Source organism: Aphis gossypii, chromosome X (assembly GCF_020184175.1).
Source record: "Aphis gossypii isolate Hap1 chromosome X, ASM2018417v2, whole genome shotgun sequence".
Classification (NCBI taxonomy): Eukaryota; Metazoa; Arthropoda; class Insecta; order Hemiptera; family Aphididae; genus Aphis; species Aphis gossypii.
Window position 1 is genome coordinate 19188978 of NC_065533.1, and position 123905 is coordinate 19312882.

The window sequence follows — 123905 nt, forward strand, 5'->3', positions numbered from 1 at the left end:
ACTTATGAGTTATGAGTAATATTTTGTATTGACTTTTCAAGATTTTTTACTCACAAACTAAAATTTCATCATACACAAAAAAGCAGGTAAGTGGGTACCGCTCTGCTGTACATTAAGTGACGTTTGGATCACTATTATATATATTATAGGAGTGTTAAATTTGAATCCAATGATAGGTATCATTGTAAACGAAAAATGATTCTGAACAAAAATGATTTGTCAGCCTAGGATATAATTTTTCAGTGGTTTGGTGAAAAAGGTGGTTTATGTTTTAATAGCCTGAATACACCAAGTATTAAGTTTTTTTATAATCATTGTAAGCTAAACTTATGGAAAATCTTGTATTAAATTTTCAACTCTTAGCTACTTATTCAAAAATTTTTAGGAATTATATCTACAAAAATATTTGCAAATATTTATGATTTTGACGAATTTTTGTCAATATTTGAACTTCAAATGCTAATAAAAAAAATTGTGCCTATATATTCTTATAATTTTTAAACCACTATAAGACTAACTTGTGAGGAACTTTGTATTAAATTTTCAAGTATTTTGACTCAGCCAAAAAATTTTATTGCGATACATAGAAAAAAAACTAAACAAAAACAAATATTTCAAATGTCTACAAATATCATTACAATAAGTGAAATATTTTAAAAATTAAATTATGCAAAAAAAATGCCATTCTAAAGATCTGATGAAATTTCCAAGTATCTATGACTTATAATTTTTGAATAATAACAAATATTTAAAATTGTTTAAGGGTAAATCGTTATCGTTACGCTATATCGTAAAAATTTAAAATTCAAACGCACTTAAAATTTTTCCTATAATGATGCTTCGAGTTTTCTCTATAGCTATACTCGAAGGAAAACATATTGAAAATGTAGTGTTAAATTTTTTAACCTTAGATATAAACACAAAAAATTTTATGATTTTTCAACTACCTACAAAATTATACTTGCAAATTTTCACGATTTTGACATATTTCGTAAAAATTTAAACTATAAACGCTTATAAAAAAAAATTGTGACTAACGATTTTTTTTTCAACTACAATAAAAATAACTCATCAAGAACCTTATATTAAATTTTCAAGTTTTTTGTGGCCATTCAAAATGTTTTTACCGACACTTCAAAAAAAAATTCTCAGAAATATCGAAAATTTCAGTGGTCTATAAATAGCTCAAAAAAGTTAAAATATTTAGTGAATTTATAACTGTACATAGATAACACTAATATAAACATTTGGTGAAAATTTCAAGTATTTAAAGTGATTATTTTTTGAGTTATAACTATATAAAAAAATCGATTTGGTCAAAAACTGGTTTTGAGTAAAAATTCCCATTTTTCCGTCACTTTTTTTTTTGTTTTTTTTTTTTAATTTTTTTAAAAACTGTTAGAAAATGTTTACTTTTAACCTGTATAATGCACCAAGGATATTCACTTTGCCATCGGAAACCACCCCCGAAGTTTGAAATTGAAGCATTATTTCGACTAGTTATGCTATACACAGACACAAAAAAAAATAGACTAAATTTTCAGCAAAAACATAGTGCCGATTAACCAATGAGTAATTATCAATTAAAATGTTGACTTATATATAATATTATTATGAAGTATCACGAATAAAAAGTAATTATTTTCATCTGTCCAACGGAAACATATAACAAACTGCCGCTAATCAGATCAAAAAGCTCGCGAACAGTAAAAATGTCAATATAGGTAATAATAATAATTTGTGATATAATAACGCTCTGAATGTTGATTCGTGAGAGATCGCTGTTGGCTAGTATAATATTATTTTCTAATAATTATATTACCATCGTTTCAATAATAACAACGGTTGACTGCTCTGTCTATTGTTTCGTTGCGTGTAGGTAACATCATCGTGTTATTATTAACTCTTATACAAATTTAACAAATTCTATTCAACGACGGAAAACTGCGTCGTAAGACAGACAGCGTTTCGTGGGTCCTGGTGGGACGCCAAGGAGTTTCGCCGAGACGCCGGAGATGTCAAGACCATCGTTCAGCCGCCAGAAGAACGGCGCGAGCGTCGGAGGAGAGTTCGAAGCGATCGGGTCTTGATACGACGGTCGAGGACGTTGGCCGCGACGCCGCGGTCGGCCTCGAGCTGATCGGTAACTATTATACGATCTGGTACAACGCGCCAGGTTTAGCGTTTTTACACAGATGACGCGAAATACAGTTATAGTTAAAAAAAAAAATACATAAAAAAATAATCAAATTAGCAATTTCGTCAATGAATATTACACATGGCTGGAACTATTTTGAACTTGAATTATTTTTGTCAGGAGTTTGTTCTACAGAAAGACTTTTGTGTTTTGATGCATGTTGACACACATAATCCTTCCTATATGCATATCGCTGTTTATTAGGATAAGTCTTATACACAATCCAATTTGTTTTGGTTACTGTAGAAAAATATTGAACCCAATAATGTTACATGGTTCACTAAATGTATTATTTTCTTCTAGAGTAAATTTTGTACGAATTAAATAATTATTTGCACTGGCACTAATTACTTTAGAAAAAATATCAAAATTAAAATCAATAGTTTTAGACATCTTGATACAACTGAAAAACTCACAATGAACAGAACTACAGAATAAGAAAACTTCAAATTTCAATTATCTTGTGAATAATGAACTAATGAGCTATGATAACTGATAACGTATCTAATTGACACGCGCAGCATGCGCAATGAGTGATGTGCATACCCGTCTGGCCGAATTCAGTTGCGGCTCGTAAATACACGCACCGGACCGTCTCCTCCGACTGTACGACCGACGATCCAACAACTCGCGAATCTGCGTCCGACCCGTGGCCACGTCCCTCGCGTCATCGACGTCTACGTGGAAGTGGTCTGACTGAGCAGACACTCCCCGATAGCTTCTGACATCTTCTATAATATTGTTGTTCTTCGTATTATCTGTTATGACATGACTGCAATGTCATAAACATTACTTAAATGTTTCGTGTAATCATCTCGAATAATTTATACGATTGCGAATCAACTCGATCGGAATATAGTCCGAGTGTCCGACACCACGATACTACCACACTACCGAATAATCTTGAATTCCATTGGAAAAAAATCTTCTGTAACTTATGCCATTTGTCCATATAATTCGTTAATTCTTGTGTCCATATAAATACGCTTAAATATAAGGAAGAAGACGGAGAGATTACAGCAGTTGGGAATGGACAGAGTGCACATGTCTGTCATGTTCAATTAATAAAAACAATTGATTATTATTTATTCGTGTTTGTTATTTTAACTATCTTCAAATACGAGGCTACGGTCAATCGACTTGCAACAAAAATCATTTATAGCTTTGTTTAACGTTTATAATAGCTACGAGTATATTAATCAAGACAATTATTTATTAGTAATATAATAATATCTCATAAATATCTTCATTACATATTTTTAAATATCAATCTGATATTTAAATAGTATCTTTGTTAGACTTTTATATTTATAAATAAATAAAAATTATCATATTAAATACTAATTTAGTAGTTATATGCATAATATTATTTTATAGGTTAGGATAATCAATGTTGTATTATATTGTAATATAGCATATAAGTAAATAAAATAAACCAATTACTAAGTACTGCAACATAATTTGAACACTAATTATCTCCTATAAATATATTGTTGATAGGTATAACTAAACAAAAAATTATATAAATAATAGCCTCAATAAAAAATGAGCACTTTAATTTTTAGTTGTAGTTATTTCGAATTGTAGTTCTGTCAACTATTTTTAATGGTAAATATTTTTGAATAATATTTGAGTTAATCTGACTAATCTTATATCGCTATTCTTGTAGCAATTATAATATGGGCTGAACCGAATAGGTTCCCGACATTCCAGGAAACACCCATCCAAATTGGTTCCCGAAAAAAACTTTCGAAATAGGCGAAATACAATCTAATAATATTATTTAATATTATTTTAACATATTTCCTATCTTTATAAATACGGATGTATAAAATAAAATAAATTGTACAGAATAAAAGAACAGATTGCCCTTTGTCGTACGTCGGTAGATATAGGCCGATGTGGCGACGTCATATCCTCAGTTCAACAAACTTATCGCCTATAAAGGTCGCCAAACTGGGTAACTAAATATGGTGACAAAAACGATAATCAAATTATATCTTGAACAATATTATCGATATGGACGTATATCTAGTCGTTACTTATTAGACAGTGCGGAATTCAGTAGTCCATCTTAATAGAGTTTACTTATTATAGTGTTGGCATTTGCGTTTAAAACTTAATAGGTATAAACTTAAAAATTTGGAATTTATGTACAGTGAAAAAAAAAACTTATTGTATAAGAAGGTTATAAATGTGGGAAATTTGGCGACGACGGAAAGGTTCGCCCAATCTTTTGTCGTCGAGTCCACCGCGCTCGGTGCATGTGGACAACCAGACATCGGTGTACGATACAAACTTGTTTGTCGGCTGCTTGACGGCCTCCGTGATAAAAGAGCATCTACGACAATCGTTTGCCCATTACGGTAGAGTTTTTAGGATGCAGATCCTCCGTGGACTCTGCCGGGTGGCAAACCAACTGCCCACGCCTTTGTGGTATTCGAAAGTGCGGAGACCGTCGATAAAACGTTAACCAGTCAGCCGATTGTGTTGTACAACAACGGCGACTGTGTGGACGTGCGTCGTTCATATCTTCCCCCATGAACTTTTTTTCTTATGCATTTATACATTTTGTGTCTATGACAATCAATAAAACAAAATACAGTTCATCCACTCATCCCCCCCCCCTTTGGAAAAAGCTGAGCACGCCCCTGGTAATAATATATCATAATATTATAATATAATATTATTATATTATTATTATTATATTATATTATTCTATGTTATGTTTGATTGTTTTGTTACTTATTATTTTTATAACTAGTATTATTATTTATATCTATGGTGATTGCATAAAATACTTGAACAATGTCTAATACCCATTGATATTAATAATAAAAGTAATACTTTGTTTTCCTAAAAATTAATTTTTTCTTTTTAAATTATAATCAATTATAAAATATGAATTTTTAATATCATTTTATTATACACAATGATTCATAAAATTATGACTAATAATTTTTGATTTTTTTTTAATTACAATAAAAACAACTCATAAGGAACCTTGTATTAAATTTTCAAGTTTTTTTGGCCATCCAACATTTTTTTATCGGCACTTCAAAAAAAAATTTTCAGAAAAATCAAAAATTTCAGTGGTCTATAAATAGCTCAAAAAAAGTTAAAATATTTTAAAGTTTAAGTTTGAAACTGCAGAAGCATTATTTCGACTAGCTATACTGTACACAGACACAAAAAAAAAACTTCATTGTAGAATCAATACATTCATCACTCCTTTCAGAATCTAAAAAAAATAAACTAAATATTAAATATCTAAAGAAGAATAAAAATATTTTGAAAATTTTATCATGTCTAGAAAATGCTAGTGAATTTACTCAGTTTAAATGTTAAGTATCTATGATTAATTATTTTAGGAATAGGTACTATAAAACAACAAAATAGGTTTTGCATAATATGCTTTTTCCATACTTTTTCATTTTTCCCATTAATCCACCAAGGCATCAATTAGATTTAATTTTTTACCGGAAACCACCCTCACAGTTTATGATCGAAGCGTTATACAATAACAAAATATAAAAAAAAAACTAAAAAAACACAAATCACTGTAAAAGCAATAAAACTAATACATACAACGTTGCGCTAAGAATTTACAAAAATAGAAAAATAAACCGGAAGGCGAAAAGTTTGATTTATTACCTGTCGACGATGCTCGCATCATAATTCAAACTCATAACTAAAAACAGTGAGAGATAGAAATCAATATACCCTGCCAGGCTATATTATGTAATATACTATAGCAATGAATTACAATGTGAATACTAGGTTATCCAATCCTATTTGTAAAATCAAACAAAATTACTTTTTCTTTTTTTTCCCCGTTTTGACTTTTGATAAATCGTCCGTCGCGCTGCCGTCTGTTGATAAATCGTCCGCGGAAACGAACCACAAAAAGTCAATATTGTACTCGACCGTGTTAGATATTATGTCTATTGTATACCTGTAATCGACGACAATGCGTGTACGAGCTTTTTCGGCGTATAATAATAAATAATAATTATTATTGTTGAACGAAAGACAAATTATTGTAAGTCCGTTGCTCAACGATGGATAACCATTCCAAATATATGAATCATAAGTTGTAAAGCATACCCTATAGCAACTGTATAGTGTACACAACGCGACGTGACAATTTGACAAAATTTAATTTTAAAACCTAAAACGATATTTTTTTTTTTTTTGTAATAAATAATTTAAATGTTTAGTTACTTATACATTATTTTAATAAGCTTTTTTATATAGGATATTGAAACCCATTTTCTATAGTAAAATGACGGCTGATTTAAGTTGGGACGTTTATTCGTGGTTGATTTCCAATAAGTCAGCTAAAGTTTTTTTTTTTTAAGGTGCCCACACACTGCAGCGGTAGCGATAGCGGTGGCGGTGGCGGTAGCGTTAAAATGAGTCCGGACACAATTTTACCGCCACTGCCGAGACAATAGAATTTTACCGCCACCGCTGCAGTGTGTGAGGACCTTTAATCCAAAATCTTATCAAAGTGTTATGATTGTAAAAGTAACTTTATAGATATAGGAACTATAAACTCATATAGATGTATATTAATAATAAATATATAGGTACAAATATCGGGTTCAGATAAATAAAATAGAAAATATTCAAGTATTCCAAATCCAAAATAAAATCTTCAAATTTAAAATGAATAAAAGTGTTTATTACATCATTTTTTGAATGTTTTGAATTTTTTTTAGCTATTTATAAACAAATGAAATTTTTGAATTTTTAGTTTTCTTTCAATGTTAATAAAAAAATGTTTGCTCGGTCAAAAGCATTGAAATTTAATACATACGAGGTCCTCCATACATTTTTTAAATAAATATTTAAAAAAAATAGTTGAACGTAAATCCAAAAAAAAAAAAAATAGTACAAGGTACTTAATCAGCTTTGCAACTTCTCTAAAAAAATTCTACCAAAAGTTAAATTAATTTTTAATGAGTATTTATTATTCAATTTGTAAAACATTATTTATCCTATATTCACCAGTAAAATAACTATTTCTTCAATTTTTTTTATTTTATTATAATTTAAAATCGAATAACTTTAAATAGATAGTATTTAAAATTTTCAATTTTTTTTCTATATAAATGTCGATAAAAAATTATTCGCTTGGTCAAAATAAATCTTAAAAATATAAAACAATAGATACCCACATGGCCACATCATTTGTTCTCATATTTGTATAAAAATATTAAAAATATAAATGTGTAATTTTTCTTATAATGATGTTAATTTTTTTACAAGATTACGAAAATTTACAAACCATGAAAAAGTACCTAACCCCAGGCTCTATAAAAAATTATATATACTATGTATAATACTATAGCAACTATTATAACTTGTAAGTAACTTGATGTAAGTAGTACCCTTGGTCGATAACATACTACATATATCAATTAGAAAGTCTATAGTTGAAAGTCTTCTGAAGTTATACAAGTTATGTATTGTAACGATTGTGTCAATGATTAAAATATTAGTACCAATGATTTGGTGGTCTTATGTATGTCTAGTGTATTTCTTTGAATGAAAAATTGATGAAAGCTGCTGAGTTTGCGTGCCTAGTTAACAGCTATCACCATTGTAAATCAAACCTGTATATGGGCTGGATACAGTCTCCTTGATTTGTATAGTGTTTTTTTTTATGTATAAAAAGTGTGTAGTCGAAAGCTTTGTTTGAGTGTCTACGGTTTATAATGACTAGTTCACTAGTGAAAATCGATACCTTGCTGGGATATCCACCTGCGGCGTATTAATTTGGATAGTACAGCGCCAGTATATTATAATACATTAATTCAGTTTATAAGAGGAATACATTCGCTTTTAAATAAGTCACCTACTATATTCATTATTAGTTTTATTATTTATTAAAAAAAAATAATAATAATGAACATGGATATTATGTTCGTGTGGGGGCCCATGAGTTCACAATTTAAAATATAAAATTATTAAATGATTAAATACAATTAAACAATTTCAATATGCATACCTACTTTACTTTACAATTCAAATATTAATATTAATAAATACATATTTTGTTCTGTACCTATTAAAAAAATATAATTTTATATAAAACGTTGTATAGGTAATTAAATAATACAATATAACATTATAAAACTAAAACCGTCAATAATAAATTAATTATGTGATAATTTTATAAACTTGTTAGGTTCTTATAAGTATATTAATCTTTATTTTGATTTTAACAGTAGCCAAGCTACTAAGGTTTATTTATTTTTTTAAAGAATCTTGAATAAGTTTTATAAAATTTCTTATAGTAATATGTTGTACATTTTTAGACCGAAGTATAACTTATAAGAGATATAATATGTAGATTGTGTTAATCTATTGTTTGTGCATAGTTGGTACTTTGATAATAGATATTTGTTTAGTATAATAAAATATATACCTATGTTTAGATTTAGAAGTAAGATTATTTTTAACTATATGTTAAGTTACGAACTAAAGTATATAACATTATATAATATTATTTATAAATGTATAGGTAATCAATGATGTTTGATATTATATTTAATCATTTAAGTCGTTTTTTTTTTTATAGGGGGAGGGTAACAACTGTCCCGTTTTTTATTTTCTTAAAATAGTCACCGTACTCATTACACTAGTTGCTGGATAAAGTATTGTCTCCCAGATAAAATGTATGAAAAACAATTAAACTTATCTTTGTCTATAAAATATACTATTTACTTATCAGTTATCATACTTAAATTATGTAACGAATTCATGAATAAGAAGAAGTTCAATGCCAACGAGGATATTATCACGTTGAATACTCTAGCTCACTTCCGATGACCTAATCATATTTTTGTTCATACCCTGTTTCGTATTAGAGTAAATTGATGATATTGAAATCTAGATACCGGTATTGGACGATTTACCGTAATACCGATACCTATACCTGCCGGAAAACCACAGTACTGGAATAGGTACCGTAAAACAAAAACACCGTAATATAACATTATGCTGTAGAAGTAAACAATTATTTTTATATTAACATTTATATATATATATATATGATATGTCAAATGTAATAGTTTTATTGTTCTTTTAGGTAGATCGTACATACTACATTTAAATAATATTTAATAGTTTCATTATATTTAAATCATTTACTATCACAATATTTATTTTTCTATCATTAGGTACATACAAATAAATATAACAAAATTATAAATGATTACTCAGTCTCCAATTAATAAGGTTTACCCTTCAAACGTATTTGAATAAAAACCGATTAACCGGTATACTGATAGAAGAAGAATTTATTGTTATCCATATTTTAATTACAATTAAGTAGGTATTTAAAGTAATTAATCTAACTCGTAGTAAAAACTTAATTTCAAACACTCGTAAAAAATGTATGAGAAACCTTATAATATATTTTTATATATATTTTATAAAAAAAAGTTTTCTCCACAGTAGTTTTAAATATTTTTTTTTAAAAAACGAAACTTCTCATATTTATAAATAAATCAAAAAAGTAAAAATATTTTGAAAATTGTATGTATATAAAATATCGATATAAACAAATTGTAAAAATTTCAATTATCTACAGTTATTCGTTTTTGAATTATATCAAAAAAATAAAATTTAAATATCAAACACTGGTTTAAGCAAAAAATTTTAACATTTTCTTCATTTATATTTTTTATTTTTATTCTTGGATATTTTATAAATTAATGAGAATCTTTTCAAGTACCAACCAGGTCTAATTTTCTACCAGAAACCTCAAAGTTCAAAATCAGACCATTTCACTGCTCCTAAAAGGGATGAAAGACTCAAATATTATTTTTAAAGAATCTGAAATTAGAAAAAAAAACATAAATTTTAACATAAACCCGATTTTTGACCAAATAAATAAAGTTTTCTTTTGTTATAATTCAAAAAATAATTTATCGTAAAAACTTGAATTTACCATATATTCATATTGTCATCTACTAAACAACGTGACATTAGTTTCTAAATAGGTATATTGAAATGATATAAAAAATCATAACATTTTGCCTTTGGATAAAAAAAAACTTGAACATTTAATACATGGTTACAAATAGTAATAAAATTCATATTGAAACTCAAATGGATTTTTGTCATTTTTTTGATACTAGATATTTTAACAAAGAATAACCATTTTAATTCATTTTTTGCAATACAAAAATCTTACTTATGAGAATTTAAAATTTTAACATGGTATTAACATAATATACTGTTATATTTTACACGAGAAGTTTTCAAAATATTTATAGCCGATAGGATATTATCAATCATAATATTTTTTCGTAAAAATAATGACAAAGCTGGTACACTCGTATTTTTATTTTATTTTATAGGAGATGTTTTTTATTTAATAAATAAAACGATAAATTAACTATCACTATGGAACTCCACTTAAAAAAATTCTAATAGTGAACTAGTAGGAACTAATAGATAAATAACTTATAATTATATACATAATAGTATAATTCATTTACGGATTTTCGTCTATTGTATATTTAATTATTTCCTTACCATTATATTCACAATTTAATTAATATATAATATTATCTTAACTACCTACTTTTATCAGTATTTATAAACATTTGACAAAAAGTTTTTTCGATATTAGAGGTTGTTATAAACATTGTTGCTCACGAGCAACGCTATGCATTGTACGGTTAAGGATTTAAAAGTTTCACCATGATACTACCTAATATCAGCTATTAATTGAACAAAAAAAATCTCTAAATCATATCAAAATTAATTAAACTTAACATTTAGATAAGTTTAAATTGTTGTTTTATTTATTATTATTTTTTATCTGGAAGACAGATTTTTTTTTAATAACTAACCAATTTTATTAATAAAGATCTTGTCTTTTTTGGTTGTAAACATGTAGATAGTTCAAAAATAAAATAGGTATTAAAAAAACAACACTATATAGTTAATATTTGATCTATCGTAGTTTTTTTTTTTTTAATTTTGAATATTGGAAAATGTTATAAGAAAATAAAACCTTGGTCTTAATAACCACTGATTATACATAATAAATATACATATAAATTCAAGTATCTTCGGTTTTTTCTGTTCCTATAGAGAAAATGAAACTACTGAACGATTTTTTTTTTCAAATTTAAAGAGCATAATAAACTAATCAAGTACATTTACAGGTAACTTAGTAGTTTTATAGGCCTAATAATTTTGAAATATATTAAATAAGAATAAATCAGTAGCGCCATCTGTCCAATAAGAAAATTTATACAAAACAATTAAATTAAAAGAAGCATTTTTTTTCAAAGTAAATTTTTTACCCAAACGAATTATATGAATTGTAGGTGAATTATACAACACAAATTTTAACTCATTTTACCAATGCTTTATCTATCAATAATTCAATAATATTAGTCTGTATAATGTATATATACATAATATTATAATATATTTAAAAAATGCAAAACACACACATAAAAGGTAACAAATAATTTCATAAATATTTTTTTTTGTAAATTAGGTACTTGCTGAATATTTTTTTCATTCTATGATTTCTTAGTAAAGTACTTAGTAGGTAACTTCGAATTTTAACCAGAATTCGCATACATCATCGGAGTGATCGGATTTCGGAAAACTCGACTCGTTATTCCTCGTTGAAGAATGAAATTTTTGTAGTAATAATCTTACTACAATAAGGTTTAATATTATATTGTCTTTTTTATTATTATTCAAATACGATAATTATCAATTTCGAATTTAACATGATAATATACACTTATAACTACAGTATAGGTATAGACCCAAAAAAGTGTCGATAGGCGATTACAATTTACCATGAAAAAATGCAATGAATACTAATGAAGTTTACTTTGCACTTTTTCGATTTATTTTTATTTTAGTATAGTTGCAGTAAAGAAATTTTGCTATATGACAAAAAAAAAAAAACGTTTTTATGCATGTCCATTTTTTTGATATAATTTTTATAATACATTATTAATTATTAATACTAAATATATAAATTAAGAAGTAGTTAGATATTATGACGCTATTATGCAAATTCACCATAAACATTCTTATAGAAACATAAAAAAATTCACATTTGTTAAAGTATTTCTTTGGATTGACTTTTTTAGTTCTACTGAAATTTCTCGTACATTTTATGAACTATTTTCTATTGTTTCTGACAATTAATAAATACCTAAAATATCAGAATTTTCTGCTGATATTTTAATAAATTGTACTCAAAACAACAAAAAATATTCACCGTACGTTTGTATTGAGTCTCATCCGGGCGACTTAAGGCTTACCGATGATCTAGAATCACTATCATAAAAAAGTCCAAATTAGATTTCTTAAAAACTGTGAACTTTAAATTTCAAATTTAATTTTAAGGCAATCATTATGATATAATTGTAAAAATTTAATTAATAAGTTACGAGTTATGACTTATGACTAATATTTTAATAAAATTGATTTTATTTTTATTTTAATAAAATTGTCTCTTATGGGTTTCTTAAAAACCTAACCTACGGGTTATTTAATTTTTTTTTTTTTTTTTTTTTTTTTTTTAATATTTCAAATACAGTTAACACCTACTTGTATATGAATTATGCAAAAACATAAAGATACAATAAATTCAAACAATGAAGTAATAATTATTATAACTATAATGGCTGAGTACATGAGCTATAATAATTTTTTAACAATATGAATAATATAATAAATCACTATAGAATTATGATTAAAACTATTTTTTGATTAATTTAATACTATAATTTATTATATAGGTTGTTTTCGTGATAAACTGTGGCGAATAAATCAAAAAAAAGTTTTTTCAATTATATATATACCTATCCCTTTAAATCAATACACCAGGAAATTGCAGGAGATTGTTTCGTTTCCCTAAGTTTATTTTGTCAAAATAATCTATTAGACAGTGTCACGGTTTCCATCATTATTAAAAGTAGAACGTAGAACCTTTATAATTTAGTGGCCCTGTAATACATTAACCTATAACACTATAAGTATATTTTATGATATGTTTATACTAGTATTAAATGACAAATAAAACTATTTTAGTCATTTTGTTGTAAATTAAAAATTTTACTCAAGATTACTTGAAACTTATAATATATTACTTTATTTTATATACGGAATGACATTTTCAAATGCTATGTATTCAGAACAAAAATAAAACAACCTACTACATTACTAATAGTAAAATAAATTACTTTAAATATTTAATTTCGTTAAAATTTTAACTTAAAATGTTTATAAAAAGAAAACTGATTATATATTTTTTAGATATTTTGGTTGCATGATTTTTACCTATTCGTGAAGAATTTTGTATTAAAATTTTAAATCTTAGCTATCAAAATTAAACATTTCATATACTTTTAACTATACTAAATACTTTACAAATTTGCAAGTTTAAAGAATTTTGTTAAAATTTAAACTTCTTTTTTTGAAAATTTCTGAGAATATTTTTATTTGACCCTCAAACTACTAATAAGATTCAATTTGCTACCAGAAATCACTTCCATTATTAAAAATTAAAGCATTTCTACTGCCACAAAAGATAATGACAGACAGAAAAAAATACACACATTTAAATTAAACATACTCAACAAAAATACAAATACATAACTAATATTTTTTAATATAAAAAAAAATGTAAACATAGTTCTGATTAACTTAATTATTTCTTTTATGGAGTTAAAAAAGAGATAATAATAATTATTTTTAAAATTACTATTTTTGCTTATTTTAATGCTTTCAAGTTTCAAGTGCTCATTTGAGTAATTATAATTATATAAAAAAAAAGTATTTAAATAGCTATTTTAATTACTATAAGCCCCTAACTCTGCTAATAACTAAATATTATGAATTATGATATAAAAGTTTCTGTTTTCTATTATTAGTTTCAATGTTTATTAAAATTAAATTACAAACCTTTTAGACAAAAATTATGAACTATAGTTTTATTTGTCTTTTAAAGCAACAATATGTTGATAAATTTATCGTCAAACGAGGTAGAACAGACACATTGATACATGTATAGACGTTAAGACAGTAATACGAATATAAACTAACTTTTGATATTCGTGTCTACACGTTTAGAAGAATCATGCAAGTACAAGCTATCTATGAATACATAATTAGATATTATATTAAAAGCCAAAAAAAAAAAAAAATGAAAAACTAAAATGAACGATAATAAAACTTTATAAATTAAAGTCATACTATTAAGGAAATAAATAAAGTATCCATCAAACGAAAAAAACCTAGTAAAACGTAGTAATTTACTACGAACCCGTTATTTTAATTTTAATTTTAAAGTTTTCCCTAGTTAAATATTTAAACTAAATGGTAGTAAAAAAGAGAAAATATATTTTTTTAATATTACAATATATTATAGAACAAATAAAAATAATTGGTTTATTTGTTGCTATTTAAACAAATAAGAAGAACTGTAAAAACTGTAATAAGAACTATAGTCTAATGGATATCGGATACTACAGTTAAATCACAGGTTAACAATTTATTGATTTAATAATTGTTATTATTTAAAAATGTCTATAGAGTAAGTTCATCGAGGCTGGTTTTCATTTGCCAACTTCTGAGTAAAAATGAGCTGTTATTATTTCGCGTGTAAGTAAACAGTCAGACTAAAATGATGTTTATCAGTTTAAAAGTTCTTCAAAGCTTGTGTACTCGAACGCCCAACGAGTATATAACTTATTCAAGCCACACCCGAATTTTCGTTGTTATATATTATCAAATCATCATACTGTTATTATTATTTATTACTCACATTTATTAATTTATTAGTTATTACAGGTCGGCCTAGCAGTCCGCTGTATGTCGAGGACAATGCCTATATTATCAATATGTCGACAATGGCGTAATAAATGAAAATAATAGAAATGTAACTAACTATATATAGGTGACGAACAATGCGTGACGAGAACGTGAGTATGGCAACTTAACGCATCATTTTTTAATAAATGAATTAAAAAAATTCGAAAAAAAAACAATTTATGGTTTCGCGAAAATTCCATTGAAAATTGTAGGTGAATGATGTAGTTGGTGTTTCATATGCGGTTCATCATCAATTATATTTTTCAGCCATGTTATTTGTAATATTTGACCAATGCATATAATATTACCAGTCCATTCAATCCGCACTAAACTTAAGGATTTCGTCTAAGTTTTCTACTAGAATAAATTTATATCTTATGCTATGCTAATGCCTAGTTAAATACCTACTTAGTAGTAAACGAATAAAACTTCTGAAAAAAAGTATTTGAATTTTTCGTAAAGTTTTCCTGCTAAAAAATGACTTCTTACTTTTTTTTAAAAAAATTAACCCATCAAAATTATATTTTTAAAATTTTAGTATTAATAGTTGTAAAATTTTAACTAAACCGCTCTCCTCTCTAAATCATTTTATTTATTTTATTTATTACATACCCTGGCCCTAATACGCAGATTTCCCCTTTAACATTAAAGTAACAGTAGAACAAAAAAATTAGTATAATAGCAGACAATTAAATAAATTATAAACAATATAAGCAATACAATAATAGAAATACAAATATTAAAACAGTATATTAAGTCATCACAGTTACATCAGTTATATTACAGTTTGTTAACAATATTTTAAACAGTACATTAAAACATAATATTATCATTAAATGTATCGAATGTACCTCGTAGTAGATAGGATCACTATTAATAGATGTATTAAATTATAGTTAAAATCATCGTATACGAAAAACGATTCTGAGCGGAGACGATCAAACTTTTTGTAATTATGGTTAAGTTGAACTAAAAATAATAATTTTAAAATGTAAGGCGTTTTAAAGTTAACTTCATAACAACATGAAATGTTTTCTAATATTTTATTGGACAAATTGAATAAACAACAATTGGCAAAAAATTTTTTGAAATATTGCAAAATAATTAATACTCGTATTTAGCACGTTTTTATATCTCTTTTATATTTCTTTTTAGATTATTGTTTAAAACACTAATGATCTCTTACCACGCAGTACGCACATATTTACATGACTTATAAAGAATTTGCCTACATCGAACTCCTTAAAAATGGTTGTTATCGAATCCCCTTGAAACTAAAATTAAATAACTTACCAGTACAATTCTTAATTTATTTAGGACGATAATGTAAATACTAATCTAGTCTCATTCTAATATTTTGAGATAAATCATAACTCGTATAAAGCAAAAAAGTTTACTAATAGGTAATGTATTTTTATCAGTTATATGTTGTATACTTGTATGTTTGTCGTTGTAGCATATAATAAATCTGATAATAAATCGGTTAAAAAATCACCTCTGACGGCTGACAACACATGATTACGCGTTTCAATATTGTGATTTTATTATAGATAATACTTGAACATAAAACTGCATACATGATCAATTAGTTTATGTACACGCACAAACCTGTATGAAAGAAATTTAAAATTTATGCACATTTTTATTCGTTTTCTCAATATTTATTTGTTGCTTGTTTTTAATGTGCATTTCTCTTCTTAGCGCTGTAGCATTCATTCGAACTCCTTCTCTGTGGGTTTTCTTTACAGATGGCCGTTGAGATGTTTTAACCTCCACTTTATCTTGGTTTATCGAGTTTAATGTAACGATGTCTTTGGAGCTATAACCATCATGGATAATAGTATTAGGTAAAATAGAAAACAATTTTTATTATTTATATTTATTTAATAGTTGACTGTTAAGATTTTAGATATTGTAAATTTCATATGAATGTAAAATATATAGGTATATTTTATTAGATTCATATACGTAAAACAATTTTTTCCAACTGTATCTCTATTTTATGTTTAATTTTAATTGATTATAACTATATAGGTGAGGATACGTATAATTTATTAAATAAAAATGATAAATCGTAATTTTGTCGTACCTCATAACCGTATTATCCTTTGTCCGTTCCACGTCATTTACTATATTTTTCTCTCTGTTATTTATATCTAAAGGTTGCATTAGGTTCAGATCTGAATCAAAATTCTCGGCTACCAACTCCATTTCTTCACGTTGATCTTCCGTATCATGTGATTTTATAGATATTATATCTTTGTTTTTAATATGCATTTCTCTTCTTAAAGCCGTAGTATTCATTCGAACTCCTTCTCTGTGGTTTTTCTGTACTTCTGGTCGTTGAGAAGGTTTTAACTCTGCTTTATTGTAATTTGTTAAATCGAACATAAGATCGTCGATAGAACTATATGAGTTGACAATAATAATAATATCAGGTAAAATAGAAAACATTTATTATTTTAGTTTATAATATTATAATATACGGGCTGAGCGCCTGAGCCCTTGTATACATTACGCATGTAATTATAACAATTATATATATTATGGTTTATCTTGTTTATAAAATAAATTAATAAATATGAAGTTATTAAGAATAAAGATATAAAATAAATACAAAAATTAAGAAATTATTATTATTACTATTTTTTTTTTTAATAGATTATTTTGTAGTTGTCTGTTAAGAACCAATTTTAGATTATGTAAAAACCCTAACCAATTATAATATCTCTATTTTAATTGAATAGGTACGTTTTTAGTAATTTAATATAAATTTAGAGACGGATAAATCTTACTATAAATATAATAATGATAAATCGCAATCGCTTACGAACCTCATTACTATATTCTTTGTCAGTTCTGGATCATTTAGTATGTTTTTCTCTTTGTTATTTGAACATAAAGGTTTGGTGATGTTCAAAATGTGTTCCATATCTTTACGTTGGTCCTCCAAATCAAGTGATTTTGTAGATTTTATATCTTTTTTAGACCGAATTTCGTTTGTTACTGTTAGATTAGCTGTTGGAACGGTAGTGACTACCGAAATAATCACATCTTCTTTTTTAGCCACATCACTATCGATGTTGCTTTTATTAGACAATAATTGTTCCGGTTCTTTTTGCTTTGTTTGTGCAGATGTACTTGGTTTGTTACTCGGCATATCAATTTTTTCTGGTGCTGCTAATGCAATATTGTCCTTTTCTTCCATCGACTGAATTTTCTTTTGGTCTATTGGATGCTGAGTCACGTGTAGCACTTTGTTCCCCCCTGATAATTTTGCCAATCGACAATTTGACATTATAAACTTATTATCAGGTCCTTTAAGAGATCGCATACGAGATAACTATTAAAAATATACACTGATATAAATAACGTAAACAATACCAGATGCACATTTTTATAAGGAATCCCGTTTTAATTACGTACTATTTTTTTTCTTTTTAAAACAAAAAGGTTGTTATTTGGTATGTTATCATTCCAAAAATTAAATATTTAAAAAACATATTTTTTTTTTAACTATTGTTTTATTTTGACTGGAAATTATATTTTTTATTTTTTTCAAAAACTTAAATAGCATTTTTTTTATAATGAGTATTGTTCGGTAAAAGAATCATCCAATATACATTTATTAATACATATATATATTATATTAGAAGATTCTTTTATTAATATTATTGTTCATATTTATCATTAAAATTTTAACTTAACATAAATGTTACATTATGAATTATTTAATTTTAAAAAAATAAGTATATTCATGACAAGTCTGTCTTCATTGATTTATTATCAAAATAAAAATAAAATTTTGATATGAATTGCACGAACCTGTGCTTCATTGATTGAAATTTCTTTTGAAGAAATCATCCATAATACTAGATTTTCACGAACAACTTCACATGCACTCCAATACATGTGATAATTTTGTAAATCATTATCAAACAAGTTTGATAATGCAAACGAATCTACTTCGATAAATTCTCCTAGTTTATTAATTTTTTTTAAATTTGATGTCAAATTGTCCAACGTGGCATTTTCATAGCGATCCAACTTAAAATGTAATATTGTCAATGATACCAAATGTATTTTACCATAGTATTTTCATACTTTACACATATACGTCAATATCAATTTACCATCTTTAGCGTTAAAGGCTTCGGAAGTATTTGAGTAACTGATATTATAAAACACTAAGTGTATTTCCATTGGAGAACTATTAATATTAATCGCCATAAATAAAATAAAAAGAATATAATTGTATTTTGGGTTACCATTTTCCCATTGTACGATGTTCACTACCATTGTCTTGTTTAGTACCCCAATGAAAATGAAAACTTGAAAACTCGTACGGATACTGTAATATAGAACCATTCAACGAAGGTCTTGGTCCGGAATATTCGGCATCAACATTAACTTTGAATTTAAAGTAAAATCAATAGATATATTATTTGTTATTCTATACAATTAGAGATATTTATGAATTATGAGTTAATTATTTACTATTATACGATTCTATGTTAACTATGTTAATACTAAAATCAACATAAAATTTAATTAAAATTGATTTATTAATAATATCAGTAAAAAATGTTACCAATACATACATGTCGTTCCTATATTTCTAATAGACATTTTTAAGGGTATCGTTTCTGATTCCAACCAAATTAGTGGTGGAAGAATAATTGGCGTTACATTATCCAAATCTATGTCCAGCGGCGAAGAATCGTGTACCCAAGAATCTACAAACTTTGAACCCTTGGGTTCAGTCGTCGTTGAAGTCGATAACGCAGTACATTCAACTTTATCTATATGCAAACAGTTTAAAAATTTACTCTGAAAGTAGCATATTACAGTAGGTAGTGTAATACGCACTAGTATTCTTTTTGCAGGCGACCATTTTAGTTGTTATGTTTAGTACTTATAGAGTTAAATTAACTTATACAATTATTAAAGTTATAATAAATTATCAATATTGTACTTAAGTACCTGTTAACTTATTGTTTAAACTGAATAGAAATGCATAAACAAAAATGTTGTCACGGTGATTTATACTTATTTATTTTCACTTGCTAATTAGCAATTAGGGATCTATTATAATATAATATAATAATTACGAGTATGTTTCATTATTTTTTAATCATATAGAAGGTAACCAAGTATTTTTTGTTACAATATATTTTGTTTTAATTTACAACGAGACATTCGTGTGTATTAGCTACCGACGAGAATTTAAAATAGTAACTTAGTAGGTACCTACTACTATAATATAGGTACTTTAACTTTGATTTTACTTCATTATGCTCAATGTTGCTAAGTATTATACTTACATGAAGTTACACCGTAGTCAATGTTTTCAATTTTTTTGCTTAGAAATTTATTTATTTTTTTTTTTTTTTAATATATAATTAATATTTTTAATTCACATGTAGACTAGTTACCACCATTCACCTCCAATTTTTGTGTTCTTCTTTAGACCACCTTCCACTCTTGCTGCTTCAAAGTTCCAATTACTATAAGGAACATCTTCACCTAGCTTCACGCATAACTGTTACGGTCTAGGAATAATCAATTATAATACATTTTTTTATATTCAATCATTATTAATTAAAATGTTTAATGCATTTAGATTTTAAGTGTTGAAACTTAAACTAAAAATCAATACTAAAATAGGATTAATATTGAAATGTGGGTTGGTATACCGAGTATACTATTATCACATAGTGATCTCTAAAATAAACATACATTGTTATATATATCATTCTATCCTTGGAAAATTTAACATACAGTCATGCAATTTATTACTTTAATCAAATGACAGTTTGTAGGTTACTTATTTTATATTCTACTTTAGATCAGTATTTTTTCTATCTTTATATAATGTATGTTTAATGATTATATTCTCTCCAAATTTAAACATTATTTATTTGAATTTGAATTTTTGTGTATAAATGTATAATTACTATAATCATTAATCTGACTACCTATATATTATATTTTATATTAATAAATGTGTCGCAAGCGAAATGATAGAATAATATAATGGTTAGTGATATTCCAATAACCCAACCACTAGGACATTCATAATTTTAAACTAGGTAGTTTAAGATGATAAAAGCCTATTAAAATAAAAACTAAGTACACTCCTAAAAGTTGGCAACCAAAATGGTTTTTTATTTACACTTGTATGGAGCCATGGAGGTACAACTGACAACTGACGTGTTGACTTTGTTAAGTTTTGGCACAATCAACATTTTTTTGGCCACACTATTTTCGTTATCTGTTCAAAAAATAAGTAAATCAGCAGTTTAGAAAATTTAAGCTTATACTCAATTATTCACTTGATATATACGAAACTATTTCATAGTAACTATTTAGGTATCTAGCCAACATGTAGGTAGGTAGCTTTAATAAGTTTCTAACCTATATTATAGTAATAATAAAGCCTACCTAGTAAAAAATATTTTCATTTATTTGCTTAAATCATATAAATATGGTTTAGGTATCTAACTAAAAAATAACTATTGAGAGACTTATAGGATAAAATTCAGTCTTCTGGCTAACTAGAATTAATACTATACTTACCTATCTAATACCTACCTATGATATACCATTTGGTTATCACATAATAATATTAAGCATATAATGATAAATGTCAACGACTGTACCACGTTGGACATGTTGAATACATCAGTTGTCGTCCGATCACTGATGTTCTTACTATAAGTGTTTTTAATGTTATAGCAAAATATTTTTGGAAAAATACCTTGAATATTGTAACTCAAAGTACCAATATTAGATCCAATTTACTACCAGAAATCCCCACCAAAGTTGAAAATCAACTAATTTTAGAGCCTTAAAAGATGATGACTTAAAAAAAAATACACATCGCTTTGCTCAGAGTTTAAAATTAGCAAGTATGTTAAAGGAAGCGGCTGTCGTGGAAATAAGATTATATTCAATGTGTAGATAGATGTATTAGGTGTGAGTACCTACTCTGTACGACTGTACTCAGATGATTATCAATTTCAAAGTTCTGTATGCTCGTTTACAACTCGTTTAGCCGGACACGGTGCGCACAGCAACGTGTGTCGTAACACACTGATCGTTTTAGGCCCGTAGTTTATGTAGATTAAATATTAATAACCCACCAATTACCCAGGTGATCACGTTATGTCTTACTAAAAAAATACATAAGCTTAATTTTTGAAGCTCATATATTATTGGTTGGACTGGGGTACTCTATATTGCCTTTAATTAGCATATATCTACCAATTGAATGACACTTAATTTATAATTCATGCTCATCTAGCTTGAGATAAATGAATATGAAATCGACACTTAAACTTTTTAATGATTATCTAGTTTGGATATCGTACTCGTATCGCTAGTATCTACTTCAACTAAGTCACCTATGTATAAAGATTTTCGACTAAGTACCTATTTAATTGTGCTGTTCACGTGGTATGTCTTATATCTAATTATATAAGTAATCACAGTGTACTCTCGATTATTCGTAGTCTCCCGAAGAATCATCTACGTACATACATATATATATATAGGTTATAAGTATGTATACAAATATTAAAAAAATAATTATAAAATATAAAATATTTTCGTAATATTATATGAATGTTTAGATAAAAATAAAATATACCTAATCTAATTTAGTTTTACTTAAATACTATTTAAAATTATATGATTTAATTTTTTTAATAATACATAATATAATGTAGGTAATTACCTATAACATTTTCGTTTGAATTTTAATTTTGCGAATTATCCGCGGATAATCGAGAATACACTGTAGTTTCTAATTTTTAGTTATACTTAAGTTTATCTTGTTGCAGATAAAAGTTCATACACCATGGTTATGCATGTATAATTAATACCGTACTTGTGTTTATCATAATGTTATTGGTCTCAAGTCCATTTATATTAATAAATAAATAAATAACTTATACTTAACAATTAACTATTGTGTTTCGTGCTTTCTGACCACAGTTATTATCTTATTTCAATTTTGTTTGTAACTCAATAAAATTAACAACTAATATTTAAAAATAAATTTTATTAAAAATTGTGTATTTTTATATTATATTTTTAAAGTAGGTAGGTACCTACTCCATTTTTCTTTTAGTTTCATATGATTACTAATTGTTAAATAAAAAAGTGAAGTATATAAATTGAAAATAATATAAATAATAAATTTAATTAAAATATAATTTGTTTTTAACGATAAAAACAATTTATTTAAAGATTGCATTTGATTGAATGAATGATGAAGATTGGTTGCAACTTCCAGCACATAATTTTTTGTTAGATATGATGTAATGTTGTGAAGTTAGATCAAACATTGGACGATTGGATTTCCTTACAGTGATATCTATAATGCATATCATGGGTAATAGTCAATAATTAATTTCTCCAAACAATTATTTTTATCTATGTCAAATTTATAAAGTTACACAATTGTCATTTTTGATCATTTTAGTAATCAGTGTAATACAATTTTTTAAAACTTAGTTATCATGTATTATACTGACGCATTAGTTCCCTTTTACTTAATTTAACATGACAGTTTCATACTTTGTTATATTTAAAAAAAGGGTGACTTAAATAGTCAATTAAATCTATACGATACCATGGTCATTTAAGTGTCCTATTTTATTATTAAAAAGAGAACTACTAACATTTTTAACAAAATAAATATATTTAAAAAAAAAAAAACAGGGGAAGTTTCTCTACTATGTAGTGATATCAAATGTATGTTAAATTTAAATTCAATAATAAATAATAAAAATAATTCTAAACAAAAACCGTCGGTCATTTTATTATTGCTAGAATATTTAGTATAAATGCAGTTTCGAGTTCGGAGAACGTAGCCGGCAGGCGTAGGGAGCAATTACACGTCATTATTTAATACTACTAATTCAAAAGGCCATAACTTTGAAACTAAGTCCAAACAACAAATTCTAACTGCACGATCGTTCTTAACTCGTTGATTTACATAAGTTTCGATAAAAAAATTCAAATTGGCGAGGGGACACTAAACTGCATTAATTATTCCAGATCTGTGATTTATAGCTTAAAATTAATCAAAATATTTTGAAAAATTAGTTGTATAATATAACAAGTAATAATTTATATAATAATAAAATGTTTCAAATCTCCATCATAATTTATTGATAGTTAATATTTTTAAAATTAAAAATCTAAAATCATTAAAAAATTATTTTTTTCATATTTTACATATTATTTCTTTTTTTTTTTTTTGTCAAAATTAAACTTCAAAGAAAATAGTGTTTTGATATTTTTAATATTTAAATTTCTATGCGAACATAAAGCAACTAGTGTAAGTACCTAGTAAATAAATAATTAATAACCAAAAACTGTACCTAATTGATAATTGCAATATGCATAGTGATGCGCACAGGTGCAGTTAATGCTGCATTTTTTACTAAACAATTAATTTGGAATATAGTGCCCACTAAATGGAGGAAGTTTATTTGAAAGGTATACATAGAATAAATACATTTTAAATATTGAATTAAAACATAAGTATTCAATGTTATTCAAATGAAAAATGTTAATACTATTTTATCAGTATGAGAAGTCAACAAATATATGATTTTTATATTGACAGAGAAATCTGGCATACACACTAAATTATAGATACCTATAGATAAAACCTATAATCGTTCAAACAGGCGCGGCTCCGAGGGGGGCCCAGGGGCCATGTCCCCCCCCCCCTAGACTCTGGTATACACTATAATTTATGTATATCTGCATTGTTTTACCGATAGCGTTTTTAGCGATATTTTATTCAAGATGGCTCCCCCCTCCGTAAATGTGTTCTGGATCCGGGCCTGCGTTAAAACCATAATAAGGGAAATAAGGACTGCTTATTGTCCTGCAAGCCTATGGCAATATCTTAAGGACTGAATAATTTTCCAAACCATTTCTATATAATAAATTATACAGACCATCAAAAGACATATTAAGGACATACATTTATTAATGTTTGAGGCCCGATGTCTAATTGCTCATTTGAAAAATCTTTTTCTGTACTGATGAGAATTAAATCCTATTTAAGGTCAATAATAACTGTCAATTATTGTCCAAATAGGTTATCATATATCTCTATGAATCTATAATTAAGATGATATTTTTAATACGATTGCAAAACAAAATGCACAATTGAATACATTATTTATTTAATGTGTTTGATATGGTTATTAATATACTAAAATACATATATTTGTACAAGAAATATAACATAATTATAAACATTTCTTTAATAGGTAACTACTCAGATCATAGATTTTAGGCAAGGGCCACGCAGTACTAACAACAGAGCATTACGAGTTTAAATACTTCTGTACCTAGTTACCTGTGTTTTATATACTTAACCAAGTATGTAAATAAACATGTAGAATAAATGAAATTGGTCATTGTGCAACCACTGTATTCAGTAAGTACCTACTCACTTCAGTCTACAATCATATAGCATGATTAGTGATTAATAGCTAATTATTAAATATGTAATAAAACTTAAAATATAATGCAGACATACCTAGGTAATATACCTACACAATGCACTTGTTAAGCGAAGTCTATCATTAATTTATGAAGTAGGTACTTTAATTAGTAACACTATAAAACAAAATACCTACATAATATTTAAATATTAGTAATATTACCTACGTCCTACAAGGCTATAAAATAAATGTTATAATACAAATACGACAGCTTAGATAATGCATGATAATGGAGTTATGATACGGTAATCAGCGAATTAATTTAATAAAAAAAATCTGTTGCATTAAATTGCCACACCACTATTTTAATTGCATACGATAATATTATTTTAAATAAATATTCAGCTTACATTTATTTTTTACCTTTATATTTTTACCTACATGCCTGTTGCATAAAAAAGTAAGGTGCATTGAAACTATTAAATTCTAAGGAACATTGTATAGGCAACTTTTTATACATTCAGGCATATCATTATGTTGAAATAATTTATTACTTATTTGTGTGAATATATTATTATAACATTTTTTATCTACAATATTGATATGGTAAACAAACATACTGGGAACTATTTTACTCACATGTCAATATTCTACAATCTATTCTATCACCACCCAGCACTCGTCACCAATAAATGTTTGAATTTTCACTCATACAGACGAATGAGGGACAATAATTCTATTCCAAGTAGTACGTCATAATATTCATCATTTCCTCCAATTATTTTGAAAAAAATTTCAAAATGTCCACAGTACTTAAGTATTGAGTATCTAGAGCCTAGTTTTAGTATTCATGTAGGTAGTAGATATTATATTGCCTACCGCTTATTCCATGAATATAGAAATAATAATACAGAATTAAATAAAATTAGAGACAACCATTTATGACCTAGATTTTGCTTAGCAGTTGGAGAGCTGCATTGATCAATTTTAAACACTTTTAGAAACGGATTTTCTGATACCACACATTTGATAATTGGATTTTTTGAGCTTACCAAGCTTCAAATACCACCACATGCCACTAGTGAATATAAAGTACACTGTTTTTGGTAGATAACATTTTACGGAAACCGATAGGTAGTATAATATTACATTACGAAACTATAATACCTATATACCTAATGTATTATATAAAGTATCTAATGTCTATACGAGTACCAAATATTTGACTATATTTCAACATATCTAATTAACTATTTTTTTTAAATATTATATACAACTATTGTACTATTTAAACATTTTAAACTAAAACATGGGTTTAAAAATGTTGGAAATATTTTTATTTTTATTTTTTTGTTTTTAATAGAACGTGAAAGTTTAAAACCATATATTTTTCACTAGCCACCTTTCTAAAGAATCTGAAGTACAGAAACTGAACAAAATTAAAAATACAAAATAATAATTTTCCTTTCCTTTGTTTACGTAATTTTAAACAATAATAATATTTTAATTCACGCACATAAGAATTAATGTAATATCAATATTGTCTATTAATTTATAATTATTAAATATAGTTAATAATTATTAATTATTAACTAAAGAAATCATAAATATAATTATATAAACACATTAAACATTTGTTATTTCTCATCAATACGTTATTTTGTACTTTTTTTAGATATAGGTACACAATGTTTACACTTATTTATTAAAAAGTACGGTCTGGTAATGACCATTTTAATGATATGAGTATAAGACAATATATATCAAGTACCTTCATGTATTAATAATTCTATATTGATATTATATAAAATCTATATGACATAATCGCATTATTTGTTCTGATGTTCAATAATAATATGATTATATAACCTATAATGTAATTTGCTATATAATTGTTTAGTACTTTGTAACCCTAAATATACTAATTATTTTGAATGATAACTCGTAAATAAACCAACCTCCAAAAATAAGTATAAGAAAATAATAAATATTTTATTATGACGTGTTAAATAATAATAACAATAGTACCTAGATAATAATACTTTTTAAAATTTTAATAAAGCAAAGACATAAAAATCAAAACCACTCTAAATCTATTTAATATTATTTTTATTGATTATTTAGTACTATATCATTTATATTTGTAGTTATTTTTTAATAACACTATTTATAAAATGGAACGACCGAGGTACATTGTTAATAAAAAAAAATTTTGATTAAATATTTTAGCTTAACATTGTTTATGATTCAGCATAACTTGTACTCGGTACAAAAAAAAATTGAAAATAAGTATTTTAATAAATTCTAAAATCAAGTTTTAAATAACTGTACTATCAAAGAAGAAAAGTAGGATGAGTATGTTAAGTAAATCACCCTGTTATAAGCCATATCGCCTGATTATTATTATATATTATTTATTATAGCTACACGTCTGCAGCTAAATGCGCGCAATGTGCTGTGTGTACACTGTGTAGTGTGTACAGTATTATATTGTAAAACTATAATAGTATAGTAAGCTAATAAATAATAATAGACAATAATATCAGTGACAGTGTTAACTTCTAAGGACGTGGGTGTTGATAATAAAAAATCATAATACATAAATATTTGATATTATACAGTCATATAGAACGGTTCGTCGGTTCATATCGTATTTGAAACCTATACGTGTAATGTACAATACACTTACATTGTACAAGTATTACGCGATGTATTCTGTAGTGCTGATGTATATACGCGTGTGCTCAATCAGCGTTATTATTCTATAAATTATACACTATATAGTATATACAATATACATACATAGACAACGAGAAACATTGAACTCATCTGTTACACAGTTCAACTAAATGCAATTTATCACATATTAAGTGTATTAAATACATTTAATTATTCATAACGGCCCCATCATCAGTAATACATGTCGACCTCTAGTACGGTTCATATCCCTCATATCAAATCTGAGCATATCATGTTTCATATATTATTATTATTATATATTTTGTTTATGAACGAATCGAATAGCGATAGTCTATTATATAATCAATAGTAATACTATATACGCTTTCCGGTTTTCAAGTTTTTTTTAATTTAAATATTCCTGTATGCGTATACAATAAAAGAAAAAAATAGTTTTGTGGATGTCCTGGACCAAGAATCCATGGGTACTACAAGTACCCTATAAGTAGGGTACTGAATAATACACCTAATGGCTAATTAATTACATTTGAATGAAATATTAAAATACTTATGTTAATATTATCCTTCATCCCTAAACGTTATAATTTATACAACTTAATAATTAGTTGATAACATTTAAAGTTAACTATTGACAATATACGACGTAAGTCGGTAATTTAAACTGACATTTTATTTGGATTGAAATAATTGATATTATGAAGATTATAATCATGATATTTCTCATGTAGTCATATCTTAATCTAAAATATTGATCTTATAGATACCAACTACAAATTATAACCGGGGTCAGAGATTGTAATAATTTTATAACCTTCACTAAAGTACTAGACTGTAAAAATGTAAAATAGTACACATTTTTGTTAAATGTTAAATGCGTACTTAAATAATTAATAGTAAGTATTATAATATTGACATTGGTAATTACTAATTACTAATTAATATTAACCAACAATCACCCATATATTATGATTTTATGGTAAACAGACAAAAATTACTTGCATTACATTTTGATATTATTCCATAATTCATTGAACATTATAAATTAGTTCTAATAAAAAATTCAAATTGTTAAAAATGTCCAGTCCTCTGAACCAGGCATCATAATATTATAATGAATGTTTAAAAATCATTGACATCTAAAAGTAATATTATGAACTTTAAAATAGTATATTATAAAATTGTGTAATTATTATTATACTTATGAATTTTACAAAAAAAAAGAAGCCTAGGCATCATCATTGCATAAATTACCAACTACGTATATAATACATATAGTCAGAACTCCGAAAACAAGTATTGTTTTCTGTTTGCCATTAATTTATTTGCGTAACAACTCTTTTTACTATATACTGTTATAATAGATATTAAGTAGACTTCTTAAGAAAAACTGATTCGCAAACCGTTATGGTAAATTCATGATTTAGTATTTTTGTGTAGGTACAGTATGAATACATATGCGTGACTGTATACACACCAAGCGATCTAAAAGTAGCGCAATTATACACCACGTTAATATATTAATAATATTTTTATATTATATTATACTGTATCAATATATTTTATTCTAGATAAACTTTGAACTCTGGTAATCAATTAAAAATACAGAATATTTACAACGGTCTAATGTATCTTTATAATAATAAGTAATATCTAATTAGTAATAAAATTTTATATAATATATAGATAATATCAAATATCAAATGTTCGAATCAGCTAGTATACCCATATGATTTTATAGTAAACAAACAAAAACAGACAAACAACTTTCTCATTTTTATACCATAATAGCTTAAATAGCGTAAACCAGTAACATCCTCAGCAACGCATTATAAAGTTGTGAGAATGTATAGGTGATTGGATTTTATTACTTTGTAATAATGTAATGACTAATGATTCATTGTTTAATAAATAATTATTAATCATCCAAAATAACTTAAAATTGCTTATAAAAAGATATGCATACGTTAGAATACCCAACAACTTTAAACATTTAATCACTCGTAAAACATATATGTGACTTAATTCAATATTATTACATTTTTTAATTCTAGTAAAAAAGACTTGTGATGTGGAATCTATTATTAGTTTTTAAACCTTTTTTTTATTAGTTTCCCAATCATTAAGAAATATGCTAGACAATTTTTATTTTTGACCTCCTAAAGTAGATACTTGTTAAATTTACTTCCCTATCAGAAAGATATAATAATTGATCAATTTTTTTCTATTTGATTTTATTTAATTTTTTAATTAGGGGAAGAAAAAATATAAGGAATATTGTATTAAAGTTTCAAATCTTAAATTTAAATATAAGTTTTTTAAATTTCTAACTGTAAAATAATTTACAAATCTTCGTGATTTTAACGAAATTCCTAAAGATTCTATATTTAAATGCTTATAAAAAAATATTACAATTTGTTAACTTATAAATGAAAAACTTATAAAAACTTTGTACTCAATTTTCAATTTTAAAAAAAAAAAATTTATTGATAATAACTAAAAAAAAATAAAAACTATTTAAAATTTCTCAGTTATAAAAATTTTATCACGTACAAATGATAATTTATAAACATTAGTGAAATTTAAAATATTTAAAGTATTTTTTTTTTATAATAAACAGCGCGTTTGAGGAGATATAGTTATAATTTTACTGGTGAATACCTATCTAATGTAAAAAAATCAACTGCCAAGACTCATAAAAAAACAATATGAATTTCGTACAATATTTTTTTATTATTATTATTATTATTGTAGATAGAAAAACTTTTCAAAATTCTTGATTAAATTTTCAATTCAATTATACATACATAAAAAGAAATACGAGTATTTTAATAAATTCCTAATTATAGAATAATTTTTAAATTTTTGCAATTTTGATAAATTTCCTCAAAATTCTATAACTGGACTTTAATTTCAAATATTGTTACCACTTAAGAGGAACTTTGTATTAAATTTCCAAAAAAAAAAACAATTGTTTATACCTATAAATAGTTCAAAAAAAGTCTAAAAATATTTTTATAACCTATAGTAATTAGTAAGTGCTATTTTAAACATCCCGTTAAAATTCCAAGTATCTATGATTATTCGTTTCCGAGTTACACTAAAAGGCAATATCGATTTCATCCAAAACTAGTTTTATGTACATTTTTTTTTTGTCTGTTTTTCTCAATTATTTTGAAAAATATTGAAAATTTTAATTTTAACCACTCTAAAGTAAAAACTACATCAATTTTTTTTTTATTAGAAACAACCTTAAAATTGAAGATCAACGCATTTTTTTAACTATGCTTATCGTGTAATTACAAAACAAAAAAACACACATAACCATCATTTTATCATTATTGTTAAGCCAATATGTAGGTATACATTTAATACTCCACTCGGAATCTAAAATTAAAAATTTAACCTCATATACCAAACTGTATTTATGCCCATTACTCATATTTTTATGTGCATGTGCTGTTGACTTTCGGTAACATGAACGTATGGCGATGGTCATTGACATAAAAAGTTACTCAAAATAAAAAAAAATACTACTGTATAGTTTGCCAAATTCTAGCTATTTTTTTTTATATTACATTTTCACATGTCTGATATTATATTTATTACCTACTGTCGTTTATCCTACTCATAAATATTAGTGTTTTTAGAGATAAATTTCGTAAAATTATGTCCACACAGGTGGTACGGTGCCTCTTCGTCACAGTACAGTATAATATGATATATACTACAGGGTAATCTATTTAATATAACACATTCATTACTTCAAAAAATTTTAACTCTTTTGAATATATTTTATTGCATCATTAAGTCGTTAACAACGATATTTTCTAAATAATACCTATACATATTTATATAATATACCTATGTTGTCGTCCAAAAAATTTAAAAATTTAAAAAACATAACGAGATAAAAAAAAATATATATTTTTTCCCAAATTGTTGTATTACAGTAATGATTTTAAATGATTTAAAATATATATTTTCAAAAACACTAGTGTTTTCTGAAATAGGTACTAATGAGTGTCTTACACTCTTATGTTAAATCAATCACTCCGTATAATAATAATAATGTATACCTATGACTGGTATTTTGCTCTTATTTTTGTTGTTGTTGTTGTAGTTGTTAGTAGTGGCGCGTCGCGAGTAAATGGCAAACGTAAGAAACTTAAAGTTAAAAACATACATCGTGACGCGCACGATATAAGCGTCGTTCATAATAATAAAAATAATAAAATTACGTAGGTCCGTCCCTCTTTTGTATACGTTGCCGCCGACAAGGCCTGTTTACCGCCACCAAAGGCGGATAGCTGCACCGGATACCACTACCGTGGTAAAAATACGAGCAACAAACAAATGCATACCGTGCGCGGGACATATTACAGTGACAGTGTGTCGAGTAAGGAGTAACTTGTACAAAATATGATTATTATGTGATACGATTACTACGATTACTGCGCCGTCGAAGCCCGCGAAATATAATATTATTATTGTGTATTATGCATAATAATTTACCAATTACTACAGACGTCTGATGTGGCTTTGGCCTCCAGAAATCGTTTGAAATCGATCGTAAACCGCAGTATCAAAATTTTATCGATTCGCGTACCTATATCATAATTGATAATATTATGTGTATTTTTCATTGTCGTGGACTCGTGGATGGCAGTAATAAATTATTATGAAAATAATAATATAGATTCGTGATTATATTACCACCACCGATTCATATGTAAGTTAAATTCTTTTTCGCTTACAACGCCGTCGATTAACGTACCTACATCAGCACGTATAACACACGCCGTTATCGGTGAGTACCTACCTTATTACATATTATATTTTATTTCAATGCAATATTAGTCGACTTAATTTTCAAAATTGTACACGATTTGTGCAGAGTACCGCAATGTACAGTTTAATAGGTTTCTAATTTTAAACATTTCCGTATATATTTTCTTAAATAATAATTTTTTTAACATCAGCTATTATCTATATGATAATAATATGGTTACTGCCTACTGGTTACTTTTTTTGTTTCAACTCATAATAGTGTGTTACCTATTGTATGATTTACAACTAATTATTATTTCAGGCCGTTCTGTACTTATATATATATATATGCTATAATTATGCGAGTACATTAAAATTACGTTTTTTAACGTATTTTAACTTACTTACTACCTACTGCAAAGTAATTTATACAAAAACTGTTTGTGTTCGAACTTCGAATAATTGACAATTTACTAGACTACAGTTCATGACACACTATATATGGTACCTAACTATCTGCTATTACCTTCAGTTATATACCTACCTACATGGCTACATAGCTGTATAAGTACGTGATGTGTATACAGAGAGAGGGTGAGTAAGAGAGAAACCAGAAAGTAGTTTAGAGTAGTTAGAGAGAGATAGAGATAGAGAGACCTTTGTCATGTATCTACATGTTTCCGTCACGGAAAATATTAAACTAATAATGGCTTATATCGTAGTGAAACATCATTAACGAATTGAAAGGGAAGAATTCGATCCACGTTCTATTATTTGTCTGTATTCGTCAATATTTCGATTTTCAGAGAATACAAAACAACTTAAATCAGTTATACCCATCCATTTTTAGGTTATTTTAAAATATGTTTGAAAAGTATACAAATTAACATTCGCCTCGTCTATTGTCAATCAACATAATATATTTAAATGCATTCACAAAATAATTAACAGTTAGCAGTGTTCTAAGTTCTTATTTATTAATTACACATTGATTTTTTCATTATTACATAATTGAATAGCCTATTTATAAAACTGATTACGCTGATGTCGAACAATTAATATTGTTAATACGATTTTAAGTATTTTTGTAATAACAAATAATAATGCTGTAATTTTCTTTTGGAATAAATTTTATTTATTTAAAAAAAACATTTTGACTTATTGTTTCCGATCTCATCGTTATTCATTGTATTAATATTATACCTACGATGGCACTTTAGAAACTACCTACACTTTACACTGTAGAGACGTAGAGTCTACAGTTATAATAATTAATTGTATGATTAATGATTATGAGTTTAAGTCGTTAAATGCAATTTGAAATAATTAATATTATCAGATAAATTTTCATGAAACCAAGTTTATTCGCTAAACGCCTAGCTATTAGTATACATTTTATCTATTATTTTATATTTTAATTATCAGCGTTTAAAATTTTGTTATTAAATGTTACAATATACAGTTGTGGTTTTTAAATTTTAAGCTCACGCTATACATTGTCAAGTGAAAACAATCGAATTTGCCAGTTGTAGTCAAGTGGCTTCATATGTTTTCGTTAGATGGCGCTACTAACGATAACTTTTTTGTCCTCGCTCGCCGATTTCGATCATAATATTCCTATCCACTTATCTCTTATCTTCCTACCATAAATATTATTATTATAACAAAATATATAATACATATATTCATAGTATACAATACACACGCTATATATGTATTTATTATAATAAATACATCAATAATTGACGTTGTTATCATTATTGTTGATAAATAATTAATTTTATTCGCTACCTGTAACTTGCTGGTAGTTGTTTCGATTAAGTTTAATTCTTTTTTTTTTTTTAATCAGTTATTTTACAGCCGATGTACCTACGTTATTAATTTTAATTAATTTACATGTTTTTTTTTCTTCTTGGAAAATAATTCACAGTCACTGCACTGTTCAGAGGCCAGAGTGTTCATACAACAGTCACATTTTGCTGACCAAAAACATTCATCCAAAATGAGGCTGATTAGCTATAGACTAGCCAAAAACCTGGAGAAAATGGTCGATTTCTACTCGCAATTCAATCCATCATCATTATCCATTAAACAGTTTATTGACTTCGGTGAGTTGTTTACAATAGTAAGCTAATACAATTATTTGCTCAGCTTGCATCCACAATAGTTCACAATTATATTACACACATTTGGCATGTCCATTGACAATGTAAAGTTAGTGATACTAATAGTTGTCACTAATAATCTTCATTGTGGATACACTTTTGGTCTATTTTTATTGCAAAAATTTAAATTTCCTTATGTAAATATTTATTATACATAGGCCCATATAACATAAATGCAAATTTAAAAAAAATGATTACTTATTGATAAATTAATGTGAAATAAGTTGGGTATTACTTTCAATATAAACTTTCAAGGATTGTTTTATTATTATAGTTTTGTACAAGGTATTCTACTGATAAATGTATTGCAATTATAATCATTTGAAGGTCAATTGTAATGCATTTCATTACTGACCTAGAAAGTAAATACTATTTTATTTATAGCATCATTATTACATATGTACTAAACTTATAAGATCTAATGTACAAAGAGTTAAAATAGTTTCACTAAATTATGCTTTTTTACATTTTATTATTAGTTTTTTTTTTATCGATTTAATATTATAAATTTTGGATTAAAAATAATATATAATTATTTTCACAAAATATTAGTTAATAGAAAATAATTGCATTATTATTACCTATAGTTTTTAAGCTTAAAGTATAATAGTTTTTTAGGCAATTTTCCAGTATAAATATACCTAAGTTTAATTACAATTATGGTTGAGATTAAATACAAAATTATGTTTTCAAGCAATTTTGTTATTTTTAATTTTTTAATTATTATGGCTAAAACTGTTGGACATTTATGCATGTGAAATATGACAAAAATATGTGTGTAAATTGTATAAAAATGAAAAAAAATAGTCAGGCGATAAAAAACCAAAAAATAATGAATAATGTAATATGCAGTAAAAAATTTAAAGAAGTAGGTATTGATAATAATTAAAAGAAAACAACTTAGATAGCGTTTTTAAAATATTGGTAGATTGTAAATTTTAATGATAATAGTAAGTCACCAGTTAGTTGCACATTAGATCAGTACTTTACATATTGCTATAAAATAATATTAAAGGTTATAAATTCCTGACAATAAGAGTATGTTCTAAAAGTTCAATATATTTCACCCTTAGTAGATACATAGCAAATAATTTTATTTTATACTTCAAATGTATTTTTCTATAATCAGTAAAAACATTTTAATTGAATGGTATGTTTTAAATTTTTTTCTTGAAAATTCATAAATTTCAATAAACAAAATGTACAGTTTAGTTTTTTGTGAAGTAATCAGTAGTCCAAACTATCCAGTTTTAAATACTTTAGCCCTTCTCTTTTATACTACCTATCATAAATATTTATTACAAATTGTATGCATATATATATATAAGATATTTGTTCTAATAAAAAAAGATTAAAACTTAAAATTTTAGTTTTAAATTTTCAAAATAGAAATTTTTTAATTTAATAAGATTGATAGTTATGTTATGGTTGCCAGATTTTAAAATTCCCAAACCAAGACGTAGTGAACTTTTTTTTTATGTAACGCTTTTAGTTTATTTGTATATATAGCGACAGATTAACCGAAAAGCTAAAACCATGTCTATTAGATTTAGTCATTTAGGTATATAACATAATATAATATAATCATATAATTGTACAGTACAATATTATTCTTTGTTTTATTATTAAACAATACATTAATTAATGTTATTTGCTCTCAGTTTCTATTAACCAGGACATGTTGTTTAAACTGAGGTGATTAACAAGCCTAGTTATGTTAGCAAAGTAAAATTTTCTTGCTTTAAAGGCACACTTTTATCACAAATAGATTTGTTGGTAAAAATGTATTTATCTATAAATATTGTATCTTGTAGTCATTCATAAAACAGTCAATGGCCTTATCATTTACATGAAACTGTTGAACAAATTTTGTTTTGTATGGATTTATTTTTATTTTATATTTTGTAACATTCTATGGATGGAAGAATTCTTTACTTCAGTACCCATTCACCGATTATATAAAAATAATTTTTAAGCTTCAAATACACTTTCAAAAATATTAATGGTCAAAATGTATTGCACTCTTTGATCTAATCTAAGAGTTAGAAAATCAACAAAATAACTCAATTTAAAATTTATCACTTCTAAATTATACATATTTTTCATTATCAACCAATTTTAATTTTTTGCAAGTGTTTTTAAATACATGATTAAAAAAATGGTTATCTTGAAAATTTATAAAACTAAATTACATAAAAAGATTTTTACATTTTTGAATATTTGAAAAAAAAATTGATACTTATTATGCTATTATTGCTATGGAATTAAAATTTCTGACTAATTACTAAATATATAGTATATGTATAATATATATATATATATATTGATTTATTAGGGTGATACTCAGAGTGAGTACATATTCAGATTTACACTTAGTTCTAACCATATAAATTGTACTTATTCAATATAGGAGCTACACTGTTACCTAAACCTTTTAAAAACAATATTATATAAAAGTTGAACTAAAATTGTTGAGTAATTCTACTTTTTTTTAATAAATAGTTAAACATTTCTTATTTTAAAGTTAAGTATAATTTCTATTAAACTAAAATTAGAAATATTAATAATAATATAATCTAAATTAAAATGTTAATAATTTTAAATAAATATTTATAACTAATTACATTTTAATTAAATATTATTTTACTATATTTATCAAATAAGTGTCAAAAGACAACAAAAACCATTAACCACATAAAAAGTAACTATTTTTATTCAAATAATTAGAATTATTATTATAATATATATACTTAATATATTTTGACTATAAAAATATTATTTTTTTTTTTTAAATAGGTCAATAATTGTTGATTTTTACTGATTTACAAAAAAAAAAATGATGCTGTAATTTAACCTTTTTTTTATTGTTATTATTATTAATCAATAATCATTACTTATCAATGTAGGCTTAAAGGCAAATGAACAAAAATCATATCAATTTTTAAAGAAAGAACTTCCGGTCCGTTTGGCAAATATTATGAAAGAAATTCACTTGCTACCAGATAATCTGTTGAAAATGCCATCTGTAAATTTAGTGAATAACTGGTACACACAATCTTTCAATGAAATGATAGAATTTGAAGTTGATGATGGATGTACAGAACAAACTTTGGATAAGTAAGTATAAATTTAACCCTGAAAAAATATTATTATAACTTAATAAAAGTACACAACATTTTCAGTAGTATTATAAAACAATGAACGTTAAATTTAACAAAATATACTAGTTAATCAAATACGTAATGCTCGTATACTTTTATATCCTTAATACATATTTTACTCTTTTTTAATAACATAATTTTATTTTAAACATATAAACATACTTTATGTGTCAATGTACAATTTGGTTTTAATTTTAGCATTGCATTTTGACAAATACATTTATAAAATGTATTTTTATAGAAACATCTTCTTTAATCAATTTATTGATGTATAATTTTTAATAAATATGAGACTACACTTTAAAGAAAAAAAAGTATTTTATTATATATCTATTAAAAATGTAATTTAAAATTATTCATATAGGTACTTAATACTTAAATGTTAATATTTATTATGTAACTAATAGTTTTTTTTTTTTTTATTATTAATATTTTAGATTTTGTAAAATATTAGTAAAAATTCGTAATCGTCATTCAGATGTTGTCCAAACAATGGCACAAGGGGTCTTAGAGCTGAAAGATTCACATGAAATCGATTTGCATACTGAAAACAGTATTCAGTATTTTCTTGACCGTTTTTATATGTCTCGAATTGGTATTCGTATGCTTATTAACCAGCATAGTAAGTTTAAAAATATATTGAAAATCTTTTTTTTTTTAAATCTTTACTTTATTTGTTTTTGTTTTTAAGCATTGTTATTTGGTGATCATATAAACAGCAATAACCATCATCAACATATTGGATGTATTGATCCATGTTGCGATGTGATAAGTGTTGTGAAAGATGCATACGAGAATGCTAGATTTTTATGTGACCAATATTATTTGACCTCACCCGAATTAGAAATCTGTAAAAGTATTGGTAAGTATATAACTGCATAAAATTAATGGTCCCAGGTATTTATTGTATTTAATTTTACAGATGCTGATGATGAGCCAATAAAAATTGTTTATGTGCCATCACATTTGTATCATATTCTCTTTGAATTATTCAAAAATTCAATGAGAGCTATTGTTGAGCATCATAAGACTGATATTTTGCCACCATTGCAAGTAACAATCGTAAAAGGAAAAGAAGATGTCTGTGTTAAAGTGAGTTTAAAATTGTGTATATATATTCTATATAATTGTTAATTTAGGTATTTTATTTTGAAACATCAATGGTTTTTATTATCTATTGTAACTTGTAATATTATACTGATGTTATCTAAAATAATATTTAACATTATAAATAATATTATTTTTGTATAAGATGACTAGAAATTATTCAGTTTGTCATTGGAACTTTTCTGAAAATTTTTATTTTTTAATAATATTTGAATATTATTAGTAGATAGTTTATCATTTTCATACTTTTATTATTTTGTTATACTTAATAGTTTATTCTGATTTTCATAAGTATAAAAAATCTAATGTTTGTATTTATTATACTATAAAAGTTATGAGAGCTTCAGAATGAAATAAGCATAATATACTTAAAATATGTTCAATTACATACTAAGAATATTTTATGTTTAACAGGTGTCTGACCAAGGTGGTGGTATTCCTAGGAGTTTGAGTGAACGTATGTTTCACTACATGTATTCAACCGCACCACAACCTTCAAAATCAGATGCACATACAGTGCCATTAGCAGGAAAGTATTTTTAAACAGATGTTACTTACCCAAATACAAAAAAAAGTATTCAGGTTTTTAATGCAATTGTGTTTACAATTTTAGGGTATGGTTATGGACTTCCTATATCTAGACTGTATGCAAGATATTTGCACGGAGATTTAGTTGTATTATCTTGTGATGGATTTGGAACTGAAGCCATTATTTATTTGAAAGTAAAAATATATTATTTATTTATATTATTTAGTTTAAGTATTACATTTTGTTAAATCATAGTTATAGTTATGAATTAAAATATATTAATTAAATAATATTGTAAACTACTATCTATTAAAATTAAAAATATTTATAAATTTATACACTAATATATTAAATTCAAAATTTTAAGTGAACTAATTAATTTTTTTAAATAAATTATTAACCTAAAAGAATATTTCAGCATTCATTTTTTAAGCAATTACTTTTAAGTATTACTTTATAATATTGAAAATATTAATATTTTTTATCATCTAAGACTATACCTAATATATATATATACTTAAGAGAAATGTTTTGCATCACCTGGTTATGTAGTAAACAAATGTTCATTTTAAGAATATTATTTGGATGTGTAATAAAAAGATAATTTGTTTTTTAATTAAAATATTATTTTTTATTTTTAGGCTTTATCAAATGAAGCAAATGAGTTGTTGCCAATTTATAATAAGATGTCAACCAGGTTCTATAAAACAACTGATCATACTATAGACTGGAGAAGTACATGCAATCACACACCGATCAGTCAGCAGCAATTTACACAAACACAATAAGTACAAACTGACCATTTGGAGCTGCTTAGTCGCCATTTATATTACAAATAATACAATAATGGAATTTTTTTTTTAATTTATTTTAGTTATTAATTTTTTAGACATTAGAAATTTTTCATAATTGGTAAAAAAAGGAATGTTTTTTGGACATAATTCCTTTATTCTCATTATATTTTTGTATTAGCTCATTTAGTATGTATATTATTGAGAGACTCAATTTTCAAGGATATGGAAAATTTGAATTAATTATATAAATAGAACTTTTTAGTAATATTATTTTTATTAATTTTGCAATTTATGAATGCATTCTGATTGTCTGTTAAAAATATTAAGGTGGCATACACAATAATTTTATGATTGTAATAAAAACATTGTTAAAAAATTAAGCTCATGGTCATTAGAAAGTAATAACAAAAACACACTGAGAGTTATTTGACTTCCATAGATATAATATATTAAAACATGTGTTCTAGTTTTCTGTTTTAAATCATACATATTTATGTAATTTGTTATTTACAACAATCAAATTAATCCGTTCTTTTATACTTTTACACTAACCTTATTTTAATTTTTAAAAAGTTTTTTATTTTTATCTTTATCATATTATGTTGGCTATTTTGATTTCTATAAATGTCATAGAATTTTCTCATTGTATACCTCAGTTTATTTCTTTATAAACAACCTTAACTTTTTTTTGTAATTTATTGTATGATATGCATTCAATCAATTTATAGCTAAAATTGAAGTAGTTAAATAATTTTAAATTACAGAAAATAAAAACAGAAATTTCCACAACAACCTAGTAATGGTTGGAATTTTGTAATTATCTATTCTTATGATATCATGTTCATGCTGTACATTATGTATGCAATGAAAAATTGTTATTCAATAAAATATACTAGGTATTTGATTTTTATAAATAAATACCCTGATCATGAATTTAATTTTAATTGTTATTTTTATTTTTTTTTTTTTTTTTGTCAAAGTATACAATCAAATTATTAATGTTGTTTAAGAAAATTGCCAAAGTTATCCTTATTCTAACTAGTTACTATGATTATCTTCATTTATTATTAAAATTAGTCTCACTAAATCATATTTACACTTGGTATTTATTTGTATTGTACTTTTCATGGATGAGACTAATAATGCAATTAGGTATGCAGTATAATATGTTATTATAATAATAATATTGAATTATGTTAAAATATAACTATTTTATAACAGTTATAACTGTTTAGAAAAATATTTTAAATTATTTTATTTGACTGCATTTAGTTGATCATAATTTGGTTTATATATCACATATACTTTTAAATGATTTGGTTCTATTTGTGTGAAAAATAATATTTTTAAATGTATAATGAAATTTAGTGTTTGATACTGTTTTGTAAGAAAACCATAAAAGAAAAGATAAATGATAAAAATATTGTATAACGAACCTAAGCAAGTGATATGAATAAATTATAGTAAAAATCCCACCGTTTTATTGTAAAAAAAACTTGGTGTTTCTATATCATAATATAAAAATATCAACAAACTTAACTGCATTTTTTTTTATACAATTATATCAATGTTGCAGACCTCTACAATTTATCTAAAACACACCAATTATTTACAATATTACATTTTTAATACATTGTTGATCCTAATATTAGGTTGTACTTAGTAGATATTAATAAAAACTATAACTTTTAATTGGAGCGTTTGCTTTATGAAAAATGAATATATTTAGTGAAAGTTTAAATAATAAATAATAAAATAACCAATAAAATGTTATTAAAAGGGAAATATACTTACCATAACAGTTTTATTTATGTTTTACACAGTTATTCATTATTTTATTATAAATATTATAAATATAATACATAATATAATGGAAAATATTTATTTAATCAAAATTTTATTCAGCCTTAATTAGCTAACTTGAATGTATGTTTAAAAAACATTATTTATTCTACAATGACATCAGAATTTTAATATTTTTTTTTTTTGTATTTTGTGTGCTAGTTATGTTGCTAAGAAATTTGTAGAAGATGCAACCATTATTAAAAGAAATATTTTTTAAAAAAAACTGTTTAAACCAATCTGATAAAAATGATTTTTTTTCTACAACTATTTATATAGCCTATGAAATTGTGATGTTTAATATTACTAAAAATTCTACTTAGGGTATTTTAAGTACTTATTTTATTAGTACATATATTATATACGTTCATTGCATATTGATATTTATAACTAAAATAGAAGAATTAACTTAAAATTTTTATCTATTTGTATTTTCAATAGTTTGTGATTAAATATTGATTTACTAAAACAAATAATTAAAATGAAATTACTATAGAATTTTTAAATATTAATATTAGTGTACACTTGTCTGTGTTTTTTTTTTTTTTTAACAATTATTATTATTATATTGTGTAAAATGTGTCAAAGAGGCTCTGGAGAACTTATTTACCACATTCTGGTCAGAGAATGATTTAACTTTATAATAGCTGTACACACTACAAATTTACCACCTCTATTATAGGTAAACATTATTAAATTTATGGTAGCTACATCCACTTAAATTTTCAATCTGTTTTTATCACTTTTAAGCTATTTAGCCTACTTTGGAAAAATATCAATGTATGTTTACTAAACTTTAATAAGGTCCTAAAATGATAATTTCTATAAAACATCATTATTAAAACATAATTAAAACTCAGCTCACTACTACATTATGTACTTATGATTTTTATATTTAATTATAATATCATTGTGTATAGGTTTATAGAATACTTTAATTATTTATAAAAATAATTATAAGAAAATATTTATAATGTTCATGTCTACATTCAAATGAGTCGTCTTAATCATTTTTCTATCATCGTTCTGCTAAAAAATATTAGTTTTAAAATGAATAAGTCATTATTCCTTTGAAAACGTACAAAAATAATTTCCTCTGACTGAATAATTAAATCGAAATCTATTGCAAACAATCAACTTAATTAGTAAAAACTTTGATTAGGATTAATTTTCCAGCGTTGACTTGATGAGAATGACTCGGTACATGAGTGGTAGATGACAAGTGTACGGTAGACCGCCTACAACAAAAATATCAGAATAGGAGTATCTATATTATATTACACTCGTATTATTTGTATTAAACAAATATTATAATAAATATATCGTAATTAATCATTTACATTTTAGAAACTAACATTTTCCTTTTTGATTAGTGAATGATTTTATGATAACTTCATATGATAATGAAACAAAAAAATTTAACTCAATTGTCAGAATTGTCTTACTTCCAGGGTTGTAAATAGGAATTTGCCATCTCAGGGCAAAAAAAACGGCTCATTAGTCATTATACCGAATACAAATTTCATATAATTTAAATTTAAAAAATTAGCCGCTTTTATGTTATCAGCTACTCGGAGCAATAATACCTTGTAGCGCCTCCCTAAATACGACCCTCCTTACATCAAATAAGACAATTCACGATAACAAAATCATAGGGATTGTAAAATTTAATTTAAACACCAATTCGTTCCTAAATAGTAAACATTATACATTCTGGATCTTCGTTTCGCATAGACTATATTTTTCATCAAAAACTGTTTTTTATACAATGCACATAACACTCGTGGATTATTTTTATGAATTCATAATAACAAAATCAAAATAGATATGTACATTATTATAAAATTATTTTTCGTAAGTATAAAATAAGGAATTTTTTTATAAGAACGATGTGATTTAATCGTATTATATATTCTCTTATTGTTACATTCTTTTTTAGTAAAAAAAGAATATTTCACTTTTTAAATTTTGCCATTCTAGGCAGCAGCTTACTCTGGCTTCGTGACTAGCTTATCTCAAATTTTCCTTTATGTAGATATATTTTCTTACATAAATTACTAAAAGTATATTATTGGCAGTGATAATTAATTTAATTGGCTTAAATATTTGTATCATTGTTGCTGAATTGTAGATTTAAATAAGATACATAGCACAAAAAAAGATCTTCTTGTGCTACTTATCGTTTAGCACAAAGTACATTTAAATTTTTTTATGTTCAATTATTGTAGACAATATGGGACAATAATTACAGTTCAATGTCTATCTCTACTCACTTTTTTTCACATTGGCGACAGAGACTGGTGACAACTTTTTTTTCTGCATTATATATTGGTCACAAAACTTTGGCTACTTACTAACTATAGTATGGTAATGCTCTATAATAACAATTATAGATCTCGGTGAACAGCGATCAAACACTGTACAATGAAGGATGTGTTGATAAAATTCATAATCTTTGATAGTTGATCTCAATTTACAATTTTAATGAAGTGGTAAAAGTTTTTACTAGTTGATCAGGTTTATAACTTATGTTTCTTAGGTTCTTACCAAAATAAAAACTGCTTCTATACTAGCATTGTCAATTCTGGCATAAAATAAACTTGAAAATAGGTAAACTTTATACTACAAGGTAGCCAATGTATTATTAGTTTGTTGTTGTGTGCAGTGTATGTACTTTGACGAGTGATAAAGACAAGTAGAGATAATAGCTACTCGGTAACTTACCTTACCAATTGTTGGTAAATTTTTGATTTTATATTATTTTTTCTTTGGTTAATAACTATTTTTTTTTAAAAAAACCTATTACAAAAATCAATAGAACTTAAAATTTCAAGGAACTCTTTTTTTCTAGAAATATCTTGTTAAAAAATTAATTTAGTTTATAATTACTATTAAGTGTTTATTGGAAATTGTAATAAATAATAGGTATTTAAATTCAGTCACATTAAATAAATTCTAATTTATATAATATATATGTACCTATTACGGTTCATGCTATGAATTATGTATGAGAGGGATATAATTGTACATGTTTAAGTTATTAAAAATAAAAAATCTATGTTATTGATTTGATACAGTCAAACATAAGTATATAAGGTTTAACAAAACAGTATGTAGAAAACAATTTGTGGTAAAAATAATATCTATTAAAGAGAAAAATTCTAAAGTTACTAATTAGTTTTTTTTTAAGCAAAACTCAAGAACAAATAACCATAAATACTTGAAATGTACAATACATGTTTATCATTTTCTATTTACGAGAATATAATATAATATTATATTGTTATGAATTTTACTATATGCAATGACATTTACGGTTTTTTTTGTTTTATAAATATTATTATTTATTCATATCATATACCTATCTATTTTTAATACATATATACATATATTACCTGTTATTATAAGTAATAAAATAAACAATATATTTTAGGAAAATATTTTATCAACCTACTGTAATAATAAAAGTAAAATAAATTACTAATATCACAGCATTTCTAATTAGTGACATAGGCTAACAGATTGTCTGCTTATAATCGTTTCTTATTTACAATTATGTATCATTGAATTCTAATTTAACACGGCCACTATTATCCTCTCAACACCTTATGTATAGCAGAGCGGTACTCGCTTGCCTATCTTTATTTTTAAATTTTAAGATGTTAGGTATAGTAATTATAATTTTCAATTTAAAGTTATTATTTGTACACAGGATATATAATATATTTTAATGTTTAATATTGTATTTATAATTATCTAAAATTCAAGAATTAAATTACTTTTAAAAAAATTTACTATTTAATCAGATTATTAAGCATATGATTAACCCTTATACTTATAATTATATTACAAGACATAAAAATAATATTAATTTAATAAAATATAATTGTAATTCCACCTTCCAAAAAATGAATCTATCAATAGTCAGAATTAAGTATTCCACTAAATATTAATAGTATAAGCTTATGAGTTTTCATTTTTAAAAAATATTTCAACAATTTATTATTCTAATATAAATAATTATAATTAATTGAATGTATAATTACTTTCCCCAAATTATACATACATTCTGTGTAATTTATTATTTTCATTAATTTTTCTGTTTACTTATATAGTTATAAATTTTATTGTCAATTTATTGTTTAATATAACTTCAATAAATAATAATATGTAATAAATAAAATATATGACAAAACATTTTTTTTTTTTACAAGGTATAGCTTACAGGGAATATGCAACTAGTATATTGTATAAGTTTAAAATGTTGTACTTAAAATTGTTATTTAATTGGTTAAAATAATATAAATAAATATGACCTATAAATCTATTAATTTATTTAATAAAATCATTAATAGGTATTATGTATTGAGTAATTTTAATAATGACTAATAATTAAACTAATTAGTGGTATTTTCAATTAGATAACATAATTTTAATAAAATGTTAAATGGATTTATACTAAATGTGTTTTCGAATTTTTTTTTGCGAGGGAGGAGAGGGAAGGGTTAGGTATTGGTTAGATAGAGTAGAAAAATAATAATATGTGAAAATTTTAAGCATAATAAATCAATAATTATAATATAATAATAGCATAACTGATGCAAAATTGAAGTGTCAATAAATATTAAAAAATATGTATGTCATGATTAAAGACCAGATTTTGTTTAAAACGCATCTGGCTATTTTCAACATCATATTATACATGCAGTCAATAAGTGTTCATAAATCATTATTTGATTGATTAAATATCAACATTCAATAAAGTGCATATTTTTACATATTCTAACGTTAGTGCATGTCCTGCATAGTTTTGCATATTTTAACAAAAAACCGTACAAATATATACCAAACCATCCAAAAAAGTGTTGAGCAAAAAAAAACAAATTATAGGTATGTTTATATAATATTAATATAAAATATTTTACGACTTAAAGAATATTTGGATGCTAAAAATAGGTTAGGTTATTGTTTTTCCAATTAACATACTACATTAAATTGTTCATACTATTTTCCTATTTATATCAGTATATCACTAATGTATCTACCTATTATTTAATTTTATTAAAATATTTTTTACTTTATTTTATTTATTTATAATTTTATTTTGCATGTTTTACATATTTTGACTTTATTTTAGTGCATGTCAGCATGCAATTTTAAAATTTAAAATGCATAAAAATCCAGTCTTTAATCATGATAAATTAAAGATTTTAGTCATCAAACACAAATTTAGGAAAACTATTACTAATTTTTACAATTTTAATTCTAGCCATAAATTAGAACGTAATTAATTTTTTAAAAAAAAGGAAATTAATTTTAATAATTAAAATTTGTCAATCTCATTTATCACAATTTGAATCAAACCAATAAATTATTATAAATTATTATTTACACATATTTTCATGAGAAAAAAAACACCAAACTCTGTAAACACTGATCACAACACCAACAATTGTAGATACCCGACACAGCATTTACTTAACTTCCATGTAAAATGCTGTTAATCCAAATCATTTTAAAAAAGTAGTTGTATAATTAATTTAAATTAGCAAAAATATCATTAAGATATCATATATGATTTATATGCAATGAATTAAGATCATTTTTAAAAATAACAACAGTTGAATCGCGAATTACACTTTATTATAAGACTAATATAACGCACATGATTAATTACAAGTTAGTAAATAATAAAATTAATTATTTTGTCTTAAATAGTTACAACACTTCAAAAAAGATTACTGAACAATCCAAGTTAACTTGATTGCTTGATAGTTTACACTGTATTTTAAAAGATATAAGAGAAACAGTTTAATTAAAATGTAAGAACGGTATACATATTAACACTTATCAATAATAAAATAATGCATTATTTTAAATGTAAAAATATTGAATCACTTTAGTACACATTAATAGACTTAAAATAGTGTTCTACGAACTATACATTCCAGCACAATTTGTTTAAATTATATTACGCACTCCACATGTTTTATACGTAATTAAACTGTGTGTGTGTTTATGTGTAAACTTGAATTAATAAACAAATACATTAAACTGAAATTAATTAATTAAATTTTAAGCACATAATAAAAACTTTTACACAGTTTTAATAAACCACAATAACTTGTTGTTATGGACTTCTGCGTTCAAATTAAAAAAACATAAATATTGTAACATCAAAAATTAATTTGGAGTCAATAATAAAAAATAATTAATCTAAAATATATTCTAGTATTATTATAACTTAAAATAATTAATATTATCTAATTATTAAGACATTGATATAAAAAAAAATATGTATACATCCAGTATATATTATTAAGTGAATGCTACATGCATTGTCTTTGCTTAACAAGCTCACAATAGCAAATTAGTAATCCATTTAATTCTGGTATGTTTAATATTAAATTTGAATTGAGGTATTATAAAATTTAAAATTAAGAATATTATTTAACGCATTTCATAGGTTTTTTTATATTTTAATTTTGAAGTGAGTCACGAGTATTTTAAAATGTTTAATTGTTTTTAAAGATCCATAAAGATAATATTCTTACTATTAAATTTGTTAATAGGTCAATTCATTTTATTATTAAACATAAGAGTTAAATTAATCATTTAAAATGTTCAATTTGTTATGTTATGCATTTGTAAGACGGAGATAAGACATGCGTTTATAAAGTCCTCATATAGGTTAATGAACCTACTTGAAAATTGAATTAAAAAACAAATATCTCATTATGCAACACCCCCACTAACTACTACCACAACTAAATGATCATCTTTTAAAGTTTCACTGCTTAAGTTTTTTGCACTTTGTTTCAATAATTTGGCAGAATACTCACAAGGAGGAAATGCATATAATACACCAGCTGGTTCAGGATCTTTAGTTATCAATGATATAACTCCAGCAGCCTCTTTTTGTTTTAAATAGGATACTAAATTACGCAATGGTCTAATTTGAACCGATGCATCATCGTTGGAAATGGAGCTAGTAGAACAAGGCATAGCCAAAAATATAGCATGCATATCAGCAGTTATTATACGTTTAGACACATCTTCCAACTTTGGCTCATCTAAACGCAATCGTTGAGTTATACGTAATGTTGATTTGCCATCTTCATCTCTCATCATTAAGTCTATAACATTTGTATCGCCAGAAATTAAATGACATTTAGCTGGGAACTGTGAGCTTTTTAATACAAGACTGCCTTGCCATATATCAGCACATTTACGAGCCAAATCCCCAAGTGTACGAACAGTTGACAAAGGACATGCAGATTGTATTGCTCCTTCTTCAGATTCTAAATCACTGTCAATCGATTGGTGAAGTGGTGATCGAGGAGAACCAATATCAGAAACAGAATGCTGCTTGAATGATCGACCATTTTCATAATTTGCAAATTCCTTACTTTCTTCGCCATATTCTGCACGATTTTTACGAAAACCTCTGGAACTATAAGAAGGATACTCACCATCAGGCCAACCATAAGGATATTCATCTTGTCTTGATAGTTCTCTTAAATCTCCTGCAGATGCTGCAACATCATCATGAGATGACTTAGACTTTGATGAATAAGTTAATGTAGGACTGACACAGACCCCTCCATCAGCAAAATCTGTTCTTAGTTTATGTTCGGAACCTCCTAAAGCCACTCCTCTCATTTCTTTGACAGCTGCAGTTGCAGCATCAATGCTTTCAAACTGTATATAGGCACAAATGTCACCTTTGACATATTCAATTTTTTTAATAACACCAAATCTATCAAATTCTTGTTCTAGCTGAGCAAGTGATGTCCAAGGACCCAAACCACCAACCCATATTCGTTGTGTTGGTGTAGATTTTCCATAGCCAATTTTACATTGAAATTTGCCCAAATATTGACCAGATAATTCAACTTTTGCTCTATGAGCCATATCTAAATTTTGATAACGAACAAATGCATATGCATTACCTGTTCCCGGTAATGGCCTTTTAACATCAATATCTTCAACAACTCCATATCTACCAAATATACGCCGAAGTTCTTCATCCGAAATAGAAACTTCTAAATTACCAGCAAACAATGTACGTGTGGCTAACGGGTCGTCTTCTGGTGGAATGTGGTGCAAGTAGTTTGGAAATTTATCTTTTTTGTCATGTAACAAATGAGGATGAGGATGTGGTCTAAATGGTGGTAAAAAATGTCTTGGTGGTCCATACAACGGATGAATTGGCCCTAAATGAGGATGAATAGGAGCCACATGGTGTATTAACGGTCCTCTAGGTATCATAAGTTCATGAGGATGTAATGGTGGCAAACCAATTTCTCGAAAGTCTCGTGGTGGCAGCATAGGGGGAAGAGCACCATATGGTAGCCTTTCATAAAACCTATCAGCTGGATGTATCCTATGAATTTCTGGAGGCATGGGGGATCTATGATAGTATCGTTCAAACTCTGGAGAAAAATTTCGGGACCGAGAGCGTCTAGCTCTTGATTCATAGTGATCTCTAGAACTACGACTTTCATAGACAGGTGCAACTAAAGCTATTTTATCAAACAAACTTATCCTAGGCTTACTGTGTTTGGCGTCTCTAGCATCTTCTGAGCTTCTAAAACACACATATGCCACTCTCTCATCTAGTTCATGCGATATTTTAACAGAAAATTCACCAAATTTGCGATATTCTCGATACAATATTTCTTTGACTTGTTCATCACTTGCTTTGGGATGTAAAGCACTCACTGACAACACTTTATAAGTGGGATGCGATCGCTCCAAATCTCTAGAACGGCCAAATTCATCTCGTTCCGAGTACCTAGATACTCTGGGACTGGGTGGTGATCGAGCTCTACGGCGAACACGTTCGGGCGATCCTCGTTCGTCAGAACTACCATCGTACCTGTTAATACTGCTATGACGTTTCTTACGTGACATTGGAGGAGAATCACCATAACTTCTGCGTTTCATATTGTCAATTTTCACGGTGATCGTATTGCCTTTAAAATCTCTATGCGATCCAATCATTCACACTGTTGCACAATAAAACCATTAAATTACCTGAAATTATAAACGATTTGATTAAAAGTAGGTTTACGTTATTAAAATAATGATAAAACTAAACGATTGTATAATTTTTTTATTTGATTTCATCAAAATCAAACGGCAGCTAGGTATGTAATAGTATGGCGTACTTACGCGTGAGATTCGGAAAGAAACGCAAACGAACGTCGCGCGGCACAGAGGACCATCAATGCATGAAACGACTGAAAAACGATCGGATTCTGTTAGTAACAGCGGAAAGTTCACAATTTAAGCACAAAAATGATTAAAAACTTAGGAGCACACAATAGAGTACACGGGCACTACTCGTATACGTAATGGTTGTTAGAAAAAAAAAAAAAAAGTTATTAAATGGCGGAACTGCGGAACATGTAGTGCCGTTTGGACGCGGTGTACGTTACGCTCACTAACTCACTTACGCCGAGAACGATCGTGTATTCGTGTGTCGTGACCGCGGCCGATGCTCGTGATGAGTGTATAAAACTTACAAAATGAAGGTAGTTGCGCCGCTGCAACTCGCGGCTGTATTTCGTATTATATTCTATACAGTAAACGCGTAACGCGTAATACATTCGTTCCTTATATCACCGACGTAGAGTCGAAATAATAATAATAATAATAATAATGATATTGTGTGGATACCACAAACAACAGCTGCTGGTCACCGAGAACCTACGACGTGGTAACCGACACACATAATATTATTATCAGTTGTGAAAAGAATCTTTATCTTTGTCGAGCTATCGACGCTGTGGCGACATCCGCCCGACACTATCCAGGTACCGTTGTGGTAGTTTGGACTTTTTGTCGTCTTTTTTCCCGTACTTATTACCAATTCTCTCTTCTCTCTGCGTTTTTCGTTCGTAACACATTTACTTCACTTTGTAAAAACTCCCACGTACGGTTCGTTTTATTTCTCATTCTATTGTATACAATAAACAAATTGTTGGTTTTATTAATTTTTGGGTTATATTATATTGCGACGGAGCATAACTCACTCATAAGTTTATGGGGTAATAGGTTCGTTTTGTAGTACCACAGATTATATGAAAATTAATAGCTAAAATACGAATATAATTTTTTTAAATTTAAAATAAATATTTTAATTAATAAACAATATTATTTATAAAAAGCATTTAACCATGAATCTTATGATTATACTTTCAAATATTTTGGATGTAAAATTAATTTTTAATTAACAATATAAAAATGGAAATTGTATGTTTACATAATATATATAAACTAAAAAATAAGATATTTTTTTTTTTAAATTTCATATAAAAATTTTATTTAATAAATAATATTATTTATTGAAATCAATTAACCAGGAATCTTACGATTAGAGTTTCAAAGATTTTGGATGTAATATTAGTTTTTAATTAGCAATATGAAATTGAAAATTGTATATTTTCATGAAAATTAACAGTTAAAATACGATTTTAATTTTTTTAAATTTTAAATAAATATTTTATTTAATAATTAGTATTATTTTTAGAAAGCATTTAACTTTGAATATTGTGATTATAGTTTCAAAGATATTGGATGTAAAATTAGTTTTTAATTAACAATATAAAAATGGAAATTGTATGTTTACATAAATACATAATATATACGAGTAAAAACTAAAAAATAAGATATTTGTTTTTTAAATTTCATATCAAAATTTTATTTAATAAATAATATTATTTATTGAAATCATTTAACCAGGAAACTTATGATTAGAGTTTCAAAGATTTTGGATGTAATATTAGTTTTTAATTAGCAATATGAAATTGAAAATTGTATATTTACATGAAAATTAATAGTTAAAATACGATTATATTTTTTTTTAATTTAAAATAAACATTTTAATTAATAAATAATATTATTTATAGAAAGCATTTAATAATGAATCTTGTGATTATAGTTTCAAAGATTTTGGATGTAAAATTAGTTTTTAATTAACAATATAAAAATGGAAATTGTATGTTTACATAAATACATAATATATACGAGTATAAACTAAAAAAATAAGATATTTTTTTTTTAAATTTCATATCAACATTTTATTTAATAAATAATATTATTTATTGAAATCATTTAACCAGGAAACTTATGATTAGAGTTTCAAAGATTTTGGATGTAATATTAGTTTTTAATTAGCAATATGAAATTGAAAATTGTATATTTACATGAAAATTAATAGTTAAAATACGATTATATTTTTTTTTAATTTAAAATAAACATTTTAATTAATAAATAATATTATTTATAGAAAGCATTTAACAATGAACTTTGTGATTATAGTTTCAAAGATTTTGGATGTAAAATTAGTTTTTAATTAACAATATAAAAATGGAAATTGTATGTTTACATAAATACATAATATATACGAGTATAAACTAAAAAATAAGATATTTTTTTTTTAAATTTCATATCAAAATTTTAATTAATAAATAATATTATTTATAGAAAGCATTTAACAATGAACTTTGTGATTATAGTTTCAAAGATTTTGGATGTAAAATTAGTTTTTAATTAACAATATAAAAATGGAAATTGTATGTTTACATAAATACATAATATATACGAGTATAAACTAAAAAATAAGATATTTTTTTTTTAAATTTCATATCAAAATTTTAATTAATAAATAATATTATTTATAGAAAGCATTTAACAATGAACTTTGTGATTATAGTTTCAAAGATTTTGGATGTAAAATTAGTTTTTAATTAACAATATAAAAATGGAAATTGTATGTTTACATAAATACATAATATATACGAGTATAAACTAAAAAATAAGATATTTTTTTTTTAAATTTCATATCAAAATTTTAATTAATAAATAATATTATTTATAGAAAGCATTTAACAATGAACTTTGTGATTATAGTTTCAAAGATTTTGGATGTAAAATTAGTTTTTAATTAGTAATATGAAATTGAAAATTGTGTATTTACATGAAATATAATAGTTAAAATACGATTATAATTTTTTTTAATTTAAAATAAACATTTTAATTAATAACTAATATTATTTATAGAAAGCATTTAACAATGAACTTTGTGATTATAGTTTCAAAGATTTTGGATGTAAAATTAGTTTTTAATTAACATTATAAAAATGGAAATTGTATGTTTACATAAATACATAATATATACGAGTATAAACTAAAAAATAAGATATTTTTTTTTTAAATTTCATATCAAAATTTTAATTAATAAATAATATTATTTATAGAAAGCATTTAACAATGAACTTTGTGATTATAGTTTCAAAGATTTTGGATGTAAAATTAGTTTTTAATTAGTAATATGAAATTGAAAATTGTGTATTTACATGAAAGTTAATAGTTAAAATACGATTATAATTTTTTTTAATTTAAAATAAACATTTTAATTAATAACTAATATTATTTATAGAAAGCATTTAACAATGAACTTTGTGATTATAGTTTCAAAGATTTTGGATGTAAAATTAGTTTTTAATTAACAATATAAAAATGGAAATTGTATGTTTACATAAATACATAATATATACGAGTATAAACTAAAAAATAAGATATTTTTTTTTTAAATTTCATATCAAAATTTTAATTAATAAATAATATTATTTATAGAAAGCATTTAACATGAACTTTGTGATTATAGTTTCAAAGATTTTGGATGTAAAATTAGTTTTTAATTGGTAATATGAAATTGAAAATTGTATATTTACATGAAAGTTAATAGTTAAAATACGATTATAATTTTTTTTAATTTAAAATAAACATTTTAATTAATAAATAATATTATTTATAGAAAGCATTTAACAATGAACTTTGTGATTATAGTTTCAAAGATTTTGGATGTAAAATTAGTTTTTAATTAACAATATAAAAATGGAAATTGTATGTTTACATAATACATAATATACGAGTATAAACTAAAAAATAAGATATTTTTTTTTTTAAATTCATATCAAAATTTTAATTAATAATAATATTATTTATAGAAAGCATTTAACAATGAACTTTGTGATTATAGTTTCAAAGATTTTGGATGTAAAATTAGTTTTTAATTAACAATATAAAAATGGAAATTGTATGTTTACATAAATACATAATATATACGAGTATAAACTAAAAAATAAGATATTTTTTTTTTAAATTTCATATCAAAATTTTAATTAATAAATAATATTATTTATAGAAAGCATTTAACAATGAACTTTGTGATTATAGTTTCAAAGATTTTGGATGTAAAATTAGTTTTTAATTAGTAATATGAAATTGAAAATTGTGTATTTACATGAAATATAATAGTTAAAATACGATTATAATTTTTTTTAATTTAAAATAAACATTTTAATTAATAACTAATATTATTTATAGAAAGCATTTACAATGAACTTTGTGATTATAGTTTCAAAGATTTTGGATGTAAAATTAGTTTTTAATTAACATTATAAAAATGGAAATTGTATGTTTACATAAATACATAATATATACGAGTATAAACTAAAAAATAAGATATTTTTTTTTTAAATTTCATATCAAAATTTTAATTAATAAATAATATTATTTATAGAAAGCATTTAACAATGAACTTTGTGATTATAGTTTCAAAGATTTTGGATGTAAAATTAGTTTTTAATTAGTAATATGAATTGAAAATTGTGTATTTACATGAAAGTTAATAGTTAAAATACGATTATAATTTTTTTTAATTTAAAATAAACATTTTAATAATAACTAATATTATTTATAAAAGCATTTAACAATGAACTTTGTGATTATAGTTTCAAAGATTTTGGATGTAAAATTAGTTTTTAATTAACAATATAAAAGGAAATTGTATGTTTACATAAATACATAATATATACGATTAACTAAAAAATAAGATATATTTTTTTTAATTAAATTTCATATCAAAATTTTAATTAATAAATAATATTATTTATAGAAAGCATTTAACAATGAACTTTGTGATTATAGTTTCAAAGATTTTGGATGTAATTAGTTTTTAATTAGTAATATGAAATTGAAAATTGTGTATTTACATGAAAGTTAATAGTTAAAATACGATTATAATTTTTTTTAATTTAAAATAAACATTTTAATTAATAACTAATATTATTTATAGAAAGCATTTAACAATAAACTTTGTGATTATAGTTTCAAAGATTTTGGATGTAAAATTAGTTTTTAATTAACAATATAAAAATGGAAATTGTATGTTTACATAAATACATAATATATACGAGTATAAACTAAAAAATAAGATATTTTTTTTTTAAATTTCATATCAAAATTTTAATTAATAAATAATATTATTTATAGAAAGCATTTAACAATGAACTTTGTGATTATAGTTTCAAAGATTTTGGATGTAAAATTAGTTTTTAATTGGTAATATGAAATTGAAAATTGTATATTTACATGAAAGTTAATAGTTAAAATACGATTATAATTTTTTTTAATTTAAAATAAACATTTTAATTAATAAATAATATTATTTATACTCTAAATTTAAACATGATTCTTGTGGTTTTAGTTTCAGATGTTCAAAATGAAAACTGAGTTATTTATTAGCTATATAAAAATTCAATTTGTTGGATTCTACACCTTATTATATTAGGAAATATCATTTTGATTTTTTCAAAATTTTACTGGTACATTTTATGTATTAATTATATTATTAGTTTGTTAGAGCTTGGTAATTTTATGAATTATGTAGCATTAAAACAAAATATTATTTTGCTTATCGCCTTAATCTCTTTTCCATTCTGTCTATGTTGGGTTTCCTTTTTTTATGGCTTGTGGTTTTGTTGAGTGTCACACATTGTTTCACTTCTTCAATTTCTGTTTTGCTGAATTTTGTTGTTGTCCTTGAATTTCTTGGCTGTTTTTCTTCTCTATTTAAAACAAAATATGATTAATATTTATTCACTTTAGTTCTTACAATTAATTTAATAGCTGATTATTTATATTCTTTGGTAGTGTTAGGAAATCAAAACCAGTTTAGTTCCTTATTATTATTCATTTTCGTCATCCTTTATTTTTTCAAATCAAAACCTGCGTGAAAAAATTACATTTGATAGTTTATACTCCTTTAAAGCTGTTGTGACTGCAGTAGTGGCTGGATCTCTTTGTATGTGTTGCTGGTATTTATCAGGATGCGCCAAGTATAATGTGCTACCTATTATCAACAACGACAATTGAATAATAACATTTGTCAAATCTAACAAAACAATAAAAGTACATCAAATAATCTTATTTTATATAATAAGTAGGTATTGGAATATATAGGTTGTCATTAAAAAATCAAAAGTTAAAATAGTTTACTAAATAAATATAAGAGTGAAAATATGGAACAGTTCTACAGTTTTAGTATAGTATGGATCTTAATTTAAAAAAAAAAAAAATTTGAAAAAAGTCAAGTCTTTTTGAAATAGGTAATTGTGTTGTTTGATAAAAGAATTACTCAGTATATTATATTATTATCTATATTTTTTCTATTTTCTTATTCTTAGTTACAGTTTAAAATTAAAATACATAAATTAAAATTTAAAAAAATATAAATTATATTTTATTATACATAAATATACTAAATTATTTATTTATAAACAAAAATTTAATAGAATATTTTGCATTTTTGGACTTTTTGCTCGACAATAAAAACTAAAATTGGATTTTTAGTCTAACTTTTTTTTAACCTAGACTAACCAATTAACTTTAGTAATAATTCCTATACTTAAATACCAAATTGTAAATCATATACCTATTAGATGTAAATTGAATATGGAAATTCATTTAAGTTTTTGTGTTTTTTCTTAAAGTTGAAAAATTTAATACAAAGTTTTGCATTAGTTTTCCTTCAAAATAGCTATAGAAAAAACTCGAGTCATTATAGGAAAAATGTTTTGAGGGTTTGAATTTTAAATTTTTACAAAATTGTGTAACGATAATGATTTTAAATTTTTGTTATTTTTCAAAAAGTATTAGTCACAGATACTTGAAAATTTCACTAGTTATTTAGATTAGTATTTTTCTTACATGATTTAATTTTCAAAATATTTTGCATATTTTTATGGCTATTTATAGGCATTTGAAACATTATTTATTTTTATTTTTTATCGACGCTGATAGGTAATTTATTTTTTGGTTATGTTTATATCAAAATACTGAGACATTTAGACATTTAAGGCAAAGTTCCTTAAGATTTATTACTTATTCTTATCATAGGATAAAAATTATAGGAATACATAGGCACATTTTTTTTTATCAGCATTCGAAGTTCAAATATTAACAAAACCATGAATACAGAGTGTTACACTGTTATTAACAACAATTAAAATGTTAAAATATAAAATGTTAAATGGATATAGGTAACTATTGAAAAGTTACTTATTCATTATAACTGATAGGTTGGTCGATGAAACTGCTCCAAATAGCAGTGTTATATCACTTAAATCTAAGCAACAAGTAATAAAGCGAGACTTGGTTACACAAAAAAAAATTGTGATTAAATTTTAATGATTTAAAAAATGTGATTAAATTTTAATGATTTAACTCCTTGAAAATCATCTTTATTCATTATATTGTCTTGTCGAACCAAGATAAGCAGATAAAGAAATTCAGTTCTTTGTTCTTTGCTTAACGTTTTTAACTTCAAAATATCATATTTTAAATGCTGATAGATTATTGCAAACAAATACAAAATCAATGAGTAAATTTAATATATTCACGCAACATAGTATTGAATTCCAAATCTTTAAAGTTTAATTTTTTGCCACCTAATTATTTAACATGTCCAGAATATACAGATGTACCTATTAAATATGTTTTGAATGACTATTGACTATAACTTATCTTTTTATTTATTCTTTTGAAATTTCACATTCCTACCCAAAACAGTAGATAAAATAATGAATTATCTGTGTATTTGATTAATAAAATAAAATTCTATAATTTACCATGACAATTAATATACAAAAATAATTATTTATATAAAATGTTAAGTAGGTGTTATAAAGATTAATAAACAAATAAGTCATAATTTATGTAGGTATTGAAATGCATATAATATTATACAGACGACTCTCGTTAACTCAAACCTTTACAACTCGAAATTCTCGATATTTTGAATAAATAAAATTCCCCTTCAAATAACAATAATAATGTTAAAATAATCTTGTTAACTCGAAAATTAATTAAACAAGATTTTGATATCTCGAATTTTCTTATCCAAATTTAGAACTAAATACATGTAGAGTACCTACTATACGCATAAGAGTATAAGACTATATCGTCTCCAATATATTGGACAATAATAAAGAAGTCGAAGACCCGTAAATAGAACCTTGTAGTATCATCACAAGTAAAAAAGTGACACTTGTTTTAGAATAATTACGTAACAAAATCAATGGAAATTGAAGCCTGAAGGTATGGAAGATTTATTTAAACCCTCGATTATTTAAAAAATAAAATAGAGAACAATATTATTTTAAACAAAAATAAACAATAACCTTTGAGCCAATTCTTTAAAAATAATATGTAGGTACTCGTATGTATATTTTATTATTTTTTAATAACTCGAAATTTTTAATAAGTCGAAGTTTTTTTCCCCGCGAACTTCCGAGTTGCCGATAGTACACTGTATTAAAAAAACATGTCCTACTTTGATATTTATTATTATTTTATTTTATTATTTTTATAGAGAACAAACAATACTTATGTATTGTTGTGTTTACAAATTACAACCATTACTAATTCTAACAAAATTTTTCAACTTTACAACAGTCAACAGCTCACGCACTTACACAATACAGTGAATACACGGTTTGTAATCTTAAATCTACTAATCATGATATGATTACAGATTATAATCTGTGATAGTACCTACCATAAATTTTTTTGGTTTGATTAATAATAAAAATATTTAACACGTCTGATATCTTTTGATGATAATAATTTTTGTTACTGTTTCGCGATATCCTCCTGCGATTCAATTTTCCATTTCTGTTTTTATTAAATATTTAAATTTAATAAATAATTTAACATGTCGATGAATACAACATCAAATTCGGACAGTTCTAATAAAGATTATGTTTTAAAACTTTTAATAAATCTACCCAATTCTAAAATATATTTTAATATCATTTCAACCCGTTTGAAAATTATGATGATTATGGTTTTAAAATCGGATTTAGGTAAACAATGATCTTATATTTTATCTGCTCAATTTATGGATATGACATTTATTTAATCTTGTTAATTTTTCTTTTTTAGGATGAATAAATAAAAATACATTCATGATTTTACTTGATAAAATATGAAAACAATCAATCAATAGATGTTAGAAATTATTGCACTAGAAGTTCAACTGTTATTTGAATCGCAATAATATATGATGTAATTGGAATATACCAAGTTAATTATCCTGGTACATTGTTTCTCAAGTATAAACGTTCTATAAATGAAAAATTTTATCATTTTTTCTAAATTTTGTTTCTTTATAGATGACCATTTTCAAATGCACAAATCTACTCTTTGTCTTATATACAAAATAGTATATTCGATAACAGTTTAGTGTGTGTGTAGCTCAAAAATAATGAATATGAAGGTTGTTTTCTGTTTTAAGGTGAAGGTTATCTTTATAAGAATAATTTAATGACACTGTAGTAAACCGACGGAGTCGTTTCACTATTTTTTTCTATTTTAATTAATTTACATGACCTTCGCATGTAAATACTTTATTACCAAACTCTTAGCCATACGTAATTAATTTTGCTGGCGATTTCTAAGAATTAAGGCGTATGGGAAAAACAATCACAAACAACCTTTCGATTTAAAAAGTTGATTTAACAAGCAAGCCGTACGCATAAATTACAAATGCGCACGCCTTGGCGTTATAGCACAACAACAAGTCCAACCCAGGGTTAATTAACTTTTGGGTGTAAAACCACTTTTCGCAGCTACAATAACAACAATCACTGACTCGCCTTTTTGTCCATCTACTAGTCTCTATCATGTACAACCAGGGGGTACAGAGAACCATATAAATACGGGTCTCTGTCCGTCTTAGAATTAGAATTAGTTTACATCTACATAGAACTAGTCTATGACCAAATTTTAGATTAACTATTTTCTCGGGCAGTTACTTAACGTGCTGTCCTCAAATTTATATACAATTTTTATAACAAGTTTTTAACTTTAACTTTAATAAACATTTCTATTAACTTTTTATCTTGAATAGTTTATAGGAATATAAAAATAATAGTAATTTAAAAATCAAAATACTCTGAATCATAATTTAATATTTTAATATTTATATTACTTAAATTGAGTTAATGTTTATAAAACGTGTTATATTTTGTTTGTGTCCCAGAACACAATACTTCAATTTAGTATTTACTAACATTTAAATTTAAAATGTATTTTGAACATCATATCACTCAATAGATAAACACAATGAGATACTGTGCTTGGAGTACCAGTAATTGAAACAAGACTTTCGGTTGAATTAGGTAATACGTAGTTCGATCTTACTAATATGACAGCTCCACTTGATTTTTTAATTTATTTTATTTTATTTCCTCCTTTGCCAATTATCTTACCACAATAATGTGATCTAACAATCAGGTTAAGTGTCAAATGTGATTTTGTGCCATTTAATTTCTTGAAATACTATAATAAATTTAAAAAGTAATTTTAAAATTTAGTTATTTTTAAAAAAATTCTTACTTCTTCAACTTTTTGACCAATAACTTCAGTAGCTTTAGAAATTTTAATTGGTTCCCCAGTAATAAGAATACATTCTGGAATCGAACCATCAGTGATTATATCACTAACACCAGACTAAACAAATATTTTAAATTATAATTAATAATATTAATAAGAGGTTAAACAATTATAACTATACCAGGTGTTTTATATGTTTTAAAGTTTCGCCTTCTTTACCAATAACATTTTCAAATTCCTTAAGTTAAATAAAAAATACAGATATTATTATCATAAAAATGTATAAAAATAATATACGTACATTTTTAGTTTAGAATTAAGAATTAATTAATTATTTTAGACTAACTATATTTTTAAATTAGGTACCTATATTATAGTATATACTCTATAATATGAACATAAATATTACCTAAATATCCATTTTCTAAAATGTCTATTACTTTTTATTTATATCTTACAGATAGTATATTTTTTTTTTACCATACAGTACCTATAGTGCATACTGTATACAAATAATATTGTCTTTGTCTTATACATAAAATATGTAGATTATGCAAATTTTGTTGGTTTAAATATAAAAGTAGATTTACCAATTATCAGACTTAAGACAGTAACTTCAGTTATGCTTTCTTGTTGGTCATATACAATGACATACTTGAAAAATGAGATGCACGTGATCAGCAAAATTTTTTTAGTAACATAAATGTTATCTACCTATATTATTATTAGTCTTGTAAAATACTTTCAAAATAATTGTATTTAATACATACCATATAGATACATTTATTTAGAAACTATTTAAAATAAATTTAAGAACAAGTATTCAAGAACAAAAACAAATACTTAACAGGCATGTTTTTTCAACAATTGTTTAATTTTATTTTTTTAATTAAACAAGTAAGAAAATTAATTTTATAATAATAAATATCTAATTAAAAAATTGTAATATCGCATTTAAGTGTTATTACTTATTACAATTTAGAATGTTGTACTGCCTACTAAATAAAATAAAATAATTTTGCTTTAGCATAGAAATACATCATTAGGTATTGTCGGTATTGATTCAATAAAAAGTTTTAAACAAATTTAAAATTAAAAAAATATTCAAAAAAATGTTTAATCATAGTTAAGTGGCCCAGTGCCAGATTTTAAAATTTGAAAATTAAATTTTGTATTTTAGTTACCACCTTAATTATAATACTTTTCCACTAATTTACTACCTGATACCTATTTAAGGGGGGTTGATAAGGTGTATTATATCGAAAAAAATGACTTCACGGGAATAATTCTCAGACCTTGTAGAATTGTCGGATTTTGGTAATTATATTTTTAATTGAAAGAAGAAGACTTCCTACAGGCCGCATCGAACTCAGATTTTTATTTTATTCAAAATAATAGTAAAATATAATTTATACAAAATTGTTTAAAATTGTATTATTTTTGAAGACAGATTATAAAGTTTGAAATTAAATTATTGAAAAACGGAGATTGATGTGGATTGTAGAATTTTACCCTCTATGAGTTAAAAAAAATTATAAAATTTGGTTGATTCTACAGAACAGGATCCCTATAATTCCCGTAGAGTATATTTTTGTGTACAAAATCGCATTGGTACCGCCGAGCGCCTTAAAATATTAGAGCAATAAGGTAGGTATCAAAAAAAAAGTCTGAAGCATTATGAATAGTTCTTCTGGATTGCGAAAAAATATTTACATAAGAGTATTTGTCTACTAAATATAAACACTTGCAAAACGGTATTCAAAATAGATACTTTCCAATTATTTTATGTACCTATTATAAACTGAGCTTATGAAGTATTGAATACCTACGTTTGCTCAATACTCTATAAAAATTAAGAATTATAACTTATAATCCGTTCATCACCTGTGTCCTGTAACGTGACGTATATTGAAATCAGTACATCATAACAAAAAAGAAAAACAAGAGTTTAAAAATTAACAGTGCTATGGTTTCTAAAAGTAATAATAGACAACATCATTTACACGGGTAAAAAAAACAAATCGTTTAGAATATTATAGAACAATACTAATAGTTCACGCGGACACGGGAGAAACCGTGTGAGCAACGCGCTTTTAAGCAAGTAAATCCAAATAAAACAATATTTTTGCTACTTACCGGACCGTTACACAATTCAAAACTAAATCTGGGCCATTCTTTTCTCACCCTGGACACCATGTCGTACTTAATGTGGACCTTGTCGGACATCGTAGACTGTAGAGTGTATGTTATTACCATGATTTCATCGATTCCGCCAGACCTTTTTATACTAGGGGATAAGGTATATTGATTCCGCCAGTATCGACTTCTCCAGTGCAGGTCGTCTAAAACCAACATATCGATTCCACAAGGGTAAAAAAAAATCTTCCCGAAAAAATTAAAAGAATATGAAGCTAAAAATATTGATCGTTCACATTTCATCAGTTTGGTATCATTACATTATAAGAAATAATATTTTACAACTTTTAACTGTATAATATTCATAAAAATAATTCAACAGGTATATAGGTACATGATAAAAATTGTTATTAAATTAAATTTGTCTTATTTTATATATAATATAATATATTGTATATTTGTATATTTGTATTGTATTTATTACATTGATTAGTGATTACTAATTTAATTTTAATACCTATTTAGATGATTTATTTGATTGTATATATTATATATAATATATACTATGTATTGTATTGTGTGTATTATATTGGTTATTAATTTAATTGTAATATTTAAAAGAATTGTATTTATATTATTGAATTATTTTGCAGATGTATTATAATAACAGAAACAGATTGACAGCAGCAGGTGCCTGATTGCGGTGTAAATCGGTAGGTGGTGGAATCGATAGGTTGTTTTTTGACTACCCGTACTGGCAGAGTCGATACTGGCGGAGTCGATACTAAATTGGCGGAGTCGATACTAAATTGGCAGAGTCGATACTGGCGGAGTCGATACTACATTGGCAGAATCGATAGGTCCTCGTCATTACCTAACGATTATTCGATTAATAGGAAATCCAGCAAACGCACAACAGACGTAGACGGCCAAATAGAAACGAGCCAACGAGTGACGGACACTGACCAGTGGGCAGTGACCGGCCGTCGGACTACGGAAAAAACCCCAACAACGACGCGCATGCGTAATAATCGTGCATGTACATCTACATTCTGACTTGTATTAATAATTCATCACTTATTGAAATGTAACCACTATAAATAATATTATTTAAATATCATTTGATTATTATTTATAATAGTTGCTTTATAGTTGGGTTTTTTTTTTTACTGTTCGATAACGGTCCGACGGCCGTCGCCCGTTGGTAATCGTGACTTGTTTCTCTTTGGCCGTCCTGTCTGTAATTTTATTTTTATTCTATTTGTATTTAAATAAACGTATGTACGATTATCATTTATTTGCATTCTCTCTAGATGAAATCTCGTCGTCTATTCTAAAAACCGGAGTAAAATACCAAATTTACATTCGGCAGTTGTAGTTCAAGTTTAGCTTCATTAGTTTTAATATTAGGTAGTGCGATTTGAAAAGCTATTGTCGATTTTCACACAAGTAACAACGTTTTCCAAGCGTTATGTAACGGCTATTGTTTATAATATATTACGTACGTCTAGTGTACTACCACCGGGCACCGAGTACCACCAACGTATATAATACAATATGCGTAGGTGACGATGAATTCCGTTAATGGGACAAAACAGTACTCATGACTGTTCACACGTCTTGTCGGCGAGTCGCAGTCTATAACAACCGACTCCGGCGACTCCTACATAAGGCTACAACCATATAGGCGCAAATCGCAAGGGTGCTTAGCACCCTGAATTTTAATGTTAGCATCCCGAATCCCGTAATTACCCATAACTTATAGTGTTACTACCATAATAATATTTCCATAATAATTACATTTATTTAATTTATTATTAACAGATTTATTTTATTTTATTTGAAGACTATCGAACTTATAAGTTATTCACATAATTGAAAGAGATAATAATATAGTCTTTGATAATGAAATCATTTTAAATAAGTATGCTGAAAAGTGAAAATAAGTTTGATTTTCATTAAATTTGTAATAAATTAAACTAATTTGTTTTACATAAAATGTTTAGTTATATTTGTGAGATTTATATTTTATTAGTATAATAAATGGTATGGTACTATTGAGGTGTGCGATATCTGTTTCCATAAAAATGTTGGTACTTAAGTCTCCTAATATTTTTGGGTGATTTGCGCCTATGGCTACAACTTAAGTTCAGTCGTTCAGTGTAGTAACTAAATAGGTACCTATTTGTTAACAAGGTGTAATTTATAAATAAAAGTAATATAAAACTGACTGAGCTCATAACACACGTTTATACATCGGTTGTGCCTATACGGTATTTTAATTTTTAAACTCGCGATGAACATTTTTGAATTACATTGAACTTTAATATTTGATAATAATCGGTTTATGATCTAACCAATTTTCTTAAAAATTGTGTAAAAATAATACTATCGATATAAAAATTTAATAAATTTCAGTAGGTATAAATTATAATGATTATTATTACATCGTATTTTATCAAGCATGTTATAATATATCCATAAATATAAATACTAAAATACATGTCTACGACAATAACGTATTAAAGTATTTACTATTTTGTATAATAAAATAATTTAATCAAATTGGTTTTTCCCACGGACGTATAAGACTCAATTCAATTGTCAAGCAGGAGAGTTCTTTTTTTTCTTCGTTTTTTATTTTAATCAACAGTTTATATTTTCCATAAAAATACACTTTGGGAGAGTTGTGATCTTCTAATTCCTTCAAATTAATTCCTGGTGCATTATATGTGCCCTGAAAAATTTAACAATAAATTTCTATAATAAATGTACACGCGCATATTTAAACTTTAAATTACCATTTTATTAACAATGTTTATAGATTTAGTTTTATTGTAGGCATTAAACTTCGTTTTCAAGAAGTTTATCTAATAGTACAAGTACATTTTGAAGTAAAACTATTACGATTATTAAATAGTATAGCTTACAGATATAAATTTCTTTTTCTTTAAATTAATGTTAAAAGTTAAAACTCATTAAAATATTTTTGTAGTTACGTTGACGATTATACCTTTGAACTTTGAAGTATAATAGATATTTTTCACTAATGTTTAAATTACCATTTTATATAACTACATGCTAAGATTTTAAAATTTTTTTTAAATACATTGACCTATATTATATTTATTATTTTGATAAATTTTCGATAAAAAATGTTTACTGAGTTAAAAAGCTTGAACATTTAATACATGATTCCTTATGAATAATTGTTATAAAAGCTATTTAAAACATTAAGACACTTTTTTTTTTATGAGCATTTTAAGTTCTTAAAAATTACGAAAATTTACAAATTATTTTGTAGTTACCTATTTATTAGTTAATAATTCGTATAATTTTAAATATTCATACTAAGATCAGTTAATACGACTCATAAGTATTTTATATAGAAATCAAAATATCTAAAAATTGTGTAAGCAAACATTTTATCTATAGATATTCGAAATTCAAATTTGAACGAAATTACATATTTAAATTATAAACGAAGAATAGGTAATAATGTTATTTGTTTTGTTTTTATTAAAAACATTTATTACTAATAGTCAATTTTACGTTTTCCAAACTACCAAACTTACAAATAACTTTTGATGTATTGTTCAGTGTTCTTATGACTTATATTCCTATTATAAAAATGCTTTGACACACACAGTCAATCAGTAAAAATATACCTTTATTTATTATGAAAAAAAATGTTATCAGGTTTTTAACTCTGATTGTAGTCTTCTCAGTTCTTTCCATGTTTAACGATTTAATGGTTTTATATAATTTTGATTTGTTCAATTATTTTTATTTTTTACGATAAGCTCAAAAACACAGTAATCTCTACTTGCTTCGACACGACGATACGCATTTGTTGTTGCTGGCTGATTTAGTATAATAAATTAATAAAATATCATCGGAATTATGGTGACGCAAATTCGTGATTATCACGTTTTTAATAATTATTATTTATTTTATAATAATAGTTTTATAATTTTTCTGTGATATATATATATTATATTAATGACCGACGTAATATAAGTATAATATATACTATAGGTACTATAGTTAGGTATAGTTAGGTATTATTAATTAAGTATGAACTATGAATGTTCTAATATATGATTCTTAAAAAATTTAAATTATGTAAATATACTAAGGGCGGTTCTTACAATGTTCGGTTAATGTCTGATAACGCTAACCGACACTCAACCGGACACTTTAAGAACGATCCTAAATCACATTATTTTGGAATTAATAATGTTCAATTAAAGTATATACAGTATAGTAATTATTAAATATATTAATTAGATAAAAGCGAATGCATCAAGTTAAAATTTTAAAAACGTCATTTTAATTATTCGATATTATTGAAGTTTTGTGTTATTTAAAAGTTAAGTGTACCCTATTGAATATAGAGTAGGTATACTTTCGTGGATGAATTTGTGTATTGTACTTTTGTACCTATATTATAATATTATAAATATCTCTGACTAATATTTTACATTTTTAAAGTATAACACTAACAATAAAAAGTTTAAACGATTAATTAAATTGTCCATCATTATGGTGACTTACTCAATTATGTAATATAATTGATTTATATAATACACTCAAAACCTGAACTGTACAGTCAAATTACTTATCCAGTTTTTAAACTTGTTTATAATTAAATTTATACAATTAGGTACAAATAACAATCTCACTCAAACATATTCATTTTTAATCCGACAAAAGTAATAACAATAGATAACTTAACCTGACATTTAAACAGACGTGATCTCTTTAATTTTAAATTCAAAAATAATTGTTAATACCTAATCAATCAAGAAAAATAATTGTTAGACATAGATAATCAGTGGTTAGATAAGATAGCTTATAATATAATATTAGATATTTTTATTAGTTCACCAATTTTCAAGTCGTCATATTTATTTAAGTATTTATTCAATCCATATTTAGCATAAAATTAGTTAATTATTTTTATAAATTACCGCAATTATAGGACAGCTAGTAGATGAAATGTTAAAACCCTTGATCATTGAATTCCAAGCATGTCCTAGTACTTTTTTCAGACTACTGCATGCATTCTTTGTTATATAAACAAGTGAATTTGGTTTCCAACCACCAGCTAAACTCCAAGACGCAAGGTTTACATCAAGCTACAAAATATTGGCCAATATTTTTAAGTAAGATTTTTTTCTTTTTATATATTTATTCAGCCAAATCAATTACAGTTACATAGTTACAATAAATTACATTAATAATAGGTGATACGTACACCAACTGAGCTATAATAAGCTCGTAGATGGTAGGTATCTGGTAGGTAGGTATAATACGGAGTTCATGATTTATATTATAATTCGTTTATAGTAAAATACTTATATTCTTGTACAGGATTAAGACCAGGGATAAATATAATAATATATTCCTGATACATTTCATTGCATTTTTATAAATATATTTACTTTTTATAATTTTATCAATACACACATTCTCATCAAGATCATTAGCTATTTTATAATTGATTGTTTTATTTAATTTTTATTAATTATATCATTGAAGTTATTAGATTTATTTTCATATAAACTTATTAAATTCAAATAGAATAAAACATTTTCTTAAATAACTTAAAAACACTGAAAATATTAGATTTAGATATAGTGTAACTATTCTTTCACCAGGTCACCAGGACATGGCTACTTCAGCTTAAATATAATGCATTTAGGCATGTAGGTATTAGGTAACATATTATGTACACAATGAAAAAAATATGATCTCCTAGGTTATGATTTTATAAGGTACCTACCTAGGATTGAGGATTTAGTAGGTTTATAAGTTAACTATTATGATACGAATAAATAATATTGTATTCAATAAATACTTACTGTAAGAGTATCGTCAAAAGGTATTAAATATATTGCATTTCCTTTCAACTCAGTTATACTTGATGTTTTTTTATTAAGACCAAAATTAAACTTAATTGATTGGTTTTTTGTCAAATCACAATTATATTGTGGTTTATGGTAATAAATAATCACTCACAATTTATAAAATATTAAGCACTATATTACTGTGATATGTATGTACAAGAATGAAATATAACAAACAAATACCAATTACGCGTACAATATTACTGCGAACTGAACAACACGGTAAGTCGCGATACGTAGTCACTGACGGAATGAAAATTGAGCATCTGATCAGCTGGTATTTATAGGCTCCGCTTTGTTCTAGAACATCCCCGAATATACTCTAGCGAGACCATCGCGGAATATTCTAGAACATGGGTTTTTCCTATTGTACGCTGTCGACATCGTAAATAATTTGGGCGGCTCGTTGTGTATTGTTCACGTCGCCACATCACCCCCCTACCAGTGATGGAGTCAGCAGGAACTTATTTGAAGACGTTCGGGGAAATGGACTCTTCTACCGGAACGCGTTTTCCTGTCTTTTGTTTCTGGTGTCGGTTCTTCTGTTTTTGGTTCCTTATTTGCGATAGATTCGGGTGTGGCATGTTTCATGTTTCTGGAGCTAACCTCCTCGTGTATGTCATCAGCAATTATGTAGGCTGGTTTCAGTCTATCAATAGTCACTGTTATCTTTTTCCCTTTCACGTCAATGCAGAAGGTTTTCCGATTGCGACTTACAACTGGGTATGGGCCGTCGTACGGCATTTGTAGACAGTTTTTCGGTCCATCATGACGAATAAACACTTGTTTGGAGGTGGCGAGGTCCTTAAATATGAAATTTTTCTTTTCTCCGTGGCAGGTTCCATTTACCGGTTGTATCTGGCGAATCTGGTGTCGAAGATCCTTGATGAACTCTGCTGCGTTCTCAAACTTAGCGTCATCTGATCTTGTTGAGAGAAATTCACCAGGTAGACGAAGTGGTTCTCCGAATACAAGTTCTGCGGATGTGGACTTCAGATCCTCGCGCCAAGCTGCTCGTATGCCTAATAAGACTGTTGGGAGTATTTCAGTCCACCGTTTGTTCTGGTGACATTTGATAGCGGCCTTAAGCTGTCGATGGCTTCGTTCTACCATACCGTTTGCTGAAGGGTGGTAGGCCGTAGTCCTAAGGTGATTTGTACCAGTCAAATATCCTAGATACTTGAAAAGGTTTGATTCGAATTGTCTCCCTTGATCAGTCGTTATAATAAGAGGTGTACCAAATCTTGAAATCCAATGTGTATAAAATGCTCGGGCGACAGTCTCTGCTTCTTGGTTCTCCAAAGGTATCACTTCCGGCCATCGAGTAAATCTATCGATACACGTAAGGCAGTAGCGGAATCCTTCTGAATATGGCATAATGATGAGGTCTAAATGTACATGTTCGAATCTTTGTGATGGTTGAGGAAATGAACCAAGTGGTGCTGAAACATGACGTGTTATTTTAGCTCGTTGACACTCGATGCATGCTCGGGCCCATTGTTTACAGTCCTTGTTGATAGAAGGCCATACAAACCGTTGTGTTACCAACTTGGTAGTGGCTTTTATGCCTGGATGTGAAAGACGATGGACAGTATTAAAAGCAGCACGTCGAAAAGATTTTGTAATGAAAGGTCGGGCGGTTGGTGTCATGGTGTCGCAAAACACAGGAACATCCATGCCGGGCATTTGAATTTGCTTAAGCTGTAGTCCAGTGTCACTCCGTAAATACGTTTTTAATTCGTCGTCTTCTTGTTGAGATTTAGCCAGGGCAGTATAATCCAGTGTATCCGAAAGAACTTCCACTCGAGAGAGAGCGTCGGCCACGATGTTCTGTTTACCTGGCACATATCTTATGTCTGTAGTAAACTGTGAGATATAATCTAGGTGACGAAATTGGCGTGGTGAGCACTTTTCAAGTTTCTGCTGAAAGGCGAAAGTGATGGGTTTGTGGTCAGTGAAAATGGTAAAATTGCGAGTTTCTACCATGTGTCGAAAATGTTTGACAGCAAGATAGATAGCAAGGAGTTCACGATCGTAGGCTCCGTATTTAGATTCAGTTACTGAAAGTTTTTTTGAAAAGAATGCGAGAGGCTGCCATCCCTTGTTGACGAATTGTTGGAGAGTCGCGCCCACTGCGGTGTCAGAAGCATCACTTACAATGGCCAATGGTGCATTGTCGCGAGGATGAGCAAGTAACGTGGCTGAGGCAAGTTTCTCTTTACAATTTTCGAAAGCAGCAGTAGCTTCAGGTGTCCAGTTGATAGGAGTTTTGCCTTTGAGATTGGGAACCAGTAAGACGTTCAATGGTGCTTGTGCTTCTGAAGCTCCGGGTATAAAACGTCGATAGAAGTTTATCATACCCAGGAACTGTCGTAACCCTTTTGCTGATGTCGGTTTCTTGTATTTCAAGATGTCGTCGATTCTGTCAGGTAAAGGACGTGTGCCATCTGTGGAAATAAGGTAACCTAGGAATTTGACTTCTTTTTGTCCGAAAATGCACTTGGAAGGGTTGATTACTAGAGAGTATTCACGTAACCGATTGAAAATGATCTGTAAGTGCTTGATATGTTCTTCTTCAGAAGTAGAAGCTACCAGTATATCATCGATATAACTGAAACAAAACTCAAGTCCACGGAGTACTTCGTCAATAAAACGTTGGAACGTCTGAGCTGCGTTTCTGAGTCCGAAAGACATAAAAGGAAACTCGAAAAGTCCAAATGGTGTTATTATGGCCGTTTTATTGATATCTTCCTCTGCTACAGGAATTTGATTATAGGCTCTTACCAGATCGATTGTTGAGAAAATGTTTTTTCCGTGAAGGAAGTGTGTGAAATCCTGGATGTGACGAACTGGGTAGCGGTCTGGGATAGTTCGAGTATTAAGTGCACGATAATCTCCACAGAGTCGCCATGCGTCCGTAGTGTTCTTTGAAACCAGGTGGAGTGGTGAAGACCAAGGGCTTTTAGAAGGTCGAGCTATACCCAAATTTAGCATAGTCTCAAACTCCTTTTTGGCTCCCTTGAGTTTGTCAGGGGCTAGACGCCTTGGTTTACACGCGACGGGAGATCCTGGTGTCGTCTGGATGTAATGTTTGGTGTTGTGTTTGATGTCCTTGATTACTCCAACAGGTCGGGTTATCTCAGGATACTCCTGTAATAAGTCATGGTACCTTGTCGTTCCGACAACTGTTTTGATGGATTGTATGTCGCATTTCGCAGCTTGACCCTGTACAGTGAGTTGCGTGAGACCGTCCAAGAGACGTTGATTACGTATATCTACCAGAAGATTATAATGGTTTAAAAAATCCACACCAATGATAGGCTTGGATACATCCGCGACCACAAATCTCCAAGTGAAAACTCGACGAAGTCCGAAATCAAGAGCAAGTGTAATAGTTCCGTACGTAGCAATGGTCGTCCCGTTGGCTGCTGATAGGGAGTAGTCCGATTTATCTCGTTGACCTTGAACCACACTGCGTGGGTATACACATAAATCGGCTCCAGTGTCAATAAGAAATTGTATTCGTGAGACACGATCGGTTAGAAATAGGCGGCGTGGAAATGGCATTGGCTCACTGGCCGCCATCAGTGATTGCCTTTCTAGTTTTCCGACTTATATGTACATGGCTTTACACATTTCTGGGAGTTGGATCCAAAACGCCAGTGATACCAACAGATTCCATTGACACCGTGTGAATTACGACTTCGTGATCGAGATCTTGAACGATGGGCACTAGGATCGGGGCTTCGCCCACGTGCAGGACGGGTGTTGATCTCAGCGATTTCTTTTCTCAGCGCCGTGATTTCCTGATTAATCCCTAGCGCTAGCTGTGAAAGCTTAAGATTTAACGTAGCTTCCAGAGTACTACTCACAGTTGATTCCGCGATCTGAGGTAGCATAGGACCAGACGCGTCTGCAATATTATCTGCGTGTGCTGCGAGGTCCTCGAGTTTGCAGTCCTTGACGATCGCCAGCGCTACCTGAATACTTTTCGGTAGTCGGCCCATCCACAGCGTTTTTAACAGTGTTTCAGGAATGGAGGTGTCAGCTAGGCTTTGAAGATGGCGTAAAAATTGCGATGGTTTTCTATCACCCATTTCGACCCGTTCCAATAGTTGGCGAGTTTTTTCTTCTTGGGATGCGCTGAGACGTTTGACCAATTCTTGTTTAATTTTTACGTACCTGTTTTCCGATGGTGGTGCCATTATGATATCTTTCACTTCAACCGCATATTTGGGTGGTAATGCGCCGACAACATACCCAAATTTCGTACTGTCGATCTTGATACCTGCGCTGGCAAAACTTCCCTCGACCATGGCGAACCAAAGTTCGGATCCGAAGAAATGAACTCGGGAATTTTCACCGCGACTCTGGCTACTGACGATTCATTGTTTTCCATCACGTCGAGGTCACCAATTGTGGTTTATGGTAATAAATAATCACTCACAATTTATAAAATATTAAGCACTATATTACTGTGATATGTATGTACAAGAATGAAATATAACAAACAAATACCAATTACGCGTACAATATTACTGCGAACTGAACAACACGGTAAGTCGCGATACGTAGTCACTGACGGAATGAAAATTGAGCATCTGATCAGCTGGTATTTATAGGCTCCGCTTTGTTCTAGAACATCCCCGAATATACTCTAGCGAGACCATCGCGGAATATTCTAGAACATGGGTTTTTCCTATTGTACGCTGTCGACATCGTAAATAATTTGGGCGGCTCGTTGTGTATTGTTCACGTCGCCACAATATACTTTATCAAACACCGTACGATACTCTCCCTGTAATAAGAGTAAATAATAAATAAACCTACGTTAGTAGAAATCTTAAAATAAATCAAAGTTATCTATAGTAAAAGTAGAATGTATTTAATATATTTAATAAATCAAGCAAAATATTAATTTACCAAAGGCAAATTAGGCATAAAAACATTTTGAGATTTGATCAATAAGAAAATTCCAAAAAGAACAAATGCTTTCATTAAAATCATTTTTAAATATTTTATTTCTACAAAAATAAAGTATTTTATTAGCTTTCAACAGTAAGAATTCATTATAAGCATATATATTGTGTATGTTTGAGTTATAAAATATATTGAATATTGATATATTTAGAGGTATTGACATGCTTGAGCTGTAGCCTCTAAAGTTGCCGGAAATATTTATATTATTATATTTAATCAGGAAACAGTAATAAAGTAGGTTTGGAAATGATATTTATTATTTTTTTTACATTTTAACTGATACAATATGTATTGTATTATAGTTAGATGTTTTATGATTGTATCAAATTAACTACGCTGTAAAGATTAAACTATGATAGGTGTAAATTTGAATTTAATACAAAATTTAACAAAATGACACGTATTTTTCTAATTACTATAGGTATCTATTTGTTTTCAAATTACTCAATTTACGTACCTAAGAAATAAACTATGATATATTAAATATTTACATGAAAGATAAATTGTTTTTATGAATTTTTCTCTTATATGCATTTAAAAAACATGTAAGAATTTTTAGTCCGTGAATAAACCTCCAAATAAATAATTATATAGGTACACATGTTATCTCTCCTCATAACACTTATATTTATATGCCATCTGTCAAGTATCTACAATAAATAAGTACCTATATTATAGTATAAAACTGTAAATTGAAACAACGATAAATATAATATTATATGTTTGTATAATAATATATAGGTTGGTACCTACCTAAAATTACTAATGTGTTATTTAAATAATATAGTATTATTATGATCGTTTTTAATAACCATGGGTTTATAGAAATATAGCAATATCCTTATCCCTATTTTACAGGATCATCGAATTTTTATGACTGATCTGAATAATAATAATATCAATTTTAATATTATAAATTTTGTAATACATAACAAAGAACGGCCATTATAAAATTGACTTTTGAAAGCAGAACAGTAGAACAAAAAGGAATATTAATTTTACAATAATTTTTAATATTACCTAACTTTATAAATGAAAACTAAATTATAACAAATACACCATGAAAATTATAAACATGAAGTTCCTTATAAATAATGTTTATAAGATATAAACTATATACATACATACATTATATATTATACGTCATTTACACTACAATGTCTACAATAAAACAATACCAATTACCTACTATAATATGTTTATGTTACTATGTTAGCTAATTTTTTTTAAATGTTTTCAGGATTCTATTGATATACTCGTTCGGAATAGTCGGATTTACCTATAGCTGTATCACTTACCTAGCGTCCACCACAGTATAGCTATATTATGATATATTATTATTGTTATTAACTTATTTTAAGACTTAAGTTATAAATCAATACTAATTATTGTTGTAGAAAACCTAAATAATGTGAATATTTATAGTATAAATATTAAATAATTTAAAAATATTCTTCACTCAGGATTTTTTGAAAATGTCCTTGTGTTTATAAAATAATAATATAGGTACGTAATAGCGAAAAAGTCTGTATGATAAATGATTGATATTTTTTGAATAATAATGATATAAAATACAACTTCTTTAAAATCTTTGAAGAAAGAATTATGGTAATTTTACATTTAAATATCGAATTTTGTCCAAATTTGAACTTTATAACTTATAAGTAACCTTCTTGAATATTTTTAAACTCCGGTATGATAAACTTCTTGTATTACATTTTTAAGTTTTAAGTTATAACACAAAACATATACTATACATTTTTAACTACCTATTAAATGATTTGCAAATTTTGTGATTTGGACCAAAAATTTTAATTATTATGAAAAAATATAGCAATGATTAAAAATGAAAATGTATACCTAATACATTTGATGGGCATTGAATTAAATAAAAATACAAAATTGCAAAATAATAATGTCAAAAAGTTGTATGTTTTTATTAGGTACCAATACTGAATACTACAGATAAATGTATAATTAATAATACAATATTTTGCATAATATGTAATATTAACTATTAATTAATATACTTATAATATGTTACTGATTAACTTAGTTATAGGTTACTTTTTTCAGATTCTGAACGAAGTACCTAAATATTATTATTGTGATACATTATTGTGCGTATGACATCACGACAGTTTTATAAATAAAATTGTTTTTAATGTTGAGTTAGGTACTTTATAGGTACTGTAAGTATAAATCAAGTCATTGAAATATTAACTAATACAAAAAAAAAATAACTTAACATTAAAAAAGAAATGAGTAATGTTGTTAAAACTCCAAAATATTATCATAAGGATTCGTAAAATATGATAATATCAACAAATCTAACAATGTGTAAAATGTAAACTAAAATCATGTTTTCAAAAGCACAGAATCGTTTAATATACAACACGATTTGTAAAAATATTATATTATGTATTTATGTTACAATAATACATACTATATATGATTTGTTTTTATACGTTCCTGGAATGGCAACGTTGAGTTAAAAATTATGAGAAATCGTGTATGTGTGTGACCCTTTCAGACCTCCGGGTCACTATAGTATATTGTGACCCAATGCTTTTATTTATAGTCAATATTACGAATGCGGGCTTATTATATTTCAATCATTCGATATACATAATATAACGTATTGACGCGGTAAATTTTAAAAGAGGACTACGATAATGCGGTTATTATTGTAATAAACTCATATAAACTGTATTGGTTCGATTTATATTTAGATATTTATATGAGAAAATTTCTAGGAAAAAATACTCTTATTTTTTTTCTTTCTATTTTTGTTATAAAATTAAACTCGGCGATTAGTAATGTGCTATTAACATAGTACGTCACATAAGAATTATAACTTGTTATTGTTATTCGTCGTAATAATATTATTAATAAAACTGTTATGATTATTTAAACGTATACGGTACGGATCGGTGAGACGGTGACCCATCGGTCTATATAATATATTAATATAAGATACCCATGTTTAATAGTGTATTCGAACGACGGACGGACGGATGCGTATTATTAAGCGTTAATTTGCTGGGTTTTATATCCACAGTGCCGTAACTATAGAGGTTGGCGACATGGGCGTAGTAATGTAAGGAGCGCATTTGAGTTAAATAAAAATTTGTAACTTGATTCTAAGATTCGATTATTCAAAAAAATATGACAGTATTTTGATTAACACGTAAAAATGTAATATTATTATATTTATATAAAAATTATAGATAGGTACAATCATGAAATAAAACAAATATAAGCGTCAAAATAAAATTCGCCAAGGGCGCCACGGAGGGGAGTTACGGCACTGTATATCCATGTACCTATATTCTTTTCGGGTGCACTAATCTTATATTACAAATATCATAATAAAATATTATTTTAAATTATAATAAATCAATTATTCATAGATAATACTTACTATATAATACAATTTAACAATTATAATTAATACTTTAACACTATATCTACTCGTTAAATATTTTTAAAACAACGCGTAAAAACTTACATGAACAAAACGTTTTAGATTTATTAGAAGATGGGAATATCTCAGATATAGGATATAGGAAGCATAGATATTAGATAATGATGAGTAAATATTCCCGATTAACGAATTTGATGAATTAATGGACATTTACTTTGACATTTATGTTTGTCGTCGGACGGAAATTGTTTCAGTTTCAAACAAAAAAATAAAATAATATAATTACATAATTTGTAGTTGATAAAAAGTTTTTATAAATGTACCTAATTTATTGTTTTACAAGTATTAATATTATTTATTTTATTTTTAAAAGGGTCATTAAAATTTTTAATTTGTTTGTCTAGCTATAATAGAATTATATTATAAATGTTTTAAAATATTTATAATTAGTCAAAAATGCTTTTCTGTATCTCGTAAAATATTGATCGTTTCACTTGGTCGATTTTTTCGTACAAAAATATGTTCAAACTTCAAGTAACACATTTAATGACTTCACTTTGGCCACTTTATGCATGTAGTCAGTTTTTGCATGACGACGGTCGACAACACTATTAGCAATGTAAATACATCATAAAAATTTATAGGTACCTACTTATAATAATATGAAAATCGTCTTCGCTCAAGATCGATTTTATACTATATGCAATAATTTATCCTTGAACTCAAATGTAATATATATGTATACGTCGTAAGCATACAGTCAAAGAATTTGATTTTTATGTAGTTTAACTAAATGCCTATTTCAAGTCAGACAAATAATAAAAATGAAACATTTTGAATTAATCTTTTATCACTATTATACAATAAAAAAACTATGTATTATTTATTAATAGCTGTATAAAACACGTACATGACGTCATGACTAGACATTTAATAAAATAACTGATTTGACTATAATGCCTTCAACATATATACATATAATATTTATAATGTCTATAGTTCAGTTACTTCCTCAATTAGTGGTTACCAACTACTATCTCCCCCTTTTTTATTTAAACTCGTCTTTTATTTAATATAAAACATTTTTATTACTCGTATTAGGTATGTGAAATTGACATAAATTATATACACAGATCTTGAACATTACACATGCTATAATATGATAGCTGGTTGAACTTGTTGACAAATTCCAAGTCTTTAGCTTACTGGCTACAATTAAACATGGCAAATATACACTTAAAAACTTTTCCATAATGGCTTTAGTCCATAAAAAAATTTTTTATCAATAATATTATAATCTTGCAGATCACAATTCCACGGTTAAGGTTAAAATTTAGTTTGATAAGCAATAATAAATCAAACAAATACATTTTCACAGTTTATTAAATTAAATTAAATATTAAGAAGTCATAAGTGTACCTATCAATTTTAAAGTTTGAACTTGAACAAATTTATTGTAAATCTTTATATAGGCTTATTAATAAATTATATAAATACAACACTCGTCGTGCATACAAAAAAACCTTATGTTAGTAGATACCTACCTACATACGGTTAATGTAAATTAAGTTTATTATTTAAATTAAGATAACATTCATCTCCAACACAATAATTATGATAACTAATAATTAATATAATATTATATTGTTTACTATTTAATTCTATATTATTATGCTTTTATAATTTACTCAAATGACCAGTGGGTTTTCCCACGGTCGTAATAGACGGAATTCGAAAACACCGCAGGTGATAACTTTATTTTCTACATTTTTTATCTTATACAACAGTTTATATTTTCCATAAAAATATATTTTAGGACAGTTATGATCTTCTAATTCTTTCAAATTAATTCCTGATGCAGTATATGTGCCCTGAAAAAAATTAACAATAAATTGCTATGATAAAATATAGGTAAATACGTAATAATTTTTTTGTGAATTGCACACACATGAGTGTAAAATGTTAAATGTAATTTCATCAACAATTTAACAATTATTTTTAGATTTAGTTATATTTACTCCATTTAATACAAGAAGTTGATCTAACTATAGTAATAAATAATAAAGTAAATTTTGAATTCAATTATTTAAAATATATTTAACATATACGGATTATTAAGAATTTTTTTTTCTTTAAAATATTACTAAGTCTAAACTCGATTAATATATATAATATACATATATATATAATATAGAATTACGTTCACATTATACCTTTGAAATACTTTTTAGATGCCAGAATACTTGACCAAATGTTTATAATGTTAGGAACCCCTACTATATAAGAGTACAGATTATAGAGTATGTAAAGTATGTAAAGTGTTAATGTGCGGAACCTCGTTTAAATTGTATGCAGATCATCTTTTATTATCAATAAATACTTTTATTCTTTTATTTCGGTAAATTATGTTATTTCTTCGCATGACGTACCGTTCAAAACAAATACACGATTGAGTGCCGAAACACAGTTCGCCCTCAACAAAAATACTATTTTTTATGTAACAATTCTCAAAATATTGTAAATATTTTTGAAATATTTAAGTATTTGACATTTTTTATTATTTTTTTATTTCGAAAAAAAAATTTCTTATTCAAAAATTTTGAAAATACAATACAATGAGGAAATAAGTTATTCATTCATTAATTAAAATAAATCAAAAATACATATAGGTAGTCACGTTTTTTTTTATAGTGTTTGATGTTAATTTTGAAAAATTTCTCTAAAATCACAAGTTATTTTATGGTTAGAAATTCATAAAAAAAATTGTTTACATCTGAAATTCAATAATTTAAAATAAAATTCTTTGTATGTTTTTCTGCCTACTTATAGGCTATAATAAAAATAAAAGCTTACTGGAAAATTACATTAATTTTTTATGAGCATTCTTAATTTAATTTTTTACGACGTAGCATATTCGTCCATATAACAGGTACCTACCATTTTCTATAAATGATTACATTTTCAAAATATTTTGTTTGTGTAAGTGTGCACAGTGAAGTACTTAAGTACATAATGTAGATAAACTTTTATTTTATTATGTTTAGAATGGTTTTAATGTATTCTATTTATAAGAAGCTTATCTACTATTGAAGTACATTTTGAATTAAAATTGTTTAGAATATATACCTAAAATAACATAAAAATCTAGATTTGGACGAATTTTCAAGTCATATTTGTTAAATCCATATTTAATATAAAATTAGTTAATTATTTGTATAAATTACTGCAGGTACAGGACAGTTGGTTGATGAAACGTTAAAACCTTTGATTAATGAATTCCAGGCATTTCCTAGTACTTTTTTCAGACTACTGCATGCATTCTTTGTTATATAAACAAGTGAATTTGGTTTCCAACCACCAATTAAACTCCAAGACGCAACGTTTACATCAAGCTACAAAAAATAATATTTTTTTTTTTGGTAAGATGAACTATAAACATTTAAAATTTGAGTAGAATTAAAATGTTTTCTCAAATAATTCACACAACTTAGAATACTTCAAATACTTAGAAAATATAAGAGATTTAGAGATTATATAACTATTCGTTCAACAAGGCATGGCTGTTCAAGTAAAACTTTATAATAATGAATTTGACATAGTTTATGAATAAAATGAAAAAATTATTGTTTCAAAATTTAAAACGCTATTAGCGATTTGCACTACTTATGATCAATTAGTCATTTTAGATAAATAAAATATAATCTTCTTATTGTATAATCTAACTACCTATAGGCTATAAGCAATAGATTCTTGGGTAGTTGTATTTATTATTAATTATTATTAAGTGACTAAAATGTAATTGTATTCAATATTTACTTACAAAAAGAGTATCGTCTAAAGGTATCAAATATGTTGCATCTCCTTTCAACTCAGTTATACTTGGTGTTTTTTTATTAAAATAAAAATTTAATTTAATTGAATGGTTTTTTGTTGATTCGCATTGATATACTTTATCAAATACTGTACGATATTCTCCCTGTAATAAGAGTAATAAGTATAAATATTTTTCTAAAGAATTCGTGATTATAAAATTATGCTCATATCGATGGTTATCGTATAACTACGTAATGTGTTAAATAAATCGAGCAAAATATTAATTTACCAAAGGCAAGTTAGGCATATAAGTGTTTTGTGATTTAACCCACGATAAAACTCTAAAAAAAATGAACACTTTTATTAAAATCATTTTTGGATGATATATTTTTTGTTTTAACAAAGATAGAGTAGGTACTTTATAAGCTTTAAAATAACAGATATGTATACGTTTTTAAATATTTAATAATCATACACGAAGGGGGATTGGCATGTTTGCGTTTTAGCCTTAACAATTTACTGCAAATATTTATACACCTACCTAATTATATTTTATAAAAAATTAAATAAAACATATTAATTCCGGAAAAGTTATAAAGTGGATCCGGAAATGATGTTATAGTTATAGATGTGTTGAGATTGTATCAAATATTGTAGATTAAATTGTATAAAGAATTAATAATGATGATTGGTGCACTTAAAAGTTAAATTTAATAGAAAATTAAAAATATGATATAATATATAACATATATTTGTCTACTATTTATTTTCAATTCATACCATAAGTCATATTATTCGTGTAAGAAATAAATTATGATGTATTTACATGAAAAATAAATTGTTTTTTATACAATACATATTTTACTTTTATATGCACAGAAAAAAAATACAAAATTTTCAATCCATAAATAACACTCAAAAGTCAACATAATATAGGTCCAGTTGCGTAGTTAGGATTTTGTCAAGGGGGGGGATGTACGTTGACAAACCTATAATTTTCCAGGAAGTGTTTTTTACGCCTTTTTTTTTAACTAATATTAATGTTTCTAAAATATTCAACATTTATTCAACGGGTTGATAATATCAATTATCAGTAAGTACATATTACATATAGGTACCTAATATATTTATAAACTGTTTTCTTTAAACAAAAAATAGTGACAAATGAAAATATGTAAAATAAATAAACAAATTGTAGTAGGTATAGGTAGCAATAAATATTTATGATTTAGTGTGTACCTACACATAAATTGACAATAATTAAACCACTTAACTAATTGAATTTTAAGCTAAAACAAAAATTATAATTATAATACAGTTTACAAGTACCCGAAGCAACCGTATGGGTAGTGCACTAGTGCAGTTGTATAACTATTAACTATAATAATTATAATGAGTACCGGAGTACCGAGTAGTGAGAATAGTTATGCTGAGATAAAAATAAAGTGATGCAATATTTAAATTGTTTATGCATTATGAATAGAAATAATAAACGAGTAATTGAATATTCAAATATTGTATAATATTTTGCTTTTGCTCGAATCCACAATATATTGCCTTAAAATAGAAACCAAACGCTTATTATTAGAACCATTAGGTACTATTTCCAGATTATTGACAATAGTTTGAAGTGATGATTAATAATATTTTACGATACAAAACGTTATTAACATATTTAGCAGTAAGCTGTAAGCAGCTAGTAAATTGATTATGAGATTAGCCACTGACCACAATGATTTTAAGATTACGTATATCAATATCCATGCAATAGTTATTATTTTATTAAAGTTACTATAGTTAGTTATTACTCTTATTAGAATAGTTAACAAAAATAACGAGACATTTTAAGGTGGCTGGAAGTCATTCTGTTAATTTGTGGCCTTTAGGATACCGAGAGTGTTACCAGTCGAGGCGGTAATTGTTTATTAGCAACCGCTTGACACGGTCCCGCACGATAGCCATTTGAATTCAAACGGCCTTTACGTGGAAACCGCGCTAATCATTTCTCTAATCAATCGCCAGTTTTTACTATGTAAAAATTCAAAAAAAAAAATTAATAACAAAAAATATATATATTACATTCACTGAAGGTAAATTTAAATTAGCTACAGTTTAATCCTCTTCTCCTCACATCTAATACCTAATTAACATCGACATTCTTATGTCAACTGTACTCAGTAGAAACAAGACATACACGTCATGTATCGATGTATCTGCATGCAGTGTAGATATAATATAGTTTTTTTTTTTAAAAAAAACCTTGGAATAAAAATATCCATTATCAACATTATAATTTATAACCTAGAACAAATTAAGTATAATGACATAATATACATTATATATAATATGTAAATTAACAATAATATTTGTATTTCCACCTTTATAGTATAATAATATAGTAGTATTATAGTAGTATAATATTTCATATTTTATTATGAATATTAATGTATTACATTGTATTGTCTAAAGGTTTCATAATAAGTTTTATTGTATCATAATAATATAATATATACCTATTATAATTAAATATCATATTATACACCTATTTATATATATTTACGTAGGTAATTATAATATTTCTTTATAAAAAAATTATTTTTAGTTTGCAGATTTACAATAGTTAATAATTTATTAGCTTAAGGAAAACATTTAAAAATTATGCACCATAATGGCATAATTATAAAAAAAATAAAAGAGTTTCATTATTTAGACAAATATAGTATAGTAGGTAGGTATAGTACAATATGGTACAGTGTATTATTAATTTACTACGGGTCTGTTGCGCAGTGATGTTACTCATCAATAAATCATTTATTAATAATTATAAATCCAACTAGAACATATAGGTATACTCTTAATAGGACCATTTTGTGAAAATTGATGTTACTTAAATACAACGCAAAAAGATTGATATATATAGATAATAGGTTTACGTAAATGAAGAATATCACGCAATGTCAATTAATCTATTACTATTATTTAATAATTTATTTTATTAAATCTTCTATGGATCAACAGCAGAAACAACTATTATAGAGATGTATTCAGATTTTCTATAGAAATATGTTATGTAAGTAGGTACCTCGTACCTAAGTATAATTGGAAATTAAACGGGTGCCGTGATGTATAACACAATACCATTTGTGTATGTTTTAAAAAATATTTCAGCATTAAATTAATAAAACCTTACACAATAATTAATATATCTATAACAATACCATTAAAACTCAAAACACGTAAATAAGTACATATAATTTATGAATTAAATTTAACATTTTTAATTAAAATAATAGAAAATAATATTGTTAAATTGTTAATGATATTCAATAAAGTGTTTGTATTCCAATTTTTTTTTTTTTTGTATAATAAGGTACCTATACCTAATAAGACAGTCAAAATTCTTTGGTTTTTTTTTAAGCTATATTTGTAGAAATTGAATTTTTTTATTTACTAACCGCTACTACTTAATTATTTGTTTTTTTAATTGTCAATAAAATATTTTTCACCAGATCAAAAACCTTGAAAATTTAATGTTAGAATCTGTATAAGTTGTTATTAATAGATATATAAAAAAAGTAGATTTTAAGTTTACAAAAAATTTTATAAGCGTATAAATTAAAATTTTTAACAAAATTTTGTCAAAATCACGAAAATTTATAAAAATGTTAATATTTTTACAAAAGATTTAAAAAATGAGTAAAATATGCTTTATATAAGTTTTTCAAACTGTATAAAAATAAAATTTCTACCAGAAGTCATATTAAATTTTGGTAAATATTTGTTATCGCCCTGCCAGTGCGTCGCATAAAATTTATCGCCCTCCACTCGTTTATTATCAACCCGCCATAAATAAAATAAGCAATATAATAAATAAATAAATAAAATATATTATTAATAATAAAATGTTTTAAAAAATGAATGTAAGTATTATAATATTATAAATTAAAAAAAATATATAATATATAATATATTATATATTTTATCATAATTAAAATGGAGGCCAGAATTCAGATATCTTTAAGACAGTTTCAAATGCATTTTGTCTCCGAGACGTGTTCTCCGCATAAATTCTGTCAAATACGGTTCCAGAAATTTTTTTTTCATTCCACAACGATTTTTTTTTCCGATGTTTTGTGTGAGTATGACGTGTGTCCCTGTGTTTGGATCAAACAAATTATAACTATGGTTAACAGTATTATATTGGAATCCTTCTAGTTGCAAATTGTTGTAAGATTTCTAAAAATCTGACAGCATAATTGAGCCTGATCTTAAACATATTTTTATTAAAGGTAATAATGTAGTTTTCCCCAAAAATATATCATTATCATGAGCTAAATCGATAACTGTTTGAACAATAACTACACGTCTGCACACTATAGGTATAGGTAATGATAACAAACAAGAGTGGCGAGGTGATAACAAACAAGTACCTTAATTTTTTAAGAGTATTTCATGAGGTTCAAATTTTTACGAAATTGCATATTCACTCGTAAAATAAGTATTTCTCCTCATAAATTATTTTTTGTTAATTTATTTTAATTCAAACACATTTTTTTACCATTTTTAACCATACATATTTGAATTTATTTTATTTTCATAATATACCTTGGTATTGTGTACAATATATATATTATATTGTTTAACAATAAGATAAAATATGTATTTGTAAACACGAATATAAAAAAAAAAATACTAGATAGCTCAGTGCTCACTCCCATTCCTACAATGTATAAACATAGGCTAGCGTAAACTTCAATTTCCGTTCGATCCTGGAACAGTCAATGCCCCAAAAGTTTTCTTTTAACGCATTAATGTACATTCTAATTGTAAATTAAAAACTGTGCAAGTATAATCAAATCGTACCTATGTTCACATGCACAACATTAATGTGCTAATTTCTAAGCATACATTTTTGAAGTGTTTTCACAAAATTTTCATGATTTCGAACATGATATATTGATATAATCAAATATTGAAATGTATACCTACACAAATTTTAAATTGTATTATGCCTATTAAAAGATAGGCAATGTAAACTACACTAGTTATGCTATTGTCTATTACTATTATTAACTATACTATAGGCATAATAATATGATAATATGATGTGTACCTATTATATTATGATTTAAAATGTTAACATTCATCTCTTAGATAAGAAGATTTTGGCGTCGACTTAAAATTCAAATACATTTCTAAGTCGGTCGTGGGCTTGTATAACGTTATTCAATGGTAATGTAAAGCAGGGATGGCTAACTTTTTTTGGTCACGATCTACTAAAAATATACTTCACCTATGAGGTTCGACTTCTATAGAACATTGTTTTTATTATTAAATAACTAAAACTATTAAGAAACATATAAGGCGCGTAACCTTAAAAATAAATTTTATCATGATCGACTTCACAATTGTCTGCGATTGACCGCCACTAAATACTAATATAAAATATAAGCCTACACAGTAAATCTTATTTTCGTACTTAATCTCTAGATGATAGAGCCGTCTCTTAGTAAAAATTAGATAGATATCTTTTATTCGGTGCGTTCTCGGTGACCAGATACCAAGTTAAATCTATATTATGGTTTTGAAACCGTTATCAGCACGCACGATTCGTAAATAAAATACAGGAAACGTAGACCATATACGACGTAAACACGAATACAGGATACAGGACGCGCCCGAATAGATATAGATAATGTTTGTATTAGTAATATTTATTCCATTCCGTAGTTAGTAGCAGCTGTGTGCATAGTATTAGGCTACTGCCTGTTGCTTGTCATTTTTGTTTTGGCGATCGAGTCAACATTCTTGGCCATCATTTAATAGACGTTTTATTTCAAAGAACTGTGCGGTACGGTGTAGTGTTGTACACTTGTACATTATTCAATTGATGCCTATTATGAATCCTAATAAACCTAATAATCAATTTTCTGGTACTTTAAACAAATTGTTTACTTTAAAATACTGATTAATTTGATATAATTTTGTTAAACAGGTGTTCCGGGAAAGAAAAAGCAGAAAAAAGGTAAATAAAAATATTTATTTAATTTAAAAGATAGGTATCAAATTAAACTTGGGGTATACATTAAAATGGCTCGTAGATTCATTAATTATGATAAACAAATTACTTTATAAAGCTGAGCAGTGACCACTTGTTTGTGGACTTGGCAAGTATCATAATTTTAGAACGCTCATTAGAGAATTAATTTAGAAACTTATGATTGTGTTGTTGCCACACGACTCTTGTACTTCGTTCAATTCCTTCGGTTTATTTTTTTTTACCAACAACAAATGGGAAACTATGAATGACTGAATAAAGATCGGTATACGATTAAATACTTAACACTTCCATGTGGCTCTACATATAACACATTGATTGATGAATACTGGCTTGTTAGGTAAGACTAATTAAATGACATGTATTGATTTAATGATAAACTGTAAATTTTGCTTTTATAAAATTAAATAGGTACTTAATAATTATGGGTTATCGTGACTACCTTGGTGTTGAACAATGCACATCTTTATAATGCATACAATTTATAAAATAGATAACTATGTTATTAGTTATCATGCCAATTTAATCAGTTTTAACAGTTTAATAATTGCTATAAAATGAAGTAATACGTTGAACTGGTCTTCATTATGATTTATGAGTATTCTTCCACATAAATTCCCCAAAAAAGATATCTTGATGTACCTCTAAGAACTTTACTTGTCCATTTCGTCGATCCTCCAAGTTTTTCTATATTTTGTGTGTGATCATGTATACTTGGATCCGCAAAGTTATAAGAATGATTCACTATGAAATTCTGGTAGCTATTATCTTGTATTGCATATATGCCTACGTCAGTCATTTCACAATAAATTACATATTTTGTGATTTCATAAATTGTTCACCATAGTATTAGATATCTCACTTTGGAGTGTTTTTTTTAGTAGATTGACATCATTTTTTTTGTTTTTTTTTTTCAATGTTTAACATACTACAAAAACCATATTTGATTATTCTTTATTTGTGTAGGTCTTGAACAACGTAATTCAAATATTAATGTTGAGCATAGTCAAGGACCATTGAATTCAGGTAGTTTATTAAATTGATGTAATTGAGTATAAGATGTAAGTAAACTTTTTTAAAAGGATGTGATTTATTCATTTATCTAGTAAAAAACATAACAAAATTTCACTACGTCAAATTGTAATTGTGGTATCAAGGTTAATACAACAGTTTTAATTCTTTAATCAAATTTTAAGATAAAATTGAATAATTTTCATAAAACTACTTAACATATTTATTGCATAATATTTTATTAAAATTACACGTCATTAAGTATCTAAAAATATTCTTTTCAAATTAATGGATGTATAAGCTTTAATATTAATCTAGAAATCGTAATTTTATTTTATTTGGCAGAATTATGCAAAATACTCATTAGACAAAGACGGTTTGATATGAACATCAAATCTTAATATATACTATTATCTTTTATTTTGAAAATATTTTTGATGTCCTAAGTAGAAATGCATTGCTGATAACAAGTCCTTTTAATGTGATGTAACTAGTGTGCACATTCTGACGCACTTGTGTTAACCTTTGTATTATTTAATTAATTTTTTTTTTTTTTAATACTGTAATAATTAATTATTATAAAATAATTGTTTATTAATAAATATGTTAATAATTAGTTATAATTAATTACTTTAATAATTAAATGATCAGGACCAAAAGATTTTCAACAATTGTTACAAAATAAGCCAAATGCTAAACAGGAGTCAGTACAAAAACAAACTAAACCAAAAGAGGCAAAACAACATCAAACCCAGAAAAAAAATCAACTTGAAGGTATTGTAAGATGATAGTAGAAAATTGTTGGTTTGTTATCATTCCATTACTTTGGTTAGTTATCTCCCCATCATCAAAATAATAATATATTTTTGGTATTGAATGCTTCCAAATATTATAAATTTAAGCAATAATAATATATTTAAAAAAGTAGGTATAATAATGTACTATTAATTCATTTATATGAGAATAACAATAATAATACTAGCAACATTAAAATTTAGATGGAAATTCTAGGCGGTTATTGTTAGTGGTTGATATTTGTTTATTGGTTTCTAAAAAACTATTGTCACTAAGTGTGTTGTTATAAATAAGACTTTTTTTTAATTAGAGATAAATAAATAATTTTCAGATAATATTTTCAAAACTTATAAAAGATCATCATTATTATTAGAAATTATAAAAATGCATTCTATATTAAATTAAATATATGTAATATATGTAATCTTTATAATCTTGATCCTCATCCAACTATTATCAAAATGACTATCATAAAATGCATAATTAAGTTCATCCGCTTGCCATACAACAACAAAGGTATGAAAGTTAGCTTATAAGGAATCAAATATATTAATTAAATAATTCAATTTTAAATGATACTTAACACATTTCAATAGAGTATTTGTTAATAGTGTGTATTGTTTACAAATTTATATTTCATAAGTATATTTCCTTTGTTTCTAAAATAGAATTTGGTAGTTTTCAAATAATAATGTATATGCAATTTTTAATTTGATTAAAAAATAGAATTATTACCTACCAAAAAACTGTAAATATTTTATTAAAAATTATTATTATGATATAGATGTGATGTAGAGGGGTTAGTGGGGGCTTTGGAACCCCACGTATTTATATCACATCAATGTTCGTTGTACATGAAAAAATATATAGTACGAATCTTAATGAAAAATAGGGGCTGTGATCTATATTACATTTTTCCTGAGAAAGATACAATTTTAAAACCATTATTAATTATTATGTAGTGGCAGGGTGATAACAAACCAATACTTTATAAAATATTAATGATCTTTAAATATATATTATATTAAATAACTTAAGTCATTTATTGAATAGAACAAAATGATCTTCCACAAACATCTCAAAGTAAGCCAAATACAAAACAACAGACCGCACAAAAACAAAATAAACCAAAGGAGGCAAATCAAAAACAAAACAAGAAAGGGAACAAATTTGCAGAGATTAAATCAACTCAAAAACAATCTGGAGGTAGTATAGGTATGATAAAAAATACAATGACAACGGTAAAATTGAAAGTAGTAGGTATGTTAGTAATTTTTAAACTAATATCATATTCTATGCAAATATGATTGCTTTTAAACTCTTATCACGGGATTAATATGATGAAAAACATTTTAAATTTATAACAGGAATAGGAAACAGGTGACTTGCAAAACAAATGCGACCTTTGTATCATTTTTATCTGATCTGTACTATATATTTAAAATTAATGTTTAGAAGTTTGCGGAAGTGTTTAATTTCATTTATAAATTACATTGTTTGTAAAATTTTGATATTAATTCTTATATGATAGAACTATAGTTAAATTATTAATTTTTTTCAATATATATTCATAGCTAATAGTAAGTAGGTACTGGTTTTATTATATCTATCAAACTATTCAATGTATTATAATGTTTTATTATTAATGTGTTTTTTTAATGCTTAAAAAATGTATACTCAGTTTCCATTCTTTAATCTGCTAGATTTTAAAATTCTAAAAATTGGCCCTTTTATAATTTTGTAATTTTAATCAATTTAATCTCTGATTTATAATAATATGGTACTGATTACTCTATTTAATTATTTTAATTTTATGTCAGGCAAAAATCTATCTACAATGCCGCAATCATCTCCAACACAAGGTAATTTAAAATCATATTTAAGTATAATATTGTTTTACTACTTGTATAGTTATATTTAATTTAGGCAATCAACAAATTGAACAACAAATTAGAATGTTTAAAAGCCAATTACTCATTCCTAAAAGAAGAAATCCTCAGACTGGAGGTTCTATGGGACGTGTAACTGAGATTGAAGTGAATCATTTACCTCTTAACCTTGACAAATTGTTCAATAAAACTGTCTACCACATAGATGTACAATTTGAACCGGCTCATCCAAAAACTCTTTTTAGGTAATTTAGTTATCAATTAATGAGATTAATATGTTAATTTTTCAATATTAAGCGTCTTTTATTCAAAAATTATATGTATTATATTTGATTTGTCAGAATTTTATTTGAAAAATGTGTACTTAAAACAAAAGCAATATACTCAAATTGATGTATTAAGTCAGTAGTTCTCACCCGGGGTGACACGAAAAATCAACGAGAAAAGGAAAAAAAAAATGTTGTGAAAAAAAATCATATTATGATATTCATATTAATCGTTTTAAATGTTTTTTTCTGTGTAGGTAGTAGGTACTATATTTTTTTTTTTTTTTTTTAATTGAATGATTTTTTAATATAACGCTAAGATTGTTTATTATTGTGATGTTAGGTTGACACAGTGTTTGATTCTAGTGGTTAAAGGTGACATGAATCAAAAAAGGTTGAGAACTACTGTATTAAGTAGTTATATAGTTTATAATTATATGTATATATATTTCATTATAGAACTAATATTTTGGGTATCAGTTAATATATGATACATTTTATCATTTTTTGTAGAATTGCTTTGGAAGAATTTAATAATAAACATTACCCAAAAATTCATTTTGCATTTGATGGAAGTAGGAATATGTATACTACAAAAGAAATAAAAGGGGTATGTTCATTATTTTAATATTAAAAATATATCTTTTAGAATACCATAAACTAAAATTGATAAATGATTAATTTATATTTTTGTTATTTGATAGTTTTGCATGTTAAGATATTACTTCTGTTGTAAACCTGAGTGTTTGTCATTTTATAACTTAACAAGAAAATTTATGTTAAGCATTTCATATTTAGCTTTTTTAGTTTTGCAGTAAGTGATTTTACTTTTATTAAACTTAAGATGATTTCAGTGAATTTATTTAAATATCATGACAATTCATTTATTTTTTATGTACATAATTTAATGTCAATATATAGTTTTTGTCTGTCTGTAGTTATGTTCACTTTTTTGGTCTTCTATTTATTATTGTAGTATGATAAAGTAAAAATAATTAAACCATTGATAAAATATAATATTAAAACAGAATTGGTTCTCTTTGATCCATGCTCTTATTCAGTAGAACCAATATTGTATTATTACTTATCAGCTTTAATATAAGAGTGATGAACATTTTTTTCAGTGTATCAAGATTTTAAATTTTAATACCTTTCATTGCATAGTTTACATTATAATTAATATATCATTAAAAACTAATACAGATAATGTTCTTAACCTTAAATTTGATAAAAAAATGAATTCACTCTAATATTAAAGCTGAAGACATAAGATTAGTACAACTGAAAAAAAAATTAAAATAATTACTTAACTATTAAATTAGGTACACAGAACAACAAGTTTTGTATTTAGTGCCAACACGATAAGTCTTTTAATAATAATCTGAGATAAAGTTAACTAAAATAATCTAAAAATAGGCTAATAAGTAGAGAAGAACATTTTTAAAGATTATCCATGATTGTCGATAAAATAATAATTAAAAATAAGTAAAAAATAAATAAAAGTACAAAAGTGTTGCATTATTTATAATTATAACAGTGTGCTCGCTCACCCAGAAGGTTAGTAAATCCTTTTTGAACTTTTTAATTAATAGTTAAAATAAATTGCTATTTAAAAACTGATTATAGTTTATGTTTTTATATTAATGGTCTTAAAAGTATTCCATATATATAGTTAGGAAAAAAACACTATATTTACATTTTAAATCAAAAAACATAAATTTGTTTTACTATTTATTTATGTTTAGAGAACTGATTTAATTACGGTTTTAAATGATGAAAATAAAGGAGCTGCTGAATTTACTATAATTACTTCAGTTGTTAATATAATTCCAATGAATAAAATTCAAGAATATTTAAAATCTGGATCATCCAATAATCCTCCAGGTGAAGCATTTCAAGCATTGGATATTATACTAAAAAACCGACCATTTTCATTAAGGTTGGTAAAATAATGTGAACATAATATATGTTAAGAGGGCGTCGTACCCACATGTGTTGCCTCCGTCTTACACACGTACGACAAAGCAAATTTACATTCACCTGTTTCAAAAGTTTGCTGCTAGTTTTGATATTACTGTGAATTGACCTATTTTATAATTTAAAGGTAAGATAATTATCTAGGCCCCCCCCCCACATAGCCTTTTATTGATAGTATTATTTTTAAGTAAGTCATGACCTTTTTTTTAACTACATTTTAAAATGATCATTATTTTTAAGTAAGTTATGATCATAAATATTATAACATCAATAAAAGGCTACGTGGGTCCCTAGATAATAATCTTACCTTTAAAATATATTGGGTCAATTCACAGTAATATCAAAACTAATAGCATACTTTTGAAACCAGTGAATGAAAATTTGTTATGTAATACACATGTAAGACGAAGACAACACATGCGGGTATGATGTCCTCCTAAAAGGTTGTAATTTCTGCATATTGTTTCTATCACAATTGTAACAGAAAAGCCAAATTCTAAAATCTTGAATTTTTACAATAGTTGTTTATTTTTTTTAGTACTTAAAATTTTTAGGAGCATTTATTGTACCTATTTTGTCATCTTTGTTATAATATTATTGACAATATATATATATATATAATATAAGATATAAGAAATATGTTCTTGTAAAAGAAAACATTTTCTCATAAAGAAAATCTAAAATAATACCCTTGATAGTTTGATTTTTAAATGTAGTTTATTTAATTTTCTTCTCATTTTTAAAAATCGAATTACAATTAATTATAATTGTGTGTTATAGATTCTCTAATATTGGAAGAACATTTTTCCCACTATCACATAGCACACCAGTTGATTTAGGTGAAGGTTTAGAACTGTGGAATGGATTTTTTCAAAGCCCTGTTATGGGTTGGAAACCTTATCTTAATATTGATGGTAAATACAAATAATACATAATAAAAATCCTCTAATCTTCAATTTAAAAGTAGTTTTTGGTACTTCAAAAATTAGATGAAGTTTGTACATGGACTTCCTCCATGGGAGAAAAAATAAAAAATATATTCTGAACTGTTCAAAATAATAATTAGAAACACTAAAAAATTTTAAAACAAGTATAAAATATTTTTTTCGTGCAGTTTTAATTTTTAATTTTTTTAATATATAAACGAATAACCATGGCACTCAAAACGTTCACAAAATGTTAACATTATAGATATGTACTAATATTTTATGGGAATGAAGTATTTAAAAATTATTTTGAATTTTTTGAGGAGTTTATGAATAGAGATTTTCGGATATTTTTAGTTTTTTGATAATTATTATTTTTGAGGATTACACAAGCATGTGTTTTCTCTGTCTTAAATATATACAACATAATAAGTTTTACGTTCACAGTATAATTTTTAAAATTACAATGATTTGACCTATCGTAAAATATATCTGTCAAATTATTATTTATGGTGTTTTAAATTGATATTTTAATTTTGAATTAAGTTATGAATTATGATTGTGTTATGATACAAAAATGTATTATTTTAAAATGCTAATAATTTGTTTTATTATTATAATATCAATAACAACCAATGAGTAATAGATCTTATATTTCAATTTTATAAAAGATCAATTTATTCCAATTTTAAATGTAACAGAGTAAAATGGTTATTGATGAGTGTAAAATTTGTTTTAGTGTACACATGTATATAAAAAGAATAGATTTAAGTTTGGTGTGCTCTTACAAAAAAATTTGCTATCTAAAAACTTGAAAATGTATTATAAAATGACAAATCATGTTCCATTTTCTATGTTCATTTTCCAGCTTTTTTAGTTTTATCCTATGGCTTAGATTTTTGTAAAGTTTTAATTATTAATTTAAATTTAATTTAGAATACTAGTATAGGCTGTCAATCATTTTTAAGATTTTTTCTTAATTGTGGACAAGTCTTTAATAACTTGCATAAGTGTTTTAACATGTTAACTGTCTAGTATTGAGGAGAGCATAGCAATTTGAACTTTCAATATCCTCACATTTTCTATTTCTACTTTCCTATTCTTAAAAATATGTTCATTAATTTTTTTTAACACCATTTTAGTTGTACATAAAGGATTTCCTAAGCATCAGCCATTAATATCCTACATTACAAATGATTTGCGTTGTGATCCCAAAACAGAAATGGATTCTCAGAATATCAACACATTATTAAATTATGTTAAAGGATTAAAAGTTGAGTTTATGGTTCCAATGCAACCTAATACAAAACGTTTGCATAAAGTAGTTGGTATTTTTGATAGTGCTTCTAAATTCACGTAAGTAGCTTTACATAAGTATAAATAAGTAACTTTAATCTGCATAATATAATATTTATTGACACATAAATAAAACTAAATAATTCCCTAATACTATTTATTAAATAAAACCTAGAATAAGGAGTAATCTGTTTCCTGAAAACAAAATAACTCACACAATTAAATGGCCATTTTCTGAACTATGGTTACTAATTACTGACTTAAATTTGATTAATATAAAGACAAATTCAGTTTTGGAACTCTATTTTGCATATTTTTGGACAATTTCTATTAGTTTTTGTGTAATAAAGTTAAACTAAAAACAAAATAAATTGTTATTGTCTGTTTTATCTTAAAATAAACAATATTTATAGTAATTTCAGTAGTTTAAATAAAAAAAATACATTGGTATTACAATTTATTTATTAGTACAATTATTTTGACATCAAAAACTAGTTTTTAGTTAAACTTTAATATTATATTTAGTAGTTTGGAAATTTTTTTACTTTTACTAATGTAGCTAATAAAATTAAATCATGTAAATTAACCAATAATAATAGTATTATATTTATAGATTTAATATGAAGGATCCTGTTAAAGGCAATCAAATGGTTAATGTAGTACAATATTTCAAGATTGTACGAAACTATATTATCAAGTATCCAAATTTACCTTGTTTACATGTAGGCAACGTTAATAAGAAAACTGCTATTCCAATTGAAGTAATTAATTATTACAATATATTATTATTTGATAGGTAGTTATTTTTGATAGTATAAGATTTATAATATGATGCATTTAATAATTTTTAAATAATTTTGTGTTGTAAGTAATATTATTCAATACATATTTTAGCTATGCACTTTGCAAATGGGACAAATCCGTTTGAAAAAATTAACTGATACGCAAATTGGAATTATGATAAAGAATACTGCCCGGCCTCCCACAGAACGAAGACAAGCTATTGCAAATTCTTTAAGAGATATTAAATACAGCCAAGATCCTGTATTGAAAGAGTTTGGTGTTGATATTAAAGAGCAGTTTGTTTCAGTACCAGCAAGAGTCTTGGATCAACCTTCCTTGGCATATGCTCATAACACTGTAAACTTTAATTTTTTTCAGTAAAATTGGTATTGACTTTATAATAGTTGATCATTAAAGTTGTAGTGATCTATGATAACATTGACAACTTAAATATTTGTTTTTGATGTGTGTATTTAGTAATCATATACAATGTGTTCACCAATATAAGAAACACTGAATTTCTCAGCTGGATTAAATTGGAATAAATATATTTTTTTTTTTACAAGCTAACGGTATATAAATACACATTCATAAGTACATTTTAAAATTTTCATCATTTCGGTCTTTTTTTTTTTATTAGCAACTATTTTGAACAGCATATATAATAGATCAATAATAACAAAAATCACTAACTTAAATAGTATAATATTTATTATTTATAATTTCTATCTAAATTGTACTTTGACAACAATACTTAATAATAATTATTATTCCCTATTAATAATGTTAATAATGATAATAACAAATCAATTACTCCACAAATATATTTATTTATTTTTTAGGAAATTAAACCAAAAGCTGGTATTTGGAAAGTAGATAAATTTTCTAAACCTGTACATATTAAAAATTGGGTAGTGTTGAATCTAGACTATCAAATTAATATTATATCCATAAGGTAATATTTTTACTTTGATTATTTTTTAAAAATTACTTTTGATTAATTTTTTATATTTATTTTAGAAACTTTGAAAAAATGTTGATAACGACTGGTAAAGACTTGAATGTTACTATAAACTCAATGAATCCTGTGATTAACTGTTTTTTACCAAGGAATTTTAATTTAGATGAATTTAAGGCCACGATTGAGAGTATTTTTACAAAATTAAAAGCTTGTAATACAGAGATAATTTTTGTTGTTATTCCAGAAATTCAAACAGGAGTTTATGGTAAATACTAAATAATATTAATATTTATTTACTATTTATAAATTTGTGAAGAAGAAATTAATTTATTCTTCTAATTCAAATCAAGCATATGTTAGATGTTTATTGTGTTTAAAATATTTTGTTAATATTAAATTGTATCATAATACTAAGTTATCTTTAATAGTTGAAGTGTTTGTATGTTTGATAACATTGTTTTTTAAAGAAATTAAATGTATTATTAAATAATTTTAATAAGAACTTAACTTTATATTGTTTTAGGTATTATTAAGCAAAAATCAGAATTGGAAGTTGGTGTTCTTACACAATGTATTAAATCTAATACTATTTCTAATATGAATATACCAACATATTCCAATCTTTTACTAAAAATAAATTCAAAATTGAATGGGACCAATCACACTCTTTCTAACAAAAGCAGGTAATAATAAAATAGATGACGATTAAAATTGTTCAAAAAATTAGAGACCAATTTAACTATTGGCCTAACTCTATAACCATTGATTATTAATTAATATTTTTAATTAAAATGTTGTTTACATGAGTTGGTTAATTTCAATAAATAGTGGAATCTTTAATTTTGTTTCAAGTTATTGTTGTAATAATTCAACATAGTTGTAATTAAAACCAAAATTATTAACTTCATAATAATATTTATATCTAGTATCTATATGTAATACATATGAATTGGACCTTTTTAAGATCACTAATTGATTATTATCTAGTAATTATTTACTATACAAGTTTCTGTTCCATTAGGAAAATAAATTTTCCATTTTATTACAAATCATGGATATCACTTTAAGTACAAATTTTATCATTAGAAATCATAAACGGTCAATGAACATAAATAACTATGATTAAAATATATATAAAAAAAATAATTAAGTACATATTATGTATTAAATTGTCATAGGTCATTTAAAACAAAATTAAATCGTTTACTCAAAACTTTAAAAATATATTAATATTTATTTAAAAATAAATATCTGTTTCCATATTTACGTTTTTGGTATTTCATGCTCAACATGTTTAGTATCCATAATTGTAGTTCCTGCGTTTTCAGATAGTAATCTATTGTTAAAGCTTTTTAAAAATGTCCAATGAAATTTTTTTAAATCATAATAAACTGTAATATAAATGATAACATTTTATTTTTAATCCAATTTCTTTGAATATTTAGTTTTTTTATCATTTTTTATTTATAATCAAAGAGTACTCCAATCCCCTTATATCAGATTATCAAGATTATTGTAATTTATTACTGGTTATTGAGAGATGAGTTTATTTGGATAGGGATAATTGAAAAAATCCTGGGAAGTCGATCAGCTGTATTGTAGATTTTGAGTGTGTCAAAGCATTGAATAAGTTACTAATCATTGTGTTAATTAAATTGAATTCAATAATAAATTATTATATACATATAAATGATTCTGAGTGGAAACAGTTGATCTGCTTTTATTTCTAAAGATATTTTATAATTTATATGTGCTAAAAGTAATTTATTCTTTAATTAGTAATAACTAATTTTCGCCATAAAGTAAAACATAGATTATATAAGTATAAATCCATACCGATATACTGTAGAACAGTATAAATAAGTTCATAGAATTGTGGTACAAATAGTTAACATTTGTATAAATATTTTGAAATTTCATTAAGGATAACAAATAATATGCATAACGGCAAAAAATCCCTACAATTAATATTTATTGAATTATAACATATTAATTAAAATCTTAGAGTAATTTTTTTTTCTTTCTTAATATCAAAATTTGAAATTTTTATTACTTAAAATGTTTATTAAAAAAAAAAAATGTGTTTATATTTTTTTGAAACTTCAAAATTTCTATAATAAATACATGAGAAACATAGTATAGCATTTTAAATTCTTTTAACCCTAGAGCACACGCATCACGGTAAAAAAACTTGGCTCTTAGAATTTTGTTCATTGCTTCAAAAATATGAAATATTAATCTAAACAACATTTTATATGATTTAACATTTTTTATATAGTTTTTTTCAAACTAATTGATAGGCATAATATATTTTTAAGTAGTCAAAACTGAATCTAATAAAAGTTTTACTTCTAAATAAATTAAAATATTTCAAACTATGTTTTATCAAATAATATTTATGATTTAGCCCACCTTGCATGGTTGGTGCAATTATTTTTGGAGCTGATGTGACACATCCAACTTTAGAACAGACTTCTACTCCATCAGTTGCTGCTGTAAGTATAATTCAATTTCATACTATTCAAATGAATTTAAATAAAATTTATAGTTTATAATAGTAGTTGAATTTTTGAATCTATAAAAATAATTAAATATTTTTAACAGTTTGTTTAAACTGTAAATTATCCTATCAAATTTTAAGACAAAGATTTTTAAAGGCATTATATCTGCCAAGTTTAATGTGTTTTTCAATAAAAATGTATTAAAGCTCAATGTACTTAATACTTCATTATGTCTATTATTAAATACTAAATAAGTTATTTTTATTTTAAAACTTACAAACTTTCAATCTTTTACATTCAAATTTAGAAAACTAAAATAAAAACAAGATAATAAATTTATATTTGTTTTTTTCTTTTTAATGATAAAAAAAAATAACTATACTTAAATTCTCAATTATAAATTGAATTTATTTTAAAATAAAATAATGTTATTTTAATTTATTTTTTTATTTATTAATCGAAAAATGTACAACCTATGAAAAAACAATTTAATTTAGTGTTAAAAATATTAAATGATACTAAAAAATTTAAAAATATCATCAGTTATATTTTATTTAAATACCCAGTGACATAAATAAGTTTAAACAGAGCTCAAATTGTATAGCGTTTGCTTGTTGTTATAGGATTAATGCCTACTGATTTAAAAAAAATAATTAGGTAAAGTATACATAGTAAAGTATATATTTCAGTTTATTTTAGTACTATAAAATCTGAGCCCTGGTTATAAACTAAATTTTTTAAACATTAAAAATTATCCCAATAAAAATTGTTAGTCTTTTGATTTATATGATATTTTTGAAAGAACAAATTATGTCATATAAATAAGTTCACAGACAAATAAAATATGTTATCCTATCTATCAATAGTATAAAAAAATGTTATATTTATTCTTAGGTAATCATGACGTTCTTATTAATGTTTTTATAAAATTGTTTAAATAAGATTTTTTTATCTTAGGTAGCAGCAAGTCATGATATTAGTGGAATCCAATATAATATGGAATGGCGCTTACAAGCTCCTAGAGTAGAAATAATTCAAGATCTAGAAAACATTATTCATTTACAGTTGATTAAATTTAAAGATAAAACAAAAACCGTGCCAAAAAAAATATTTTATTTTAGAGATGGTGTAAGTGAAAGTCAATTTCTGCAGTTGCTGGAATATGAATTGATTGCTATACGTAGAGCTTGCCTTAGACTCCATATTAAATACAAACCTCCAGTGACATTTTTGGTCGTTCAGAAACGGCATCACACTAGAATGTTTCCCAAGTTTACCCATGACATGGATGGAAATTTTGGTAATGTTATTTCTGGCACAGTTGTAGACACTCAAATTACACATCCGACAGAACTGGATTTTTATTTATGTAGCCATTCTAGTATTCAAGTTAGTTATTAATTATTATAATTGTTATATATTATTTTGTAGCTTTAAAGTTAATGCATACATTTTTTTATTACCAACATTTGTATCTATCAAGGGCACATCCAGACCAACCAAGTATCATCGTATATGGGATGAAAATTATTTGACCGAAGATCAGTTGGAACAACTGACATTTTATCTCTGTTTCATGTTTGCACGTTGTACTCGTGCTATTGCATATCCAGCGCCTACATACTATGCCCATTTGGCTGCATTTAGAGCTCGGGCTTATCTTGAAAAGTTAGTTATTAGTTTACAGTATAATAATATTAAAACATAAATATATTTTATTTTATTTTTATAGCAAAACCATCAACCTCAATCGTTTAGATGATGAACAATCAAAAAATAAGCTGAACCATTTATTCACAGTTAATACACCAATGTTTTTTGTTTAACATTTTTTTTAATCTCAATTTTTCTTTTGATAATTAATTAGTTTTTTAAGAACTAAAATATCTTTATATTTTACCTACCCATAAATACAGTAAGACTTGTTTTAGACTCTTTTCAAGGTGTTAATTCTGTAGAGCACTAATCCTGTGTGTTTAAATTTCTGAATATACCCACGCTATTTTCTAGTTTGTTTTCATTATTTAAAACTGAAGGTTTGCAATTTTAATCATTAAAATATCTCTACATACCCAAGATTTCTTGTTTCTATAATTTCTTTATTATTTTTATAATTACACAATTTCTGAAATTACTAGTTTTATCTTATTAGATAAAGAAAAGTCAATCATCTTAAACGAGTTTTACTGTACTTAGATTTAATGACATACAATATTTATATACTATACTTTTTTTAATTTAATTAACTTTTTTGCTTGCATTTAATTTTACTTTTTTTATGAAATTTACATTTCTACTTTATATGTGTTAATCAATTTAGTAGTAAGACTTTATTAGTATTGTTTACCTAGTTCCAGTAAATTGTCACTAGCATGTGTATCTCAATAGTCTATAGTCTATACCAGTGGTTTTCAAACTTATATTATACACGGCACACCGTAAACTTAAAAAAAATTTCACGGCACACTGACCTTTTTTTAGATGAACAAAATTGTTTTAAATTAATTATTAGTTTATTTTCATATATTACAGTTCAATGCAATCGGTAATTTATGAAAAAACCTTGGCACACTGATGTTGAAAACCACTGGTCTTTACAATCATCACTCTTATTCAAATGATATTGAAATGGTAACTCGTTTGATCCTAAAGATCATCAGATTATACTAAAGCAATAGTTGATTTATTCTTTCACATCATCCAATTAACACAATATTATTTTTGAGTGTAAAAAATGATTTGAAAATAACCACATTTTTAGTTCTGTATATTTTTTCAGTTGATATTTCTGTCTTAGAATATTAATATTTAAAATTATGTTATTAATTTTGTTACAATATATGCATCACCATTAAACAGGTTGATTGAAAGAGTAGAATAAAAACATTTATTAATTTAACAGTTAGTAAAATGTAATGTACCTTGCAAGTTGTAACTAATACTAATTATCAATAGCTTACTAATGTTTTATTAAATATTTTAGTGATACAACTAGTTTATACTTTAATACAATTTAGAATTAATATTTAAGTTATTTGTCAATCAATATTATGTGAGAACTGTTTTACTACTTTATGATCGATACATTTTTAATTATCTATTTAAGAAAAAATATATGAGCCAGGGACTAAGATTTTTTACTTGGTGATTTTAATGACCTTCTATTTTTATTTAAAATTAAAAGAATTTTTTCTTTAGAAAATTATTCATAATATGAATGACTTTCCTGACAGAATTTGTTATAAAACGCAAATATGTAAATCTAACTAATTGTTGAACCATTGAGGTTTAAAATTTAACAATTCTTTACATATGTTAATTTCAAATATAATATAATTAATATATATCATAATTATAATAATACAAAAAAAATAGATTAACTATATTTAAAAGAATATCTATATAAACATAATTAAATTAAATTATAATGTGGACTGTTCATCACATGAGTTGACAATGAAACACGGCTTAGTATTAGAATGTATTACTTATAGATATTTGAAAATGAATTATATATATTAAATTGTAAAAATAAGATAAAATAGCAATTATTATACTCTGAGTAACTTAAGAATATAGGTTATGACATGAGCATGTTAGTATTACAATAAAATAGAAAAAAAATTTCATAAAAAATATAAATGGTAATTATTGCTATAACTATGTAATAATTAGTTACAAACATGTATTTAATATTGTTTTATTTTATTTTTTATTTTGAATAAACTCATAAACCAAGTTGCAATAGTCATTGAATAATTTATTATTTAATATGAGTGTGTGCGGTGAAAATGCAATGACAAAAAATATTTTATGTAACCAAATATTTATATAGTAAAAACATTTTTAAGTACAATAAGTGTAAAATCGTTAATACAATTTATAAGTTGATAATGTATCAATATATAAATTATAACTGGTACCTAATGACTTAACATTTCAGTTAAAAAAATGATTTAAATACAAATTTTATTATTTTAACTCCATAAAATATTCAGATTTCAAATGTTTTAACAATCAATAGTGAATGTATAAATAAGTAATGCAATCATAGATTAACATATACATTAATAAAAATAGAATGTTTAGGTTTGTTAAAATTACTTATACATAATATATAATAAATGTATTTAATATATAATTTGAGCATATGCTGTAAAAATATGATACCAATGCACATATTATGTACTAACTGATTATAATAAAAATAAAACAATAAAATCAAATGTAAATATAAAATTAATATAATTAAAGTATTTTAAGGCTAAAGGCAGAATAAACTTATACACAATTAAAATGAGTTTATGTATTAATTATTATTAATTCTATTCATTGTGTAATTAATTATAATATTTTTATATAATTCATTTAATTAAAAAAATAATAAATATATTTTCAAAATTAAGATCCTTGAAAATTATCAATTTGACTATTGTTGAAAATATTTTTTTGTTTGCAGAAGAAATTCTGAATTTAATTATTCTTGAAAATAGTGTTTATAATAATATGGATAATAAAATATTTGACCTTTTTAAAGACATATATTTAACAAAAGAATAGATACTCGAATTATTATTTTAAAAATAAATGAAGACTTAAAGAGATTTCTTTTCTTATTTATTTATTGAATCCTTGCCTGTCAAGGATACTAGTTATCCGAGATTATTTGTAAATAGATTAAACTTAGTGTTCGGGTTAGGGTAGTGATGAGAAGATAGGAAGGTCCGATTATATGATCATTATACTTGTTACTTATGTCCTACCTATTTTTCTTGGTCCCTTGAACGTCATTATAAACAATTTTTACTGAATAAACGTTGAATGTTTTGTCTGTATACATAATAAATATTGATGTTTTTGTTTAGTTTGCCAATAAAAAAGTTGTAGTTGGCTATTATGATATTACCCATCTTAAATTCTGATAATTTATTTATTTTTTTTTAATAATCTATTTAAAGGAAAATTACTTTCTTGCTGCAATTAGTGTTAGGTATTTTAATGTTACGTCAACTCAATCCGGAATCCATAGACTGGTATATTTGGGCATGTCACATTTTTCAGGAATCTGTCTTTTGGGAGCCTATTCTTCTGTGGCACTTGTACTGGGGGGAGCCTGTCCTTGTGTGTCGCTTGCACTGGGGGGAGCCTGTTCTTGTGTGGCACTTGCACTGGGGGGAGCCTGTCCTTGTGTGGCGCTTGCACTGGGGGGAGCTGGTTCTTCCGTGGTATTGTCCCTGGGATAGTAAGTACGCCCGTTGTACAGCAAAAATTGAATTACATTGTCGTCTGACACAAATGCTCGTATCAATTGAATCTCATTTTCGTTCCAGACAATGCGATTAGGATCATTAACATCGTTCGGTAGTTCGGTGGTTTTATCCATTGTTGTCGGATAATGGTCTATTTCGTGTAACTTCTCTAATGCAATCGCTACATCGGCGTCACCGCAACAAATATGGAGGGTCTCGGTGTCCGGTCGCGTACCTACTGGCTGGTTTGGCTCGAAATTCGCAGAGCGTTGTTTCGACGATTCGACGATATCCCGACGTTCCGACGAGATGTACGTATGTTGTAAAAAAAAAAAAAACCGGTTCGATTTATACTTATGGAATCATTTCATACACATCAGTAGTGCCGATGATCCGACGACCGCTACGGTCCACAATATCGTTTGCGTTCGTCGTCAGAGCAGTCGGTGGTCGGGGACCTCGATCGTTCGACCTTGAGTCGAGATAACGCACAGTCCGACATTCGGTTTCCAGCACATATTAATCGATGCCACGCACGACATCTATACGCCAAATAATCGTACCGTTTATCCACGACGTGGCAATTATTTATGTATTATAATATGTATTATTTAAATTGAACTATTCGATGTATAATAGGTATATATATATACACCTAGACAATATAGGTACATACAACTATAAGTGAGAGTGTAGGTTTTCATTTTGCTACTTAGAAAACATCTGCCTGTACAAAGGGGACTTTAATGTAATATAATTTTGAATCTATTTTATTTATTATTTACAGTTTGTTCATTTCCCTTTTTCAGTTGTTGGTCTGCTTGGATGCGTTTGATTCCAATGCGAGTATAATGGTACCACAAGTTTACACACCTACTACCTAGTTAAGAAACTGTTCTATTAAATATACCTAAGTATTACAAATAATAATTTAATAATAATAGGTATAATTGGTAATAAAATAGTACCTATAGAATATATTATAGTATTATAATACACTTAGGTACCAAATCCATATGTTAGTATATAAATTTATAAACATAACATGAAATTATTCAATACAATTATAAATTATTTAACAAACGTGAAATAATAATAGAATTTGTAATCTTCACGAAGAAAAGTCATAATCAAATTTTAAATTTTAAAATATTTATTCTTATTTGACAAATCAGTAAAAAATTGTTTCATCGAAATTATAACATGACGAGATACAAATGAATTACTAGTAATGGTGGATATATGGCTTCAAACGTTTATATGATTATTATAGGGAACCTAGCAATCTAGTTTATTATCTATATCTGTGGATACGAATGTTTTTCACTGAATTCGAATTAATCTCGATAGTATTTCGTACTGTGAATAGTATTTAATTTTTCCAATTATTAAGTTTTTAAATGAGAGTTAGGTATTAATAACATACAATATTTGAATCGCACAAAAATTATACAATACAATTTGAATTTGAAAATAAATAGTTTTCATAAAGTATCCAAATGATATTCTCATGTTGGCATCTCCTTCAATGTTTGTTGGGAAATTTGGTATGAATGTTGAACAGATGGTTGGATTCGGTATATTTTCTTCAGTAGTTTTGAAAAAAGCATCTATGCGTAGTGACGGCAACAGTTAAACAGTTAACAGGTAGGTATTTAAAATTACTAAAATACAAAATAAATAGTTGACAAAATGGCCAAGATTCTCGTGTCTAAGAAATGAATATTTACCTTTTCACTAGAATAATTAATATCAAATAGATATTTGCGCATTTAAACTGCAATAGAATGATTATTCATTATTTTTGGTTTATCTTCACATTTTTTTAATCGTTCATTTCTTAGATAAGAGAATTTCGGCCATTTTGTCGGTTTTATTTTTTACACGGTAGGAAAGAGAGTTGGCTCTCCAGTATTTTTTATACATCTATGGTAACGCCTTACGCCTGCGTTCAATGAATTAATAACATATTAATAAACCTTTTAATCGATTTTAGTTAATTATTAATTATCAATATAGGTATTTTATTCTTTGTTATCTTGATCTAACTACACGGGCATAATTATCAAATCTCACTGCGGTTTATAAATAATTAAAAATGAGCTGTAAGATGGTTGGTAAAGAACCATTTAAAGTATGTATTTATCCAAAAATACTTTTACTTTTTTGTTACAATTACATCGTTATTCTATTATGAACTCTTAAAAATTTTTGTTTTACATAGAAAAAAATTCAAAAAGAAATGACATCATTCATTGAAGATCCTCCTGAGGGAATGGTTTTAGACGCTTCCAGAGCTGAACAAAATCTTAATATGTTAGTAAAAATATAATTGATTGTAAAACGGTTCAAACAATATTTATTTATAATTTAAGCACAATTATTTATATTTTATGTAGTCAATGTAGTGAAAATAGTTTCACTGTATAGTAAGTTAGATTAAGTTAGATGTTATTATTATATACAATTTTGTTAGCATATTGTGTTAATTTTGTAAATATATCATATCTATATTTACTAATAGTTGTGTAACAGAATTAATTTGAATATTGTTAAATTCCAAACATATAATAATTCTAATTATTTGAAAAATGAAAATTAATTTTTAATAATCTGCTTGGTATTATTTAAATATTTACATTACTTTATGTACTACTAGCGTGAGTGTGTTATTTTCAAAATTAATTGTTTATTGAACTAAATGTTTATAAAATTTGAAATTTACATAATAGGTACCTAGTGTATTTTAATTATTTTATTTATTACTCTATGACAAATCTTGATTTTTAGTTGGACTGTATACATGCAAGGTGTTGATGGTACTTTATATGCTGGAGAACAATTTCAGTTGCAGATCAAATTTGGAAACAATTATCCTTTTGAATCGCCTGAAGTAAATAATAAATATTTTATTTTAATGATTACCTGATTGATAATATTTTTTTTAAGGTTACATTTGTAGGTCAAAACATTCCAGTTCATCCACATGTGTACAGTAATGGGCATATTTGTTTAGCTATTCTTGCCGATGACTGGTCACCAGCATTGTCTATTCATTCTGTCTGTGTTTCAGTTTTGTCTATGCTAAGCAGTTGCAAAGAAAAGGTGATTCACAAAAGTTACATAAATATTATTATAATATTATCATTTATAATTTTTACTAAATTGAAATAGTTGCACAATATTAAAATAAATATTCACTAAATAAATGAATTCATTAGATTATTGTTTATATGTATAAATATATATTGTCTATTTCAAGTAATGAGTTTATACATCCATAAAAAGTTAAGAACTGTAGTTAATTTTTTTTAATTTAGAATGAATAATTACAAATTATAAGATTCTATAAATATTTAAAGTACACATTATGAAAGTATCACTGAGAATCTCTGATATTCATTTATCATTTTTATTAGTTCTTACTCAATATAATTATAACATAATTCTAAATTTCATGTACAATAATCTAACAAACCATAGTGGTATAGTCATTATTCATCTTTAAAAAAGTAATTTACACTTTTTATACTTACTGTCATATTACTACATTATAATACATCCATGGTATATGCATATATTTTAATAAATGATTAATAATTTATAGAAAAGACCTGAAGATAATAGTATTTATATAAAAATGGACATCAAAAATCTAAAAGATGTCAAATGGAAGTTTCATGGTAAGTAAATAAAATTCAATAATTAAATTACCATTCAGGTAATGTATTATTATAATATATAATGAAAATGAAGATATTGTATTTAACTATGGTTTAATTTGTTTTTGTTTTTGTTTTTTTTTTTTTTTTTTTAGATGACCAAATTTGAAGTATCAAACATCCATTATTTTATCATTTTACTATAATATACTCATTTCTCAAAATGATGTTCTTACTTTTATTTGCAATTAAATCCACACACTTTATCTAAATCATTCATTATACTCAAATACTTTTTTAATATATAATTATTAAAATTTATAAATAAACCACCTTAAAATTATTATACACTCAAATGTGTACTAAACTATTTCTTATCTTAAAAATATTTGTAAATAATCATTTATATTTTATTAACATATAACATACAATAAAATATTAAATTTAAATCATAGATAAATGGAGTATAAAATTGTGAACTTGATTTCTTTGATTTATCTAAATTGTGGAATTACCTAGGTGTGTCGTTGAAAATATGTTATTGTACAAATGTTTGTATGTGTGATGTATGTGTGATTTTTGTATATTCAATTCCCAGTAAATATGTATTACATTGTAAATATAATTTAGTAATCATCTCAGCGGCTGATTTAATTTAGAATATATAAATATATTTATGGATGGATGGGGTATCTTGAGTAAAATTTCAGTCTTAGTTGATAAACATTCTAATAAAAAAATAATTATAAAATAGAATCGTTTCGGTTTTTTTTTTTGATTTTGCAAATTTATTTATTATGGTTAATAATAATTATATACATGATTAAAATATATCATTGGTAGTATACATTATATACATTTCACTTGAGCCAGATTAATGAAATTATTGGCCCTGAAAAAATAAAAAAAAAAATAAAAAAAAAAATAAATAAAAAATGAATAAATTTTATTTTTGGGGGCCCTAATTTTACAAAATAAGTATTTTTTATAATAATATTATGTCAATTGATATTTATTAGTTAAATAAGAAAAATATTTTTTCTCAGAAAGCATATTTACTTTACATAATTAATTTATTAAGAAAAACACAATTTAATTAAATGTCAAAATATAAAATACATGGGAATAGCACAAACAAATGATTATATTTAAAATATTTTTTCTAGATTTATATATTATATTTACATACATAAATATATATATAATTTTTGTATTCTCATCTGGCGTAGAACGTATCAAAGATCAACTATACTTAATTTTAATTAAAAAAAAAATAATAATATATTTATGATTAGTTCAATCTTGAATCTTGTATTAACTATATTTTTTTCTGTATAAATGAATAAACGTTTACCTCATAAATATTAATATTTTATCTGATGAAACACATATATGTAATTTAATATGTCTTTATAGTAATTGTTAATTATGTTACTATTATTTTTTTTTAATTATAATATAGTTCCATGGATTTATTATGGTACTGTATACTTTTAGTAATCTTTCTGTAGCGATGAATGCGCTGATTTTAAATACTATGATGTGTGATGTGTTTATATTTTGTTCTTTTATCACCTTTTGAAGGCGTAAAAATGCTTTGACTTCCAACTTTGGAGATCTACTCACAATAGTAGAAAATTAGATATAAAGTAAAATTTTTCAATATTTAATTTTATTATCAGAAAAAAAAAAAACAAAAAATTATGCAAAAACTTGATTTCTTATGTTTTTTGATTATAATATTATCCAAAAAATTGATTATTTTTATGGATTTCAAATGAGAATTTTGATTAAATTTGTTAATATGACAAAAATTTGCAAATTATTTGTTTGTTTGAAATGTATGCAAATTTTTCTTTTTTCATTTAAAATTTGAAAAATGAATATAACATTATTTAAAAGTAGTTCATGCTGATTGATACCTAAAAATCTAAAAAAAAATAACAATTGACACAATTAATTTTTTAGATATTTTAAGTTTAGTTATTAAAAAAAATTACATATTCTCAATGACGAATGAATTGAATTATTTTGTTATAACTAAAAACATTATTCATTAGGACTTTAAACACTTACATAAATTATCATTTTTATATTTTTCTATGGTACCCAATAATACGATGAAATTTTCAAAATATTTAGATAAATTTTAATATAGATATTACTTATTTATACTATGAACCCCTATTTATTATTTGTAAGATGAACAACATTTCGGGTATTCGGGTGTAAAATTATTTTCTATTTTGTTTAATTATCAGTCCAGGAATCAGTCAGGAATCTATATTCTATACATATAAAAAGAAATGTATAATACATTTTATAACTCAAGATCCGTTTTTGTAATATTTTTCACCGTTGATTCGCTCCTATTGGTTGTAGGAGAAGGTTCTTATGTAATACAATTTTAGGAAAATCCACCAAAGAGTACGGAATCTGGATGTAAAAAAACAAGAACAATGACGTCACTGTCCAGCAAGAAAATAAACTATATTTTTGTTTATAGTAAAGTCACTATTGGTTAAAATTCAATATAATAGTAGTAGAACTGTTGATATATTTTGTTGAAACCATATGAAAAAAAAAAATAATTATAGATAATAATAAAATAAGTCAATGTCCATCATAAATCTCAAAATCACATCAATAGACTAACATAACAAGTTATACCAAGTTTTATTGTTTTACCAACAGGCAACAATGTAAAAACCATGAGATGGCACATTATTGTATTATATCCACCGTATTAAAAAAAAATTAATATAACTTTGAAACTTAAGGGTTAGGTTTAGAAATTATAAGCTTACGTACACATCCCGCGGGGTCCGCAATCCACCACGGGTGGATTGCCTATCTGATGAAATATTGCTCACATAAGACAGTCTTATAGGCAACGCCAAGCAGAAATTATTACTTGACCAACTCACTGACTGATAAACGTAGAGTGTGAACAATGATAGAGCAATGCTTGCAATTTAGACGGTACGTTCGTAGAATTGTACCATGAATTTAGTGTGCAATAAGAAAGCATTTTAAAAAGTTTGCATTTTAAAGTGATGCTTGCACCAGTTTTTTGAGAATCAAAATAGTCAATGAAAATGTTTAAGTTTTGAACACTGTTAAACCGAATATTAAATAACAAATAAATCAAAAATTCGAATCATATTATAGAATTAACATTTTAACGGGCAACGAAATGCACAGGTTCAGCTTGTAGAACAATAAAATTAAAACTCAATTTGTGGATAAGAAATGTTTGTTATATTTTAAATTCATACTTAAAAAGAATAGTTTTTTTAATAGTTGTACTCATATTGTGCTATTAATTCTTAACTTTAACTGATTTACACATTGAGATTATTATAATTAACTTTTAAAGTACACAATAATAAGCTATGTATTTAATAAAAAATAGAAAAAACTAAATTAATTGATATACATGACAAAAAAAATCTAATCAACAATTTGCATTTGTGTGGATGTATAAAAAAAGTTCACTATCTCTGCTAAAAATAGTATCTAGATACTTACATATTATAATAAACAAAATTAATTAAAATTAGTTTTCAATTATGATAATAATTTACCAATAATATAAATCAGCACTACAATTAATTTCTTAATATAAATATAATTTAAATTATAAAAATAAATTTGTACTTTGTACTTGCATTGTATCACGACATATAGTTAAAAATATAATAAAAATAGTTATCAAATGCATATTTAGTTAAAAAAAAATTGTACTTAATTAAAATAACTGTTACTTTTTTCAGTTTGTTTATATAATATAAATTAGTACTATATTTTAAATTCGTACTTACAAAGAATAGTTATTTAAATAGTTGTACTCATATTGTACTATTAATCCTTAACTTTTACTGATATACACATTGAGATTATTATAATTAACTTTTAAAGTACACAATAATAAGCTATGTATTTAATAAAAAATAGAAAAAACTAAATTAATTGATATACATGACAAAAAAAATCTAATCAACAATTTGCATTTGTGTGGATGTATAAAAAAAGTTTACTATCTCTGCTAAAAATAGTATCTAGATACTTACATATTATAATAAACAAAATTAATTAAAATTAGTTTTCAATTATGATAATAATTTACCAATAATATAAATCAGCACTACAATTAATTTCTTAATATAAATATAATTTAAATTATAAAAATAAATTTGTACTTTGTACTTGCATTGTATCACGACATATAGTTAAAAATATAATAAAAATAGTTATCAAATGCATATTTAGTTAAAAAAAAATTGTACTTAATTAAAATAACTGTTACTTTTTTCAGTTTGTTTATATAATATAAATTAGTACTATATTTTAAATTCGTACTTACAAAGAATAGTTATTTTAATAGTTGTACTCATATTGTACTATTAATCCTTAACTTTTACTGATATACACATTGAGATTATTATAATTAACTTTTAAAGTACACAATAATAAGCTATGTATTTAATAAAAAATAGAAAAAACTAAATTAATTAATATACATGACAAAAAAAATCTAATCAACAATTTGCATTTGTGTGGATGTATAAAAAAAGTTCACTATCTCTGCTAAAAATAGTATCTAGATACTTACATATTATAATAAACAAAATTAATTAAAATTAGTTTTCAATTATGATTATAATTTACCAATAATATAAATTAGTACTACAATTAATTTCTTAATATAATTATAATTTAAATTATAAAAATAAATTTGTACTTTGTACTTGCATTGTATCACGACATATAGTTAAAAATATAATAAAAATAGTTATCAAATGCATATTTAGTTAAAAAAAAATTGTACTTAATTAAAATAACTATTATTTTTTTCAGTTTGTTTACTTATTAATTATAAAATATCAGTATTATTAGAATAATTAATTTTATGATATAGATATGAAGAGGATATCAAAACATGAATTAAAAAAAAAAAAATGAATAAATAATTAAGAATAATGTTTTTGAGAGTTTGTCATATAAATTAGTTTAAATATAGGTGTCAAAACAATTGAATATCAATTTATATTCATACCTCAAAATCAAACATAAAAAATATGACAAACCTCAAAAATCCTAAAAATGAATTTACTGATATACCTTCTATCTATGCATGTAGGTCTGAGAGAAAAAACAATATTGTGTTGATATTATCTTAATAAAACTATGTGATACATACTGATTGATTCAGCAGCACTTATTTTAGAAATTTTTAAAATTCTCAGTATTCAAAAACACTGAATTATGCAGAATAATATTAATAATCGTTTAGTAGTTCGGTGGTTTGGTCCATTGTTGTCAGATAATACTCTCGTGGAACTTCTCTAACATGATCACTCTAATTTGACTCAGGCGTCCTTTCTTCTAAAACAGTTCAATATATATACATTAAAATTGAATAAAAACAAACCAAGATCTCCATGACTGTAATCTATTTAGAGATTTCACAGTATACCCAAATATTTTTCAAATATATAAATTTTTATTTTTATTTATAAATAAACACTTTAAAATTATTATACACACAAATATATTGTAATAAACTATTTTTTAAGTTAGATTACGTTTAGAGAAAATTTGGAAAAAATTTCTTTCAATAAATAAAAAAATGGCGCTGTATGATTGTAGTTCATCAGATGATTGTATAATGTATATTCTACTAATAAAATTAGAACTAATAGTAAAATTTAATGATTATTTCATCGATGGTATATTCAAGTGCTATTCGATATTTCTCTCTCAAATGTATTCAATATGAAAACTAATTCTTTAACACTGAATACTTACTACCAAAAAAAAAAAAACAAACAAAAATAAACACAAAAACACATGTACCCACACTTTCTTAATTAAATCAACTATTACACCAAAATTAATTTTGAAATTGGATAAAAAATGCAATTAAAAAACATTAAGGATGCCAATTCAATTTTTAAAGTATACCCTAAATTCAGTGTAAAATACAACTAATATAATATATGGCCGATAATAAATATAAGATTTGACATTTTTATTATAGATAAAATTCTTATTAACATTAGCATATGTACCAGAAAATAATTTGATAAATAAGTGAAAAGAATTAAAAATTAATAGTATTAAAAATAATATATACATATTCATATAAATTTTATGCTTTTTCGCCATTATAGTATAAAGTCCTAAAATCTAAAAATCAATATTTTACTTTACAGATGAATGCGTACCTAAATGATGACCTTTTTAAAATTTTTTTTCAACTTATAATATTTTTTCTTTAAAACTAAAATAAATAAGTTAATAAATATAATATACTTTCATTTAATACGTTCAAAAAATTAGCAATTATAAAAAGGAACAGGATATCAAATAAAAAAGTAAAATGATATTTATGTATTAAAGCATAGTTCATATAGTATTGTAAAATATAGATTTTTTTTAGAATATTTTAATTTTTAAGTGAGTTATGAGTATGAACAAAATTAAATATTTGAAGGTCTCTTCCACAAAATTTGTTATTAAAATAGGTTTAAGTAGAAATTTGTAGTAATACAGATAATATATATAAACATGTCATCAGGATTTTAGATATTTAATACAAGAAATTATTTTTTTTCTGTCATTTACTAATATTTAATTACTAATTATAACAACAAAATGAAAATGTATAACCATTCAGTGCAGTTACTACGAACAACATATAACCATGGATTTTGTATTACATATTAAATAAATAAACATTTAACACGATTCTTTAATATCATTTATAAGAACCAAGAAATTATAATATAATATATTAGATTTTAGTAGGTTTATCATTCATTGTATTTCAGACTAATCATGAATTAAATTCTAAAAGCGTCATAGAACATAATCTTTATTATGTTTAACTGGATATTTTGATCATAGTTACTACTATATTAACAACATCATCAATTATATTATCTAAAAATTACTGTAAATATTTGTGTCTATAACATTGGAAAGAAAATTTAGATTTTTTCACCCAACAGTCAATTCACAAGGAATAATTAATGGAAGCAAAAAGATACCTCTTATAGATCCTGGTGATGATGGTTTTCTTCTATTGAAATAACGACCCACTTCAAATACCGTTGGCACAGCATCTGGGAGAAGTAACCAACGTGGACCTTCGGGCTTGTAACACTCAGGCTTAAAGTGTAATGCGCATATTTTGTCGGTGCGTGAAACTTCTTCGTCCTTTAATTGACAACGATTAATCCATTCTTGCCTTCTTTCTGGACATGAAGGGAATCTAACAAAAAATAATAAAATACAACTGATTAGACTAATATATTCTTAGGTAATATTAATGAATAATAACTCACTGGTGTAAAGGTATCTTGGACTTGGGAGAATAATTTATGTCTGATTTCACACATAGAATACAAGTATTACGCCCAATATAACCTGCATTTGGTGATTCTAAAACAAAAATTATTTTTATTTTCTGTTTTTCTTTAACTAATTATTGTTCCGTACAAGTATCGAGTAAAAAAAAATGTCTAGTTTAAGATGACTATTTGATAAAAATGTATTTAAAATATTTATTTAAGGACTCTATGTAGAAATGAAATTATACAATAATACATTATATTTATTACTCACATGAAACCGTATAATCATACATACATTTAAAAGAGTATATAATTAAAATACCAATTAGAGTGTTATTTGAGTTATTACTATATTATACTAATCAACGCGAATATTATTGTCCATATCCATGAGATAAGAACTGAATTTATTGCATTAAACATTAATAAGTAATAACTAGAGGAACAAAAATGTATAATACCTTCCAAAATTCCTTCATCATAATGGTATTTTTTCATAAATCTTTTGACAAAAATCGTTGGTATGGCGTCCGGTTTAAGTAACCGCCTCTTTGTATTTTTTTCATAACATTCCGGCTCAAAATGAAATGAGCATATCTTACGATATCTCAAGTCTATTAGATTCGTTACATTACATATATTCATCCATACTCTTCTTTGAATCGGACATTTCGGGAATCTAACACACAAATTTCAAATACAACTAATTAGATTTATTGTTTACAAACACTCAAGTAATATCATCAATAACAATACTCACGCATGAAATGTTGCCTGGGCCTTATATCTTTTGTAGCTCGGTTTTTTACACAGCAAACAAGAGTAACCCATTTCGACGAATTATAATATTACAGCGATCGACAAAACAAAACGCAGGTATACACACTAGAATACGATCACGCTACAACTCGAGAGGAACGACCGCGCATCCACGACTCGCGAGTTCTCAAAACGCCAACGGACTGCGATTAGTTTTCGTTTATATTCAGATCGACAGTGTGGAAAAGACAAGGCGACGCGACGCGTAAACGTTCGTACGTCGGCGCGCGAACGAAACAAACGAAAAAAATGAATAAAAAAGAAACAGTTTTAATGGAGTCGAGTGCGAAAAACGAAACACATGGATTTGACGGTCTCGAATGGCGTCACAAACGACTGGAAATGTTCGCACTGTGCGGAGCGTACGCCGTTTGAACGTTCCAAGATGGACGACGCGTCGATTGTGTGGCGCCCGATGACGTCGTTACGGGTATGCTGCGCGTGCGTTCCACGCCGTACCCCGCACGTCGCCACGTCTTGTCGCGTTAGGCGGCCGGGCCGTACGCCATGAAAATCGTCCACGTAGTGCGTCGCCGACGCGGGGCGGTCGTCCACCAAGGAGAATAGCCCTGTGACGCGGTCAGGGAGTAACGGGAAACGGACGCCGCTCAACGTTTCAACCGCTCGCCTCCAGCTAGTGGCCACGGACTAAGATAACGCGCAGGACCGGATAACGGTGGGCGGGCGGGAGTGGGTGGGGGTTCGGGTCGTAAACGCAACGGCTGTTTTCTAATGCGCCTGGCGCGACCTATGAGTACGTTAACTTCGATCCGTCCCGTCCCGTTTTACACGTATTTTGTCCTCCGGTCGTCACCCGCGCCATCTGGTGACACGAATTAGTTTACTCGTTTTATCCCTTGACAATACTAAATAACGAGAAACGAACACGTCGTTTACGCGTCTCGTGTTTTAGACGTTACGAATTTTAGTCGTGCCGTAGTTCGTGCTACGGCGAACTGCGAAGTCCGCGGGACTCGGCCGGCTGTTCGTGTGCCAACAAGGGCGGCAGTTTGATGGTGCCGCGGAAGTGCGATAGGTAGCGACATCACTGGCAGGCACGAGAGTCCTGTATTTTTTTCTTTTTGGTCGCATATAAAACATGATGAAGATGCGATTTTTTTTTTTTTTGTAAAATAACGTAAGACTTTGAAGTAAAAACTTAACGAGTATTGTACCTGACTGATTATTGTTTTATGACTTATATTATTTCAATGTGTTCGTTGAATTAAAACTATTTTCAATAATTAAAATAATGAAATAGGTGGAATTAGGAATACCTACCTACTGTTAACATTTGCCTATAATTCACATTTTTTAGATAGATTGATAGTCTTAATAATTTTATTAAACTGAAAATCATTAAAACTATTTTTTTTTGTTAATTGTTAATTGTTTTTTTAAATTAAAATATTTATTACTTTTTACAAAAGTAAAAAATAAATAAATAATGTCGGTATTCAATTTAGTATGACGTTCTGTTTCATTTCATTTTGTTATGTGTTATCATTTTCATGTGCACGAAACGGTGCGTTCCACAGTTGCAGCCTTCGTCGGCGATGGTTATCAGGCATTCGTGTGCGACCGGCCAGCTGTGGAATCATTATCAGTTCATGTTTTCAAAGATTCGTTAATGTTCAAAACTTCAACGTTACTTTTCCAGTGGCGAATACTGACTCTGATGTATAGGCATGCTCATTTATCATAATGTATTATAGTTCTATTTAATTTATGACTAATAAATAATACACAAGTTTGTATTAATTTATAAATAAGACTTTAATTTAATGTATATTATATACAATAGCACTTACTTAAATAATACTTTAATAATTGTAATTGAGACTTGACTAATTCTTTTTACTAAATTAAAAAAAATTGCCATTTACTCGTACAAGTAAATTTTATAAATTACGTAGAAGAAGCGCAACAGAATGAGCATGCCCCGGGTGATTAATACGCGGCAGCTAGTAGAAAGGGTCTCGGAGTACCTAACTGGTTTTTTTTTTACAACGATAATAAGGGTCGTATAGCTTGCGCACGCATCTATCGTATGCTCTGTCATTAAATGTTAGAATAAAGATAAACACAGATACCTAAGTAGGTATAACAGAAATAAATGAATTAATGTAACACATTATATTTCTTGTAAAATACGTAATATATTATTGATTATAAAATAATTTTTGTATTTTGATTAATAACGTTTTTATTTCTAAGCAGGCGGCGCATGCTGAGCATGCCTGGAGAATTCGCCACTGTACTTTTCGTCTAGTCATGCTTTCAATGTCACAAAGTTCTTAGTTTTTCCAGTTTTATTGTTTAGTGTGGTGACACTGAAAGACCATTCATCTAGTTTTCTTATTACATGTCAGTTGTGAATTCAAATCACTTTTTTTTCTTCAGCTGTACTGTCAGCAATTCAGCATCCTGTGTTTCATTGTTAATCAGTTTCATGTGCTGTTTGCAGTCGTCCCAAACCACGTTGTTGTTGAGTTTGTGATTAATCGTCTGGTAATTATCGTTCTTTTGCAAGTTTATTGCCTTCAGTAATTGTTTCCCTAGTTTTAGGGTGGTCAAAATTACCAGCGATTTGTGTAGTGATTCAACGTGTTTTGGTGTACCTCGTTGCTCGTGGGGACAGTAGTGTATGCTAAAGATCCTGTCCCGGCTGCATTCAGTATTTTATTGGTGTGAATTCTTCGTGAACAGTGGCCGACACACATTCGCACGTACGCAGGGTCAATTTGTTTTTTTATTGTACCTAACTTATTTGACATATTATCTACAGGCCCTGGTGGCGGTAGCGTGGGTTTAAAACCAGATGTGTGTCTCAACTGTTATGTGAGTATTGGTCGAACAAATGTTTATGTGTATGACCGACGGGTCTTAATTTAATATAATATTATTTCATGACATTTTCTATTTATTGTATTATTTTATTGTTGTGTTAACCAGGCAATTACATCTGTTTTATTTTTTTTACTCATTTTTAATATACCTTAAATACAACCAATCTTTTTATATTATTATTTTATTTGAATGCGCTGAAAAAGGTAGTACCTATATTGTGTTGCCTATCTCCAGGCCGTTAAGGCATCTTACTCCTTGTGGAGAAAGCCGAATGCGAGCCAACAAATAATGTATAAACTATTAAACATTTAAACAAAAAAGTCAAATTAATATTAAAATAATAACTTATTGAAAGTACATAATCTAAAATATCATAAAATAAATTAGACTTTATATTTATTTTAAACTATAAGACAAAATAATATCCAAAATAAATTTTTAAATGCTTCCAAAAATAATTGTAAATAAATACAATTTAAATTTAAATGGCTATACAGTAGAATTTGCTTATTTGGGACACCACGTAAAGGGGATATCTGCATAATGAGGACAAATTGCCATAGTCCTAAATGAATGTTTCGGTTTATTAGTTATTCAGTTAATCAGAACAGTTAAATAATGGAGACAAATAGGTCACCACCCAATGTGTCCCAATTAAGCTGATTCTACGATACACAAAAATTTATTTTGGAAAAAAAATCAAGTGTTAAACTTAAAATATAAATATACCTATTTTTTAATTCAAATAGTGGTTATATTATATAGGTATGTGCTAACAAATAATCCCTCATAATAATACTTTTCAATTTTTATAACACACGTACAATGTAACAGAGTTTATATATTTTAGTTATATATATATTATACAGGGGCGGACGCAGGAAAACATTTGGGGGGGGGTTGGTTTGAAAAAATTAGAATTTTTTGAAGGTTCATAAGTGAGAATAATTGCGTTTAAAATTAATCATTTATTCATTTCGGAGGGGGTTTGAACTCTCAAAACCCCTCCCTGCGTCCGCCACTGATATTATATTATTACTATTTACTTAGAGATTTCGATATGAAGCAAATAGGTAGATCATTTATTAAGTTTGATGAATTTATGAATGGAATCATTACAGAAAGATATTAATCTTATCAAAGACACAATTATAGTAGGAATTCATCAATGATTTGTGTTTATGTTTTGAATAAAGTTGAATCAAAACATTAGTAATATATATTTTATTGTAATTACAAAGCAATAAACCGGATTGCTTGTTTATTTTCAAATTATTTTATATTCGAATATTAGATAAACGTTGGAGTTTGTATTTTATTATAGAGTGAAAAAATTCCGATGCAACTCGTTTGCACACATTCAACATTTTTACCTGAAAATCGGCGACTCACTTGCGCACGACGAAATCAGTCGTTGACATGAAAATAGATCTCTGTATCCCTAAATGGCCTAAATGTACCTTTATGTCTTTTTTTCGTTCTCCTAGTTGTCCTTTAAATTTTATTTATTCTATATCTGGTATCCTCTAAGAACCTGATGCCTGATGGTGCGGCTGTAAATGATTCGCAAATAACATTTGATCGTTGTCTTAAGTTTAATGCACACTTAGACAAAATTTCTTGTAATGCCATGAAAATGCTGGGGTTTTAGCTCAGAATTTCTATGGACTTCAAGCTGCATAGTTCCTTAAAAATTCTTTTTTGCTCTTTGTTCGTTCTCTACTTGAATATGGAGCTGTAATTTGGTGTCCAACAATAATTATGAATGACAGCTACCCACTTGAAAGAATCCAACGTAAGTTTTTGAAGTTAGTTTCCTTCAGGTTGACAATTGATTGTCCACCTCATGACTATAATCCAGTACTTTGTCACTTGGACCTGACCACCCTGGCTGCTAAGAGAGTTCAAATTAACTTATCATTCTTGACCTAACTTATTGATGGTCGAATTGACTCACCTGTTATTTTAAAAAAGGTTAATTTTAGGATCCCAGCTTTTAATTCTCGCAGTGTTTTCCCCTTTCATGTTCTTTTTTGTTCTGTGAATTATTTGCGAAACAATTTTATATCGCACATGATGAGATTAGCGAATGAGGATCCATCGTTTCTATTGGGGGTCTAAACCTGTTCTTTGCGTAATTTTCGTGTCGTATTACAATATTATTATTATTATACTGTATGTTATTCTTATTATTATTATTATAATGTTATGTTATTATTATTACTATTATTATTCTACTGTTATATTTTAAGAGTTATATCAAAATTTTTATTGGGCTCCTCTTGTCTCATAATAAATAAATAAATATCTATTGCAGTAAATATAATGTTGAATCTATTAAATTTCTAATTAATTTCACGACTGACACATAAAATCTAATGATTCAATGATTTAAAAAAATTATTGAACTTGCTACTGGTAAATAAAACTATCGGACTTATATTTTAATAAAAACTAATTTAAAGACACGTTTTTTTTTTTAAAGTAAAATTCTCACAAGAATACTGGGCCTCACTGAGAAGACTCGCGTATGTAACTGGTGATCGATTAATAAAACTAATTTAACGGTACGTACTTCAAAAATGTTCGATTAATATGAGAACAATAAATATAACCTATTGGTATATCTTTTAAAATAAAATCAACGAGTCTTTTAAAAATCTAATAAATTTAGCCATGATAAATAAAATAAAACTAACCTGCATTTCCTATAACCTGCATTTGATATGCATAAATTGTGAACATACAAGTATCGTCATCTCACGTAATATATACCTGTATATCCACAGATATATTTATTGAAAGGAAATATTATTTAGCACACCTACAATATTCTAAATACGTCACAATAATTACTATATTCTATATTAATGA

The 123905-nt window shown here is 25.8% G+C and overlaps 9 protein-coding genes and 1 long non-coding RNA gene across 23 annotated transcripts; 4 read left to right on the forward strand and 6 right to left on the reverse strand.

The window, feature by feature from the left end:
* Window positions 1–16561: 16561 nt before the first annotated feature.
* Window positions 16562–20087, reverse strand: LOC114131691 (uncharacterized). Its single transcript, XM_050208014.1, has 8 exons — window positions 19940–20087; window positions 19672–19872; window positions 19339–19480; window positions 19175–19280; window positions 18896–19117; window positions 17905–18413; window positions 17160–17477; window positions 16562–16889 (listed from the first exon to the last, which is right to left on the reverse strand). The coding sequence occupies exons 1-8, from the start codon at window positions 19962–19964 to the stop codon at window positions 16694–16696; spliced, it is 1719 nt and encodes a 572-aa protein (XP_050063971.1). The 5' UTR covers window positions 19965–20087; the 3' UTR covers window positions 16562–16693.
* Window positions 20088–25490: 5403 nt separating this feature from the next.
* Window positions 25491–42307, forward strand: LOC114131694 (pyruvate dehydrogenase (acetyl-transferring) kinase, mitochondrial). 2 transcript variants are annotated; one of them, XM_050208015.1, is made up of 9 exons: window positions 25491–25538; window positions 34943–35120; window positions 38084–38294; window positions 38776–38960; window positions 39030–39200; window positions 39261–39430; window positions 39860–39972; window positions 40057–40168; window positions 40616–42307. In XM_050208015.1, exons 1-9 carry the CDS (start codon window positions 25506–25508, stop codon window positions 40760–40762), a joined length of 1320 nt encoding a protein of 439 aa, XP_050063972.1. In that variant the 5' UTR covers window positions 25491–25505; the 3' UTR covers window positions 40763–42307. The 2 variants fall into 2 exon arrangements, with proteins under 2 accessions (XP_050063972.1, XP_050063973.1); XM_050208016.1 differs by lacking the exon at window positions 25491–25538 and adding an exon at window positions 32610–33052.
* A 4865-nt stretch (window positions 42308–47172) lies between these two features.
* Window positions 47173–52256, reverse strand: LOC114131693 (RNA-binding protein spenito-like). Of its 2 annotated transcripts, XM_027996992.2 has the most exons (3): window positions 52072–52256; window positions 51788–51855; window positions 47173–51649 (listed from the first exon to the last, which is right to left on the reverse strand). In XM_027996992.2, exon 3 carries the CDS (start codon window positions 51614–51616, stop codon window positions 49346–49348), a length of 2271 nt encoding a protein of 756 aa, XP_027852793.1. In that variant the 5' UTR covers window positions 51617–51649; window positions 51788–51855; window positions 52072–52256; the 3' UTR covers window positions 47173–49345. The 2 variants fall into 2 exon arrangements, with proteins under 2 accessions (XP_027852793.1, XP_027852792.1); XM_027996991.2 differs by having other exon boundaries at window positions 51788–52256.
* A 4731-nt stretch (window positions 52257–56987) lies between these two features.
* LOC114128746 (uncharacterized) lies at window positions 56988–65152 on the reverse strand. Of its 6 annotated transcripts, none has more exons than XR_007606127.1 (4): window positions 64496–65152; window positions 62363–62436; window positions 57709–57815; window positions 56988–57531 (listed from the first exon to the last, which is right to left on the reverse strand). XR_007606127.1 is itself a non-coding variant. In XM_050207473.1 (4 exons), exons 1-4 carry the CDS (start codon window positions 64796–64798, stop codon window positions 57729–57731), a joined length of 561 nt encoding a protein of 186 aa, XP_050063430.1. In that variant the 5' UTR covers window positions 64799–65152; the 3' UTR covers window positions 57709–57728. The 6 variants fall into 6 exon arrangements, 2 of the variants coding, with proteins under 2 accessions (XP_050063430.1, XP_050063431.1); XM_050207473.1 differs by lacking the exon at window positions 56988–57531 and adding an exon at window positions 62541–62597 and having other exon boundaries at window positions 62363–62476; XR_007606128.1 differs by lacking the exons at window positions 62363–62436; window positions 64496–65152 and adding an exon at window positions 60145–60412.
* On the forward strand, window positions 59775–65615 carry LOC126552715 (uncharacterized). Of its 3 annotated transcripts, none has more exons than XR_007606130.1 (4): window positions 59966–60061; window positions 60908–61077; window positions 61138–61259; window positions 65149–65615. It is a non-coding gene; the product is annotated as an uncharacterized LOC126552715 (long non-coding RNA). The 3 variants fall into 3 exon arrangements; XR_007606132.1 differs by having other exon boundaries at window positions 60908–61061; XR_007606131.1 differs by lacking the exon at window positions 61138–61259 and having other exon boundaries at window positions 59775–60061; window positions 60908–61061.
* Window positions 65616–66916: 1301 nt separating this feature from the next.
* LOC114128747 (uncharacterized) lies at window positions 66917–75471 on the reverse strand. The gene is made up of 5 exons (XM_027993326.2): window positions 75331–75471; window positions 75177–75205; window positions 70363–70489; window positions 69469–69636; window positions 66917–67232 (listed from the first exon to the last, which is right to left on the reverse strand). The coding sequence occupies exons 1-5, from the start codon at window positions 75412–75414 to the stop codon at window positions 67056–67058; spliced, it is 585 nt and encodes a 194-aa protein (XP_027849127.1). The 5' UTR covers window positions 75415–75471; the 3' UTR covers window positions 66917–67055.
* A 4784-nt stretch (window positions 75472–80255) lies between these two features.
* On the reverse strand, window positions 80256–83085 carry LOC114128762 (uncharacterized). Its single transcript, XM_050206883.1, has 4 exons — window positions 82917–83085; window positions 82635–82790; window positions 82039–82206; window positions 80256–80685 (listed from the first exon to the last, which is right to left on the reverse strand). Exons 1-4 carry the CDS (start codon window positions 82998–83000, stop codon window positions 80503–80505), a joined length of 591 nt encoding a protein of 196 aa, XP_050062840.1. The 5' UTR covers window positions 83001–83085; the 3' UTR covers window positions 80256–80502.
* A 5257-nt stretch (window positions 83086–88342) lies between these two features.
* LOC114128761 (protein argonaute-2-like) lies at window positions 88343–104686 on the forward strand. 3 transcript variants are annotated; one of them, XM_050207408.1, is made up of 20 exons: window positions 88343–88560; window positions 88623–88652; window positions 89652–89711; window positions 90348–90470; window positions 91545–91706; window positions 92312–92353; window positions 92418–92625; window positions 93160–93256; window positions 94392–94585; window positions 95404–95537; window positions 96692–96905; window positions 97459–97606; window positions 97740–97985; window positions 98471–98583; window positions 98649–98854; window positions 99113–99272; window positions 100997–101084; window positions 102048–102479; window positions 102574–102758; window positions 102823–104686. In XM_050207408.1, exons 1-20 carry the CDS (start codon window positions 88518–88520, stop codon window positions 102914–102916), a joined length of 2979 nt encoding a protein of 992 aa, XP_050063365.1. In that variant the 5' UTR covers window positions 88343–88517; the 3' UTR covers window positions 102917–104686. The 3 variants fall into 3 exon arrangements, with proteins under 3 accessions (XP_050063365.1, XP_027849145.2, XP_050063366.1); XM_027993344.2 differs by having other exon boundaries at window positions 91545–91697; XM_050207409.1 differs by lacking the exon at window positions 89652–89711.
* Window positions 104687–107639: 2953 nt separating this feature from the next.
* On the forward strand, window positions 107640–110225 carry LOC114128758 (probable ubiquitin-conjugating enzyme E2 W-A). 2 transcript variants are annotated; one of them, XM_027993341.2, is made up of 7 exons: window positions 107642–107986; window positions 108359–108473; window positions 108564–108655; window positions 109130–109232; window positions 109289–109444; window positions 109947–110022; window positions 110157–110225. In XM_027993341.2, the coding sequence occupies exons 2-7, from the start codon at window positions 108438–108440 to the stop codon at window positions 110168–110170; spliced, it is 477 nt and encodes a 158-aa protein (XP_027849142.1). In that variant the 5' UTR covers window positions 107642–107986; window positions 108359–108437; the 3' UTR covers window positions 110171–110225. The 2 variants fall into 2 exon arrangements, with proteins under 2 accessions (XP_050062044.1, XP_027849142.1); XM_050206087.1 differs by lacking the exon at window positions 108359–108473 and having other exon boundaries at window positions 107640–107986.
* Window positions 110226–115021: 4796 nt separating this feature from the next.
* LOC114128757 (uncharacterized) lies at window positions 115022–118512 on the reverse strand. Of its 2 annotated transcripts, none has more exons than XM_027993339.2 (5): window positions 118123–118512; window positions 117824–118041; window positions 117354–117450; window positions 117057–117280; window positions 115022–115386 (listed from the first exon to the last, which is right to left on the reverse strand). In XM_027993339.2, the coding sequence occupies exons 1-5, from the start codon at window positions 118191–118193 to the stop codon at window positions 115364–115366; spliced, it is 633 nt and encodes a 210-aa protein (XP_027849140.1). In that variant the 5' UTR covers window positions 118194–118512; the 3' UTR covers window positions 115022–115363. The 2 variants fall into 2 exon arrangements, with proteins under 2 accessions (XP_027849140.1, XP_027849139.1); XM_027993338.2 differs by having other exon boundaries at window positions 115022–115389.
* Window positions 118513–123905: the final 5393 nt, after the last annotated feature.

Coding starts and splice junctions, on each gene's coding strand:
- LOC114131691 (XM_050208014.1), bottom strand. CDS start 19,964: ATGGTCGCCTGCAAAAAGAATACTA. Junction 19,873..19,939: donor CGCCTGCAAAAAGAATACTA/GTGCGTATTACA, acceptor GTTTGCATATAG/ATAAAGTTGAATGTACTGCG. Junction 19,481..19,671: donor TAGAAATATAGGAACGACAT/GTATGTATTGGT, acceptor TTAAATTCAAAG/TTAATGTTGATGCCGAATAT.
- LOC114131694 (XM_050208015.1), top strand. CDS start 25,506: ATGAAATTGGTCATTGTGCAACCACTGTATTCA. Junction 38,295..38,775: donor ACAGAACAAACTTTGGATAA/GTAAGTATAAAT, acceptor TTAATATTTTAG/ATTTTGTAAAATATTAGTAA. Junction 39,973..40,056: donor GCACATACAGTGCCATTAGC/AGGAAAGTATTT, acceptor GTTTACAATTTT/AGGGTATGGTTATGGACTTC.
- LOC114131693 (XM_027996992.2), bottom strand. CDS start 51,616: ATGATTGGATCGCATAGAGATTTTAAAGGCAATACGATCACCGTGAAA.
- LOC114128746 (XM_050207473.1), bottom strand. CDS start 64,798: ATGAAATGTGAACGATCAATATTTTTAGCTTCATATTCTTTTAATTTT. Junction 62,477..62,540: donor TAAAACATATAAAACACCTG/GTATAGTTATAA, acceptor ATATTTGTTTAG/TCTGGTGTTAGTGATATAAT. Junction 57,816..62,362: donor TTGGTCAAAAAGTTGAAGAA/GTAAGAATTTTT, acceptor TGTTGATAATAG/GTAGCACATTATACTTGGCG.
- LOC114128747 (XM_027993326.2), bottom strand. CDS start 75,414: ATGATTTTAATGAAAGCATTTGTTCTTTTTGGAATTTTCTTATTGATC. Junction 75,206..75,330: donor TTATGCCTAATTTGCCTTTG/GTAAATTAATAT, acceptor CTCTTATTACAG/GGAGAGTATCGTACGGTGTT. Junction 69,637..70,362: donor CTTTTGACGATACTCTTACA/GTAAGTATTTAT, acceptor AATATTTTGTAG/CTTGATGTAAACCTTGCGTC.
- LOC114128762 (XM_050206883.1), bottom strand. CDS start 83,000: ATGATTTTAATAAAAGTGTTCATTTTTTTTAGAGTTTTATCGTGGGTT. Junction 82,207..82,634: donor CTTTAGACGATACTCTTTTT/GTAAGTAAATAT, acceptor TATTTTTTGTAG/CTTGATGTAAACGTTGCGTC. Junction 80,686..82,038: donor CCAACTGTCCTGTACCTGCA/GTAATTTATACA, acceptor AATTTTTTTCAG/GGCACATATACTGCATCAGG.
- LOC114128761 (XM_050207408.1), top strand. CDS start 88,518: ATGCCTATTATGAATCCTAATAAACCTAATAATCAATTTTCTG. Junction 92,626..93,159: donor CATCCAAAAACTCTTTTTAG/GTAATTTAGTTA, acceptor CATTTTTTGTAG/AATTGCTTTGGAAGAATTTA. Junction 95,538..96,691: donor ACCTTATCTTAATATTGATG/GTAAATACAAAT, acceptor ACACCATTTTAG/TTGTACATAAAGGATTTCCT.
- LOC114128758 (XM_027993341.2), top strand. CDS start 108,438: ATGAGCTGTAAGATGGTTGGTAAAGAACCATTTAAA. Junction 109,233..109,288: donor ATCCTTTTGAATCGCCTGAA/GTAAATAATAAA, acceptor ATTTTTTTTAAG/GTTACATTTGTAGGTCAAAA. Junction 109,445..109,946: donor TAAGCAGTTGCAAAGAAAAG/GTGATTCACAAA, acceptor AATAATTTATAG/AAAAGACCTGAAGATAATAG.
- LOC114128757 (XM_027993338.2), bottom strand. CDS start 118,193: ATGGGTTACTCTTGTTTGCTGTGTAAAAAACCGAGCTACAAAAGATAT. Junction 118,042..118,122: donor GCCCAGGCAACATTTCATGC/GTGAGTATTGTT, acceptor TTTGTGTGTTAG/ATTCCCGAAATGTCCGATTC. Junction 117,281..117,353: donor TCCAAGATACCTTTACACCA/GTGAGTTATTAT, acceptor ATTTTTTGTTAG/ATTCCCTTCATGTCCAGAAA.